The sequence below is a fragment of the Vitis riparia genome, chromosome 16, assembly GCF_004353265.1.
Source record: "Vitis riparia cultivar Riparia Gloire de Montpellier isolate 1030 chromosome 16, EGFV_Vit.rip_1.0, whole genome shotgun sequence".
Classification (NCBI taxonomy): Eukaryota; Viridiplantae; Streptophyta; class Magnoliopsida; order Vitales; family Vitaceae; genus Vitis; species Vitis riparia.
Genome location: NC_048446.1, coordinates 15398573 through 15542751, shown reverse-complemented (window position 1 = coordinate 15542751; position 144179 = coordinate 15398573). Strand labels below are relative to the sequence as shown.

General features: G+C 32.1%; 7 protein-coding genes, 1 long non-coding RNA gene and 1 pseudogene across 10 annotated transcripts; 1 reads left to right on the top strand and 8 right to left on the bottom strand.

The window, feature by feature from the left end:
• Positions 1–14888: 14888 nt before the first annotated feature.
• On the bottom strand, positions 14889–15996 carry LOC117934280 (probable carboxylesterase 120). Its single transcript, XM_034855955.1, has one exon. It carries the CDS (start codon positions 15982–15984, stop codon positions 14992–14994), a length of 993 nt encoding a protein of 330 aa, XP_034711846.1. The 5' UTR covers positions 15985–15996; the 3' UTR covers positions 14889–14991.
• A 27386-nt stretch (positions 15997–43382) lies between these two features.
• Positions 43383–47258, bottom strand: LOC117934080. Its single transcript, XM_034855683.1, has 4 exons — positions 46051–47258; positions 45514–45915; positions 45386–45433; positions 43383–45181 (listed from the first exon to the last, which is right to left on the bottom strand). Exons 1-4 carry the CDS (start codon positions 47093–47095, stop codon positions 43752–43754), a joined length of 2925 nt encoding a protein of 974 aa, XP_034711574.1. The 5' UTR covers positions 47096–47258; the 3' UTR covers positions 43383–43751.
• Positions 47259–63054: 15796 nt separating this feature from the next.
• On the top strand, positions 63055–64341 carry LOC117933130. Its single transcript, XM_034854523.1, has 2 exons — positions 63055–63629; positions 63930–64341. The coding sequence occupies exons 1-2, from the start codon at positions 63065–63067 to the stop codon at positions 63956–63958; spliced, it is 594 nt and encodes a 197-aa protein (XP_034710414.1). The 5' UTR covers positions 63055–63064; the 3' UTR covers positions 63959–64341.
• Positions 64342–80811: 16470 nt separating this feature from the next.
• Positions 80812–82680, bottom strand: LOC117933976 (annotated as a pseudogene).
• A 10188-nt stretch (positions 82681–92868) lies between these two features.
• LOC117933513 (transcription factor bHLH118-like) lies at positions 92869–95170 on the bottom strand. Of its 2 annotated transcripts, none has more exons than XM_034854902.1 (3): positions 94905–95170; positions 94072–94413; positions 92869–93973 (listed from the first exon to the last, which is right to left on the bottom strand). In XM_034854902.1, the coding sequence occupies exons 1-3, from the start codon at positions 95073–95075 to the stop codon at positions 93893–93895; spliced, it is 594 nt and encodes a 197-aa protein (XP_034710793.1). In that variant the 5' UTR covers positions 95076–95170; the 3' UTR covers positions 92869–93892. The 2 variants fall into 2 exon arrangements, with proteins under 2 accessions (XP_034710793.1, XP_034710794.1); XM_034854903.1 differs by having other exon boundaries at positions 92869–93970; positions 94905–95169.
• A 17050-nt stretch (positions 95171–112220) lies between these two features.
• On the bottom strand, positions 112221–113652 carry LOC117933448 (transcription factor bHLH118-like). 2 transcript variants are annotated; one of them, XM_034854804.1, is made up of 3 exons: positions 113273–113652; positions 112611–112988; positions 112221–112517 (listed from the first exon to the last, which is right to left on the bottom strand). In XM_034854804.1, exons 1-3 carry the CDS (start codon positions 113570–113572, stop codon positions 112443–112445), a joined length of 753 nt encoding a protein of 250 aa, XP_034710695.1. In that variant the 5' UTR covers positions 113573–113652; the 3' UTR covers positions 112221–112442. The 2 variants fall into 2 exon arrangements, with proteins under 2 accessions (XP_034710695.1, XP_034710696.1); XM_034854805.1 differs by having other exon boundaries at positions 112611–112949.
• A 9070-nt stretch (positions 113653–122722) lies between these two features.
• LOC117933451 (transcription factor bHLH118-like) lies at positions 122723–124149 on the bottom strand. The gene is made up of 3 exons (XM_034854808.1): positions 123684–124149; positions 123135–123452; positions 122723–123039 (listed from the first exon to the last, which is right to left on the bottom strand). The coding sequence occupies exons 1-3, from the start codon at positions 123987–123989 to the stop codon at positions 122938–122940; spliced, it is 726 nt and encodes a 241-aa protein (XP_034710699.1). The 5' UTR covers positions 123990–124149; the 3' UTR covers positions 122723–122937.
• Positions 124150–129985: 5836 nt separating this feature from the next.
• LOC117933805 lies at positions 129986–130805 on the bottom strand. The gene is made up of 3 exons (XR_004654367.1): positions 130512–130805; positions 130272–130346; positions 129986–130179 (listed from the first exon to the last, which is right to left on the bottom strand). It is a non-coding gene; the product is annotated as an uncharacterized LOC117933805 (long non-coding RNA).
• A 5139-nt stretch (positions 130806–135944) lies between these two features.
• Positions 135945–138243, bottom strand: LOC117933804 (receptor-like serine/threonine-protein kinase At4g25390). Its single transcript, XM_034855349.1, has one exon. It carries the CDS (start codon positions 138022–138024, stop codon positions 136078–136080), a length of 1947 nt encoding a protein of 648 aa, XP_034711240.1. The 5' UTR covers positions 138025–138243; the 3' UTR covers positions 135945–136077.
• Between the last annotated feature and the right edge of the window lie 5936 nt (positions 138244–144179).

Below are 144179 nucleotides of genomic sequence, written 5' to 3'. Positions count from 1 at the left end.
AAAGAAGCCCGCCGACGACCGGCTAGCCCTTTCAAGCTCAGCTAACCCTTTCTTGATTCAGTTTTTTCCCTATTTGAGATAGATGAATGAATGGAACTTTGATCCCCGGTTCCTACTTGGTCAATTCCTGGAAGGCCCCTATTAATGTAATGATTGAACAATCAAAGTGCGTTTGTCGCGACTACGAGCTGCTAGTACGCCTTTCTTTGGGTCGCTACGCTCGGGATCGAGAACTGGTTCAAAAGTAGAAGGTGGTCCAAAAAGTTAACACGAGTTTTCGAACGACTTTCCCCTTTTTTAACCTCACCGAGATAGGCTTTTACTCGAACCATTTACCTTTGTTCGGGAGGGAGAAGTTGATTCATTCAATGGAGCTTTATTTGTTTGATCTAGTAAGGGGGGTGTTAGAAATAAGCCACCGCCCGACGAAACAGCGGTTTACAACAGAGCGATCCGGGACATCGAGCGAAGAGCTCCAATGCGCGTATTCGGAGCTACGCGGATGCCGTAGTCGCAGAAGCCGGATCAACATCATGACAACGGCATTCTGGAAACTGTTGGGCCAGCCACAATTGGTCTAATGTCTGGGTGCGTATGGCGGTACACTGAGAGCACCTTTCAAGTCGGCTGACAAAGAAAGAAAAAAGGGTTTCGTCGTCTTTTTCCCGCTTTCACCTTCGATTGTGAAAGGATTTGAGGCCGGTTTTCAATTCGCTTCTCTCTCTCCGACGAGGTTTGAACTTCGCATGATGGTCATAGGTTTGTTTCAAATTTTCATGGGTTTTCTTTTGCAGAAGAATTTCTTATTTCTTTGAAAATTTGATTCTTGTTATGATGGGTTTCTTTTGTAAGGAATATGTTGATTAGTTTTTTTTTTTTTTTCGAGTTGACCGAGTTAACTCGGAATATCGGTCGAGTTACCCGAGTCCAACCAATTCAAGGCCGAGTCTAGGTATAAATTGTATCTGGTATCGAACTCGTCACGGTCGACGTTGAGGCGGATATGACTCGGCCGAGTTTTTGAACCCTGTTTGTGCCACTGTGCATAGTGTGAGTGTTTTAGTTAGGTTGACAATTCCAGACAAAATACCTAAGTGCCTACTAGTTATGGTTCTCTAAATCTGTTGTTGGACTACTTGACTTATGAAGATCAAGACTTTGGATTTGCTAAGAGGCCAAGGTAAGTAGTTGAGTTTGTGGTTGAATGAATTTGAATCAATCTCATTTTCAAAATGTTAATTGTCTTAAATCTTGTTAAAAGTGTTAGGGAAGTTGGGAGAAATAATTTTTGGTAAAAGTTGTAAGTTCTCCTTTTTTTTTTTTTTATCGATCCAAGTGCAGAGGCAGTTGGATCCAAATAACCTTTTTTTGAGATTAGTTTTTAGCCATCAAACTACGGGTTTCATTTCCCTTTAAAATCAAATTTCTCATATTTCTGGAGCTAGAGAACAGTAATCGTGAGAAAGAGCTCATCATTTCCTTCCATTTTGAGGTTGTTTACATACTAAGAAAATTCCATCCAAGTTTTCCAAGAAAATTTTTAAAATGGGTTGATTCCTTAAACATTCATCTTTGATTATTTTGGGTTTGGGTGTGTGGACCCGCATTTTTCACGTGCGTCCCCACTCGATCGGCGAGACTCGCTTTTTATTTGTGAAAAATTAATTTTTAGAAAAAATTGGAGTCGCCACTTATTTTATTTTTATTTTAAAGGGAAAATAAAACAAGAAAGAAAAACCTTAAAATGTGACTCCATAATTTTTGGAAAAAGCATGTCTTTGAAAAACCCGAGTCTTGGTCCGGGGATCAGGTTACTTATTAGGAAGGTACCTCTAGGAGGTAGCACCCCTCTAAGCCCTAAAAATGTCTCTACTGACTAAGTTGAGGGAAACGTGGCAATTAATCGGTTAATTATGGATACCTAAGTAGGCTAGGTGGTTCCAAAAAAATAGCATGCCAAACAAGATTAAATCATAATAAAGAAAGGTTAGGATGCATACTTGGACCGCTTCTCAAGCGCTATCATAAAACATCGATAGTTAATTTAAACAATATATCATCCAACATGTATTTTATTAGAAATAATCAAACAATGAAACATATATATCAGAACACTCAAGCATTATTAGACATAAACATTATTTCACAATGACAAGCATATTCACATAATTCAGAAAGTAAGTGATAGATGACATACCTGGATAGCATAGATAATTTGTAACGTGCTTCCTTAAGTTGTAAGGGGTTAGATAACAAATAATAAAATATAGAAATCCTAGCATGCTCGTTATCTAATTAGCATAGCAAAAGTGATCAAAGTATACAGAATCATCAATTATCACATACATCTTGTACATAATTCCTAAAAAATAGATAGACGTGATTTCAACAAGTGTCAAATGTGGCAACAAAAATAAATTTTGAAAAGATTTTCTTATGTAGGGGTTTCACCAATTCCCCAATCGATATACACGAATTTAGCTTAGAATTATCCCATTTATTTGGGACCACAAGATTTGATTCGTGTTTTATTCAAAACTGTAATTTTATTTGAAAGATGTGAACCGATCAAAACATGGTTGCACATTATTTTAAAAAATGAGATTTTGATTCTAAGAACTCTAAATGGATTTTTGAAATGGATTGTTAAGTGGATCTTTTGACTCTAAGAAACTCTAAATGAATTTTTGAGATGGATTTTTAAGGAAAATGAGATTTTGAGAATAGTGTTATATTTTAAAAATAAAAGAAATTAATTTGAAAGCAATAAAGTGTATAAATCAAAATACCAAGCAAAACAAAAGAGAACAAAATCACAAAGTAGAATTTTTGACAACCAAGAAAATTGAAGGTGAGAATAGAGGCTAATCTTTATGAGTTTCCAAAAGCCTCAGAAAGAAAATCAAATTAAATGAAGGATCACTAAAGCAACGGGCAAGGCATTCTAAATTAGACAAACTAACAGAGTATCAATTCATGAATTAACCGCTAGGATTTTAAAAGCAATAAGTTAAGATGAGGGTGATCAGGATCTAACATTAATGATTTTGAATCAAAAACTAAAAAAAGATCAATTCAGGTAAGGAACTAAAATTATAGAAGTACCTAAACTAATTAAAACAAGTTTGACTAAATTAAACTAAAAACGTGAATTTTCAAACATAGAATTAATTTTTCTAATGAACTACAATTATAAAAGTGCTTAAGTTAATTATAATGAGCCAAACTAAATCAAAGCAAACTAAAGATATGTACTTTCAAGCATAGGATTAATTTTATTGATGAACCAAAAATTATAAAAGTGTCTAAACTAAATAGATGAATTAAATTAAATCAAAGTACACTAAAAACATGAACTTTTAAATAAAGAATCAATTTTATCAATAAATAAATAAAACTATAAAAACACATAAACTAAATAAAAGGAACCAAATTAAATCAAAGAATACTAAAAATATGAACTTCCAAACATGAAATCAATTTTATTAATAAACTAAAACTATAAAAACACCTAAAATAATGAATATAATTTATTAAATCAAAGCAAACTAAAAAAAAAACTGAAACTTTCAAACATGGGATCAATTTTATTAATGAACTAAACTATAAAAAATATCTAAACTAACTATAATGAATCAAATTAAATTAAAGTAACCTAAAAACGCAAACTTTCAAACATAAAATCAATTTTATCAATGAACTAAAACTATAAATGTATTTGAACTAAATAGATGAATTAAACTAAATCAAAAGTAAACTAAAGACATGAACTTTTAATATAGAATCAATTTTTTTAATGAACTAAAACTATAAAAGTATCTAAACTAATTAAAATGAATCACATTAAATCAAAGAATACTAAAAATATGAACTTCCAAACATGGGATCAATTTTATTAATAAACTAAAACTATAAAAACACCTAAAATAATGAATACAAATTATTAAATCAAAGCAAACTAAAAAAAAAACTGAAACTTTCAAACATGGGAACAATTCTATTAATGAACTAAACTATAAAAAATATCTAAACTAACTATAATAAAATCAAATTAAATTAAAGCAACCTAAAAACGCAAACTTTCAAACATAAAATCAATTTTATCAATGAACTAAAACTATAAATGTATTTGAACTAAATAGATGAATTAAACGAAATCAAAAGTAAACTAAAGACATGAACTTTTAATATAGAATCAATTTTATTAACGAACTAAAATTATAAAGTATCTAAACTAATTAAAATGAATCACATTAAATCAAAGAATACTAAAAATATGAACTTCAAACATGTGATCAACTTTATCAATAAATAAATAAATGAAATACAAGTAATTAAAAGAGTAGCAAATGCATGAATAAATGAATAAATAAAACTCAAATGTTTTCAATCTGATGCAATCAATCAAAATTAAATAGGGATCAAATCATTCTTTTTTTCTAATATAATGAATCAAAATTAAAACACACAAACTCATTCAACCAAACTAACAAATAAATTAATACTAAATTAAATTGGAATTAAAAAGAAAAAAAAAAAAAAAATATATATAATAAAAAAAATGAAAACTCTTTCAAAAACTAACCTCTGTTATGGAAAAAATCCGTCTTTGATGCGTTAAGGTAGCTCCTCCTAGAAAATCCTCTTTCCTCTCTATTTCAAAAAGAATATCACGACCCTTTGCTCCGAAAATTCTCTCTGCGTGTTCTCTCAAAAAAAATAATCTCCTCCCCAATAAAAAAAAAAAAAAAAACTCCATTTTTTTTCCTCTCTCACGTATATATATCCCTTTTTCCTAAAACCTAAATCTCCTTAAAAAAGGCGAAATCTCCTATTTTCTCTCTTCTTTTCTCTTATCCTTTTTTAAATCTTCCAATTCAAAAGCAATCTTCCCAATTTCAAATTCCTCTCCAAAACCTTCCAAAGAGAGTCCCATCTTCCTTAAACTCCAATAGTAAGTTTCCTTGCAAAAACATGAAATTTTTGAAGTTAAATAATTGAATGAAGGATAAGCAAGTAAATAAATTAGGAAACGGTAAAATAAATAAATAAATAAATAAAATAAATAAAAATAAAATAATAAATAAGTTAAGGAAAATAATATAAAGAGGAAGATAACCAATAAAAGTGAATGATAATCATAAAACTAAAACTAAAAAAAAATAAATAATAATAAAAAAAAATAAAAAAAAAACCAATAAACAAAAGCCGAGCCCAAAAGCCATGTAACTATGCAAGTCATACGAGTCACACTAAAAATATCCAAATGGGCCAAGTGTGCCTAAACGGGCCTATGATGAGACTAAGTGGGCCTAGGGTAGTGCCTAATTGGCCAAGTGTATCTAAAGCTATCCTAAAAAAACAAGAAAAACCTAAGTCTAAGTTAGGGCTGTCAAGGGTCACAATAAGGGATCAAATAATCCCTCAACCAAAGTCTCCAAGGTGACTCAGAAATAGGTAAGTGGTGAGTAGTACTGGGCCACCAAGGAACTATTGTGGAGCATTGAAAACGAATTTTAAAGACATGTGCTAAAGGACAAAATTGAGGGTTTACAGTATGATACAATTTATGACATTTGACAATAATATTGTACATATGGATAAGAAATATGAATTTTCAAAGTCCAGATTCAATAAGAATTATAGTAAATATTTAATTTCATTTCATTTAATATCAATAATTCACATATATTACATCATAATAATTTTCTTTAGTACCAAAATGAAGACCGATGTAGTTTCATGCCACCATTGGATGAAAAAAAAATCTCATTTATTGGAGACAATATTGGTATTTTGTTAATGTTAGTTGTAGTCATGAACATGTCATGTATAGGTATCTTGACACCTAAATATTGTTTCTCCATTGATGAAAAACTCGTAGTTCTCTTATGTGCTCGTTTGAAATTGTACTTATATTTGATTTGAAACGCCATATGATATGTGCATAGGAAGATGGTTATACATATCCTATTTTCATCATTTGAACTTGAATATATCCCATGATAGTAAGGAGGTTGGCTATAACCCATGGAATAAGGATGATAGATGTTAGTCTATTTGATGAGTTACACAAGATGAAAAGATCCTTATCACATGATGTCATTCTTTATTGTCTTCTCCCTTTATATAAATTTTGATAACTCCAATGCTTGGACACGCTCTTTTAGAACCATGATCTTCATCTTGCATGTAATGTAAGAAATTATTTATAAGCTTCATTTAGTTAATAGGCTCAATGGATGTTGACTTTGGTCTTGTTGTCTAACATTCTCTCTATTATTTCTATTATTGTCTCTATCATTATCTCCTTTTTCTCTTGAGACATTATAATCAGAACCAAAAGCACCAACACCATTATTTTGTATGGCATAGACTCAATGATGGTGGTTGCACTACCTATTCAAGTGACTATGTTATGTTCTTATTGAAATTCTCACTGTAAACATATTTGGATAACACTCTTTCAACATCAACACTTGAATCATAGACATGTGAGGCAATACATGGATAAGGATTTTCATCATTATCATCTAAGTATAGGGGTATGATCTATTGGAACAATTAATTATCTTTTCTTCTCCTGCCTTGACTAAAATGTCTAGCAAATCAAGATAATGTCTTTGCATCCATATCTTATGACTTTAGTTTCATGTATGTTGTAATAATAAAAAACTAATTGTCGGAGCCTGGGGTAGTAAAGTTATAAGAATGAACATGCTCCAATTTTTTGCATAGGTTAAAGATGTGCTATTTGTGATAGAATCTTGATGACCAACTTTCTTAACATAAGAGTATGGTTCTCATGCATGAACCTACGAACAAATAAATGACATGAATACATATATTAATAATAGTATATTGATGATAATCAAACCATTTTGATTTGATGCTAGCATTATAATTTTTCTATTCATAAAAAATGTTTATTGGGAATCATTGATATCCCCACAATAAGTATTGCTCGATCATCAAATCCCTTCATTGCATGTTGAAAGAATAGGAGTAATATATATTCAATATGATAATATCGAATGTTTACTAAATGAAAATAACATTAAAATGACAAAGGTAATACAACACCATTAATTTACCATACTTCCAAATTGACCAAGGGTTTCAACATTAGGATTTAATTTGGCAAATACTAGATGAAGTACATTACATGAACAACTTTTGAATATATGAATCAAAGAATTGTGTATATTAGTTCATAAATTGACACTATATCTTCCACTTTGTCTTAGTAAGCATGGTTGAACACTATTTTTCTTTTAAATTTGCCTTTTTTTTTTTTTGGATGAATGTCAAGAGTAATATTGTTAGTGGCAAATCTTATTGCTCTTAAGTTGAACTATGTCTCTACTATAGATCATTCTCATTTGTGTAAATAACTAACCATAATTGTATATGAAGTTGGTTATTGTTCTTATCTTGCCTATCACTTCTACAATATTTTTTTTCTTTTTATAATATCTTCAAACATTAAATTGATGTAACATGCCACATATAAAGTTTAATATAAATTGTACTTATTCATAGTAGACTTCACAAGTGTGACCTATTGTTTGTGACAAAATGTACCACATTTGCTAAGTTGACATTTTTTGTAACAACATTTAGCATATAAAATATGTATTTATGATTCTTCATTTGGTTTAATGCATCCACAAATTTGAGGAAGGTTGGGATGCCTTTTGAATACACCATGAAATCAATTACACTTAATTTTGTTAGCCTTGTCCATCTATTGTACATGATTGTGCATCCATAAGTTTTCTATTTTTCTCCTTGTGCATCAACTTAAGATTCCATCTCTTTGTATTTTATATCCGAGTATTTATTCTTTATCTTATATGAAGATAACATAAGTATATTTGTATAATAAAAAATTAAGAATATTATAAATATAGTTAATAAATATTCATGGTGTTAACATTCAAAAGTAATTGCATAAATATAAAGTTATATTAATTACCCACTTTTTGTGCACTGATTATTATATTTTTAAATTGATGAATGTTACTTAATATGGAGCAAGGCTCTCATAGATGAAGAGTTTGTTGATTAATTGTGCCATGGTCTTTTTTATGGAACTATCTTTGAACAGATCTTGCACACTTTTTTTATCTTGTATCAAAAGATTTGTACAACGATGTTGGAATTGGCAATGTTTGATCCAATAATGAACACTTGTAATTTTCGAATATGCCTTTACCACTTCGTGAAGGCTTGCCTATTTTACTCTTCACACAAATGTATGTTATTACATTTTCCATTTACTAACTTTCAATGTTTGAATCCCTCTTCAATAAGCATCTCACTAATTTGGTCCATATCAATGAGGTACATATACAAAACATTATCATCATCATCATCAATTGTATGTTATTGACTTCCATTGTGTCACAATTCGAATTTATTCGATATTTATGACTTTATTTATTTATTTTTTATTCTTTTGATACTTACATGCTTTTACCCTTTCACTCTTTTTTGTTTGAATTTGGATCCATACGTGATAAATGATATTTGAATCAGGTGATGTCACCATTTTAAATGGTTAAACTACAAAAAGTGTATATCATGTCATTTGTGTGTATACCTGTGTATAATTAATAAATTAAATATAAAAGTAATCTTTAAAATAAAGGAATTAAATATTTACTTTAATTTTTTTTTAAGAAAAAGGAGGTTGTAAAATTATAAGTTTAAATGATAAATCATATCTAAATAAATTAAGTGTGAAAAATACTTTCAAGTAGATAAATTGAACTCAATTGAACACCTAGAAATATACATACAATTTTAAAATTACATATACAGACTATTGAAATTGAACTACATATAATCAATATAAAATGATCTAATTCTAATTAAATGTTTTATTGAAATTGAATTATGCATACAAATGGAACTGAATATACAATTGAAATACAATGACTATAGTTTAACTTCAATATGAAACTAATATTAAAATGAAATTTGTTGTGTCAACGGAAGCTTTAATACCTATAATGTTATATTAAGAATACAAAGATAAAACAATTACACATACAATACATGAGGTTTTAATGTAGTTTGACTAATCATGCCTACATTCACAAATGAGAGAGAATTTTTCCACTATACAATAGAGAATATTATAGAGAAGAGAACTAGATACAATTATTGGGTTCCTGAAATATCTCATGTTTCCCCATTCCTTGTATTCATAACGTACCACAAGCCCTTCTGTTCTTCCTTACATCTCTATCCACTTTGTATAGTCTCTATAACCTCATCTCCATCTCATGATTTTTCCCATCATGACCTAGAATATATATATATATATATAAAGATATTCTTAATAGTTTTCCTTATTTTATAAGAAAATTTAATATTACAATGATATATTAACTTAGGAAGTATTCTATACAATATTATTTACAAAAAAGAGTTTTTACTAATTAGGAATTTGGGATACATTCCAACAAAATTTATAATTTAAATTATTTAAAATTATTGAAATTGTTCTAATTAAAGAATTTATGTTGAACTATAATTATAATTTATAATATTAGTAATTTAATTGAATACCTTAAGTAATTTTTGAGTCTTAATTTATAGTTAATCCATAACTTCAACCAAAATCCCAAGCTTATAAAATATTTAGAGAAATAAAAAATAACATTGGAGTAATAGAATATCAAAGAGACTTTCAATTAATTATGGAAAAAATGAAATGAGTATGAATATTTATAGAAAACATTTGGACCAAAATAGTCATTGGATGGCCATATAATTTTTTTAAATTATTTTTTGCCACTAGATTGGATTCATATTGAAATTTGACCATTAGATCATGCATATAACTATTAGGAACCTTTTCCAACCGTTGAATAACATTTAGATTTAAATATAACCCTTGGATCCTTAATATTACCATTGCAAAGGCTTTAAAAGATATAGTGGAAGCCATGACTAGTGGATCTCAACTTCAAATCATGATCAATGGATCAAAATTATCATTTTTGGAAAGGTGGAAAATTGCCAAAAAAAAATATCAATTAATTGATGATATAATTAGAACCAATCAATATTGTCGATTTTTTTGTCTCCCTGTTATATCATGGATTTATCTTGACACATCTCCCTCATGTTCCATTTTAGAACCTGCCATTGTACGATATTTCGACAAATTCATTGAAAAATTGTGATATTTTTTTTTTTTGTTCTTCATTAACATTGTTATCATATGAAGAATCAATAAGTGTGACAAGTATCAAGTCCAAATGTTAGGTTCACAGTGAAAATGTTGAGTGTTAAGCCCACTTGAAAGTTGATTGAAGGCTTTGAAGATGACTCATAAGGCTTAAAACTCACAATGTTTGTGGGATAACCCAAAAATTTCTAAGTCTTGGGCTACCCAACTTATCATTGGGCCTCCTCTTATGGGCTAGATCTGATGCACTAGGCTTCATCATAAAATTTTGCATTCCAAAGTCCAAACACAATTCTTCGATGTTTTATTTTTTTCCTTTTCCTATAATGAGAACTAACATTTTCAAAAGGAATAATACAAAGTTAAGATCATATCACCTCAATATCCTTCACAACTCATCTTCTCATCTTTTAAAATTAAAGTTGAATAGAATCTATATTACCTATTGTAAAAAAATAAAAAAATAATTTAAAAGTTAAAAAATACCATTAAGAAATTTAGAAAATTTAATAATGTATTCCTTATTTTCTTATTTTCAATTTTTCATAAAATTATTATTTTATTCTTATTTTTTAAAATCATTTTTAAGATTTAAAACATTCTTTTCTATTATTTGGTTTTCTTAATATACTTTCTATGTCATTGAGTTATTAAAAAAAAAAAAGAATAATAATAATATATAACAATTGTTTTAGTTGATAATATGATATTATATAAAAAAATTTAATGATACTTTTATTTATTTATTATTTTATCTAATAGTTAATAGTGGGCAATAAAGTCTTTGTTTGATTAACCAAAAAAGATAGATGTTTTAATACTAGATAGTAAATTTTATGGTGTTAGGTGTCAACCTATTATTTAACACTTTGAGACCAAAGAATCAAGAGGGAAATTTTCCTTTTAGATGATTCAATCCCCTAGGAAATGACAAACCTGATGACAAGATTGACCCATTTTAATATGATTTATTTACTAAATGGATCATATGAGTCAAATATTTTTTAAAGTTTAAGGTTATCTCTAATTCTTAAAAAGTATGGAAACCAAAAGAAAAAATTTTGAAAATGTTTTTTTTTTTTTTTCATGTTTGAAAAGGTTGAAAAATAAAGTACGAGGAAAATGAAAAATAAAGAAAATAAAGAAAATGATTTTTTTTTTCATGTTTGGAAACTTTGAAAAAATAGTAAGAAAAATAAAATGAAAAAACTAAGTATTTTTTTCCTATCTTCTAAGAAAAGTGAGCAAAGCTTGGACAATATATATATATATATATATATTCCCCAATAATAACTTTTCCGTGAACAACCAAATCGGACAAAATTTTTGTAAATTTTCTTTATCTTCATTTTTAGTATATTTTTCTTCTTTATTTTTTTTTTCTCGTTTTTTTTTTTTGAAAACTAAACATAGTCTAAAGAAAAATTTTGTCCTATGATAATTTTTATCATGATTTTTACAATCTTTAATTGATGGAAATGATTGAATGTTAATAAATCTTTATATCTAATAAATGAAAATACTTTTATGATATTCACTCACCACCTATCATATAAGCAAGTGATAAAAGTGATAATATACTTAATAACATGTAATTTTAAAATACATTTACATTATTTAACTAGTTCTTGAAGTCTTATAGTTGAAATTATAACATGTCCATGTATTAATAAGTTTTTTACTTGAAATGACTCATGCATGGTCACTTTTAAACAAATACTTGCACCAATAGTATACTCCTCTTCCAATGTATTCAATTCCGCTCCTAATAGTTGACTAACATTTTAAATGAGATGTGAAATGTTCCCATAACCAACTAAAGAGCGTTTCACTATAAATGACTTAGTATTTTGAGAGTCCTTACCATTAGTTAATATTTTGTTTATACTTCTATGACTTAAACTTCAAGTTTGCTTACAAAAATGCTCTTACGAACTTTTAACTATAATGGAGCTAGCATTTCAAATGCATATGTAATTCACTGTTATAACAACCCAAAATGCTTGTAGGGAACAAATCACTATTAAGGAGGCAGTTTTAGTAAATGCTTATCATCTAATATGGATAATTCCACTTACACTTAATAAGAATTGTTTACAAAGGACAACCTATTGTAGTTGAGATGAAGCTAAATGAGATATGTCTACCTTGAATTGGTAGAATGGAATATGTTGTAAATAAAATATTAGCACTTTTTTCTTAAATGAATAATGAATTCCAAAATTTTTATATCATGTCATGCTCTTAAAGGTTCTATCCTAATAATTGGAAAATAGTCAAACACATATTACAATATCTTGAAGATCAATCAAGCAATAATGGCGGTTATCTTTTCAAATCATTCAGAAATACTCTTAATTCATGAAGTAAGTTATGAATGTGTATAGCTAAGATCAATGACAATATATTCAAGAATCATGTGAACTACCCTCCATCAAATATAATATTACCAAGTTGGTTGCAAGAAGATAACGATGATTGTATTATACAAACTAAAAGAGGATTCATAAAAAGTGATAGAACTAAACGTATATTCCTCAAATTTTTCTATATTTATGAGCTATGAGAGAAATGTGAAATTAATGTTGTTCAACATATTTACTCATGTGATAATATAATAAATTTATTCACAAAGTCATTACCTTTAATTATATTGAAAAAGTTAAGATATAACATAGGAATGAGAAGATTGAGAGATCTAGCGATTTAAGTCTTGAACAAAGCATAGTCATGTCTATATGAGGGGAAGAATACTAATACGGATATATTACATTCATTTTTTCTTTATTCAGGTTTTGTCTCATTGAGTTTTATTGGTAAGATTTTTAACGAGGTAATCATAATGATCAAATTATTTAAATGAGATTGTACTCTTTTTCCTTTACTAGGATTTTTTCCACTAGGTTTTTCCTACTAAGATTTTAACAAGATATATTCTTATGATCATCAAAGCGGAATGTTATACAATATGGGAATTTGTCTCCTTATGATCATAATGTAAATCTTTTCCTAACTCTTTATAAAGTGAGGGGATCTATTAATAAAATGTTATTCTATTTTTTATGAGCATTCCTATTATTCTCTCTCTCTCTCTCTTTAAATTTTTATTACATGATAAAATAAATGGTCAAATAAAATATTATCTTTAGAAATTTCAATTATTGTGAGCAAAATATCAATTTCCTATAATATTAATAAATTTTATTTTTCATATGGTGTACATCATCGTCTACATGACATATATATATATATATGCACACTTCTATATTAGTGATAATGTTAATAAATCGAAAATAATATACATTTTCAAATTTGTTGTTTTCCACTATTTTTTATTTCACTATTTATAATATTTTTTCTAAATAACTTTTATAACAATATATTTTTAATTAAATATATTTAAGATGGAAAATAATAAAGATGAAAAAGAAAAAAGAAATATGGAAACAAAAGGGTTTTTACTAGTTAGAGGAATAGGTACCACTACTACGTTGTCTTAGCATTTTCGCCTTTCTTAAAAGCCATTTCCTCAATATAAAAAAATTGCCTATTAATTAATCAACCGGCTACCAAAGAGGGCAAGTATGGCCAAATGTATAAATAGTAATACAATGATACTGATACTTAATTACAAAGGTGGTGTGGTGGTGTACAACTCTAGTCCATGCATGGGATTAGGTCACTCTTTCTTCCTTCACGACAATGGAACTAATTTTATGGCACTTACCAAGGTTTGGTAATTGAGATTTTCACATTAATGGAAGTATGACCTTGACTTATAGCCAAGATATTTCTATATAATTAATAATGTATCAACCTTGAATATTTTAATGCATCTCTCTTGTATAAGAAAGGCATCAATGCCATTGAAAATGTTGGATTGTTTATTTTTGCAAGTAATTTGGAATATTGTTTGTTTTTTCTCCATTCATATTTTTGAAATGATATATAACTAATAGTTAGGGGTAAAGATGAAAATATCGATAATTACAGATATATTAATAATTTTAAAGATATATTGATAAATGTTTTGCCACAAAATATCATTAACGTAAAAATTAATATTTTTTTTTAAATATAAAGAAAAACTCTAAAAAAATTATATAACAAATAAACATAAACATTTTAAAGTTATTTTTTTAAAACAATGATATATATATAATTTATCATATGTGATAATAATATCCACTAGGTTGGTAAAAAAAAAAATATATAAATTTTATAAATGTATATTTATTATTAAATTACATCATATATATTATTTTATAATAATATTATGACAACATATTTAATTTTAAAATATATTTAATATTAAAATTATGATCTATTTTAATTTAAATGTATTCAATTATATCAAATAAATAATAATATATGTATATTTTTTTAATATTCATATTTTTTATATTTAGTAAATATATAGTTTATATAAAAAGGCTTTAAGAAAATTATGTTTTTATATAATAAATTAAATCAAATGTAAAATTAAAATAATTAAAATAAGATAATTAGAATTAATTTATTTAATAATAAAAATTTGAAAAAATCGAGGTGAAATATCATTGATTGACAAATTGGTGAAATATGGTACAATATCCAAAAATATGGTAAAATATCCAGGTTGATTATCGAAATCCACATAAATCGGATATATCAAAGACATATTGGCCATATATCAGATATTTTAAACTTTGATAAAACCTTGGATAAGAAGGATGACATTCAATCTAAGAAAAAAAATAGGCAACAGAAGTTGATGACAACATCATCCCCTTAGACTAACAAGATGGTTAAGCCGAAGAAAGCATGAATTTGTTGATTAGCCCAAACATGGCCTTAGCTTTGGATGCGTCTACCAGCTCTATCACATGAAAACCTCCCTCAACGAAAGATGAGTCCACTGCTACTCCCTTCTTCTTTGCCATTTCAACCCATTCCTTCTGCCTGTCAAGCAACAGATCCCCCTCACAACCTGTCACCAGCACCTTCCACCCCAACCTTCCGATCTTCTCACACTGCTCTGCTCCTTTCCCCACCATCGGATTGCTATACTCATGGTCACGGTCAGCGCCCTCCGGCAATGCCAATTCCCACATCAGATCAGTGGCAGACAGAGATAGTATGGTGTCATTTTCTGACCTCACCTCTGACCCACTCCTCTTCATCCCTCCGAAAAATGGATGGTGCATTATCAACCCTTTAATCCTCAAGGGCTTGAATTCCTCAACCGCCCCAGCCACGCGTACACCGGCAAAGTACGCCATGTTCCCTCCTGCACTACTGCCCATGAGAAAACAACATGATGTGTCAGCGTACTTCGTCACCCAGGGCTCGTCTGTGCTCTTGATCCAGTGCAACGCCTCTTCCGCATCGTCATAGGCTGCTGGCAGCCGATACTCTGGCGCAAGGCGGTACTCTAGGGAGACGACAACCGCACTGAGATCCGTTGCCATGCCGGCGCAGAGATCATGAAAAACGCTGGTGTTGGCGCTGCAAGTAATGAAACCACCGCCATGGAAGTAAACGATGAGGGGCAGCTTGGAGGTTGTGGTGTTGTTTTCGAGGGCTTGGCGTGGGAGGAAGACTCTGACCCAGATGTTCTTCTGTGTGTTGATGGTGATGTCCTTGGAGAGGAACGGACTCGTGTGGGTGGTGTATTGATCAGGGTTAGGTGATGCAGAGGTGATGGGGAAGAGGGTGAGCCTGGTGACGCTGCCATCGGGGTTGTGGACCATCTTCAGAGAGTCATTATAACTCACTCTGGGCTTTGGAGTTTCTGACATTTTTACTACGCTGCAAATATCTCTTCAACTTTTGCTTGTGCTTTTTTCTTCTTAAAATTGCCTCTAGATTTATACACACCGAGTCATACTAATACCATGTCAAATGGTTGAAAGTCAAATACTTACTCAGATACAAGATTTTGTCCTTTTCCCCAGGTGTTGAAAAAATATATATTTTACTTCAAATTTTTAGTAATATTTGTTTTTTCCCTATATATATTCACTCCCTGAGATACGGATTTGAACAAGAATGAAGAGCTCATTTCGCAACGATCATAGAAACTGTTTTTAGCCTAAAAAATATATATATTTTTAAATGAGATGTTTGATGCATTTTTAGAAACACTTACAAAAATATGAAAAATCATGTTGAAAAATTATTTGTATTATTTTCAAACCTAAAAATTATTTCAAGAGAAAATCGTTCCACTAAGAACATTTCAAAGTAGAAATACTATCAATATATTTTAAATGAAAAAAATTAAAAATTTCAATTAAAAATACTTCAAGAGAAAATCATTCAATTGAGAACACTTCGAATATAAATACTATCAATACATTCTAAATTAAAAAAATTGAAAATTTCAACTTAATTGTTTGGAATAGAAATAAGCTTTAAAGAAACATGATCCAGAAAAAAATATTTCTTTCAATTTTTACTAACATTGTTTTTCTCCATATACGCCAGCTCCCTAACAAGTAATATTATCACATATAAATGGTTACAGAATCTATTTATTACATCCATTTTCATTCACTATGGAAGAGGATTTGGAGGAAGGAGGATGAAGAGTGGGGAAATTGTGACCATATGAAAGGGAAGCTTTGAAATGTGAAAGCATAGTTTTTCTTCTATAAGTAAGGTTTTTATAATGCCATTTTATTTTTCCAAATGTGAAATTGATGTTTTTAAGTTGCTAAATTGAATATTTCAATTTAATTGTTTAGAATAGGAATGATTGGTAAAGGAAAATGATCTTATACAGAAAAAAAAAAATTTACTTCTAATTTTTACTAATATTGTTTTTCTCCATATATATTGTCTCCCTAAAAGTAAATAATCATCAAGTTAATCTTATCACATAGAAATGGTAAAGAAATCTATCTCTTACATCAATTTTCATTTACTATGGAAGAGGATTTGGAGGAAAAAGGATGAAGAGTGGGGAAATTATGATGATATAAAAGGATAATTTTTCTGAAATGTGAAATTATATAATCTGTTTGGTCATGTGATTTAAATAAAAAAATTTAACACTATTTTATCGTTGTTTTCTTAAACAATTTTTTAAAAACAAAATAAAATAGAGAATAATTTTTAAAAAACAAGTATAAGTTCTTTTCACCTGTTTTTTTCTTTTTAAAAAACATGGTGAAATGAAAGCATAGTTTTTTTTCCTTATAAGTAAGTTTTCTATAATGTCATTTTTTTTTCCAAATGTGAAATGAATGTTTTTAAGTTGCTAAGAGATGGATTTGAACAAGAATTAAATGAAATAAATTGAAATTTTCAACTCAATTGTTTGGAATAGAAATAATTGCTATGGAAGTTTTTAATTGAAATTGAATGAAATTTGAAACTTTTTAAAGACTAAAAAACAATTTTCTACTAATCGAATTTCTCTTTATATATATATATATATATATATATTTTTTTTTTTTTTTTAATATGAGAAACAAAAATGTTAAATTTCTGTTAGATTGAAATAACTTACCATGAAGTTAAAAAGAAAATGATTTAAAATTCAGAAAGCCTATTTGAAAAGTGTGAAATTATTCTTCAAATATTATCTAAAATAATCAAGTTTTAACTTAGATGATGTTGGATAAAACTTCATACTTATTATTTAATGATTTAAGTTAGTTTTAAATTAAATTATTCTTAAATTGTTCATTTAAAATTTATTATTTATTTTTTGTTTTAAGTATTAAGGTTATTTGGTAAGATTAACTTAAAATTAATTGTAAATGATCAAATTGATATATTTACCACATTAGTTTTAACTAATATTTATCATCATTTTATTTTTATTAATCTTAAATAATAATTTTGTTTATAAAACATCTTGTTTAAAGTATTATAGATATATAATATAATCATAAAATATTTATTATAAAAAATGAGTCATGGATGTAGATGCATGATTGTAAAATGTATGTTCATTAGATGTGAGCAAATGAGGCAAATAAATAAAATAAAAAATAGATTAAGAATAAGCTAAGTATTTTGACTTAATATTTAAGCTATTTTTAAATTTAAGCTGCAGTATTAAATTATTTTATTAAACATGCTTAACCATTTTATGACTTATATTAAGTTATTAAGTCACTAAATTAATTTATTAATCACCTTCTTATTTAAGTAGGTTACTAAGAAGGTATTGTTAGAATAAATGTGAACCCACATCATATTAACCATTGTTCAGGATTTAGCTATCCATATATATATATATATATATATATATGATTGCTGATTGATTTAGAGTATGGGTCACCTTATGTGTAGAGCCCAATGACATCACAGACCTTAGATGATGGGCCTAAGACTCGTGAGGCTCAATAACCCAAAGGGTATGGTCCCTAAGGCAGGAGGGTATATAAAGGTTAAGTGTCTGTTCTTCAGATGATCACATCTTTTGAATAAAAGAATAGAACCCGTTCTCTCCTGCTCCCATCACCAGAGAGAATACTGAGAAAGGTGGTGCCCTCCACAACCTTAGAAGATCAATACATCTTCATCAAACGCATAAATGGATTCAGGTTGGTTCTCTTTCTATAGAAATTTATGGCATAGTTTCTTCACATGATTAAACATATGATTCTTGTATGATGTTATGGGATTTGCAATGGAATTACTTTCAAATGGTATCAAAGCCGATCCATGACCCTGGTGTGGGGGTTTGTTTGGTCCCGTAAGGGGTGTTTGTTTGTGTAACCCCGCAATCTCATGGGATACAACGAGGACGTTGTGTCTGCATATGGGGTATTTGTGATGTCCCACATCGGATATGAGATAAAATTTTTTATGCTACATATATAGAGACTCCTCTTAACCAAGTAGCTGCGTTTTAAATCCGTGAGGCCCCATTTGGGTTCAAAGCAGACAATATCTACATGGTTGGGAGTGGGTCGTTACAGGTGTTTGGTAAAATTTAATATTTATTGCTTAATGACTTAAATTAAACTTTAAATTGAATTATTTTGAAGTTAATTACTTAAGGGGTGTTTGGAAAAACTTAATACTAATTACTTAATGACTTAAGTTGACTTTAAGTTAAATTATATTTAAGGCTTATTACTTTAAGTATTAAGGTTGTTTGATAAAATTAATTTAAAACTTATTATAAATCATTAAATTGATATATGTATCCTCAAAAATTTCAATTAAGGCAAAGGAGGTCAAGTAACAGTAAAAGTCATAGAATAACAAAAAAAATTATAAAAATAATTAGGATAAATGATGGTAAAAAGATAAAATGAAGATATGAACTTAAGAATAAATTAATTATTTTTATTTATTATACTTAAAGTTGTTTTGGACTTTAAGTTATTTTATCAAATATACTTAATTTATTTAATTACTTAAATTACATTACGTTATTAAGTTGGTTTACCAAACACCCATTTAAACTTATTACCTGATATTTTAAGTATTAAAGTTAATTGGTAAATTTAAAACATACTCTAAATCATTATATTAAGTATTTAACCTCTTTAATTTTAAAAAATATTTATATTTTCACTAATTTGAAATAATAAATTTGTTTGTTAAACAATGTTATAAATGGATATGCTAATTATAAAAATATTTACTATAAAAGATGAAATGTAAAATCATGGTAATAAAATAAATTCTATCTAAATTTGAGAAAATAAGGTAAAAAAATAAAATAAAATTGAGATTAAGAATAAGTGAATAATTTTAACTTAATACTTAAAGTTATTTTTAACTTTAAATTGTGATATTAAGTTATTTTATCAAATATGCTAAATCTATTTAATGACTTAAATTTAGTTATTAAGTTATATTAAGTTATTAAATTGGTCTTTTAAAAACCCTCTAAATGAAATACTTCCTTGCTTAACAGCTATTTTTCATATATAAAAAATTTGTGATTAATTAATCAACCATTAGCCTATAACTAAAATTATTGGTTGGGCTTGAGAACTTCCTTAGTACTTGGGCTTGGGAACTATCAATTGTTAATGCTAACTAATTGGACTAGACAAAGCCCAGCTAGTTAGTGGGTACAAAATGATTAGAAATCATTTAGGGCTTGAAACCCAAAATGACAAAATCCACTTGTGGTTTTCAAACCCAGTATGTACAACTTTACATACATACATTTTATAAGATTTCTATTCCTTATATAAAATAATAATAATAATAATAATAATAATAATAATTTTAGGTTATTAAAAGACAAAAAAGTTTCTATTAATTTTGAATTTTTGCTTCCAAAAATAATTTTAAAACTGCATTTATGTTTATTATGTATTTTTAATTAGTTTTAAAAACCAAGTATTTCTCTTTTTATATTCCATTTTAAATAAGTGGACTCTTTAAAAAAAATATTTGATTAAAAAGGATGAAATAATATCCAAATTGTAAATATAACAATTCTCACATTTTTTTTAAAAAAAAACCCAATTTTAACATAAATTTTCTTTAGCATTTCAAGTATTTATATATAGGTTTTCAAATAAAATGTTATTTTTATAAGAAAATAACAAGTGTATTTTTGTCAAAATAAGATTAAAAAAAAAAAAAAAGACAAAGGGTTAAATTTTAAAAATTGGATTTTCATTGATCATTTTAATCAAATAACCCCTTTAAAAACCAATTGCTTAGAAAACATTATACTTTAGAATAAAAGATAAATAATTTATATATTTTTTAATATTTCACTTTCCTTTTATTCAAATTATTTATTTTTCGTGTTTCATGTTCTTCTTTATTTAAAAACACTCATCCTATTGTTTTTGTTGCAAATTTTTTTATTTATTTTTATTAATCTTTAAAGATCTCTTTCTATATTTTTTTAATCTTAATTAATTCCATGTTTTTCTTTGAAGCATCTTTATTTGTAATACTTTTTTACTCACGGCTTTCATTTGTATTAATTATTATAATTTTCTTCACATTTATGATGATTCATTTGATGAATAAAGAATGAATTATAGGTATAAAAAAAAAAAAGGAAAAAAAGCAATATTTCTTAGCAATTTATGGGTTAAGTTTTTTTTTTTTTTTTTTTTCCTTTGTTTAAAAAATTAACAACTTATGTTTATATTTCATTGTTCTTTTTATTAGGTACACTCTTTAATTTGATTAAAAAAAAAATTTAGAATAAAAACAAATAATTTTGGATTTTTTATTATTTTTATGATTGAAAAACCCTTTTTTATTCTTCATCTTTGATTAATTAAGTTAGGCCCTTTAAAATTAAATTGATTTAAAAAAATTAAACTCAACAAATAGTATATTTGCTTATTTTAATATTTCATGTTTTTTTTTTTATTCATATCAACCTTTCAAGTTTCATGTTATTTGTATATATTGTGAAGTTTACTTTACCTATCCTCATTATACCCTTGAGGGTTTTGGTACACTGGAATAAGAAGTGGGAATAGACATCTAATTCATATTCTCCTTTATTTCTATGTTTGGATAAGAGTTTTGAATGAAATTTGAATTCTTTTATTTCCTTTTTTGGAAATAGGAAAAACATTTGCTAGTTTTGAGAATTTAAATATATATATATATATATATATATATATATTGGGTAAAATATAATTTTATAACTACTTAAGCATGACAAATTATTCAAATTTTTAATAAAAATGATAATTGAATATTTGTACATTAGGGTTATATGATTTTTTATGGTTAATTTTTTCTTTATTGAGTATATATATATTTTTAGTCTTATTATTTAATAACAAAAAAAACTCTCAAAATTTATTTATTTTAAATAAAAAAAATTATTTTAAATTATATGGAAGGATATTGTTGTAAATTTATTTCTTTTTCATTTCCATTCTTATTATTATCGAACATTGGAACGGAAACAAATAATCATTCCAATCTTGCATTCCTAAGTTCATGTAAATGCTAGAAATGGAATCATCAAATTTATTTCTATCCACTAAGAAATAAGAATGAAAACAAAATATTCATTTTCATTGCCTATTCCGACTTATCAAACATCCCTTAAGGGAGATGAATTGGGTGTTACTGACTTTTTAGACAATGCACAAATTAATATAAATTGAAAGTTTGGAGTGTAATTTGAATAAACTGATGAACAAGTAAAAGTGAGAGAGTTTTGAATAAACGATCCAAGCATTTTGAAAATTCGGATTATTTAACAAACTCGGAAAATAAGAAGAAAGAGTTTTTCAAGAAGGAAAAAAATTATTTGACATATTCATGACGTCTAAAATACATTTCAAGTCATAAAAATAATTTAAACATACCAAATGGTACAGATTTATAAAAACATTTCGAGACTAAAAAATAGGACAACAAAAAATCAATAATTGACAATCAAGATATGTGGGTTTAAATATATGCCTAAATTAATTTTCGTGATCAATTCAACATTTTAGACCTTTAATAAACATGAAAAAAAGGCTCATGAGGGTTAAGAATAATCCCATTAATCTCATTTTTACAAGATAGTTCATGTCTCCAAAATCCAAAAAAACTAAAAATCAATTGTATAAGAAAATGAGTAATGTTGGCTAAGGATATGGGTCATAGTTTAATTACAAGGCTACCATTCCTTTTTAGTCCGCAAATAAACATATAATTAAGTTTAGAAGAGGCATGAAATGCTTAACTACTCTCAAGTTTGGAAAAAGGGAATGCTCTTATGAGAATCCAAGCCTCGTGTGCCAAGAAAATTGGCAGCCATTAATAGCCCAAAATTAGACAAGATTTTATGCCCTCAATGATCATAAAAAGACACTCATAAAGGCTAAAAAATGACTCATAAAAAATTAATTTTAAAAATTACAAAAGAATGAGAGTAACTATCCATGTTTTCAGGAAAATGATAAGGCTAAAGTCCATACTTAGGGACATAGCCTTTGACCATGAGATTAACCATCAAGGTGAGCCTGAAATTTAATTGAAAAAGAGTTGAAAATAAAATGTTACAATCAGTTTTGAAGAGGAAGCCAAAGAAGGCAAAAAAAAAAAAAAAAAAAAAAAATCCAAAAAGCATTTTTTAGAGAAATTTATTTTAGCAAAATACCAAACATATGTGGCTTTCAAATTTTCATTTCAAAACCATTAAAACACACCTCCAAGAATCATCAAAATAAACAGAAAACGTGATCCATGGATAACATAAAAGATCATAAGCCAAAATGAGCCCAATATTATATTTTAACTCAATGAGCTTCCAAAAAACCCAAAAAAAAAAAAAAAAAAAAAAAAGGAAAGAAAGAAGCAAAACCTAATAAAGCAAAACTTCAAAAAAAAAAATAAAATTGAAAAATGATTTAAACAAATGAACAAACATACAACAAACACCCAAAATTACAAGAATGAAGTACAGTAGTAGAGAACCCAAACATAAAGAAAAAAAAATACCAAAAATCAACTATATGACTTTGCAATATCCACAACTCACGTTATCATCATATCAAGAATTAATAAATAGATGGAAAAACTGAAAATAATCCTAAAAAACCAAAATCAAGAAGAACTTACTAAAAGATCTTCTTCCAAGCAAAACCTTGACTTTTAGTAAGCCAAACTTGACTTGTTCTCCAAGCCAAATCTTCGTCAAATCTCCCAAATTTTCTCTTATTTTTCTTCTTTTCTACAAAATCTGAAAATTTATTTTTTTCTTCTTCTCTCTCAAAATTTGGACAAAGTTTCCCCCTAGAAAACCAAAAAGAGAGCCATGGAAAATGAGTCCTAAGATCCATATTTATAAGTTAAAGGAGGGTGGAGGTTTTGTCACATGTGATCCACCAGGGCTTCAGTTCTTCTTCAAAACCTCTCTAATTAAAACCCAACCAATGAGACCCAAAGGCCCTAGGTTAGGCCCACAAAAACTCCCCTAAAATCAGCCTAAAAAAGTCAGGTAAGAAAAGGGCAAAAAAGGAAACTAAATAGCCCATTTCACGCGGATGAAACCTATCCAAGCACCAAACACACTGAAACTTTATGAACTTCTAAGGTGCCACTAAAGTTACATTAAGATACAAAAATCTCTCCAAAAAGTCTCCGTGGCTCAAAAAAATCAATGTCAAGGCCATGTAACAAATGGACCACCAAGAAAGACAAGAACAACTAAACAAAAAAGGGATATTCCTATGTGTGTACTACACAACCACAAAGCGTTAAGTACCAAGTATGATCAAAAGCATGTGTTACAATAACAAAATGGAGGGTCTACACGTACATTATCCTATATGGGCACATACATTATCCACAAAGCTTCTACAGTTCTGTATGGCCAATCTTTCCTTATGATGTTAACCTCCTTAGTTAGAATTGTCTTTACCTCCCTATTGGCAAGCTCAACTTGGCCACCAGCTTGTGGGTGATAGTGTAGTACCCTGTGTCTCACACCATATTTCTTTAGTAAAGATTCCATAGCCTTGTTGTAGAAATGCTTACCCACGTCACTAATAAAAAAATCTTGGCATACCAAAGTGAGCAAAAATATTCTGCCTCAGGAATTGGATCACTTCTTTGTGGTCGTTTGTTCTGTAGGGTATAGCTTCAACCCATTTAGACACGGTCCACACCCTCCAAAATGTAATGAAAACTAAAGGAAGGTGGGAATGGTCCCATAAAATCCACATCCAAGGAATCAGACACCTTTACCACCAGAATGTTATGTAGTGGCTTTGACCACCTTTCGTTAATTGTTCCTAGGTGTTGGCATTTCTCACATCTCTTACAATATTCCCAAGCATCTTCCATAAGAGTGTTCGAGTAGAGTCCTAAATACAATACCTTGGCAGTCGTTTTCTTGAAGGCAAAGTGTCCTTATAGTTTGATTACCGCAATATTTGAAGAGGAAAGGTTCTTCCACTGTAGTTTCTCACTTTAGATAGGAAGAATCTCTTATTCTGAGCAGTCAAATCAATAAGAAGTTGCCAAGTCACCAAGTAATCAACCATGTCAACATGCCATGACAGCTTCCTATTGATGGCTAAGAATTTATCAGGCAATTCTGTCTCTATTCTAGACAAGTTGTGAGCTACCACATCCTCTACTCTTTTTTCATCTCTTATCTCTATTTGGAACTCTTAAAGGAGTAGCATCCAACAAATAAGCCTGACCTTTGCTTCCTTGTTTCCCAAAAGATACTTTAGAGTGAAGTGGCCTGTGAACACCACAATATTTTTCCCAACTAGGTAAGCTCTGAACTTGTCTAGTGCATACACCACTGCTTAAATCTCCTTCTCTGTGGTGTAGAGTTTTCTGCGCATCATTCAACAACTTGCGGGCATAGTGGATGACTTATGGTTTGTTCAAAATGGGCCATCAACTGATAAAGGTAAAGCGTTGGGCACCAAACATCCAATAGTTTTGAAGTCTTGGTTACATAATTATCCCATAATTATGCTGATGATGATAACAATAATGTATCATATTCGTAAATTTATTTTTATCCTAAATGGCTATATATAAAAATTTTTGATTTTAATATATTAAATGTCAACAAAAAATTTAAAAGTAATTTTTCAAAATTCAAATAAAAAATTTATATTGCTAAGAGCTCTTATTTTCAAAATAAATATTTAAATATTTTATTTCAACTGGAATTACACGCAATTGTAATTATAATATGATAATTTTCAATTCATATATGTAATTTTAAGGATAAATTGATAAAATAAACCATTTAGGAACTTTTATTTTATAATATAATTAAATTAAATTCAGTTCACTTTTAGTATTTTTAAATGTTGAAAATTTTAATATAATCTTATCAAATAATAACTTGATATGGCTATGTGCAAGGTTTTTTTTCATGATATTTTTTCCTATTAGTGTTTGTTGGACCAATACTTTTATAGCCATACTAGTAATTGAATAAGAAAAATTATTGATTCATAGTTCAATTGTCGGATTGATAGTTAAACTGTAGTTGAACCGTTAACATTATAAATATACAATTTATATATTATTAAAATTAAAAATAATTAGAAAAATTAAAAAATGTATAAATAATTAAAAATTTAAACACATTTCATTATTTTTATCATCATTAATATTGATAGTTTAAATTATGATAAGGATATCACAAAATTTATTAAATTATTGGTAATTTTAATTTTATTAAATATTTAACTTTTAATTATTAAGATAAAATAAAATTTTATTATTTAAATTTGTTTGGATTTCAATATGTATATATCTTACTATCTTCAAAATTATTAGTTTTTTTATTTATATTATTTTGATATTTATGATAGATAAATTATAAAAATTTATTTTCATTTTAATTTTAATTTTTTTTTATAGTTAAAACTTTAAAAGCCTTTTTTCATTAAAATGTACATTTAGCTTGGTGGCTTGCTGTCCATTTTCACACCCAAGACTTAGGTTAAAATCCCCTTATTGGCTTATATGCTACCTTTAAAAAGCCCAAAGTCTCTTCCCACATCGGCAATGTAGGAAGGCAAATGACCTATAAATAACTCATTTAGTAGAGACGTAAGAATGGGCTTCGGTAATTTAACTGCAGTTTGGGCCTGGGTTGAGCTTTCTTTAAGAAAAATTGGAAAAAAATCGAGGAGCCCATGAAGGAGCCCATGAATCACCGAGCTGACTCCTCGATTTAGCGAATCCCCCGTCAAGCACATTCTCTTTTATTCCCCCATCAAGCTCCGATATGAATTGAAATCACTTGCTTATTATCTAAATTACCCAAATATATGTTATATTAGATCAACTTCCCTTATTAAAATATTTTTTCAAAACTTGTTTTACGGGTGTTTGGTAAATCAATTTAATAACTTAATTTAACCTATTAAATAAATTAAGTATATTTGATAAAATAACTTAATGACATGACTTAAAATAAAAATCAACTTTAAGTAATAAGTAAAAAAAATTAATTTATTCTTAAGTTGATATATTCATTTTATCAATTTACCCTCCATTTATCATAGTTACCTCTACAATCTCTTGTACTATTCCACTACTTCCATTATTACTCAGTTTCTTTTATTTTAATTATAATTTATGAGGATAAATATGCTAATTTGATGATTTAGAATAAATTTTAAATTAATTTTATTAAATAACCTTAATACTTAAAGTAAGAATTATAATAAATTTTAAGTCAACACTTTTAAGTATAATTTAACTTAAAACCAATTTAAGTTATTAAGTAATGAGTATTAAGTTTTACCAAACACCTCCTAAGAATTATACTATTTTAGACATTTTGATTATTTTCAATTTGCATATTATGATGTGTACAACTTGACAATTTTGATTTTAAATTGTAGCATTTATTCTACACACCGTATGTATAAGAATTTAGAACTTTTTTCCAGCATTAATAACCATATTTAAATGTGTTTTATTGATTGATTAGTAACAAGATTATGACAAAACCCATTGAATTTTTGTGTCATGATTAGTTTAAAATTTTTGTTTGGCCTCTTCCGAATTAAGGTCCTCGCCCGACTATCATCACCCAGCTGATACAGATTAGGAGTTCTCATTCTCAAATATTAGCCAGATCAACAATTGGGAGGACGGGGCACATTCTGTGACTCAAAATAACTGACAACAATTGGAAAGAAAGTGGGAACTGGAAGCAGAAATCCCAATTATGATTGTCCATGTTGAAGGGCGAGGCCAATTGTTTCAGCTGTGAAGCTGTAATGGAAACACAGTGGCCCTCATGCTACGCAAAGGACAGTTTTTCTTTTATCAGAAAACTTACTAGAAATTTCTCCCCACTACCGAAACACAGCTATTTGCCCTCAAACTAGATTGCAACAATGCCTCAACATGGCAATTACAGTCGACAGTTTCACAGACTAGAGCTAGTAGAAATGGCCCGTAGTGAGGTCTGTCTGTGATGTTCTTAGAATTGCTTCTGTGAAGTATTTCCACTTGGGTGACAAGAGTTGTCCGTTTGTCTGTATCAGGTTGGAGCATTAGAAGGTGTATTGTGAAATTATATTACATGATTAGCATCAAATGAGTGGATTTTAACTAATTATTGCATTTATTATAAGGTTTTGCATTTTTTGTTTTAACGTATTGAGTGATTGTGCCATTAGAATTGTTCTAGCTTCAAACCAATGGGCTTCTTAGGGTGTATATATAGACCCTCAAATGGCACCTAAAGTTCATATCGCATAGTAACAGTAACCAAATTGATCATCAATTTGTTGAGTACGTACAAGGCACTGGAAATTAACCATAGATGAGTACCCACTTGAAGGGAGCAAAACTTATATACAAATTCCATAACACACACACACACACACACACACACACACACACATATATATATATATATATATATATTCCCATAGCATAAAAAGGTTTTCAGGTATATAATATTATTTTAATCTTTAAAATCTAATCCACTTAATTAAAACAGAAAAAGTTCTAATTTAGATTTGTTTGATAAAATTCATTCTCTCCACATAAAGATACTAAGCATACGGGTGCAAAAAATAAACGTGTATTGCCATGAAGACGTGTGTTAGGTTAAGCCATGCGAGTTCAAGATGAATGCCAAGGAAGTAAATGGAAAGATGATCCTTTCATATATAAAATGACTCTTTAACCACAATGGTTGTATTTAATTTATGGGAAGTATTTCATATTATTTCACTATTACATAAGAAATGGTGTACATAATAGGTGATAACATATCTTACCCTAAATCAAAATTACGATACATTTTTTCCACCTTAGCAGTGCTTTCAATATATATTAGTGATACTTTTTCATAAAGGAGTAATGCCCACTTTTCCAAAGGGTTGTGCTAATCGGAATTATTGTCTAAAAACTCACATGCATATTATGTTATTTCATTATAACATAAGACATGGAGCACCTAAAGGGTGATAATATACTTTATCCTAAACTAAAAGTGCAATTCATTTTCCTACCTTAGTGGTACTTTTAGCACATATTGGTGTTACTTTCAACACTCATAAGTGTTACTTTTAGCACATCTCAGTGCTACTTTCTTTATGAAAGAGTGGTGTTCCTATTAGGATTGAGCCCCTCAAAGAAAGAAATGATGTAACAAAGTTAAACTTAACTATCCCCTTATTATCTCTTTGGTGTATTGACATTGATTTGAGTATGCAGCTCATGTCTCTTACATTGTACATGACTTGGGTGCATTAAGAGTTGCACATAAGATACAAGTCATAGGTTCCTTATAAGTAGATAAGTTGTCCACAGTTGGTTCATGGATTTGAGCAATATAATAGAGATTGTAGTACACTCCTCCTAATTGGAGGGACTACTCGTTTTGACTGTCAAGATGAGTTTCCTATGGTGAGTGCATTAGTGTATGTGATGTACACTAGATGGGACCTACGGTGAATCATGATGTAAGGCTATCAATTGTCATGATTCACCAAAATACTATATTGCAAGGACTCTCAACCTTGAGAGGATATTGAGTCTGTGCCAAAATCAATAGGAAGCTTTGACCTATAGGTGGGACCTTAAAGTGGTCATATATCCCTATAGATTAGGTCATTGTTGATGGAGGCGGGTGACAATAGGTATTCTTAATAGATGCACATGCACTATGATATCTCATAGGATTGAGACTATGTATCCCACTAGGTGATTCAAAGGATATGTGATCATAAAATCTGTGGCCATTGTAATTTCTTTAGTAGAATTTGACATATGCTTCTTGGAGTTAGAGTATGACAATTGATTACATAATAAGTGAGTTTTGTAACTTAATGATTTGAGAGGTAATTTTGATAGATGATAGTACTATCTTATTAGATTATAGATACCGGTTCACAAGGAGTCTTCATGCAATGGATAGTAGGTCACAGACTTGAGTACCTGGTGTGTCGTCGTAATTTATATATAGTACTAGAGTGTAGTTGACTCTCTATGGTGGGATGTTGAGTTAATTTCAAATTTTGATTATGAGGGAGATAATACTTCTATGGGTCCTAATTGTCCCCGTTCTAAGGTCATATTCTTTGATGACACAATTTATGAGGGTTAGATGAGTTTTTAGTTCACTTTTGACATAAGGGCATTTTGGTAATTATGTAAGGTTGCACTGGGATAATTGAGTGGTATCTCTAGACTAGGCTAATTGATTAATTAGGACCTTGTATGGTTAATTAATCAATTAGCAACCTTTTGGGTTAGATCAAGTGACCTATGCCCATGGTGGGCTTAAGTCACTTAGGCCTAGTAGGAAGCCTATAAATACCCTTTTAGGGGTTAGGGTTTCCAAGTCTTGCCATTCTCCTCTTCAGTCTAGAGAGAAAACCCTAACCTCCACCCTTCAGATCTCCACCATCTCAGTGCCTTAACACAAGGAAGAGTCATTGGGTGGAAGATCATGGTGTTTACGAGATTCATTATGACTTTAGAGTTATCTGCATTGATTGAAATTATTTGAGAACATCTAGATCAAAGGTATGTGACTTTATTCTCCATATCTATGTTTTATCCATATTGTTTTTGAATATTTGTTTTTCTACTGTGATAAATTTAGAGAGCTTAGAATAGATTTGCATGCACCTACATGGTCCAGGGCATGAGAACGGAGTAATATGGGGTTTTCATTAGTACCCTTTGATATACCTTACCCTAAACTAAAAAGTGCAATACATTTTTCATACTTAAGTGGTAATTTTAGAACATATCGATGTTACTTTCTTCATAAAGGAGTGGTATCCTTCTTTCAACACACATCTTTCTCGCCTTAGTGGAAGCATGCAATCTAGGGGTATTGTGTGCATAATTACTCAATTTAAATTATCAACAGTACACAATTAAATTAATTGGGGGTACACAATTTGAATAATGTGCAACTTTTGATGTGAGTAACTAAGAGTCCTTAGGTGTACAACTTAAGTTGCACATTACTTTAAGGTACACTAACTTAGTGCTGTAGGAGGATGCACTAGATTTTTATATCACACTTGAAAGGTGCGTAACTTTAATATGATTTTTTTTAATTCCTAATAAAATTAAGAGAAATTAATATAAATTATTAAATACAAGTTTTTAAGAAAAATATATTTTATTTTTATTTTATATAAATAAAAACTAAAAATTTTAACTAAGTAAAATATTAGAATCACGATCAAAATATTTTATTTTATATATAAAAAAATTAAACCCTAGTCACTCCTTGTATTTCGTCTCTCTTTCCTAAGATCCTTTTTCTCATCAAGAAACCCAATCACTCCTTGTATTGTATCTTTTTCCCAAGATTCTCTCTTACCAAAAAAACCGATTACTCCTTGCTTTTTCTTTCTTTCCTAAAATCCATTCTCTTACTTAGAAACCTAGTTACTCCTTGCCTTCTTTTTGGCTCTCTCTAAAGATCCTCTATTTTATATCTCTATTAACCCAAGATTCTCTCTTTGTCCTTTTTGTAATGGAAAATCAAGATCAAGTGCAAAACCAAAACCAAGATATACTACAATCAAGAAAATATTTAGGGTGTCTTGAATGGTGAAAATGAAGTATGCTCGAATTAATGTTTGTTCACATCTACCCAAAAAATTTTTAAGAGTCACTCTAAAAATCGTCAAGGTCGCTTTAAATTCATATGCCAACATAAGCATGACTTTCGCTTTACACTAAAACCAACATTCAGTTTAGAAATACAATGATAGCAATCATGTATAAAAGAAACATCAAGATGAAAAGTATGATCTTAGTTTCTTTGTAAATTGTGAAGTTTATTTTTTTATTTTAAATCTTATTTTCTCATTTTCAAATGGTGAAAACCTTTTTTTTTTTTTTTTTGGTTTTTACAAACTTGTATGAAGATGTTGAGTGGCTTCCTTTTCACATGGAGGTGGGAGACCCACTTCAATAAATTAGAAAAAAAATTAAAAAAGAAGAAATATATATATATATATATATATATATATATATATATATATATATATATTAGATGAAAAGAGTGTATGTGGGTGTGGCTGCATATAGAAATTGACAAATAAATAAATAAATAAAAAGGAAAGAAAAAGAGTCGTGTTATTAAACATTGTGTGTGTGATTGTAAACCTATAGTATTTTTCTAAAGAAGAACTAGTGTACCAATTATTTTCATAGTGAAAAATTTTGACTGGACTAGGTCACACGGTTATTATTATTATTATTATTATTATTATAAAGTTCTTAACCCATAAAATTCTAAAACATTCCTAAACTTTTGGAACATTTCTCCTCCACAAAACCCAAGATTCTCTATAAACTTTTAGAATATTTATCTTTCATAAAACCCTAAGAAAACTCGTTACTCTTCACTTCTCGCATTTTCTCTCTCTCCCAAGATCCTTTCTCTTACTAAGAAACCTGTTACTCTTTGTCTTCTTCCTTTCTCTTTCCAAAGTCAATAAATTAAGAAAGAAAAGAAAAGAAAAGAAAAAGATAGGAAGTGTGAAACCATATATATATATGCACATTTTGGCTTTGTGTGTGCATTTTCCTCTAACTGGTGATTGTAAACCTCTAGTATTTTTCTAGGGAAGAACTGATGTACCAATTATTTTCATAGTGGAAGATTTTGACCAAACTAAGTCATGTGATTTTTTTTTAATAACTATTATTATTATAAAGATTTGGATCAGACTAGGTCATGTGGTTTATTATTATTATTATTATTATTATTATGTTCCTAACCCTTAAAATTCTAGAACATTCCTAAACTTCTAGAAAATTTCTCCACAAAACCCAAAAAACACCATCACTCCTCACTCTTTACTTTTTTTCTCTTTTCCAAGACCCTATCTCTTTCAAGATCCTCTTTCTCAGTAAGAAACCCTATTACTCTTTGCATTGTCTCGCTTTCCTAGGATCATCTTTCTCACCAAGAAACTCTGTCACTTCTTATATTATGTCTCTCTCTCCAAAGATCATCTCTCACCAAGAAACCCAATCACTCATTCTCTTTTCTCTCTCCTAAGATCCTTTCTGTCATTAAGAAACCTCGTCTCTGCTTGCTTTATTTTTCTCTCTCTTCCAAGATCCTTTTTCTTAACTTCTGTTAGCCTAAGATCCTCTCTTTGTCCATTTTGTAATGGAAAATCAAGATCAAATGCAAAACCAAAACAAAAATGTACTACCAACCCAAGAAAATATTCAAGGTGTCTTGGATGGTGAAAATAAAGCATGCCCAAATTGTCGTTCATTCATACTTACCCTTAAGAATTTTAAGAGTCAATTCAAAAATCGTCATGGTGGCTTTAAATTCATATGCCCACATAAGTGTGACTTTCGCTTAACTAATAAAATCAAATGCCAAAAGTATTTAGTTTAGAAACACAATGATAACACTCATGTACAAAAGAAGCATCAAGATGAAATGTATGATCTTAGTTTTTTGTTTTTTTTTTTTAAATGTGGAGTTTATTTTGTTATTTCAAATCTTATTTTCTCATTTTCAAAAGGTGAAATCTTTTTTTATTGTAGGAATTGAGAAGGAAAAAAAAAGAGAAAAAAATGTTGATTATTTGGCATTGTGTGAACATAATCTACTGTTGTTCTTCCTCATACTGGTGATTGTGCACATAATTTACTGTTGTTCTTCCTTGTACCGGTGATTTCATTGGACTAAGTCATGTAGTTTTTTTTAATTGCTATTATTATAATAAAAATTTTGATCGAACTAGGTCATGTAGTTTATTATTATTATTATGTTCCTCATTTTTTACTTTTTCCCTCTCCCAACACTCTTTTTCTTCCAAGATCCTTTTTCTCACTAAGAAGCTTGATTACTCATTGCATTGTGTTTTTTTCCCAAGATCCTCTTTCTCACCAAGAAATTCAATCACTCTTTGTATTATGCCTTTCTCCCTTAAGATCATCTCTCTCTCACCAAGAAACCCAGTCACTCATTGTCTTTTCTCTCTTTCCCAAGATCCTCTTTCTCACTAAGAAACCTCATTACTCCTTGCCTTCTTTCTTTCTCTTTCCCAAGATCCTCCTTCTCACCCTTCTGTCAGCTTATGATCTTCTCTTTGTCTCTTCTATAATGGAAAATCAAGGTTAAGTGCAAAACCAAAACCAAAATGTACTACCAAACCAAGAAAATATTCAGGGTGTCCTGGATAGTGAAAATGAAGCATGCTTGGATTGTCATTCATTCATACTTACCTCAAAAAAATTTAAGAGTCACTTCAAAAATTGTCATGGTGGATTTAAATTCATATACCAACATACGTGTGGCTTTGGCTTTGCCAATAAAATTAAGTACCAAAAGCATTTAGTTTAGAAACACAATGATAACACTCATGCATAAAATAAGCATAAAGATGAAAAGTATGATCTTAGTCTCTTTTTAAATTGAGGAGTTTATTTTGTTATTTTAAATCTTATTTTCTCATTTTCAAAAGATAAAATCGTTTTTTTTTTCCTTATTTATGTAAACAAACTTGTGTGGATGTGTTGAGTGGCATTCCTCCCATGTACAAGTGGAGGGACTAACTACAAAAAATAAAAAATAAAAAATAGAAGAAAAAAAAAGAAAAGAAAAAAATAGGTAGTGTGAAACTACATATAAGAGGGTATGTGGGTGTGGCCACATAGATACTGCATAAGAATTGAGAAGAAAAAAAGAAAAAAAGAAAAAAGAAAAAAAGTGTGGGTTATTTAGTGTTGTGTGCACATAATCCAATTGTGGTTCTTTCTTCTACTGGTGATTATAACTCTAGTATTTTTCTAAAGAAGAATTGGTATACCCATTATGATAGTGGAAAATTTTAATCGGACTAGGTCATGTGGTTTTTTTTCTTCACGTAAAAAATTTGGTATCTTGATTTCTCTACTTTGCCTATTTATTATATCTTATTTACCAGTTTAAGTTTTTTTTTTTTTTTTTTGAATTGTAACATGCCTATTTAATTGCACAAAGAGGAAAAAAAAGGTTATTTTATTGCACTATTATCATTCTATGTTCAAGACAAATTATTATTTATGCAATTTTTCCCAACAAATGGTATCTGAGTTTTTTTAGTTATTATTGTGGTGATTTTTTGTGCTAATTAAATAGAGGAATTAAGTTGATTTAATATCATGATAAGACTAACGACTTCAAATTATCCAATTTGAAAACTAAGAATGGGAGATATGTTGTGTTGCCATATTTTAGAAGATACTATCTTGGGTGACAATGGTGCTAAGCCATCAAATGTGATTAATGAGAAAAGAAAAAAAAATTGAACATGAAATTGGTTAACAGAATTAGCCAATGGGTTGATAACATGTTTAATCTGTTGCTTGTGAGACTAATGCTCATGTATTTTTGGAATGAATTGCAAGAAATGTGTGAGAGGAAAATTACATAGAATAGAGTTTTTCTATTTAGAAATCTTATGAACTTGAAATATAAGGATGGAACTCTCGTTACAGAGCATTTGAATACCTTCCAAGGTCTACTAAATCAATTGATAACTATGGAGATGAAATTGGATGATAAGGTACATGCTTTAATCTTGTTGAGTTTTTTACCAATAAAATTGGGAAACTTTTGTTATTTCACTTAGCAATTCTGCTCCTAATGATGTTCTTACCCTAAAGATCATAAAGGAAAGTGTGTTCAATGAAGAAAAGAGGAAAAAGTGATAGTTGTACAGGCACAAACGCTCATTATAAAGAAACAAGAGAGGAGCAAAAATAAAGCTCCCAATAACCGTGATAAGTCACAAGGAAAATCCAAGTCAAGAAAAGATTTTATTTGTTTCCATTGCAATAAGCTAGGGCATAAAAATTCTAAGTGCAAAGTTTTTAAAAGAGAGCAAAATGGTGAGAGAAGCAATGACAAGAAAGAAGAAAAAAATGTTGCAGCTATAGTTGATGGTGATGTATGCATTATTTGTCACAGTGACATTATAAACCTCACATATTAGGATTCTCATTAAGTTGTTGATTCTGGTGCTTCATACTACGTAACTTTCCGTTGTGATTACTTCTCATCCTATACTATGGGCCATTTTGGTCATGTAAAGATGGGGAATGATGCATAGTGTAAAATTATCGGCATGGAAGATGTTCACTTGGACACCAATATTGGGTGTAAGCTAATTCTGAAGAATGTTAGACATATTCCTGATATTTTCCTTAATTTGATTTCTATTAGTGTACTTGAGGAAGAAGGCTATCATAACTATTTTGGTGAAGGAAAATGGAAGCTCATCAAGTGGTCTTTAGTAATAGCAAGGGGAAAGAAGTACAACTCTCTTTACAGGATGGAGACCAACTCTTATAGAAGAGAGATGTACGTTGTAGATGACTTTTCCACTGAACTCTAGGACAATTGGCTTGGTCACTTAAGTGAGAATGGGATGCATATTCTATCTAAGAAACAAGTTATAACTAACTTGAAAAGTGTAAATCTAAAAGTATGCACTTATTGCTTGCTTATTAAACAACATAGAGTTGCATTTAAAAGTTTTCCCCAATCTAGAAAATCTAATGTGTTAGATTTGATTCATACTGATGTGTGCTTTGTGGATGATAAGAATATTGGTAGTGCTCAATATTATGTTACTTTTATTGATGGCCATTCTAGAAAAGTTTAAGCCTTTCTTTTAAGGACTAAGGACCAGGTTCTTGAAAGTTTCAAGATTTTCCATGTGCATGTAGATAATGGTGGTGCGTATAGGGGTCCATTTAAGGAGTATTGTAGAGTTCATGGGATCAAGTATGAGAAGATAGTGCCAAAAACACCACAACATAATGGAGTTGCAAAAAGAATGAACCATACTATCAATGATAAGATTAGGTGCATGTTCTCTTATGCAAAACTGCCTAAGTTTATTTTAGGAGAGGTAATGAGGATAGTTGTGGACTTTATCAACCTTTTGCCTTCAAATCCTTTAAATTGTGATGTACTAGAAAATGTATGGATAGGAAAAAATGTTTCTTATGATTTCTTATGAGTTTTTGGCTATTGGGAATTTGTACATGTCCTTAGAATAGGGCAATATATCTTTCTAGGATATGTCCATGAAGAATTTGGTTATAAATGTTGGGATCCAATTGACAAGAAAGTGATAAGAAGTAGATATGTCTTTTTTGAAGATCAAACTATTGAAGACTTTGAGAAACTTGAAAAACCAAAGTTTGTCAATAATGAAGAGATAGTTGACTGGAGTCCTATTCTTTCTATGGTACAAATAGATGATAAGAGAGACACATAGGAAGACCATGGTGATGCTTTTCTAGTCAATCATGAGCCCATAGATGATGATGGGCAAGTTGTTGAAAGCCTTGTTAAACTACTAGTTGAAACTCAATTGAGAAGATCTACTAGAGAGTGTAAACCTTCCACAAGGTATTGCCCTCACAAGTATGTGATGATCATTGATGGGGGAGAGTGAAAGACTTATCAAGAGGTTATAGCCCATGAAAAGAAACTAGAATGGTTAAGAGCCATGCAAGATGAGATGAAATCGTTGCATGAGAACCATACTTATGATTTGGTGATGCCACCTAATGGTAAAAAAGCGCTGAAAAAAAAAAAAGGATTTCAAACTGAAGACAAAAGAAAATAACTCATAATCAAGTAATAAAAAAGGTTGGTTCTGAAATAATTTAGTCAAAAAAGGGTGTTGACATCAAAGAAATCTTCTTACCTATATTAAAGATGTCTTTGATTCGAGTTGTTTTGGGTATGGCTACCAATTTAAAATTGGAGATCGAACAACTTGATTTGAAGATTGCATTCCTCCATGGTGACTTAGAGGAGGAGATTTGCATGGAACAACTTGAAGGGTCAAAGTTTAGGGTAAAAAAGGTTGTTATGCAAGTTGAAAAAGAGTTTATATGGGTTCAAACAGGAAGCTAGACAATGGTACAAAAATATTAACTCCTTTATGGAAACTCATGGGTATGGTAAAACTATTTCTGATCATTATGTATTCATGAAGAAATTTTATAATAATGATTTTATTTTTCTCTTACTTTTATGTTGGTGACATGTTGATTGTTGGTCATGATAAGTAAGATTAAGAAACTAAATAAAGATCTTAGTAAATCCTTTGTCATGAAGGATTTAGGAGCAACTAAGAAGATTCTTGGTATGAAGATTACTTGTGATGAAAATGGAAAAAAAAAAAAAAAAAAACTTTGGTTATCTTAAGAGAGGTACATTGAGAAAGTTTTAGAGTATTTCAACATGAGTAAGACAAAACCTGTTGTATCTCTACTTACAAGTCATTTCAAGTTCAGTAGCAAAAAATGTCCTACAAGTGAGAAAGACTAAGAAGACATGCAAAGAGTGCCTTATGCATTCATAGTTGATAGTTTGATGTACGCTATGGTATGCACAAGGCTTTACATAACTCATGCAGTTGGTGTTAATCGATTTCTTTCTAATCTAGACAAATAACATTAGGAAGCGGTTAAGTGGACTCTCAAATATCTTAGTAGAACTTCCAAAGTTTGTTTATGCTTTGAAAATGGAAAACCTATATTAGCTGGTTTCACAGACACAAATATTGATTCAAGAAAGTCCATTATAAGTTATTTGATAACCTTTGCAGGGGGAGTAGTTTTCTAGCAATCTAAATTACAAAAGTTTGTTGCATTGTCTACTACAAAGGTTGAGTACATTGTAATTATATAATCTTGCAAAGAAGTTTTGTGGATGAAGAAGTTCCTACAAGAGTTGGGTTGAAAACATAAGAAGTTTATCTTTTACTATGATAGCCAAAGTGCAATCCATCTTAGCAAGAATTCTACTTTTCACTCACTATCAAAGCATATTGATGTGAGGTATCATTAGATTTGAGATGTGCTAGAGATAAAGTTGTTGTAGATTGAAAAAGTTCATATTGATGATAACAGTTCAGATATGTTGACCAAGACATTACCAAAAGAGATACTTGAAGCTTGTAAAGAGATAGTTGGTATGAGGGAGCCTTTCTCCACGTGAGAGTGAGGAGAGGGATTTGTTGACTAGCATCCCTCCGATGTGGAGGTGGGGAGCCCACTTTAATAAATTAAAAAAGAAAAAAGAAAAAAAAGTGTGAAACCTAATATATATATATATATATATATATATATATATATATACACGCACATACATACATATTAGATGAAAAGAGGGTATGTGGGTGCACTTGTATAGACACCATAGAAACTAAGAGAAAAAGAAAGAGACAGGAAAAAAAAGGAGTGTGGGTTATTTGGCCTTGTGTGCGCATAATCCAACTGTGGTTCTTCCTCTTACTAGTGATTGTAAACCTCTAGCACTTTTTTGGAGAAGAACTAGTGTACCCATTATTTTCATAGTGGAAGATTTTGACCGAACTAGGTTATATGATTTTTTTTCCTTCACAGTAGAGGGTTTTTTCCACACAAAACACTACAAGAAAATTGACTTTCAGCTATAAAATATTTTGTCACTAAAATTCTAAATTTCGTCTACAAAAACATTCCCCAAAGAAAATTCTTTTGTGCCTTGTTCGCCGCCTTAGACTTGTCGCTAAAAGTTTCGTGACAAAAATCTTATTTTGTCGCCCAAAGTTTTCCTTGATGAAATAAACTTTTGTCATTGAAGGTGTTTTCCATCGAAATATTTCATCGACAAAAGTAAGAATTTTTGTCATGAAAAAAATAAAATTTGTCCCAAAAGTCATCAATATTTAATGCTGACGAATTTTACTTTTTTTGCCAAACCCATAGTGCTAGCTCACCCGTCAAACATGTGACCAAGCTCTGATACCACTTGTTGATCAAGGTGCTCTGTACTTCCCAATGGGTCACCCATCCTAAGATTTCTTTGGCTGTAGCACGTTTAACCATGGAGTATTTTATGACAAGACCCCCATTTGTTCTGAAAACCAATTAGTGATCAAAATAGGGACCTTATATTATTTAAGTTCACTCTCCATAGTCCATTAGGGTGGTTGTTGGCCCCCCCATAAGGCCAACACTATTTATTTATTAAATAAGGTATGCAAGTTGACATGAATTTGACTTGAACTTAATTATACTCAACCCAAAATCATGAAAGGGTGTTAGATTCAAGTCATATTAAATTTTGTCACCTCTAAACAAACCTAATGTTGAATGAGAACAAATTAGAGGACTATAGTTTATTAATACTAGAATAAATTCAATTCCAGACTTATGGATTAAAGTGATAAATTTGAAATATAAAATAAAAGTACAATTGAAAGACAATGTTAGGAGATTGCCAAAGTGTAATACTCATATTGACATTAATAAAATAATGATCAAAATGAAATTAGGATTCCACATCATTTTTTTTTCTTTCCCTTTCTCATCTATTCCAAACAAAAACATCAAACATAATGAAACACTATAAATATAAATCATATAATAATTTATGATGTATTTCAATTATTTTTATAACTATATTTGTTTTAAATATTTTATTAAAAATGCATACAAGTATAAAAACTCCTTTACAAGTTAGTAGTCATAGAAGTTACTATTTTGCGGTATAATTTAAGATTTTATTCTTAATAACTAATCAATTTTGATAAATTAGTAATTAAAAATTAAAAATAATAAATATATAATTGATCAATAAAAAAATAAAATAACCAATTATTAATAAAGATGTGGTTGAAAACTTTTAAAAAAACTTTATATTTATATAGAATTTCACATGTGCTATATATATTAGACATTTTTTATTTTGTAAACATGAAAATAGAGCTAGGCATATAGTACTTGCAATATATTATATCATATAATATTTAACTTATACTTATTTATTTATTAATAATATATGATATTTTCGTACACAAAAAAAAAAATATTTGGAATTTTATATAGGTAGAATGTTTTTATAGACACTAGACAATTTATTTGAGAAATTTAATTCTAACCAATTATTTAAAAATCAAGTAATAATTTAAAAAAAATCTATTAATTTAAACTAGGTAACTAAATGTTAGTATAAATTTACTTCTTGAGTGGATAAGGTATGATTTTGAATGAGAACAAATTAGAGGACTATAACTTATTCATAGCTAACATAAATTTAATACTACATTGGACTTGTATAGATAAATTTTACCTAATATAATAAAAATCATTTAGTAGTATTTATGTATGTGTGGCACCATATAATAATATTGAAATTTAAATAAATTTATATCATAGAATGTAATCTTACATATCTTGGATTATCTATTGTTATTATATATATATAAATAACATATTACACTATAAATATTAATTGCTTAAATAATTTACATTTTTGTTATTTCATAACAATACTATTATTACATAATAGAACATTTAAATTTAAATAAATCTACATTCTAGTATTTAATTTTATGGATCCTTAATTTTTATTATTATTTATATAAATAAAATATAATAGTATAGATATTAAGTGTCAACAAATATATATTATATTATTTCATAGTATAAATCATCTACTTATTTATTAATATTCTTTATTAATATCACAATTTAATAACATTACTTGGTGACAAAATTACTCAATTTGTCAAGAAATAATATAATTACCGACGAAACCATTTTGTAAGTAAAAATAAATAAAAAGTTGTAACTTTTAGTGAATAAATTATTTTCATCACCAAAAATTATAATTAGTGATAAATATTTTTGTAGGGAAATAGTTTATTTTCATCACAAAAGTGTTTGCGCCAAATTTTCCTGCCACATCTTTCAGCGACAAAAATTTCAAATTCGTTAGGAAAAGTTTGTAGAAAATTGGCATTATTGATAACATCTAAAATTTCATCGGTAAAAGTTACTTTTAGCGACAAAAGTAGAATTCGCCCCTAAATTTTTGTCACGAAAAGTACATTTTATTGTAATTAAAATTTGGTGTCTTGATTTTTTTGGTATGCTTTTATCTTATTTACCTATTAAATTCTTTTTGAATTGTCACATGCCTATTTAATTACACAAAAAGATAAAAAAAAAAGGTTTGTTATAATCCGTTACTATCATTATGTGTTTAAGACATTATTTGTGTAATTTTTCCCAACAAGAGGTATCATTTGTGTTTTTCTCTCTGTGTTCTTTAGTTTTACTTTTAATTGTAGAAGAAAAAAGTTTGTCCTTTCTTGATTACGGGTAGTTACTGATGTAAAGGGTATTTGAAACGGCTATTCTTTCTTCTTGAATGGTTAGGTGGGTTTGGTTTGTTGATCTATATATGGCTTGCTAAAGATATGAAGATTATAAGGATTGTTTCTTTCTTCTTAGGCCCATCTTCTACAGCATTTGTCTCTAGAGACTAATCATGTAGAAAACACGAATGCACATATGGCCAACATGTACATGGGATCAACTTGCTAGGATTTTAGATTTTACAACTTCACATGTAGGTGGACGATGGCATGATGTTTAGCTTGTCAATGGCAACCTTTTTGTAATTTTTGAAGTTTGAAGTTTGAATATGATGTTTTAGTGTAATAACAACAAGAATAAATTGTTCATATATCAACTTAATCCTTCATCTAAGGTCTCCCATATTTACTGTGTATGACTTTCAATGCCTATTGATGTTTTTCATCTTAGATAATTTGATACTACTTCGTGTGATGATACTTTGAACAACGACAATGTTAACAATGGAACCAAATAAATTTGCGAAACATTTCTATATTTTTCATGATAAAATGTTCCAAAGACGTGCAATCTGTGGGCTCAAATCCAAGTTTTTTCTCAATGTTGTGGAGAGAAATAATGTCTGTAGCTAAACATCTAAGTACCCACCAACAAGCATTTTGATATGTAACCTCTTTGGCACTCAAACAGTAAAGTCAGGGATCTTCCATGTATTAAAAAGAAAGACAAATAGTAAAATAAAACAGAATATGCTCTCGTCAAAATAGTAATAAACACATCCATGATGTACTACGGCAAAGCATAACACGTAGATACAATAGTACCAGTGATGATACATGCGCAAAAAACATAGCAGAGAAGTGCAACCCCACCATTCCACCTATATATTTGCAGAGAATCTTGTCCTCCGAGTTCAAACCCCTTCAAAGAGGGGCACCATTGTAGGAATGCACTCAGCAAGGGGAGCACAATCATCAACCCTATAAAGGGATGACCAATTTCATCCACCCTCTCCTCCACCCACATGAATACAAAAACCAATGAATTATAAATCCACGAGCCATGAAGCAAGCGAAATATGGATCATCATCAAACAATTAATGCCAAATTTCACATACAGTATCCCAAGATATTCCAATCTGAAACTGAAAAAGAAAAAAAAATAATAATAAACTGTTGAACACAAATGTTGAATATATTGATTTGATGGGGGAAAGCTCTGCGTGTGTGGCATTTGGGCGGCTGCCGCCAGTATGTCCAACCTCCAAAACCTCAGAAACCCCATACGTCTCAACGGCCCACATGGAAAGCTCAGAGTACCCATGAGTCCCTCGTTGCTCAGAGGGCCAAACTCTCCACAAAACAATAATGGTTTTTCTTTTTTCTTTTTTCTTTTTTGGGTAGTGAAAAAAGAGAAGGCTAGCTGTGTTGTGTGGGCTATCAATAGAAGTAGCACCACACCGATGGTACTATTTATGGAACCATTATGTCAATCACTTCAATACCCACCGGTGGCTGACAGAGATGACTGTAACTGCAACAGGTGGTGGTAGCAGTCGGCGGCCGTCGGCCTCTGCTCCGGGTTCTGGTCCAAGCACCTATTCTGCAGTTCTCTCAAGAGCTTGGGGACTGCCACCAATCCACATGTCTTCACCAGATGACCCACACCCCACACGTCGACCTTAACTCCATGCAGACCCCTCCCCATCTCCGGCGCGTGCCTCCCACTAGTTGCCGGCGTGGCGGCTCCGTGTGGGTATATCTGCGGTGCTCCCACCGCCTCATCAAACCCACATACAAACCACTCGCTATCTCTGTCGCTTCTCCTCATCACCTTGTCCCAGCTCAGGTCTCTGTGCATGAATGAAAGGTCATGTAGTGCAACCAAGGCCTTCGTTACGTTCTTGAGAGCTTCTACTAGCTGATCACAGTTCGTGGGCTTTGATTTGCAGCCTCTGGGCTTGAATATCAGTACCAGATCTTTCTCCGATGATCGGAGGATGAACTCAGCGTGTGGGATTCGGTGGTCAAGAAAATCATAGATTTCTTTCACTGCACCCCACTTTCTCCTACTTGAGAAGTATTTAGCTACAGTGTTTGGTGTCACTTCGATGATGTTTCCATTGCAGGAATCAATCCTCTCAAAGTCACTATAAGGAAACGACTTGTAATTGCTGCCGTTGTTAATGTTGTTGAAGCATCTGTCAGCTAGCAATGGCAACAAGCCTGCAATTCTCCAACATGGGATTAGGCCTTTTATTCTCTCGGATGGTGTAGACAAGTCTAGTGAATATAAATCAGTTCGAATGACTCGGTCCTGTGATCGGCTCAAGGCGCAAAATGTTACCATGTAGCCAACAGCGTAGTAGCCAAGTAGGTAAGGAAGATCCATGTATGTCCATAAAAGCTTCTCAACTATTGAAGAAGAGGGATCAATGTGACCATCCCTTAATTGATCAGTCTCCTCTCCCCTCCACAAACAAAAATTTCTCACGAACCCCGTTACGTTGGGCCATTGATCTTGCAATGCTTCAGCTGATGAAGAAGAGGGTTTCCGAATGACAATCATCTCAATAGAACAGAATTTAGATACAACCCTATTAATGCAATCATCCCAAAGACCAACGAAAGAGTCTCTACTGGTAGCAGTGGCTGCACTGATGCTAGGGTTTGATCGAATGATTGAGCTTAAGATATCAAATGTGAAAGCTCTACAATCTAATAGTTCAGTAGAAGTAGTAAAGAATACTTCTTTCCCTTGCGGCAAGTCGCGGTAGACGTCTCTCCGAAGAGGAAACCTTAGATCCTCGGGCGGTGGCTCTTGCAAGTGCCATGAGAGCTCGAACAAGCTGGGCAGTGTCGTGGGTGGGGCTCGGAGACACCCCACGTAGTACTCCGTTGGGTCCTGGAACTCCCATGGAGGAATAGCTGCACCAGAACAGATATGAAACACCAATATCATATGTGTGTATATAAATGCACCAAAGCAATGTACAAAGAAATGGCCCACATCAATGACTCAATCACAACCGTCGGAGACTGAAGAGAGCAAGGACCAACGGTTGGTATTAATGAACATATAGGGACCATTGGAGAAGCGTCTTCCTCTTTATTTATGTGTAGAAGACTTACATCTGATGGAAGGCTCTGCCAATGGAAGCTGAACTCTTTCTGTGAAACCTGAGAGGATTAGAGATACCGTTATATGGGGATTCCTAGATTGTTTCTCAGAATAGGAATATCAACAAACAGATTGATACCAGATGAAGCAGAAGCTGAGGAAGACTTTCTTCTGCCAAAGACTTTGACTTGTTGTCCAGAAATGAATCTATCCACTGAGAAACCTTTGAGGGGTCCATCTTCAAAGGTCTCAATGGTGCAAGCAACCGTAGAGTCGTCTAAGAAAGTGAGCTCATCTGCGTTCAAGAAGCTCGACCCTTGAAGCCTCACTCTCCCTCTGTGGTGCTCGCCTTCTTCTGCCCACAAACTCACTGACTCCTCCCATGTCATTCGGATCTTCCCAATTCGACGAAGCTCCTTCGACGACGAAGACGATGAGGGACCCCCAATGTCCAGTGAAGACTCGAACCCTAATTGGCTTCCTCTGGTACCATGGTAAAATGCTTCGCCTCCACTCCCCATAACCAGTTGCTTCGTCCTTGCTGCAAACGAAAACGTAGGACAAACATGTTTTGATGAGAAGGTTATATTATGGATTATGTTTTAATCTTCTTTTCTGATAAACAAATTATTGCCTCCAAATTAAGAGGGAAAAGCATTAATTGTTTGGTGCATACCGGAGAGAGAGATGTCGTCTTCTTTGAATGGGGGAGGTGGAGGCAGAGCTTTGCGACTGTCATCGACGGAAACAATTGCCGAAGCACCTCTGCTCTGAGGTGTTCTCATACGAGATCCCATGAACTGAGAGAGCTCTTCGAAAACCTCTTCATCAAACGAAGCTGGCAATCTATGGAGCTTCCTCTCATATGGCGACAGCCGGAAATAACTCTTCCCGCCTTGTTCTCTCTCACCTCTTCTCTCCCACTCATACACCTTCCTGAACTCACCCAACATGTTATCCCACTTGGTCCCAGCTGTTTTAGCATCTCTACTAACCCCATGTCTGTTCAAAAACTCTGCAACTTCTCTATCCTTATCAGCCCTAGTTTTGCCCCTCACTGATAGCACGGCCACGTCCACTCCTGTGCCCTGGGCACCCTCCGGCGGTTCACTTCGGGAAGATGAGCCAGACCCATCAGACCCTCCTTGGTACTGAATCCTCCAAGCCCTAGCTAACCATAGCATCTCATTTGGTTTCCAAACTGGGCTCACGTACTTGCCTTTACGAAATTGCTGATGAAAGTGTTCTCCCTCTGGCTTGTTGGTTTCTTGTCCGGAGGCTGCAGAGAGAGAAGGGATAGGAGAGTGAGAAGGTGAAGATGCGGTGTCTGACGAAGAAGCTGCTGTCGTATGAAGTTGGGTATGTGGGTTGGTTGTGGGAGATGGGCTAGATTCGGTGTTGAGTATAGCCATCTGGGTCTGTTTCTGTTGCTGCTGATGGTGAGACGGAGAAGGTAGGAGCTTCCATTGCCCACTCCCGTATCTGGGTCTCTTAGGGTTCAAAACATCAAACTGCTGCTGTTGTTGTTCGAAAGTCGCAGAGCTTGCACCACTGGGAACATAGAGAGGAGGGATGAACTGAGCACCGGTGACCACCACCACCGGGGACTGTTGATGATGGTGCTGCTGCCTAGTTTCAGTGGATTCCTCAAGCGGGTCTTGAGGAGAAGTCGAATGCTGCTGCTGCTGTTGCTTCTTGGTTGCTTCACCCTTGTCGCCCATCTCAAATGGGCAAAGGTATAGAGAGAGAAGAAAACCTTAAACAAGAAGAAGAAGCAACGGAACCATTGCTGGAAGGTAATCTCGTTTTCAATCCAAAATTCACAAGCGTATGGGGGCGTGCTTTTGGACTCAGATTTCTACCGTATCTTGAAAAGGGAAAGTAAGAAAAGAAAGCGTAGTTGTTGTTAAGACAGGTAAAAGCAAAATCAAGGCGATGGAAGAAGAAGCAGCAGAGAAAAAGTCGTGGTCGTGGAACTGCTGTGAATGAGACGCTTCAGCTTAGCACTTAATTCAACCCCACACCCACGCAGTGCAAATTGAGATAATAAGGAGAGAGAAAGAGAGTGAAAATCATGATTAGGAAAATGAAATGATTGTACTGAGACTGAGAAATGCGGCTTCAAAAAACAAAGAAATAACAAAAAAGAAAAGAAATTAATCGAGAATCCTTTTTCGAGAGCAATTAATGTTGGTTACATAAGAGAGACAGAGCCTCCGACTTCTCGCGAGAGAGCATGAGTGGTTGCGTGGTGACTCACTTCAGAGAGTTTTTTTGTTTCGCTTTCCATTTTATGTATTTAAAAAAAAAATTGTTTTGTTTTGGGTTTCAGAGGACGATGTGGACGGGTCGAATCGATGGCTCTGCTCCATGACTCATGAGAGACTCCCTTTGAGGACTCTTCTCCTCCGCCTTTTCCTAAATGGGGTTCGTTTTGTACTTTTCTTTCATTCATCTTCTCTCTCCCCCACTCTCACTCTCTCTTCTCTTCTATGTCCTCAACACAATTCGACCATTAGTGCATCTCTCTCTCTCACTCATATATACATATATAGATATATATATATATATATATATCCTCCGTGCTTCCTCTAAAAGTAAATTTCATTCCTTTAATTCGAAATGAAGGAAAATGATTAATTTCACAAAGAGCTTGCATAAATCAACCATTAAAATTAAATTATGGAAGGATTTGGATGGATGAAAGGTGCAAGGACGGGGAGAGGCATGCAGTGGAGCCTCAGAGGAGGCAACCGACCTCTCTCGCCCGCCAGCCAAGCTTTTCGCTCCTACCTTCCTATATCATTCACGCCGTACCTGGCTCCAAATTCAATGTCTTCATCTATACTCTTTTCCTTTGCCTTCCTCTATTTTCTTTATTCACTCTAAAAAGACACTTTTCCCTTTCGTTATCTGCTGTGTTTCAACCATTTTAACTTGAGGGTGAAATGAAAAGGCCTTACTCTCTTGTCCCTTTCTTTACTTCTTTTAATATACAACATTAATGATCTTAATAAATGTCATGAAATTCAACTTTCAATCCTTTTCTTTATTTACCATATCCCTCCACCACTTGTGTTAAAAAGTACTGTTTCCTTATAAATGGGAATGCTATAAATTACTAACTGTCATCACCACATATAATTCTGATGGCTTGGTGTGCATAGAACCCAATAAAAATGGAGTCATGGGGTGATGCTAGTTGTGTACCTAAACGTCATTGATGGGGAGTTCATTTTGAGGCATGGCATGTTGCTCATGAGTGTGGTTTTCTGGGTGAAGATTGAGGCCAAGACCTCCAAATAAATCATTAATACTTTGTATTTAGCTTAGTGGACTTTTGTTTTAAGCTCTGGGTTGTTCTTTGAGATTCATTTTGGTATACTTTTATTTTAGGGGTGAAATTGTATAGTGTAAATATCTCTATCTCTTGTGAATATTGCAATTTTCGTTGTTCTTTTTAGTAAATATTTCACCAATGACTTCAATGATCCCAGGGTTTTAACAAATTATAAAACTTGAATGGGAAATGAGTATTTGATATTGGGCGTTTCCAATTAGAATTTAGCCATATAGGATATTAAGTTGCGCGATCAAGAGTTTGAGCTTATAGTAGAATGAGCTAGAGACAATAAGTTTTAAGGAGAATGATAATAGAAGCAAGAAGAGAATTCTAGGAAAGATGAGATTTTCTTTCTTCCTTTATTTAGTAAGAAATGAATTCTTTTTATAATCCTTTAAATTAATCTCTTACATTAATTATATAATCATGATGTCAAAAAACTTTTGGGGATGATCATGTTTTCAGAACCGAATCGGTTATTGAATTGGAAAAGTTATCGGTTCATGGTTAACTGGTTGAATCGATAGTTGAGCTGCGATCGAACCGGTGACATCATAAATATATGTTTTATATATTATTAAAATTTAAAAATTAATAAAAAAATAAAATAATAAATTTGATGCAAATGTTGACGGTATCTACTTTGTTTGTTGAGTTTTTTTCATATTTTTTTATTTCTCTATCAAATTGTAAACAAAAATCACAATTTTAATTATAAAATTAAAGAATCAAGTCATCAACAATTAATTTTTTTTAAAAAAAAATCAGATCATCAACAATTTATAAAAACCCCACATTAATTTAGAGAATCAAGTCATCAATAATTTAAAAAATCAAAGAATTAAAAATTTTGAAATTTGTTACAAAAAAAATTTTCAAAATGAGAAATTTACTTTCAAATCAAATATTTATTTAAAATTTAAAAATTAGAATTTCATTTGAAAATCAACAAAAATTTTAATAAATTAAAATTTCAATGTGCAATAAATAAACAAAAAATGAATATTTTTTTTTTATAAAAGTTAAATATTAAACATATCATTAAAATTATAATCAACAAAAAGTTAAGACATTAAATATTAAAAGATTAAATATAAACATAAAATTTATTATTATTATTATTATTATTATTATTATTATTATTTTAAAATGGGAGTTTAAGATTTTAGTTTCACCTGCTTGTTGGCAGCACAAAGGCATGTCGCCGACGGGTGGAGCTGGCATGGGTGGCGAGGGCAAAGAGTAGTTTTCTATGTGTGTGGGGAGGGGGGCCTCATCGGTAGCAAGCAGGATGCCGACCTGCTACTGGAGTTGGGGCATTGTGGTATAGATTGTTGGTGCTGGGAGTTTGGAACCTGTGTATCCAAAGATTCTCTAGCAAAATGGACTAGTCTCCTTGTAGCACATGATTTATCTCCTTGAGAAAGACATCTGTCATTATCATCTGGAAGCTCCAGTAGGCTGAAGTTAAATCGACATCTCATTATAGAGAACCAATTGCACTCTAGTACCCTATATAAAAAACAATGAGACACTAAGTGCTCGGGTCTATGACATGCAATCCATTGCATTTAGCTTCCTCATGAACTAGTATCCGTAGTCTAACAAGGTAAAAACTATCAACCTTTCAAGACTACCTTTATCATCTTTGAGTTACAAATTTTCCTATTGTGTGTTCAACTGACATATCTTAGCTTTCCAAGAGCATATGTCAAGTTCCACTTAAGGACGATGGAGAACTAAGATATGTTTCCTTTAAAAGTCTATTGGGATAACTGGTATTAACCATCAGAATGAGTTTCCTATGGTGAATGCATTAGTGTGTATGGTTACACCTTAAACAGGACTTATAGTGAGTCATGACATAAAACTATCAAGTTGTCATTACTTCATCAAGATGTTTCATTATGTCGTATTTCAACCTTGAAAGAATATTGAGTTTGTGCTATAAATAGTAGTGGCTTTGACCCACAGGTGAGATTATAAGTTGCTCATATATTTCCTATAGATTATGTCATTGTTGATGGAAGTTAGTAACGATAGGTATTCTCAATAGAGGCTCCATGATATCTCATGGGATTAATTGAAATAGAGTGTCCTCTTGGGTAATCCTAAGGAGCTGTGTTGGCATATCTATGGGTAAATTAAGAATAAAATTTGATATTCTATCCTAATTAATCATACAAATCTAATTAAAATTCTTGTGGGATAAAATTTATTATATTAATTATGATTAATCATTATAAATGTCATTTTCTTATATGTGATCCTAAACACTTAATATATAATTTTACAAAATTAAGGATGTTTGGCTAATCTCTAATTAATTAAAATCATATGGATCACTAGATATTTAATTTTAATTCAAAAAATTATTCATATAAATTGCATGCAACTATAACCAATATTTACATATATGAAAATTGTCTAAATTTATGTACTATTCAAATTGCATGTATAATGAAAACAATAAATTATGTATACAAAAAGGACATAATTTTAAGCACATAAATGTCCAAATCTCAATTCCACAAAATGATATTCATAAAATGTCAAATTTATGATTTTTTTTTTCATAAAAACACCAAAAATATGATTTTTTTTTTTTCACAAGAATACCAAATTTATGAAATTTTTGCAAAATATTGGTATTTTTTAATTTTTAGAAAAATTTAAATATTTTTATTGCTGTAAACTTGACCTCTTAACACTCATTCGACTAGAAAAAAAGTGTCATGGACACAAAAGGAACCAAAAGGAGAATAAAAAAATAAAAAAAATAAAATAATCAAGACACATAATCAATTTTTCCATATTGTACATAATCAAGGTAGAGACAATAAAATGGCTCCGATACCAACTATTAGAGCTAAAACCAATCTAAATATGTCCAAAAAGCATATATCACCAATCTAATCATGCTCAAAACTTTAATAGCATTTATCAAATGTGAAAATAAAGTAAGAACCAAGACATACTTCCTGCCATTGATGGTTTGGGAATTCGGAAATCAATTCGATATTCAGATGAGTTGAGGTGCTTCTAAATTTTTAAATCAATCTCAATATGATGGTGTATATATTGTCTAAATAGAGATCAGAGGGTTAGGGACCTAACCACAAGGGCTCTATTTATATTCACTCTACCTATCATAGAGTTTATGCCATAATTTATAGTTGTTATTGACAATCAAAAAGGAAAACTAGATCAACGAAAATCTGAGAATATTATTGATCGATTGATTTTTTTGTCATCTACTGCTACAAAATAAAATAAAATAAAATAAAAATTATAACCTAATTCAACTATACTAAAATAACTGATCAAAAAAGGTTTTTAGCAAAAGTTATAGTAGTATGGCGGTCTTAGGTGTCATCCATTGGGATGAATTTTTTCCAATAATTAAGGCTTGAATGAAGGAAAAAAAAGAAATGATTGTGATAAAATGAAATTGGATTCAAAATTCATGATGAAAAATCAAAATAACAATGATTTTAAATTGAGAGAAACAATAAAATGTAAAATAAGAGAAAATTACTAAGGAAAATAAATTCTTAGAGTTAGAATTTTCTAGAAAACAATCTCTATGCTGAATAGATGTTGAGATCTATTTTTTTTTTTATCAAGTTAGATTGAATATCTAAATCGATTTTTTATTTATCTTTAAGTCTATATCTTATTTTTCTTCAAATTAGGTCATTTAATCCAAGAGATCAATTCAAAATATATATTCAATTCATCTTAAATCATCTTCCAATGATTCATACAATACAACTATTCAATCTCATCAAATCTAACTTTAAGAATTTAATAAATTTACCTAGTTTACAATGTAATAGTCATTCAAGACAATTTGAAGAGAAAAATCCTCAAAATTTAATTAATCAATCAATTGGATCAAATTAATTTTGCAATTAAAGCTCATTTCTCTATTCCACCATAGATCTTTCTTCTTGATCATCCTTCATCTGAGAAAAATGAGAATCAGCCACTCATGCTTGGAGATTTGATCTCACAAGGCATGTTTGGCTAGTGAGAAAACGAAGGAAAATGAAAGAAAATAGAGAATTCTATTAATAAAGAGAATTTCTAGAAAATTCTACAATCAAAAGTATTAAAAAGCTTTTTACATAATAAATTCAAGTTTCTATTTATAAGGCAAGGTCAAGTGGACACTTGGCAACCTCTCATTGGTTTTCTAGAACTTACAAGATTCACAAATTTGGAGTTTAGCATCAAAATCATCATTTTGCACAAGGACTATCATTTTCCCACAGTTGTGCAAAATTTAGTTGAGTAATAGCAACAATAGGGCCTTTTTGGATCATTTCGCAACTTCATGCAAAATTTCACTTAGTGGTGCGAAATCTATTTTTTCACAACAAATTCTTCTTTTTGGTTTGATTTGCATAGTCATGCGAAAATTTTGCATGATCATGCAAAATTGCAATATAAGGTTTTTTAGCTTATTTTTGTTAATTCTTCAATTTTATTCTTTTGACTCTAAGTTAGCTACCTCTAATAAGCCCAAATCTTGGTCCAAACCAATTGTTTTACTTTTTCCATTGATCATCATCGATATTATTTGCCTTCTTCAAATCAATTCATTTTTTTTATCACCAATTTATCAAAATCATACATTGAAATGACTCCAAAACTTTATAAACCTAGTTAATGACTCTTGCAAGGGCAACAACATATTAATTGGGTATTTTAGGTATAATTACTACTCAAAAGATATGAAATGCAAGAAAATTGTAAACTATAATATGCTCTTTTTGAGTAGTAATCAACTATGAACAAGATTTCTAGACCCATTTTGGAAAGTCTAGCATTATTCCTGGAATTTATGGAAGATTATGGACCAAATTTCATTTAGGAAAATCTAACATTCTTTCACTTGGTCCATATATTCCATCATTCACCATAGTAAGAAACAAAATACACGAATCATGGCGTTAGTATGTTCTTCACCATGATATTCCATCATTCATCATAAATGGGTGGTACCCTATTTTCCAAATGTCATTTTTTCACCACTTGGAGCTATAGTATGTTCCAAGGGTTGGGTTGTTTTCCTATTAGAATAGTACATGAGTTGAGTTTAGAACGTTGTGAGATAATTCTACAAAAAAAAAAATATTGAGCATTAGTTATATTCCTCAAAATCATCATAAACAAGTGTGTGCACTAGCTAACATTGAATGTACTTACCTGGCTAACTCATTAGCTAGTATTGTTGTGCAGTATTACAAAGTGATCCATTCATTAGTTCTAGGTACACTTGAGTTTGTATGTGCTAAATACCTTGTTAAAGAAAAGAAAAAATTGCTTGTTGAGGAATAGATAACAATTAGACAAAAAGGTTTTGTATGCAAATCATAATACCAATATTTAAACCATGTTTCACTATCACAAGTAGTCATTTATCATTCAATGAATGACTGAAAAGTGATCCATTGTTGATATTAATCAAATCTGAATGTTTGTTAGCAATAGATGGCTTTAATAAGGGATTTCACCATTTTAAACATTATAGTAATTTTAACCCTTTTATTTATTTATTAATTTACATTATAATCAAAGACAATAATCATTGCCTTATTGTACCTCAATTTAGAAAAAAAAAGTCCACAATAAAGTCAACTACAATTAAATTGATTTTATTACAATAAAGTTAATTGCCATCTTAACTCGGTCGGTAGAGTGTATGGCTTTTTACCACATGGTCGTGGGCTCGATTCCCACAGATGATGCATTATGTTTTAAAAATGAAATCTTTTTTATTTTTATGATTTGACTTCAAGACATGATATTTTTTTTTAACTTCTATTTTTTTTTCTAAGGCATGACAATCACTTTATTTATTTCTATTTTTTCTCCTTTACAATTCTAACATTTGTCGTTTTCTTCCATTCTAAAGTCAACAACCATCTCAACTCAATCGGTAGAGTGTGTGGCTTAAAATCTTTTCTTTTACTTTTTATTTAATTTTTAACTCGTTAGATTCAATAGTAGGTTCATTCACATGGTATCTCAAATTAGTACATAAAGAGTAGCTATCAACTATTATACCATGCATTGACATTATGGATTTTCTATTTTAGTTGGCATTAGGAGATGAAGAGTAAAAGGAATGAAGCTAGGTGGGATAATATCCTCCCACTATGATGATGTACTTGTGTAATGGAAGTATTAAAAATGGTATGTCTTTATATCCCTGGATCCATAGTATCTTGTGCAAATGTGAGACTATCTCCTAGCATTCTTCAGTCTACAACTCTCTTTGCCTTATTACTCATTATATTGTCTTCATAAAAAATATGGTGTTTCTACCAACGAATATCTTTTGATAATCCTAATTGTATTTATACTGGTGTTAATTGGGGTCTTTATGATTCAATTAGGATAATAGTTCTTGAATTTCTACTCGAAGTAAGATTGAGAAAAGGAAGTTTTACAATTGTTGACTCAAACCCATTGGCGAATCTTATTCAATGGAATATGGATGTACTTGTAGCAAAAATGGTCAATTTGGTCTTTCATAATAAAGTGATAGATAAAATTGCTATGAAACGACTTATTAGCATATTATTATATCATTTCAAAATAGTGAAATCTTGATTTATTTAATCATCATAGACTCCCAAGCATGCAAATTATCTAAAAATAAAAATAGATATATCTAATTGATAGAGGAAGCACTATAAAGATCAATTGGCAAGGCTTTGGGCTGATATAGTAATAGTTATTACTTATGTCATGATATGGGATAAAAGTTACGAATCCACTTATGTAATAGAGTCGGTAAACTAAAGTATTGCATAATGGTGTAACATTAGATCTAAATAGAACCAAAAATAGTCATGAAGATGAAAATAATGAAAATTAGATAATTCTCATGTAAAATGAACTAAAAAAAATTCAAAAAAATAAAGTATGAAAATTAATTAGTTCCTAGACCCTCAAATCAATTGGTAGTTAGAACAAAGAGGTAGTGTAGAAATAAAATGGATGAAAATGGAGTTATCATAAAGAACAAAGCTAACTTAGTAGCCTAAATTTGCAATCAAGAACAAGACATAGATTATAAAGAAACTTTTGCTCTGGTTGATAGATTAGAGGCCATTAGAATGTTGTTAGTTTATTCTTGTTTTAAAGATTTTGTTTTATATCAAATGGGTGTTAAAAGTGCATTTTTAAATCATTACATTATAGAGGAAGTTTATGTTGAATAACTTTCCAATTTTACAAACTATAATTTTCCAACCCATGTCTTCAAACTCAAAAAGGCATTCTATTGTTTGAAACAAGTACCTGAAGTTTGGTTTGATTGTTTAAGTAAATTTCTTTTAAGCAATGGCTTTAAAATGGGAAATAGTGATAAAATTATTTTTATTAAAACCAAATATAATGATATGTTCCTATGCAACTACATGTTGATGATATTATACTTGGTAATACTGACATCTCCTTGTGTGAAGAATTTACCAAGTCTACGGATAGTGAATTCAACATAAGAATGTCAACTACTTCCTTAGTCTTCAAAATGAGTACATCTTCATCAACCAAGGAAAGTATATTCAAGATTTACTCAAGAGGTTCAAGATGGAGAATGTAAAGATCATGGACCCTCAATGATCTCATCATAGTTTTAATTGTATTTTTAATTTTCGAAATTTCTTATTTTATTGATCTTAAGTCAATTTTGAAGATTAAAAAAAAAAAAATTCACTTGGTGTTATTAACCTAGCAAGTAAAAATATCATTTTAGGAAATAATTATTTGACTTATGAAAAAGTGCATATATTTTAAAATATTTTTTTATGGATGAAGATAAAATTTAGTTATAAAATTTGGGGTTCTTTTTTCTATATTTTTGCAAATTAGTGAGTCAAAACTCACTTTTCTCCTTTCCATTTACCTTGTAGTCATCCTTTGGTGGACTATTATCACTCATATAACTTACTCTTTCTAAACCACCTCTGGGAATCCTTTGTTGAGGGATTTATCTAGACCCTCACTATGACCTCGACAACCCCTTGAGTTTAGTTTAAGTTTCTTCACTTAGGCAACAAGTATACTTTAAGATAGTTTCTTCACTTAGAAGTTCATTGGATCCAAATTTGCACTTTTAGCTCATCCAAGTGCATTTTAGCTCACTTAGGCATCTCTTAGATAGGTTCACTTAGTTTTACTTCAACCCACTTAGGCACCTTTTAAGTAAGTCGAATTAATTTTACTGCATCACACTTAGTCACATTTTAGGTAAGTTCACTTAGCCCACTTGGTTCCACTTAGATGTTTTTTTTTAGGTTTAAGTCACTTTGATGCACCTTAGCTTCAACTCATTGAGTTGCACCTTAGCTAAACTCACTTTAGTTCAGGTTCACTTTGAGCTAGTGACCTCTAGGTTTAGTTTAGGAGTTTGTTTGTTTTAGTGAGACCTTCCTTTGTTAGCTTTTATTATTTTTAATACATATAGGTTTAATCTTGAAATTGCCTAATTTTAGGATTAGGTGAGTATTAGCTTGATTTTTTTTTTTTTTTTTGATTGCATGAGATGAATTTCAATCTTTTGTTATGTGAGTTCCACGTTTCAATTTTTTATTACATTAGTTTAATATTTTGATTCTTGATTGGATGTGTTTGATATTTTTTATTTTTTAAAAGAGAGATTGTAGTGATTGAAATGTTAATTTTTAATTGCATAATATATTTTTTATTTTTTTATTTTAGTCTTTATTTTATTTTGCATAAGATTTGGGTGTTACATATTAGAGAGATACGTGGCATGGAAATTCTATGAAGTTTGGTGGGATTCTCTAGGGATGCACGGATACCATATTGGAGAAAGAGGGGAACTGACATTGGTACGCATGACTTAAGGAGGTTTTTATATTAAGGAGTTTCATCGTCATACACCACATTCGCTTTGGGAGATAAGAAGGATTGCATTTATTTATTTATTATTATTTTTTGAGATTTGGAAGACAAGGGATTCATGGCCATTGAGATGCATACAGAGAATAGGGGAGGAAGGATTTTCAATGTCATACACCACATTCGCTTTGGGAGATAAGGAAGGATTGCAATTTATTTATTTATTTATTTATTTTTATTTTATTTATATATATATATAAATATATGTTTTTTGAGATTTGGAAGACAAGGGATTCATGGTCATTGAGATACATACACAGCATAGGGGAGAGAAATAATGAAAGCATAGAAAATTTGGAAGATTTGCTAGGGGACACGACGTTGGAGATTAGAGGTCATTGAGATTGCATGGAATTTGATTTTTTAGAAAGTTAGGATTCTTTGGATTGAGGACATTGAAAGCTGCTACGACGTTGAGAGAGATAGGATCCATGGAGATTCAAACCACATCATTTTGGAAAGGAGACTTGGATAGAAAGTATTCTCTAGGTTGGATGGATTTGTTTTTGGAAGATTGACCAGGACTCTTTAAAGGTGTGAACGGCTGCATGTGGGATCTTTTTGGAGATACACGAGCTGCAGCATATAGGATTCCTTTTTCGGGAGTTACATGGCATCTTGAGAAGGATTTTCATTAAGGTGGTCGATTGCATAATGGAGAGAGGGATGAAGAAGCAATATTGGAGAAGATCCCTTTGCATACAGGCTGCCATTTTTTTAGGGAAGATTCTTGAAGATTTGGGATATTAATTTTAGGAAGGAGGAGCACGGAATAATGGGGGGATGGACAAGGTGGAACTGGGGGGAAACTGACCAAAAAAAAAACGTGGAGACTTTTTGATAGAGGACACGCACCAGAATTTTAAGAGAGAGGCATCCACCACGCATGGGAATAATGGAGGCTACCACTTTGAGAGAATGAGGGGCTCCACCATGGACCATTGAGATTCTTTAGGAACAGGCTACAAATTTGAAAAAGGAAACAACACGCTCCAAGAGGAATTCCTCTCCAACATAGACGGTTCAGTGAGATTGGAGGAGCAGCACGCACTCCCCTTGATAACGGGAACATGCACCAGATTGAGAAGCACCAGGACAGTCGCATAAGGAGAGCACAGCACGCACAGATTTTTTTTAAGGAAAAAGGCACCACGCATCACCAGATTTTAGGGGAACTACAGCTGCACCTTGAAACAGACAACACCCATACATCACCAGATTCTTGACCACCCACCAGTAGATTGAAGGTAAGCTTCGGGGTTTTGGGTTTTCTATTAATCATCTTGATTTTCTTCTTATTGTTATAATTTTTTATGGTCTATGCTAGTTTAAAGTTTTATTTAAGTCTTTAGTTTTTTTATTCTTGATGATCCATGATATGATACAATTTTCTTGAAATCTTTTATAGTTCTTGATTATCTATGCTAGTTTAAAGATTTCTTGAAGTCTTTAGTTTTGATTATTAATAATCTGTGATGTTATATAATTTTCTAGAAATCATTATTTTGTAATTTTTTATTATCTATACTAGTTTAAAGTTTTCTTGAAGTCTTTAGTTTTTTATTCTTGATGATCATTTAAAAGATAGAATTTTTTTTAGATACTTGTTTCTCTTAGTTCTTGGTGACAAATTGAGAGTTAGATTTTTTAAAATATTAGTTTGTAATTCTTGATGATAGATTAAAAGTTAGAATTTTTCTAATGTTAGATTGTGATTCTTAATGATAGTTTAAAAGATAGAAACTTTTTTAGATACTTGTTTTCCATAGTTCTTAGTAATAGATTGAAAGTTGGATTTTTTTATTATTCATTTATTTAATGTTAGTTTGTGATTCTTGATGATAGTTTAAAAGATAGAACTTTTTTGGTACTTGTTTTTCATAGTTTTTGGTGATAGATTGAAAGTTAGAATTTTTTTTAAATGTTAGCTTGTAATTCTCGGTGATAAGTTGAAAGTTAGATTTATTAAAATGTTAGTTTACTTTATCTAAAAATCTCTGGTTGGTTGCTATTATGATTTTATCTTTAATATAATTTTCAGAAGCCATTAGAAAATAACGATGCATCGCTATTTTAGTTTGGTTGTTTGGTGATTGATATTTGTAAATACAATTTCTCTTTTTTAAAAAAGAAATCCTTTTCTCAAAATATCCATATCAAAATTCATTTCAAATATTCTTCTTAGGTCCTTAGGGTAAAAAAAAGGATACCTATTTTTAAAAGGTATGCAACTAATTTCAATTGTTATGCATCCTCCTTTAAGCTTTCAATTAAATTCTGATTTTAAAGGGTACATGAATCCGAGCTTATGGTCCCAAACAAATGGGACGATTCTTGGCCTTGATGAGCTTATCAATGCTTATGCAAGGTTGGGAATACATAGGCTAGACTCATGTATATCAAATGGGGACTTGGTAAGACCCCTATATAAACTCGGCTTTTAAACCTTTTGCCATCAAAGTTGTTTGGTTCACTAGGCTTTCATAATAATAATAATAAAAATTATTCGACTTACTTAGAATGCTTCTATTTTTTTTTTCTTGTGATTGTATGATATTGTAGACTCCTTGAATATGTTTTTAGAATTTTATTTGAGTCAAAAAAAAAAAAATTCAAATTGGAGATATGAATTAATCTTTTGGTAGGTTCAATTTTCGCCCAGTTCTAAACATCTGAATTTTTTCTATAAATTTAAATTACTTCGTGTCCTTATTAAATTATTTTAATATTTACCCCTTGAAGTTAATTTTATGTTTTTGTTTCATTAAAAACCAACTCCCTAATTGAGAGAAACATTTTTCCTTTTCTACACCTGTTAAACTAGTCTGATTTTGAACAAAGGGGTTGTTTGGTTGAATTTAAAAATGACCTATGTGCATACTTACCTTACCATTATTTTTCATGTAAATTAGACACTTCGAAAATGTTGAATGATTTTTGGTAGTATTTTATTACACTTTTGGATTGGTTAATTAATTTAGTATGAACATGCCTTAGGATTTTGTCCAGTTTTGGACCATTTGGAGATTTTTGAAAACTAGGATTAAGTGGTGCCTTAATAAATTATTTGGCCACTTAGGTTGCAATCTAGACATATAGAAGAGGCTCCCCAATTTTTCTTTATTTACAATAAAATTCCCCTTCTAATATTTTTTTTAAGATTTTTTTTTGTGTGGCCTTATGTTCTAATTGTTTGCTAATGATCCTGTGTAGTGTTTAATTTGTTACTTAATTTGGTATTAATTAGCATCTCATCACATGATTTTGGAATTTTTTTTATTGTAACATAGACATAATGAGGATGTTACATAATTTTTATTATGATGAAATAGTGCTTCTAAGTATTTATTGAGGACTTTTCTAACGAATCTAATTGTTCTAATTATTTGCTAAGTGCTTTGATTAAGTCACTAACTTTGTTACCTCTAGCTCCCTTGTAAATTATTTTAATCATAATAACAAGTTGAAGATGTGTCATATGTGATAGTTAATGTTTCTTTATACCCCAAACTAATTTTTGATCATTTATGAGGACTTCTATTGTGATTGCATGTATGCCAAAAACCTACATATTTGAGATTAGATATTTTTGTTGTCCAAACTCGTTGAGTTCTTACCACTTCATTAAGTTGTACACATGCCATGTATACATAGGATTAGTATCATAGTTATTTTTTTATCATAATTGGTCTGTCCATTGTCATTGGTGGCAACCTAACCCTCTTTAGTTTTATGAAAGTGCATTGAAAGCTATGAATGTCACCAAGGTACGTTCCTGCACCTTTTATTTCCTTAACTATATAAACATGCAAATTTTGTATGTAAAGATTCTCATGCGTGACCATGCATAGTTATTACTTGATTTCTTGAATGGAATGAAATACATGTTGTATGTCATATTATCTTAAGTAACCTTAATTGTCACGAAATATGGGATGAAAAATAATAAGTTTTGTATATTAGATTGACTATACACACAATTTATATAGGAGATTGCAAGAGAATAAATAGGAAACAAGAGACATAATAGGAAACTAACTTATTCCTTGTTAGCTGTACATATCTGTACATACCATAATGTGGTTGTTTCCTTTAGGGATAACACCTTCCTAATCAGGTCTCTCAACTGTATATATATATATGTATTACTCCTCTGATAAGATATAGAAAATAAGAAGTACCTTGATTTGGTTACATGGTATCAGAGCCATTGGCTCAAAGTCTGGGAGGTGTCAAGATCGGCCGGTACCCGAAGTCCGGCGACCTGAAGCTGAACGCGTGAGAAGCAGGACGCATCAACTCACGCGCCGGCGCGTGGAGGAGCGTAGCAGCTTCTGTTGACCTCCGATCAGTTGCGTGGGTGTCGCAATCCCGTTCTCTGGCCAAGGTGATCTCGCTCCGCTCTTGTTCTTTGAGATTCTGCCCTTGGGGTTCCGTGAATGAACCCTTCCTGATCCCGATCTCTCTGGTTACCGCGAGTCACCGCTGCGATCCTCGAGAAAGAAAGAGAGAGATTTGTGGATGGTGTTGAGATTCTGCCATTGGACGCGTCGACGGAGATTGGTCAGATTTGTCACCTTCGCCGGAACCTTGCCCCTCGATCCACCCTGCCCTCGATCCACCTTCCTGAGACGCCTTCTTCTCAGATACGCGATTCGAACCCCGGTCTCAGATCCCGACACCCTCTCGACGCTGATCACCGGCGTTCCTCCTGCTCCGCCGCAACCCTAGATTCGCACTTTGCTCCGAATCTGGCCGGCTGTTCCCTGTACATCACAGTCGCCGGAAACCGACGGTTGTGATTCTCCTTCCGCCACCTTGGCAGCCACGACCGCCCACCTTGGCAGCCACGACAGCAATCCATTTTGTCAAGGGGTTTTATAGTTGCTTTTGACGCAATCTTTGACGCTTTTGCCCCTTTGTGTAAGAAAGGTACTTGTCTCTTTCTTCTTGCTGTGTGGTGAATTGTAATTTCTGGTCTGGGCTGATTACTTTGGAGATTGAATTTTATCATGGAAGAGAATAAGCATTCTGTTGCTGATATAGTGCCCATTGTGTCAAAAATAACTGAACACAAATTAAATGGGTCTAATTATATTGAATGGAGCAAGACTATCAAAATTTATCTGAGAAGTGTTGCTAAAGATGATCACTTGACTGAGGAACCTCCTACTGATATCACTAGAAAACTTTGGTTGCAAGATGATGCACGGTTATTTCTGCAGATGAAAAACTCTATTAATAGTGATATTGTTGGTCTGCTGAGCCATTGCGAATTTGTTAAGGAGCTAATGGATTATCTTGATTTTCTGTATTCTGGAAAAGGAAATGTCTCTCGGATGTATGATGTATGGAATGCCTTCCATTGTCCTGAAAAGGGAGCTAAATCCTCACTGCATATTTTATGGACTTCAAGAAGGTATATGAGGAATTGAATGCAATTATGCCTTTTAGTCCGGATGTTAGAGTCCAACAGGCTCAACGGGAACAGATGGCTGTTATGAGCTTCTTATCCGGTCTCCCATCTGAGTTTGAGACTGCCAAATCTCAGATTCTTTCTGGTTCTGACATTGGTTCCCTTCAGGAAGTTTTCAGTAGAGTTCTACGAACTGAGAATGTCTCATCTTCTCAGCACACCAATGTTCTTGTTGCCAAAGGAGGAAATGCAGAAAATACAAGAAGGGTGAATAATAGGGGCGGAAACAGGGCATTCGAAAATCGTGGCAATGATTCAAGTACTATTGTGTGTTTTTACTGCCATGAGGCTGGCCATACCAAGAGAAACTGCAGGAAATTGCAAAATCGAAATCGGAGAATTCAAACTGCCAATGTTGCTACATCTGATACTGCTACGTTTTCAGACTCCTCAGACAAGATCATCACTATGACAGCAGAAGAGTTTGCCAAATATTCACAGTATCAAGACACACTGAAAGCATCTACTCCTGTTAGTGCTCTGGCAGAGTCAGGTAAAACATGTCTTGTCTCCTCCTCAAACAAATGGATAATTGATTCAGGTGCCACAGATCATATGACAGGTAATCATAAAACTTTCTCTACCTTCAGAACACATTCTGCTCCCCCTGTTACTGTTGCTGATGGTTCTACCTATGAGATTAAAGGGTCTGGACTGTGAAACCAACATCTTCTATTACGTTATCGTCTGTGTTAAACTTACCAAATTTGGCCTTTAACCTAATCTCTGTCAGTAAACTTACCAAAATCTGAATTGTAGTGTCTCATTTTTCCCTGATCATTGTGTGTTTCAGGATCTTATGACGAACCGGACATTTGGTAAAGGACATGTATCTGATGGGCTCTATATTCTTGACGAGTGGGTACCTCGACCAGTTGCGTGTGTTAGTACTGCCTCTCCTGTTGAAGCTCATTGTCGGTTAGGACATCCTTCTCTATCGGTGTTGAAGAAATTATGTCCTCAGTTTGATACTTTACCTTCATTAGATTGTGAGTCGTGTCATTTTGCGAAGCATCATCGTAGTTCTTTAGGCCAAGGATTAATAAACGGGCTGAGTCTTTGTTTGAGTTAGTACATTCTGATGTTTGGGGTCCGTGCCCTGTTACTTCTCAAACTGGGTTTCGATATTTTGTTACCTTTGTGGATGATTTTTCTCGAATGACTTGGATTTATTTTATGAAGAATCGTTCAGAAGTGTTTTCCCATTTTTGTGCTTTCTCTGCTGAGATTAAAACCCAGTATGATGTGTCTGTGAAAATATTAAGAAGCGATAATGGAAAAGAATATGTGTCTAACTCATTTCAGAATTACCTGAGTCACCATGGGATTCTTCATCAAACATCATGTGTTGATACTCCTTCTCAAAATGGGGTTGCTGAAAGAAAAAACAGGCATTTACTTGAGACAGCTCGTGCACTCATGTTCAGATGAAGGTTCCGAAACAGTTTTGGGCTGATGCCGTTTCCCACAGCTTGCTTCTGATCAACCGTATGCCCACTGTAGTGCTTAAAGGTGATATTCCGTACAAAGTAATACATCCACAGAAATCACCTTTTCCCCTTGAACCAAGAATTTTTGGATGTACATGCTATGTTAGAGATACAAGGCCTTTTGTTACTAAACTTGATCCTAAGGCGTTACGGTGTGTTTTCTTGGGGTACTCAAGACTGCAAAGGGCTATAGATGTTTCTCGCCTGATCTCAATAAGTATCTAATTTCAACGGATGTTGTGTTTTCCGAAGACACATCCTTCTTCTCTTCACCCACAAGTTCCGCAAGTGAGGAGGATGAAGAATGGCTCGTGTATCAAGTGGTTCATTCAAGACCAATTGCTGGACAATCAAGTGTGGTTGATTCTGATGCGTCTCTTGCTCATTTGGGTCCTGTTGTTACTATTCCTCCTGCTCCAGACAAACCACCATTGTCCAGGTGTACTCTCGGCGCCCAGTGACAACAGATACATGTCCTGCACCAGCTCCTTCGTCATCTGATCCTTCCAGTGATCTCGACCTTCCTATTAGCCTTCGAAAAGGTAAGCGACACTGCAAATCTATCTATTCCATTGCCAACTTTGTGTCTTATGATCACCTGTCAACTTCCTCAAGTGTCCTTGTAGCCTCTATAGATTCTGTTTCAGTCCCTAAAACTGTTACAGAGGCCCTGAATCATCCTGGGTGGAAGAATGCAATGCTTGAAGAAATCTGTGCATTGGAGGATAATCATACATGGAAACTTGTTGATTTTGCCTCCAGGAAAGAAAGTTGTTGGCTTAAGTGGGTCTTTGCGGTAAAAGTTAATCCTGATGGCTCTGTGGCACGACTGAAAGCCAGACTTGTAGCTAGAGGATATGCTCAGACATATGGAGTAGACTATTCTGATACTTTCTCTCCTGTTGCCAAACTCAATTCAGTTCGACTATTTATTTCTATTGCTGCTTCCCAACAGTGGATGATACATCAGTTAGACATCAAGAATGCTTTTCTTCATGGTGATCTAGAGGAAGAGGTCTATCTGGAGCAACCTCCTGGGTTTGTTGCTCAGGGGGAGTATGGGAAGGTTTGTTGTCTGAAAAAAGCTCTCTATGGATTGAAGCAGAGTCCCCGTGCTTGGTTTGGAAAATTCAGTAAGGAGATTCAAGCATTTGGCATGAACAAGAGTGAGAAAGATCACTCCGTTTTCTACAAGAAAACAGCTGCTGGTATCATACTTCTTGTGGTCTATGTCGATGATATAGTTATTACAGGAAATGATCACGCAGGAATCTCTGATCTTAAGACATTCATGCATTCCAAGTTTCATACAAAGGACTTGGGTGAACTGAAGTATTCCTGGGAATAGAAGTATCAAGGAGCAAGAAAGGGATGTTCTTATCATAGAGGAAAGTATGTGCTTGATCTGCTTAAAGAGACCGGTAAGATAGAAGCAAAGCCATGTACTACCCCGATGGTGCCTAATGTACAACTTATGCCAGATGATGGAGATCCCTTCTACAACCCTGAAAGGTATCGGAGAGTGGTTGGGAAGCTAAATTATCTCACCGTGACGCGACCAGATATTGCATATGCAGTAAGTGTTGTTAGTCAGTTCACATCTGCGCCTACAATAAAGCATTGGGCGGCTTTAGAGCAGATTTTGTGCTATCTAAAGAAGGCTCCTGGTCTAGGCATACTATATAGTAGTCAGGGACACACTCGTATTGAGTGTTTTTCTGATGCGGATTGGGCAGGTTCTAAGTTTGATAGAAGATCCACTACAGGTTATTGTGTGTTCTTCGGCGGGAATCTAGTGGCTTGGAAAAGTAAGAAGCAGAGTGTTGTATCCCGTTCGAGTGCAGAATCTGAGTATAGGGCCATGGCACAGGCTACTTGTGAAATCATATGGATACATCAACTCTTATGTGAAGTGGGATTGAAGTGCACAATGCCAGCAAAGCTTTGGTGTGACAATCAAGCCGCTCTTCATATTGCTGCGAACCCAGTCTATCATGAAAGAACCAAACATATTGAAGTTGATTGTCACTTCATTCGTGAAAAGATTGAGGAAAATCTAATCTCTACTGGCTATGTGAAGACTGGAGAGCAACTTGGGGATATTTTTACAAAAGCTTTAAATGGAACTCGAGTTGAGTACTTTGTAACAAGCTGGCATGATCAACATCTATGCTCCAGCTTGAGGGGAGTGTTAGCTGTACATATCTGTACATACCATAATGTGGTTGTTTCCTTTAGGGATAACACCTTCCTAATCAGGTCTCTCAACTGTATATATATATATATGTATTACTCCTCTGATAAGATATAGAAAATAAGAAGTACCTTGATTTGGTTACATTCCTAAATCAGAAAGCTATCTAATTGAATCCCTCAATTTAAGGGATTTAAAAATAATTCTCCTATTCTATTTACAACTCAATTACAGCCTATTTATAGCTTGACACTACCCCTCAAGCTGAGAAATAGATGTCTTCCATTCCCAACTTGAATACAAGATCGTGAAACATTGAACTGTTCAGCCCTTTTGTTAGGATATCAGCTAATTGATGTTCTGATGGAACATAAGACATACACACTACTCCTTCCTCCAATTTTTCTTTGATGAAATGCCTATCAATCTCAATATGTTTTGTCCTATCGTGTTGTATAGGGTTATGAGCAATATTGATAGTTGACTTGTTGTCACAATAGAGCTTCATAGGACCATCCCATTTGATTCTCAAAGCATCTAGAATAATCTTAAGCCAAAGTAGTTCACACAACCCTTAAGCAATGACCCAAACTCTGGTTCTGCAGACGACCTTGCTACCACATTCTACTTTTTACTTCTCCATATTACCAGATTACCTCCAAGAAAAGTACAATACCCTGTAGTTGATCTTCGATCCACTAGGGAACCTGCATAGTTAGCGTCGGTGTATGCTTCTAGAGCAAGAGTATTGTTCTTCTTGAACAAAATTCCTTTCCCGAGGTTGCCTTTCAAGTAATGCAACACCCTGTAAGCAACTTGAAGATGAGGTTCTCTTGGATCATGCATGAATTGACTTATCATGCTTACCGAGTAGGCGATGTCTGGTCGAGTGTGAGCAAGGTATATGAGCCTACCAACCAGCCTTTGGTACATTTTTTTATCCACCACTAGTTCTTCTTTACCTTCTCCCAACTTGTGGTTTGGATCCATTGGGGGTAAAGACTAGTTTACACCCAATCTTCCCCATTTCTGCCAATAAATTAGTCACATACTTTTGTTGAGAGATGAAAATCCCTTGTGTGGAATATGCCGCCTCAATATTGAGGAAGTACTTTAGTTTCCCTAGTTCCTTTATCTCAAACTTTGTTGTTAATCTTTGTTTCACTTCATGTTTTTCTCTCTCATCATTTCCAATCAATATGATGTCGTCAACATAGAATAGAAGAGCAGTTACTCCTCCTACAGTCGAGTGCTTAATGAAGAGAGTGTGGTCACCTTGGCTTTGTTTGTACCTAGACTATTTCATGACTTTTTCAAATCTCCCAAACCAAGCCCTAGAAGATTGTTTTAGCCCATAAATGGCCTTTTTTAGCTTGCACACCTTGTTACTTGGGTTTCCCTCAAATCCCGGTGGAATGTTCATGTAAATCTCTTCATCTAAATCACCATGAAGAAATGCATTCTTAACATCATACTGTAGGAGTTTCCAATTGTAGTGGGCAACCAGTGACAACAGAATTCTTACAGTATTCATTTTTGCAATTGGAGTAAAAGTCTCCTGATAATCAACTCCATAAGTTTGAGTGTACCGTTTGGCTACCAATCTTGCTTTATGTCTCTCAAGAAATCCATTAGCCTTATATTCCAGTGTGAAAATCCACTTGCAATCAACAATGTTTTTCCATTTCGGTCTTTCAACAATCTCCCATGTTTTATTCTTTTCTAATGCACCCATCTCCTCTCTCATAGCATCCTTCCATTCCCTTTTTGTCAATGCCTTAGATATAGTGTTAGGGATGATAGTGGTGTTTAGACTCACAATGAAATTCTTGTGGGTTGGTGATAGGTGCTTAGGAGACACATAGTGTGATAGTGGATAGAATGGTCGGTTAGTGCATTATTTGGTTTTTTTTATTTTTTTTTATTTTTTATTTTTTTTATTTTTTTTTTTTACAGCAATGGGAAGGTCTAGGTCTAGGTTGTCTGTTGAGTCAGTGGAAGTTTCATCAGGTTGTGTATGTAAAGGTGGGTTTGATCTTACCGTGATTTCATTCCCAAGGTCTGAGTTGGATTCTTGGACCTGTTTTTTTTTTTTTTTTTTTTTTTCCTGGAATGGTCTTTTCCCTTGAATAGACCTTAGGAAACTCTGGAAATTTGCGAGGAGTGACACTAGCTGGAACAGGGGATTACACGGGTTTAGTGGTAAAATTGGGTGACTCAGGTGTGATTGGCTCGGATAACTCAGGTTCTTCATCACCATGGGTTGAGACATGAGGAAGGTCAAGGGGTTCAAAGGACTCACAAGGACTATCTTCCATCATTGAAATCTCCCTCTGAAGAGAGGACTTGGGGAAAAAAAGGTTTATTTTTTGTGAAGGTGACATCTGCAAAGATGTAAAAAAATTTGGTTGAGGGATTGTAACATTTGTATCCTTTTTTAGTGGATGAGTAACCAAGGAAGACACATTTTATGGCTCGGGGGTCTAGCTTGTCTCTATGTTGGCTGTGGACATAAACAAATGTAGTGCACCCAAATACCCTAGGAGTGAGCCCATTTGAGGTTCTAAAGTGTGGATAGAAACTCTTAAGTATCTCTACGGGGCTTTTGTTGTCTAACAGTCATGAGAGAATTCTATTTATCATGTATGTGGCAGTAAGAACAGCTTCCCCCCAATAGAACTTAGGAACATTCCCTTGAAATAGTAAGGCTCGGGTTGTGTTGAGTAAATGCTCATTTTTCTTCTCGGCTACCCTATTTTGTTAGGGTGTGTTAACACATGATGAGTCATGAAGAATGCCCTGTGATTGAAAATAGGGTGACAAAATCTGGTTGAAGTAATCTCTAGCATTATCTGTCCTAAAGCTTTTTATTTTAACCCTAAATTGGTTTTGAACCATTGAGTGGAAATTAGGTATAACAATGCTAACATCAGATTTTTGTTTAAGAAGAAAGATCCATGTAACCCGAGTACAGTCATCAATTAAGGAGACAAACCAACGAGCCCCAAAAACATTAGGTATAGTCAAAGGACCCCATATGTCACTATGAATCAAATGAAAATGATGAGAACTTCTTTTTATTACTAATAGGAAAATATACACGAGCATGTTTTGCCAATTCACAAGTTTTACGATGAAACTCAGAAATATCTAATCCTTGGAACAAATGAGGAAACATGACCTTTAAAACCCTAAAAGATGGATGACCTAGACATAGGTGATACAACCAAATGATATCTTTTTTTGAGGAACTGAGAAAAGACAACAACAAATTATTACTAGTTTTCTGAGATGATTCAAGGTGGTAAAGACCACTCATTTCCTTAGCAAGTCCAATCCTCCTCCCCGAGCCTTGTTCTTGAAAACCACAATAAAAAAGGACAAAAATAGCATAACATTTAAGATCATGGGTAAACTTTTGAATGGAAACAAAGTTGGCCGATAATTTTGGTACATGGAAGACGTTTTTAAGAATAAGGGTAGGTGTGATGTATATGTCTCCGAAACCTGCAACGGTAGCTAAAGAGTCATTGGCCATTGCAATTTTCTTGTTACTTGGGCTTGAGGTATAGGTATGGAAAAGTTGAGATTTGGAGGTCATATGGTCTGTGGCACCGGAGTCTATTATCCAAGAGTCATCATAAACCCTGTGTGAGACATTTATGCAAAAAGAGAATGAAGGTGTACCTGAAAGAGCCAAAGAACAAGTTCCAGTAGGTTTGTTAAGGGATCTCAACAAGTTTCTCAACTTCTCCATTTCTTCACTATTGAACCTGCTTATTGCTGAATTTTCCTCTGTTTTGGGCTGCTCTACCATGTGTGCTTGAGGCCTTTGCTGTCCTCCATGGTTTCTTTATTCACGACTTGGTGGCTTACCATTCAACTTCCAATATTTCTCTTTTGTGTGCCTTGGTTTCTTGCAATAGGTGCACCAGAGATTGTCCTTGTTCTCCTTCCACTGATTGTTTCTACCTAAGTGTTTAGGCAGATCATTCTTTCCTTGCTCTGAATATTCTGCTTTTGCAACTAGGGCTGATCCATCTAAGGTTTGTGGTTCAAGCATAACACTCCTTCGGCTTTCCTCGCCTCGAATCAATGCCACCATCTCATTAAAGCATAGAACCTCTTGTTTGCCAAGAATCTGGATTCTCACTTGATCAAAATTCTGGGTTAAACCCAACAAGAAAATCATAGACTCTATCTTGTTTAATGAAATCCTTTAGAACAACGGCATCCTCAAGACATTTGGTTTTTATCACCATATAATGATCAAGTTCTTGCCACAAAGCTTTCAATTGATTAGCATATTCAGTAACTGTTTTACTTTCCTGTTTTGCAGCAATCATTTTCACCTTAACCTCGTATACTTGAGCCACATCTCTAGCTTTTGAATACGTCTGTTGGATTGCGTCCCAAATATCCTTAGTCATAGCCAAGAACATACATGTGTCTCTAATCTTAGGAGTCATAGAATTCCACAACCACACAATAATCATAGAATCTTCTTCATCCCATGCTTCAAAAGGGGGATCTCTTGGTTTCGGCCCTGTACCCATAAGATGGTTGATCTTTCCTTTCCCTTTCAGTACAGTGCAAACAAGTTGAGACCATTTAAGGTAATTTTTTCCATCCAACCTATATGTAGCCTGAATGTTTTGCAATTCTCGGGTTGTTGAAATCGAACAATCTTCTCTGATTGTGTTGTAGTAATCGTCTCTGCAACCTCTAACATATTTCACGAAAAAACTGATCTCTTGGGAATTAAGGCAGATCGCGAAACAAAAAACCAACAGCAACGAAGACTAGTAAAAGAACACGTGAAATACTCTGTTTTGCCTTTAGAAAACAGAGCAAAACAAAGTAGAGAAAGAAAACGTGAATTAAAAAAATCCAGCTATAAAGGCCAGAAAAAATGGCGATGAAGGTTAGAATGATGCCCAGGTTTTAAAAAACCTACTGCTCTGATACCATGTCACGAAATATGGGATGAAAAATAATAAGTTATGTATATTAGATTGAAAGTTTGCTCCAACAACCGAAATATCGACGATATTTCACTGAAAAATTCCGACATTTTAAACCATGGTAAGCATTTACAATTTAGAAACTTTAACAGTGGACATACCTTCATGAGTGACTTGAAGTATATCCTATGCTTCCTTAGCATGAGTACAGTTTGCTATCTTGTGAAACTCATTTAGATAAATTCCATTAAAGATACTAAATAAAGCCTTAGCATTGGCTTCACTTCATTATCGACTTTGTCCCAATCTTGTTCAGGTTTTAGTTCTCCAATTAATCTTCCATGGACATCAAGAATCAATGGGGGTCCTCATCCATATTCCATTGAATTCCATAACCATTCACCTTGCATTTTAAGAAAAAATTTCATTAGGGCTTTCCAATGGGGATAGTTACTCCCATCGAAGTAAAGTGGACTATTAAGAGGAGCCTCAGTTTTTTATTGTTCCATACTAGACTAAGATCAATAAAAATTCAAATTTTTATCCTACAAAATAAATAAAATTTTGATTTTTTTTATCCTACAAAATTAATAAAAATTTGATTTTTATCTCACTCTAATATTAATTGAAAAACTGAAGTCGAATAAGGTAATACCTAGAGAAGGGGTGAATGGTATTTAAAAATTTCAATAAATATGTATGTATTATACCTATTTTTTTTTTCTTGCAATAAGCTAGGGATAATAAACTCTTTCAACAATAGGCAATATAAACAAGATTATAACGATATGCAATGAGTCACAAGGACTTTTACGTGGAAACCCCCCACATGGAGATAAAAAAAAAACCACAAAGTCTAAGACCGCTAATCTAAATCACTATATGAGATCAAATTACATAGACTTACCTGGTCACTTTATCCTAAAGACTGACTCTCCAGTGCCTACAACTTGATCCATGTCCATGATACAGTAACATCTAATTGCTCCAATGAATATGCTCTAGTCTCGTTGAAGGGATGAAAGTTTTCAACTTAAGATTCAATGCTTGAATCATTCGAATGAGAGATTGGGAACAGTGTGACTCGTTAGGCTTTCTCTCAAAGTGTCTCCTCTGAGATCTCTTCAATTTTTTATTTATTTATTTTTTTTTTATTTTACCTCTTATCATCTCTAACCCTAAAAATGTCATAATGAAGTATTTATAGGCAAAAATATGCCGAAGAGATTCAATATCATAAGGTTTCTAAATGGAATTTGCGTGAACTACAATACTCACTCATATACTATTATATTAAGGGTAAGCTCCATATTGAGGTATAACTTAATTACCAAAGTATGAATACAAAAAAAAAAGACAAACGCAAATTGGAAGCTTAAAAAACTTAGCTTTGCCAACTACCTAACTACCCCACTCAATAAATAAAACGTTGAGGTAGTTGCAAAACATCTAAAACCTAGAGGGATGAAAACATAAGGTGAGAAGTATTCATACTACCTCAATCTGAAGACAATAATATAACCTTAGCAAGTTACTTAAACAATTGATTATCTTATAGATCCTTCACAACAATCATGACTGGGGACAAAAGCATACCCGCTCAAATCAAGGAATTTTAAATTTGAATAGCTTGATGCAATTGCAACAACATATGCACTAGTGATTTATGATCCAAGTACAAGTGAAAGCATTCATAGGTTCTTATATAAACATAGAGCAATCAAACAACATCTATCAAACTTTTAGTTATTAGAGATTCTGTGCTTAAAAAGACAGACTTTTCAATGCTTCCATGAAGTAGAGTATGAAGTTTTATGACTATAGTGTTGAATGTAGTTAGTATTGGCTTTTTAATGCTTCCATCTATATTTTAATAATTGTAAGGATACATAATTATTAAACTAAATATTTGGCCAGTTACCAAATTAATAAACTAAATCGGGAATATCAACAATTAATAAACCAAGTACCAACTACATTGCTAAATTAATAGACTTAGCATTTGTTGCATTAACAAGCTAAACATGAGCTACACAACAAAAGTAATAAATGTCCTCAACACCAGTAACTATTATTTCTACACTAGGATCAATAAATATATTATTAAAATACTATTTAATTTTTTGGTACCAATTGGATGTTATTTTTTATGTACCAAAGTGCCCTAAGGATCATGCATTAATATTTAGAAAAATCTTAGAGCCCAATTAGAAGGAAAATTCTAAATTTCAAGAAAAATAGACATGAATTTTATATGTCATTGCTTGGAACTACCACTCCTCAAGGATTTTGGAATTACTGTGCCAAAAATCAAGATTTCACATTAAAGTTCCCTAAATTTATAGAGAAATAAAAATAAACTTTTAATATGCAAAAAGAGAACATGGAGACCCAAATTTGTATAAACCTTTGTATCGAGAGTATTTGTGTCAAAGATGGGCATCATTAAGAGGTCCAATATTGGCAATCTTCATGTAGAGAGAGAGAGAGATAAGTCATGCCTATAAAAAGTTTCTAGAGTAAGATCAATTAATGAAATGGTTAGAGAAATCAAACTGAAAAAGAAATTACATCTTATAGAGAGAAACTACTTCTTTGCACAATGAAAAATGATAGAGAAATCAACTTCAAGTGAAATGAGAGAGAGAAGATAGGTTTTACCTTGTTCGAAATCAAAGAACCAAAGATTGGAAGATGAAGAAGAGAGTAGGATGCAAAACATAATGATTATTTGTGGGATCTATGGGAGCGGTCAGGCCCTACTCATATGGTGGTAGTAAAAAACTAGCATGTCCATAATATTATTTATAAACACAATTCTCAAATTGGCTGCCATTACATGACTTAATGCCAACTTTTCTACTAATTTTTGCCTCCATCCAATTCTTTTTGGGTATAGCTATACCACCATGAAATGTACAGTAAATTATTCTTACAACCAGTAATTTTACCTTGAGAAGAGGATTTTTCTAAGAGGTTTTCCACATTATAAGTAGTGTTCTCTTCTGTGATTGTGTAATCTTGAATTTTGTTCATAGAGTTTTGGTAAGTAAAATACATCTAATATTGGATCCAAACTATTAATATTATAGAACTGGCAACAATTGGAACTATAATTACTTATCCACCTTAATTATTTTGATGAGTGATTATCTACACCAAAAAATTGAGAAAAAAAATTCATAGAAATAAAAAGCAAAAGAAAAAAAAAATGTAAGAAAACATCATAATTTAGGTGGTCATCTCACTAGTCATGAACAAGGGAGGGTAGATATATGGAAGTCCTTAAGCTTAAAGAAGAAAAAAATAATTAAGTTTGGGAGGTAGAAACTATCAATCTCTCGAGATTACCTTATTATCCTTGAGTTTTTTTTTTTTTTTTTAATCAACTAACATACTCTAGTCTACAAAAGACATGTCAAATCCGTCTTAAGGAATTATTGTGACACCACAAATTTCAGATTATAAGTCCTTAGGATCACCTAAGAGAACATATTATCTCGATCACGAGATATATAGTGTCTTTATTGAAAATACTTGTTGTTACCTATCTTAATTAACAGTGAACCAATCTATAGAGAATATATGACCACCTTAGGATCTCACCAATAGGCCAAAGTCACTAACAACCTCAATACTAGCTCAAAATTCTATTAAGGTTAAGAACTCATGCATCATAATAGCTTGGTGAAGCCATGAATCCCTAAAAGTCAATGTCATGACTTACTATAGGTCTTGTCTAATGTGTAGCTATACACAACAATATACTCACCATAAAAAACCCATTTAAATGATCAAGACAAGTCATTCTTCCAATCAAAAGGTAGTTCACTACAATCTCAGATGGATTGTAAGGAATTCATGACTTAAATCTTCTACGCAACTCCTAATGCATCCAAGTCATATAAAACATAAAATATGTAAGCCTAGATTTTCAAATAAATATTAATACAAATAAGAATAAAATAGTGAAAACTAAAATCTCATTTATTATATTATGTCATGCTTTTAAGGGTTCTATCCCAACAAACTCAACAATGAGAGGTTAAAATCTTTAGTTCTAGAATTGTAGCATGAAGGTGGAGGATTCAAACAACGAAAAACACAAGTGCAATAATATAAGATTTGTTGATTAGGTTTTCATGTTTAATTTGTTAGAATGAGATCCTTTATTTGGTTTAAATTAAACAAGATACAATGGCTACTTACTAAGGTATCAATGATACTTGTCAACCACATAATCACTAGCAAACTAAGTGTGATCTATTGTGTTTGAATCTAAAATTGAATCTATAAGATGGATGAGTAATATGAATGCATAAACATAAAAGTGAATTACCAATCTATCACACTGAATTTAGTGACCTATGTATAAAGCATATTAATGTAAGTTCTAGATGAAAATTAGTTTGAAGATTCAATTTGATCTTAGATTGATTTTGGACCTAAACCCTAGATCTAGGAATTCCTTTCTCTCTTGTTCTAAATTTGAAGCAGAATTGTGAAAGCTCTATGGTCGTTAGTTGTAGATTTTCCTCAACCAATTTAATCATTTAATTTAAAATTCAATCTTTTCATTAAAAAGATTTTTGTTAGATTCATAATTTGGTCATAAGAATACTCTATTCAAGACATAAATAGTCAACTATATATATATATCAGTCCTCAAGGTTGACATCTGGATGCTACAACTGTAATTATCCTCTCTAGTTTTCTTTTACCATGATTTCTACAGACAATCGATCATGAGTTTGTTGAGGCATAGGTAGATAAGTGTACAATCAAAGTAACTTGCACTAGCAGAAAATTCAGTCAAGGCAAAAATGTGGGAGAATTTTATATTTGATATCAGAAAGGTATATGACTAGCTCCCTAACATGAGAGAGAATGAAATATTTAAGGGAAAAAAGATATCTGATATGAACAGATTTGAGGGAAGATGATATTTAGTTGGTAGAAATTTAACGGAAGATGAGATTTAGAACCAAAGAATGAAAACATTTCCTAGAAAAAGATAATTAAGGTCAAGAGGGATTTGAGAGGTTTGAAAAATATTTAAGGGATGAAAGACCATACATATAGTGGTGTTTTTTAGTCATTTGTAGAGACGAGGGTACGTAGATATTTAATATGTTTAGGTAGCCCTAGATGGGGTCGAGTAGGTTGAGTACTATCTATTCCTAACCTAAACCCGATTCAGTTTCTTCCTTATTTCCAAACTCACCCCTAATCCATTAGAGAACAACAAAAACAGATCAGGGGTGGGCTAAGGTAAGTATCTCGAAAAATCCATATCATCAATTGCCCTTGATCTTATTTGGTTGATTGGTAAACCCATTGGGCCAGTGTAACAAAACAATTATTGTTATTATTTTTCTCTGAAAATGGAAGTGAATATCATATATTTTCCCTGACAAGTAGCTTCTTTTTTGACTTTTGTTCTGAGTGGCATGGTGGAGGAGCTTTATGGTATTCACTGGATTAACATGAATTTTTGGGTGTTGATCCCCATTGCCACTCGTGATTGATACCCAGTAGTTGGAAGTACTCATACCAAACTTCTCTCTCTTCTCTCTCTCCCATATATGCACCTGCTGCTCTATAAGGCTGCAAATCAAGCTGGTCCATCATCTCTCTCTCTCTCTCTCTCTCTCTCTCTCTCTGTATCTTTCTCTCTTCACTTTATCACCTCACTGGTCCCTTAAATTTCACAAACCGTTAGCATGGAAACACGGAATAACAAGTAAATGGCATCTGGAAACTCTCTGCCCCCTACCTTCAATTGCCTATCTCTTGTAGGCCGGCTACTTCCTTGTCACTAGCCCCCTCTCTCCCCCGCCCCACTTGTCCAGCTGTATTAAATGTTATATAAAAAGAAACGAAGGATTAGGGATGGAGAGATCTGTGTATATCATCAATTTTGTTGTGTCTCTGTGTGTGTGTCTGGTACATGTGTGCCAATGCTTTCACAAGCTTTATCAAGCTTTTAACAGAAACACCTACTGCTTTTTGTGTTTTGAACCTGTGAATGGAGTGATGGGAGGAGATGGGGGTCCTGTGTTTCCAGTTTCATATGGCTCCTATCTCAGGCTAATGGGCTCATAGGATTACTAGGTTTGGTCTTTTCCTTTATTTGAATGTGCACCTTGGGATTTGGTAAATATGGAAGGCTTAAGCCTTAAAGGCTGTTATCACAGCTATTTTGATTCCATTCAAATTATTTTCTCTGACCCTTTTTGATGCATATGACTGACAATTACTATTCATTTATTTTATCTTAATGTCTTGATGCTAACTTCCAAAGCTGAAGCAATTGTTTTCATATTTAAACAATTAAGTAGAAGAATGTATCTGTTTTGTCACATTCTCACAATGCTATATAACAAGAATCTTTTCCATTTCATGAAGTTAACAAAAGAGGAGGGTATTCTCTAAACCAATTTAAATATGTAATTTAAATCATTAAATATATTAAATATGTTTACTATAATGACTTAAAGTGAAAAATAAATTTAGATATTAAGTCAAAATAATTAATTTATTTTAAATATTAAATTATCTTATACTCTATTTACCCTTATATAAGGGGTATTTGATAAAACTTAATACTTATTACTTAACGATTTAAATTAAATTATACTTAATTTGTTGATTTAAAACTTATTACTTAATTTTTATTTTAAGTGTTAAAATTGTTTGATAAAATTAACTTAAAACTTATTTTAAATCATCAAATTGATATATTTATCCTCATAAATTATAACTATAACAAAAAAAATCTAATAATAATTGAGGTTGTGGAATTACAAAGGAGATCGTAAATGTAATTAGGACAAATGAAGGTAAAAAGATAAAATAAAGATGTGGACTTAAAAATAAATTAATTGTTTTTACTTTAAATCATACCATTAAGTTATTTTATCAAATATATATAACTTATTTAGTAATTTAAATTAAGTTATTAAGTTATTTTAATTCATTAAGTTGGTTTACTAAACATCCACATAGTAAAAGGCTTTATATATCCATGATTTTATATTTATGGTTCATTTTTTAAAGGAAATATTTTACAATTATTCTATGTTTTTACAAGACTTTTAATACACATGTTTAATAAAAAAATTTATTGCTTAATATTAATGAAAATAAATATTAATTTTTTTAAAAAAAAAAAACGAGAGCCAATATGTAAATTTGATGACTTAGAAAATATTTTAAGTTAATTTTATAGAATAACCTTAGAATTTAAATTATAAATCAATTAATAAATTTTAAGATAATAAATCATTAAAAAAATACAAAAAAACTAAATTCTCCTAAAAATCTCTAAAAAAATAATTTTTTTTTTGGGAGATCAGTTGTAAAAGAAGTTATAGGGATACAATTTAAAGTAATATTTCCTTCCATCAACTCAAAATCATTTCACCAAATTGACAACTAAGGCATTAGGAAACACTTGAAACTTTGTGAATAGACTTTAGACTTCATACATGCTTTATACTTGGTCATGATCAAGAGATCTAAATAGGTTACAAATATTTTATCCAGCAAAGTAAGAAAGTGTTGTCATGATTGGCGGGGTGTAGACTTTAGACTTCATACATGCTTTATACTTGGTCATGATCAAGAGATCTAAATAAGTTACAAATATTTTATCCAGCAAAGTAAGAAAGTGTAGTCATGATTGGCGGGGTGCTGTGTTCAAATTTGAACTGTTCCTTGACCTGGAAGAGGGCCCCATTCATTCTCACTCACTGACTGAGTCCATTGTTTGACTCGGCCATAAGTTCACACTGCAAAGAGAATGAAAGAAATACACACACACACACCTTAAAAACCCTAATATGCATTCTCTTGACCGCCCAAAAGCTATGAACAGTTGCAAGTCCAAAATTTCACTAGAATTCAACATGGAAACATTTATAGTAACTGTCTAAGTTATATTTAGATAGATATTGGATGCAGTGGGTACTGCCAAGACCCAAAGACAAAGACGAATATTCAGGCCTATTAATAAATGTTTTCAAAAGCAGTTCTAAAAAATAATTTTTAAGAACAGTTTCCAACAAATATCGAAAATATTTTTAACATATTTTTTATGTTTTAATTATCTTCTAAATATACTTCATATTTGTATAATTATTTTTTAAAACAATAATTAAAAATATTCTGTCAAATATATTTTCTTTTTTCTTTTGTTATGGAGATTGAAACAATTACCAAACATGTTGTTATAATCTTTGGATCTCCAATGGTGATCAAAGTAATAGGGATGGGTGGGGGGCAATGTACGTACCGAGCAATGAACTTCTTCAGAGCACTCGTATCACTCACAGTTTGCAATAGCTGCATTGTCAAAATCATGGGACCAGCCATGCAGTAGGGCTTCAAAGTTTCGGGATTCGTTATTCTGTTCATTCTTCATTCCTTTCTATTTGTCTTTAATCTTTATCACCATGTGGTCACAACTCACAAAAAGAGTCATCACAAACTCTCTCACATTAGATATCTTATTCTGCTTTAGCAGGCTTACTTTCAAAATTTTCTTTCTGTCACTGATAGAAGGATTTCTAGGGTATATTTGCATATGATTTTTAAAAATTAATAAATAAAAAATCATTTGGTCCAATTAATAAATTTTAAAGAAAAATAAGTCTGAGTCAAACTATTTTGAAATTTAGAAAAAGTATTCCTTTTTGCAGAATAATTTTCCAGGGCCCAAATGATTTTCAAGTAGAGACTGAGCCAAGAAGTTTCATGCATGCTAATCAATTACAACACAACATTTCAAAGCCCACTACTGAAAAAGGTCCAGAGCTCCAAACCCAACCCATGAGAGATGATAGGAAAGCCCAAATGTCCCATATACCTAGGCCAGATCCTTGACCATACATGTTGATATATATTAATGTGCAATGCTCTCTATATTTAATCTCAATATAATATGGGCCGGTGGCATGATGCTTAAATAATTGTGGAATATTTTGTTCCTCTCTGAAAGCTATTGACAATGGTGCTCGCTATTGATGATCTCAATGTCTAGTTGTAAACAATTCACACATTTAATTATAAGCAACAAGATATTAAAAAAATGGAAGATATCAATATTGGAGTGCTTGATCTCCATGGTACATCCAAAAGGATAAGAACAATACGACATGAATTCAATTTCACAAATACGACATTCATCTCATTCTTGATCGTGGCCGTATTACTCTGATATCTGATTTAGTCGTTCCAAACCCTAATTCATAGTCTGTATCATTATCATTATCATTATCATCATCATCATCATCATCATAATCACCATTTTCATGTTTCGCAACCCCGTCCTTAGCATAAATTACCTCATTTTTCCTCCTCCCTACATCGCCCTTAAGCCACCCCACCACTTCCATCATGCTGGGGCGGTTGTCCGGGTTGTTATCAGTACATTTCATTGCAACTGTGATAGCTAATTTTAGTTGAGATCGATCAAACTTACCCTTCAACCTAGGGTCGGCGATATGATGATATGCCCCTTTTTGAACATATGGGGTAGCCCATTGAACGATGTCGCGCTTCACGCCTCCTGGAAGTTTTTCAATAGGTTTTTTGGCACTGATTATCTCTAGAAGTAGTATTCCAAAGCTGTAAACATCGCAGCTCTCAGACACCTTCCCCCACATTGCATATTCAGGAGCCAAATAGCCTAGTGTCCCCTTTACTCTTGTGGTCAAATGAGTGACCCCTTCTGGCAAGAGCTTGGCAAATCCGAAATCAGCAACTTTGGCTTGGAATTCTGAATCTAGGAGGACATTACTAGCCTTTATGTCTCTATGTATTATGTGAGGATTTGCCTCATGGTGCAAATACCTAAACAAAAAGTGAAAAAAAATACAGAATTAATGGACAAAACTCAAGATTGGAAACATATGATTTAAAAAGCCAGGAGGCCTGCAGTATCGACAAATTCTTGAAGCAAAATTGGACTAGTTCAAAATTCATTAGGTTTTCCAAACGAAATAAGAATGGTGGATGTTGTTGATGGGGTTTTTGTTTGAAGGAAAGATTGGCAAACTCACGCTACTCCCTCGGCTGATCCGAGTGCGATGTTCATCCTTCTTGGCCAATCTAATAAACATCTGCAGAAAGTTGGCCATGCAGATGGGTAATCAAGCTTTGATTAGCCATAAAATCATAGACAATAAGCCTTTCATCACCTCCAGCATAGAATCCCCTCAACCCCAACAAGTTCTTATGCCTCACTCTTCCAAGTATCTCCACTTCCACAGCGAATTCCATTTCTGCCTTTGCGCTCATGGCCTTTAGCCTTTTCACTGCTATCTGCAACATAAAAAATTACCTACCTTTTTCAATCCACACATCCAATTTTTTTCCAAGAACAGTACAAAATTGAAAAGAAAAGAAAGATGGACATGATTGCCTCGACGCCTTTACTTGTTCGGCCACAATAAACACTTCCAAACCCTCCCTCGCCGATCTTCTTGGTCTCATGGAAGTTGTCTGTTGCTTGAAGAAGCTCCTTGAGAGAGTATATCTCCCATGGATAGTCTTTACTATTATTCTTCACACTGGAAAACCAAAAAAAGAAAAAAATAAAAATAAAAAACAAAGAAACCGAGTTGAAGCTAAGAGATGAGCAAAAAAAGAGTTGATATAGCATACCTGGCTTCTGAATGCTCTTGGGAGATGCAGCAAAAACATGTCCACGTCATTTTTTCCAGAGAAGAAAAGGTTTGGGAGAATGGGAGATGATGTATATGAGGTGGGGGAGACGGAGGACTCAAATGAACAAAGGTGGAAGGGGCTAAGAAGAAAACGAAAGTTTCGGAAATTTCAAAGCTGAAAGGAAGGATTCTTGTGGTGAAGACAAAAGGGAGCCTTGAATGAGTCAAGAGGAGCCTTGAAGCTGGTGTAATTTACTGATTGTAAGGCTTTATCAAGCTCTTCTGCCATTGGAGTTGTCAACTTTTTCTAATTTCTTAATCAGAATTGTTGGGGCCTATGATTATGATTTCATTCAATTTTTCTTTTTCCTTTTAATATTCAACAGAGATGGAGCCCATTTATTTGGTAGTAAAATTGGCTCTATTCTATCGTGCCCTAATCCTTCTTATGCAAATGAATTTAAGAGCTTCAAAACTATTTCCAAACAAAAAATAATCAATCATAATAATTTTTTTTCTCCTCTACTAGAATTTGAGAGATGGATTTTCTTTTTAACACAAATTATATATTTATCCACTAATTACTCTTCATATCCGCTTGGATTACCATTTTTTTGGACAAAAATATCCAAAAGACCAAAATATATACCCACTAACTTCTTTGTTTGCTCCATTTCTTTTCTTTTAGTCTCTCCACAAATTAACCTAATAAAAGTTTGTTGAGAGGTGTCTGAAATTCTTAATTGAAATATGTCTTTTTGTAAATTAAATACTATATAGAATATTTTTTAAGTTTATATATAATTGTAATTAGATTCCTCGTAGAATAAAGAAAATTAATTGGACTATCTCTATAAATATTCTAAATCATGAAGGGAAAAGTTATAAGAGAGAGAAGCTTGTGAGGAATGTTGATGGTTGATAGAGGTGTGAGAAAGAGAATGAGACACCTTTTCAAGCAAAAGGGTCTTTAGAGTGTAGATGTGAAGAAAAGTAAGAGACAATCGAATGAGCAAAAGGCCTCATGATTCAAGATAGAGATATAAAAAATGGGGAAAAGTGGGATGTTTTAGAACCCAATATTTGTATTTATTTTTGTCATTTGTAATATTCTTTATTGTATAATAGAACGTTCTCTCTCATCTGTGGAGGTAGGCATAATTGATCAAACTACATTAAAATCTCATATACCTTTATGTGTGGATTGCTTTATTTTTATGTTCTTCTATATGTTTGCATTAACACTTTTGTTAGCACAATAAGAGATATTAGAGTCTTGGTTGAAGATGTTTGGAAGAGACTTAGTTAAAGATGTGAAGAGAGCCTTGGTTGAAGTTGCCTAGAAAAGCCTTGGTGTAAGATGTCTAGAAGAGCCTTGGTTGGAGATATTTGGGAGAACCTTATTTGAAGATTTCAAAGAAGAGCCAAGAGAATAGAGTACAAAAGAGGATTATAGAAAAGAATTGTACTTAATTATGGAGTCAATTTTTCTCTCATTAATGATACAAGAAACAAGAGGATCATAACATACAACAAGACCATGGTACATGAAAGTAACAATGGCACACGAGAAAAGTGATGTACACAAAAAAAAAAAAAAAAAAAAAAAAAAAACTGTAGATCATGAAGAGATCAAAGATTGACTTGATGAAATTTAATTCAAAGTAGAGATTGTTGTGAGAAGTCTCAAATTTTTCTTATAACAATTTTTCTTCAATTTTCTTTCATTTTTTCAAATGCACTTCTATATCACTTCTAAATTATTCTTAAATATTTTAAACTATTTTAACAATAAATATTTATAAAAAAAAATTACATAAATAACAAACCTAACTATATCAATGTGAAACTAGCATAATATTATATGGATTCATAAAAAGAATTTGCATAAAAGATGTTAATTAAACTGGTTTTTAACCTAACTTGAATTCTTTTTTGTTGAGAAACAAGCATGACAAATGAAGATTTTGCTTTATGGTTTATCAAGAAGAATATAACTGAGAGAAGAAAAAAGGTGTGGTAGAACAGAAGAATGTAAGGGTATTTTACATATATTGGTAATATCTAGGTGGATGTGTCGATATATGTTTTAAAATGAATGTGCAAATAAGGTGGATGTCTAGAGCTATTAGGTGAATGCATGTATAATCTCACTTTTTTTATAAAAAAAAAAGAAAGAAAAGGAAAAGAAAAAAAATGGGAAGAGAAGAAAATATTAAGGAAATTTAAAAAGAAGAAAGAAGTGAAAAAAAAATTCAAGTTAATAAATTATTTTTATAGATTAATTCTAATTCATTTTACTCATTTTTATTTTTATAAATAAAAATTAAATAATTTAAAAATACATAAGTTTCTATCTAATTAAAATTATATTTTATTTTCTCCATCTTTTATATCATAAAACAAACATCAACAAATTATCTTTATTTTCTAAATAAAAAAGTTGAATTCATCTTCAACTTCATTCTAAAATATTTTAAATTTTAAACATTTATTAAATATGAAAACCAAATTCACACCATCCAGGCCTCATCCAATCCTAATCAATAATCAATATCGTATTGGCACTCTAATTAATTATATTTTGTTTTCCTCTTATTTTAAGGCAATGGAGTAGTTGGGGTTTATAGAATAGACCCTTAGTCTTTGAATTATAGCAACATTAGGTACATGTTGTATGAATTTAAATACTAATACTAATAATAATAATAATAATAATAAATAAGTTTAAGTATACAGGTAGAGAGACTTGTAACTAATAATAATAGTTACAAGTCTACAAGTGGAGTAATGAAGGTGAGTAAAGGTGTTATGATAGTGATGAAAAGGCAAAAACTAGTAGGAAATATTTATAAATTGTTAGGTATCACAATTGTAGGTAGAGTTGCAACCTCAGAGTTTGAGTCAGACAATATAGTCTTGTGGCATATGCAATTAGGGCATATGGGTGAGCGTGAGATGATGGAGCTTCATAAGAGAAATCTTTTGAAGGGTATCAAAACATGTAAACTTGATTTTGCAAGTATCATGTTTTTGGGAAATAGAATAAAGTGCAGTTCAAGACAGCCACACATATGACAGAGGGGTTTCTTGACTATGTTCATACAGACGTTTGGGGACCAGTAAGGGAAGCATCATTGGGAGGAAATATGTATTTTGTGAGTTTTATTGACGATTACTCATGAAAGGTTTGGGTGTACTTCATGTGACACAAGTCAAAAACGTTTGCCAAGTTTAAGTTGTGGAAAACTGAAGTAGAAAACCAGATAGGGAGAAAGATAAAATGCCTCGGGTCAAATAATGGTACTAAGTATACAGATTCAAAATTCACGAAATTGTGTGAGCAACATGGGATTAAGAGACACTTCACAATACGTAAGGCACCACAGCAGAATGATGTAGTAGAAAGCATGAACAAAACAATAGTTGAAAGAGCTCGATGTCTCAGATTGAATGTAGACCTTGAAAAGAAATTTTAGGCAGAAGTAGTGAACATGGCATGTTACTTGATCAACAAGTCACCTAGAGCAGCATTAGATGGGAAAGTAGTAGAGAAAGTATGGACAAACAGTTTGGTAGATTAATCTGGTTTGAGAGTATTTGGGTGTCCAACCTATGTGCATATTCCTAATGAGGAAAGATCAAAGCTTAATGCGAAGTCTAGACTGTGTATTTTTATGGGGTATCAGAAAGGGGTGAAAGACTTCAAGCTCTAGGATCCAAAGGCAAACAAGGTGGTGATCAGTAGAGATGTGGTTTTTGATGAGAAATCCATGTTACAGTGTACTCGGAAATGAGAGACTGGAACCGAAAAATTGCAGCAGTAATGAGCAACTAATACAAGTGGAATTAGAGACCCATGATATAAAGGATCGTGCTTAGAATGCAGGGAAGTCAAGTTTAGAAGATCAGTAGCATCACAATATAGCCATAGACAGACACAGACGCACTATTAGGCCACTTACTAGGTATGGTTTTGAAGATTTGGTTTCTTATGCATTGATTACTAATAGCAGGGATCCTACTACCTTTCAAGAGGCAATAAACAACCAAGAGAAAGGTAGATGGATGGGTTCTATAATTATAGAGATTCAGTCTTTGCATAAGAACCAGACATAAGATTTAGTGGAGCTTCCAGAGGGAAAGAGAGCAATAAGATGTAAATGGGTGTACAAGAAGAAAGAAGCAATTTAAAAAAAAGAGGGTGAAAAATTCAAAGCTACTTTAGAAGCAAAAGGTTACTCACAGAGGAAATGGGTTGACTATGATGAGATCTTCCCCCCGTGCTCAGACACACTTCCATCAAGATAGTGTTGGGTTTGGTAGCACATTTTGACATGCAATTGGAGCAAATGGATGTAAAGACAACTTTTCTTCATGGTGATTTGGAGGAGTTGGTCTATATGGTACAACTAGAAGGGTTTATTCAACCTGGACAAGAACACTTGGTCTGTAAATTGAAGAAATCACTTTATGGGTTGAAGCAGTCCCCAAGGCAGTGGTACAAGCGATTTGACTCCTACATGATCAGGATTGGCTACAAGAGATCTGAGTATGATTGTTCTATTTATGTAAAGAGCCTAGATGATGATTCATCTATTTTTCTATTATTCTATGTGGATGATATGTTGATTGCTATAAAGAGTATGATTGAGGTCAATAAGTTGAAGTCTTTGTTGAGCAAGGAATTTAACATGAAGGATTTAGGTGCAGCTAAGAAAATCCTTGGGATGGAGATTCATAGGGATGGAGATTCATAAGGATAGAGCTTCAAGGAGATTATGGTTATCTCAGCATAGCTATGTCAAGAGAGTGCTGGAGAAGTTCAACATGGATAATGCAAAACCAGTAAGTATACCTTTGGAAAATCATTTTAAATTGTCTACTAATTAATGCCCAAAGACTTATGATGAAGTGAAAGACATGTCAAAGGTTCCATATGCAAGTGCAGTGGGATGCTTGATGTATGCTATGGTTTGTACAAGACCAAATTTGGCACATGTTGTTAATGTGGTGAGCAAGTTTCTATCAAATCCCGGAAGAATGCATTGGGATGCAGTCAAGTGGAATTTTAGATACTTAAAGGGTACTACAAACTGTGACATTATGTTCATCAAACAACAAAGTGATCATTCGGTTAGGGGATATGTTGATGTAGACTATGTAGGAGACTTGGATGATAGGAGGTCTACTACAGGTCATGTATTCACCCTTGGTGGGGGACCTATTTGTTGGAAGTCTATGATACAGTCTTTAGTTGCACTATCTACTATTGAGTCAGAATATATGGCAATGGTTGAGGCTGCAAAGGAATCGTTATGGCTTACAAGTTTGGTCAAGGAGTTGGGTATTTAGCAAGGTGGAGTTCAACTATATTGTGACAGTCAAAGTGCCATTTATTTGGCAAAGAACCAAGTGTATCATTCAAGGACCAAACACATAGATGTGAGGTTTCACAAGATCAGGGAATTGGTTTCTTATGGTGAATTGTTACTCGAGATGGTTCACACCTCTGAGAATGCAGTAGACATGTTGACAAAACTTGTTACCACAGAAAAGTTTAAGCATTGCTTGAACTTGGTTAATGTCTCCAAATGCTAGATAGAGATGCCCCAACCTATTGTCCCAGGTGGAGTTACAAGTTATGTTTCTTGTCTCCTAGGGTGGGGGGGGAGTGAATATTCACCAAGGTGGAGATTGTTGTAGTATGTGGCTCATATTAAGTGAAAGACATATGGAGAAAAAAAAAGAGGGCAAATGCCGGAGCGAAAGCATTTGCCATTCAAGCTTGTATCTTTATTATTGTGGACGAATGATAGGTGGAGGGAGGTGCGAGGGGCAACGCCTCCCGCGATACGATTCAGGGGTATTTTCGGAATTTCATTACCTGAGGGTTAGCATAAATACCCTTTTATGTAACCCTAATTCGATACATAGTGAAAGTCTTTTTCCTTGTTCCCATGGACGTAGGCTGAAAGTCTTCTTTCTTGTTCCCGTGGACGTAGGCAATCTATCGAACCACATTAAATTTGTATGTTTTTTCTTCTTTTCGATTTCTTTAATCTTCACCATAAATCATTGCACGTAAATCAACAAATTCTAAATTATTCTTAAATATTTTAAACTATTTTAACAATAAATATTTAGAAAAAGAAAATTACATAAATAACAAACCTAACTATATCAATGTGAAACGAACATAATATTAGTATATGGATTCATAAAAAGAATTTGCATAAAAGATGTTAATTAAATTGGTTTTAAACCTAATTTGAATTCTTTTTTGTTGAGAAACAAGCATGAGAAATGAAGATTTTGCTTTATGGTTTACCGAGAAGAATAAAAATGAGAGAAGAAAAAAGGTTTGGTATGGACAAGAAGAATGTAAGGGTATTTTACGTGTATTGGTAATATCTAAGTGGATGTGTAGATATATGTTTTAAAATGAATATGCAAATAAGGTGGATGTGTAGAGCTATTAGGTGAATGCATGTATAATCTCACGTTTTTTTTTTTTTTTTTTAAAAAACATTTATATACAATGGGAAGAGATGAAAATATTAAGGAAATTTAAAAAGAAGAAAGAAGTGAAAAAAAAAATTCAAATTAATAAATTATTTTTATAGATTAATTCTAATTCATTTTACTCTTTTTTTTTTTTTCTTATAAATAAAAATTAAATAATTTAAAAATACATAAGTTTCTATCTAATTTAAATTACATTTGATTTTCTCTTCTTCTTTTTTTTTTTTTTATATCATAAAGCAAACATCATAAAATTATCTTTATTTTCTAAATAAGAAAGTTGAATTCATCTTCGACTTCATTCTAAAATATTTTAAATTTCAACATTTATTAAATATGAAAACCAAATTCACACCATCCAAGCCTCATTCAATCCTAATCAATAATCAATATAATATTGGCACTCTAATTAATTATCTTTTTTGTTTTCCTCTTATTTTAAGGCAATGGAGTAGTTGGGGTTTATAGAATAGTCCCTTAGTATTTGAATTATAGCAACATTAGGTACATGTTGTATGAATTGAAATAATAATACTAATAATAATAATAAATAAGTTTAGGTATACAGGTAGAGAGAGGTAAAATAAAAAAAATCTAACCCTAAAAAAATCATGGTCAAAGTCAGCTATAGTGATGAATCCCTAGTATTTAATTATTCTAATACATCATTTAAGTATGATTAATTGAATGTGACCATTTTTAGGTTTGACAAATTGCAGCCTAATTCTGATCCAGGTTAATCAAGCTTAATTAATTATGGTTGAGATATATTTAATTTTTTTTAAGTAATGAAACAATGACTTGTAATGCTTTGGATGTCTATTGTTTAGATGCCAATTGCCAAGGATGACTAAAAATTGAGTAATGGAGTTGCAAATAGGCATCAGAGAGGATGTCATTCTTACGCACTTCACTTTGATATTCACATTGACAATGATGTGGTGCTTATGCTTATCATGGGATGCTTGTCATATCCCATAGTTTTATTCTTCTAATTAACTATCTTTGAGAAACCTTCTTCAGACACTACCAGCCTAATCTGGAAATTCAAATTTAGAAAGGGAAGAAATGCACTAGTTCATGTCTAGCTGCTGCTGCTGTTCTGGTTTAGAGATGGGTGCTTTTCTATCATGCTTAATATCAATCACCAGATTATGACTGTGTTTGGTTCTCGGAAAATATTAAGAAAAGGTAAAAAAATATTAAACAAAAAAGGAGAAAATTTTCTAATATTTGATTTTATTATAAGAAATATGAAACAAAATAAAATATAATTAAAATTAATTAAAAACTTATGCATTTATAGATTATTTAATCTTCGTATAGAAGAATTTCAATAAGTGAAATATATTTGAAATAGTATAAAAAGATAATTTATTAATTTTTATTTTAGAAAAAATTATTTTATTTTCTTTCTCTCGTATTTTCTCCCTTTTTTTTTAAGAATCAAACATAACCCGAGAGTACTTTGCTGATGATAACATTGCAATCTTCCATGTTCAACAAATTTTGGTTCTAACATTGTTCATTTAAATTATGGTTGAAACTTGCATAAACTGATGGCTGAATTGGGAGAGACTCTCTTCAAAAGAAATGAAAAAATGCATTTGAAAAGTGGATTTTACAGAGCTCACAGCATTGACAGATAGTATAGGAGCCTTTTGGACCTTATGGTGGCTCTTACTCTGGACTAGTTTGCCTAAAGGCTGCCAGCTCCTTCTGTGTGACTTGACCTCAAACCTGGAATGCAGTGGATGCCCATAGGACTAGTGAAATTAACATTTCAAGCTTAGTTCTTCAAAATGGCTCAAGGGGTTATCATAAAATGGTGTAAATAATGGTGGCATTGCTTAGTTTACATAGAGAGTGGAAAACACTTAGTCCTCCAATATGGGGAATTCTCCAGAGGAGCAAGAAAGAAAGGGACTGTCAGGAGGTGTGGAATTTGGTCTCATAAAGGTCATCTGGGATTAACATTGCTGCTGCTGCTGCATTCATATAAGCTTTGTGTCAGGATTTCGATGGTTTTAGGAGTTCAAAACCCAGTAAAATAGCAGATGAGGATTGAAAATCCATGTCCACACAAGTTTGAAGTCCCATGAGGAGACATAAGCTTGATCACTTGGTGAAGCATAAGCACAACTTGAAATTTCCAAAACAGAGTATATGCTGATTTTAGAAGCTTAAGAAAACACAACTTCCACATTCATATGTCATTGGCTATCCATAGAGGACTACATAATATCTAAATTCAGCTCTCCATCCCATGTCAAAATGTCCATTAAAATATAAGCACAATGTGCATTAATTTTGATTTGCATTTTGATGGTAAGCTGTGAGAACTCATACATTCCAAGCAAGAACATTATGATTTTTCAGTTGCTCAACTTTGTAGATTAAGAATAGAGCACTATTCAAACCATTTTAAGAGGCCTCTGAACAGAATTATCAACAAATCTCAGACTTCACTCAAAGGGAGAATGAAGCTTAGATGGATTTATGCAAACATAGGTTGCAGAAAAATCCTTAACTAACCACTGATGAAATGGTCGGATGGAATGGTACGAACACTTGCTGGTATGTGTGAAAAGCAAAAGTAACAGAATACATATTCCTAACTTAAATTTCAAATTCCGAAAAAAGTCGACACAAAATCCTGCAGTTAATGATGTTAACTTGATTACCTAGATAGGTGAGGAACATATTACATCACAATAAGCTAAAAAGGCAGAAAAACTTGTGTTTGATGGATGCTATGAATTAATGCCTTGTGGAGACGATATTCTCATATTGTATTGTTGGATTCACCTCCACAGAATTAGAAGCAAATGTATTCATTAATCACTATATGAAACAATCATTCACAATGTTCCACTATATGCCAGTTATCAAGTATTTTCCCTTGTTGTATTTGTCCAATATCAGTGAGGGACCCCAAAATCAATGGCATCTGATACGGTATTTGAAGCTTTTCTGCAGTCAGCAACCATGGCAGGACACAGTTAGCTTTTTCACATAAGTTAGTACTTTGTGTCATGGAATCATCGAAGTCACGCGCAAGTAAACTTTATTTCAAGAAATAGACAGCCGAAACTTTCTCCTCATATGTGATTTTGGGATTTTTTTTTCCTTTTTTTTTTTTATTTCTTTGAGAATCCCTTAGAATTTAAGTCACAGCAGACGCAAAATTGATGGATCACAGGAGCTGTCACAAGTTTAAAGCTTGTTTCCTATGTATCCAAGATCAACATCTGCACAGGTAGGGAAAAACATTTTTTCTGTATGCACTTTGCCACTTAAAAGAAGGGAAGAGAAGAGAAAGCTGGCTTCACCATTTTCTTCAGTTTTCTTTTTATCCAAACAAAGAGGAGAAAAAGCAAAGCAAGGAGGAGAGCCCTCCAACCTATTCTTCTCCAAATCCAGATTTGTCAGACTCAAATTCACTTGTAATACTACTCTTTGAGTCACAATACTTATGAGAGAAGGGCTTTGGAACTCTGAGGAACTTTTGTAAAAGTTAGCTTCCTCTAACCACCCTGAACACTGGAGGCAAGAATGTTTTTGAACTTTTCTCTTACTGAATGAAACATAACATGGAAAGAACAAAGAGAACAAGCTTGCAATGAAAAATGAAGTCCTGTTGAAAACGTAGATCAAGAGCTTCTCACAAGAAAACCGATAATAATATATGACTGAAAATCTGAAGAGGAAGCCAAGCAATTCTTAAAATTAGGGAAGAACCTCAGGTATACAACCTCTGTTATTCTATTACTTTGCATATAACATCATGTTTCACTCATTCTGATATTCATGGATTTGTTTTGCAGCAATGTGAAGAAATACTATTTGGAAATACAACTACATATCTCTAACTAGAACTCAGAAGATCTGATGAACTTCAATCAGAGTCATCCTAGTTCATTATATATGAGAAGATGAAATGCAAGTACATTGAATATATTAACTTTACCCTCAAGTAGATCTCCAAAGCACGTTGTAATATATATCTGAGTTTCCAACATGAGCAAGCTTTTGTTCTATAAAGAAACTCACTTCGACTACAGAAGGAGGATGAACAACATAGAAATCACAAAATTTAAGGAAATGATCCTCATACACAAAAGATTACAGACGCATAGAAAGATAAAAAGGAGTAGTAGTCATACAGTTTGGACGGGTAACTTCAAGTACTCCAACCCAAGCCCAACCAATAATAAAAAACAAAGCTTGAATGAGAAACTCCAATGTAGTTGGATGGTATTCAGGTTGATCATATATAGAGATAGATCAAATTTAAATTTCTTATATATTATCAGAAGTCTTCTGCTTACACCAGTAAATTGTTGATATAACTCAGAAGATTTAATATAAATGTTTACACCTTCACCACTTCATACCAACTTACGTTATAAGACCATAACATTACATACAAAAAGAAGATGTGTACTTATACTGCTAATGTTTATATTGTTCTCTTGTACCTTATTCCTAACTAGCTATCATCTATGACTTATTCCTTTTGTCAACCATAATTTTAAACTATGCTGGATTAATGAACACTCCAATGGTGGTGTTAATAAATATGTTAAGATGTTAATCAATTAATTATTTAACCTTAACAATATGGTGAACTTGATACCAAACATTGAGTTTAAAACTATGCAAATGAGGCTGGATTGGACTAGGGTACATCTTTAACTTGACACACAACTCATCTGAATTGCAGCCTAAATAGAAAAACCTCTCTCTCTCTCTCTCTCTCTCTCTCTCTCTCTATATATATATATATATATATATATATATATATATATATCCTTTTTTTTCTTTTTTCTTTTTTAATCTTTTTGGTCAATATCACAAAGATCAAGATCAATTTCATATTAGCCCTAGGAGATGCACTATTACTTGCAAATTCATCTGGAAGATGGAGTTACAGCATTCCACAATTTCTGCCGCAGCCCACACAGGTCAAAACCTGTTGGATCACTGACCTGCTGAGGTGAAATCCAACAAAGGAAGTAAAAACTTTGCATGAAATTCTATACCTAGCGAGAAATGAATGAACAGATAACTCTATGTTGATTCTCAGTACCTTGCAATTCATAGTGTGAAGCAATCCTTCATTTACTTTGGTGGAAACACATCTGTGAACACCTAGTCCTTCTTCAAGCAGTACTTCCATCACTTTTGATAGCAGCAATCCTTCCTCTTTGAAGCCCCCACTTATCAAAATCTCCACACCGTCCATACATGGGGAGACTATAACACAGTGTCGTGACCGTTTAGAGGAGCTTCCACTCTCTGAATCACAAGCACTCATGTTAGACTGATTTCTCAACTCATCTCTCTTGGCACCCAGATCTTGAATCTTCATTCGCAGGTGGTTGATGTAATTCACTGCTTCATGCATGTGATCAGATATTGAGCGTTTTCCCTGTATATCCATCAACATGTACTGTAGACTTAACACAATTATAAAAGCCAAATGATAAAAAAACCAAGTGAAAAAAAATGAAGAAGAAAAATAAAGAGGGAGAATACAAGAGAAGCTATGAATAAGCCATTTCTTGACATAAGTAATAATAAAAATCGTAGAAGAATAAAACAAGAGGAAGAAAATCACCATAACTATGTACCAAGGACAGCCAAATCTAGACATAATTAATTATAAAGACGAAGTTAAGAGACCAAATGGAGAAGAGGAAGGATAAAATTGGGAGGGAGTGATCATTGCAGCTATATATTCATAAAGGGTAGCCATTTCTTGGCATAATTCTATAAATGAAGTGATAAAAACCAATTGAAGAGGGCTTGCAGCTACGCGTATAAGGCATCCGTTGCTTAACCTAATTATAAACCGAATCCATGACATTAAATATAGAGGAAGGAAAAAGAAAAGAAAAAAATGAAATTAAGTTTCTTGACCTTGACATATTCAAGTGGAAGCAATGATCGAAGAGAAGCATTCAGATTAGCCATTTCTTGGCGCCTTTGTCGTTCCATATCTCTTCGCACGATCTTCTTGTTCCTACTACTAGTATTCTCTGTATTATTGCCCGGAGTGAGCACTACTTTTTGTCTAGGGCTCTTTTCCATATTTTTGGGAAGATTATTACTTACTTCCAGTGAAGCATGACCCAGGATCAGATCTTATTGAACTATATGTATAAACGCTGAGAAGGGAGAAGATTTCAGACAACTCATAGCCTTGTTGTAAAGGGAAGATTGTACAGTTCATATATATTATTCAATTCAAAGCTACCTATGTGTATGAAGTGGAGCCACAATAAGGAGATATGCTTGTTAGGGCATGAGATCTTCAATGGGCCAAAGATTCTCCGTGATCTCTTCATAGACAAGGCAAGATAATAAGTGGCATTGTTACACTTAATTTTACAGCTTGTTTCTGGGCACTTTACTTTTGTGCAGGGAAAAATTCCTCATTTCTTTCATCTGCATTCCCATCGGTGGACCTGCATTTGTCTGGAGATTGGGTTGGAATTTGAACATCACCATCTTGTAGGTCCTACTTAGAAGACCCAAATAGTAACAATTTCTTTCTCAGTTGTGTAAATATTAATTTGATCAACTAGGATCTTAATTAGAATTTAGTTGATTTTCCTTCAATATTTCTGGGCACCATAAAGAAGGTTTTTATTCCAAAGGAAAAAAATAAATAAATTCTCAAAGCACTTTTTGAACGCGATTGCTTTACTTACAACAAAACATGCTTTCGAGAATAAAAATTTTAAATATTAAAAAAATTTGCGACAAAAGGAACCTTACAAAATGAAAAAAAAAAAAAAAAGTTGGAATTGACTTCACACTAACATCCCAATTCAGTTCAAATAATTTGACCCTAACCCAAAGGCACTTGAGTGGGTTGAAGCATTAAGGTTTCTTTTATTTTGATTGGATTGGATTGCAGAATATTCTATAGTCATGTTTAACAATGGGCTCAAATACACCCATGAAATTGCTATGCTGCCTTTGTTTTTTGTACTGATACACCAGTTTTCTTGCTAGTTATATTTTTAATAATACAATATGATATAGTATCACGATATAAAATAACATTTTCCTTTTGATTACAAGCTAGAGATTGCATATTGCACTTCTCTTTCTCTTAGTTAATGTATTTACTTGATATGAAGGTTGGTTTCTTTATTATAAGGACAGGTATGCATATAATTTGATAATGGCTCGCATAGTTACTACACTTTGTTGCACTATGATCAATTATTGTTGTATAATATTGGTTTATGTGCTATAGTAAAGTGAACGTAATTTGTAAGAAATTTCTGTCCAAGCTTGTAAAGTTGAGTGATGCCCTCATATGATCAATCGAGACTTAGGTGGTGTTTGTTTTTTTACTTAATTCTAAATAAAACCTTAATACTTAATAGTATTAAATATTAGGTTATTTGTTTTTGTAGTATTTTATTTCTATTAAGTTTAAAAAAGTAAAAAAAATCATTGTGTTATTTTTTCTATTTAGAAAAAGCCACATATTTTGACTTTTTCTATTTAGTAAAAAGTTTATAATAAGTCATGAAAAAGTAAAAAAAAACAAACAATCTAAATTCTAAAATTAAATGGTTTTCAGCAAAAAGCAAAAAAAACAAACACCACCTTAGTCTCCACAGACCTAAAGCATTATCAAGGGGGTTCCTATCTAAAGCTTCAAAATAATATTTTGTAAGCTGTGTGAGATGAATTCAAGATTTATTTTAGTGCATTAAAATTGGTTACAAAGTGTTATTTTTTTTGTTAAGAAGTACTCTTCAAGATGTTTTGTTTCATAAAATTGTTAGTTTCTTTAATTGTTGAAAATTTAAGGTGGAGTCAACCAAGATTTAATCTGTCAACGACCATCTTCTTATCCTCAAGTTCTTTCAAACTGGTGTAAGAAGTCACCTCCTTTCCTTGTCTTTATTGTTGGTTGGTTCGTTGATCCATCTTATATGCTAACCAAGTTCCCTTTTGCTCTATATTCCATTTAATTACGTGAATTTTTCTTCTATTGCTTGTGCTTGACCGAAATTCATAATTTTGAGAAGAGAGGTAACAAGTGCTAATGCTTTCATCTCATCCAACTTTACCAAGGTTGCTTCCTTAATTACCACATCCCATCAAGTGATCCAGGGTGAATTTGAGTAGATCCCTAGCTAGCTTCTTGTGGTAAAGCTTGTTGGGAAGTTAAACTTGATTTTAGGAAGATTCTAGCTAGAAATTGGAATTTGATTTAGTTTCTAGAAGTTAGTTAGAATATTTTATTTTGAGCAGTTAATTTAGTTTCTATATTTAAGTAGTTGAGCTTTTGAAGATTTCCACATTTATTAATAGTTTCTATTTTATCAAGTATGAGTATCTATAAATAAAATATTACATAATATCTTAATAGTAGTAAATTTTTTTAATTCTTCTCAATTATTCATCTTCTTTTATGTAATTGTTCATATGTTACATTTAATCCTATTACTCCAACAAAGATTTTGTTATAACGTCAACTATTCACAAATTTGAAGGGGGAATTGTATAACTAAGGTGGCAATTGCTACTTGCTCTCTTTTATAATAGTTACTTAAATACGAACTCTTCAATAAGAAATCTAGGGATACTCTTAACTACCTTAGATTTAAAAATCTTTTCCCATATATTAAAAGAGTTTACAATATCACTCAACTCAACATAGAAGTTAGAAAAAGATTTGTCTTTCTACATTTTAATATTCTTAAACTTAGTAGTTAGCATTTGTATCTTAGACAACTTCATAGCATAAGCTACCGCATGAGTAATAGATAGAATATCCTAGGCCTCTTTAGCACTTTTACATGTTTCTATCCCCTATGAAACTCATTTGGATTCACACCAGTAAATATCATTTCATACAGTGTCAAGAAGCAACCTATAGTTTCGTAGTCCAACTCTAAGATTGAATACAAACCTCTTGCCTCTATTGTTATTGAACTACATAGCTTTAATAATCACTTCATGAAACTGACATTTCCTTCTCTTTCACCCTATTACTTTACTACGACAATCAAAGTGTTGCATTCATGTGAGCTAATCATGTATTTCATGCTTATTCAAGCCCATGATTCTTTACCATCATTTTGTACTAGAAAAGGTTATTGTTAGTCATTTATGTGTTTTATATGTTTCTTCCACTAGCCTCTTGATTCATGCCTAATTGGTGTCTCAGCTGATTCGTGTCCAGCTGGTGCTCCTTGATTGAGGGATTAATCAACAAAATTTATAACCTATTACACCATATACTAGGGTAGCAAAGACAAAGCTACTATAGCATAGTGGCTCTAGGATCGTTCACTGGGATGGGTTTTCACTTCACAAATGATATTAATTCAAAGCTGAATTGGTGCCTTTTCATTTCAAGGTTAGCTTTAAAAGAAAACATAAAGACGTTTGAACAAAGATTGGTTTTAAGCTAACAAAAAATAGTAACTGATTTTACTTAAAAAAGTGTTTCTTGGAGTTTCAGATCACTAGGCTCAGATTCCTCATACAAAAAGGGAGTTCCGGTCACTTGTTTCTTTTCCTCGCATTAGAGAATTAACATATAGTTCCTTCTCCAACCGGTGTTGTACAAATGCTTCCCATTAATGGGTTCAAGCACTAAATCCCTCTCACTGATGCAACTTGCAATGGCTCATACCTCTTACCTAGCACTTGCCATTCAAGGTGATCTTTAACCTTGGATTACCCGTCAAAAGCTCGCAAGAGGTAACTAATGGATGTCTCCTAGGAGTCCAAAAGCTTACCAAGTGTTGGCTATTCTAGAAAATCCTACCTTCAAGTCACCTACCAGAGGCTCGCAAGGGGTAAACTAGTGCATCTCCATGGTTAGAGATCACTTGCCTTACCAAGTGTTAGCCCAGGTGACTCCAAGGTGTTTTAAGTTAACTAAAAACATTAGAAACCATTCACGGGACACACTTACTCTTCATTCAAAACTAAAACAACAAAACTTCCAATTTATGCATGTGGAAACTTACCCGGTTACCTTAGCTCCAAGAGACAAAGAGTCTAGCCTCCCATCCTCTAAGAAAACATCTCAGAGAATGTTTGGCTAGCAAGAAAATGAAAATGAAAGAGAAGACAATAATATATAGGAAAAACAGAGCAAGTGCTCTGTATTTTTCTTCCTTCCCCAAAACTGTACAAAGGATCTCCTGGAAACCCCCCTTCCGAGAGTCCTCCTGAGAGTTTATATAGGAAGGTAATTTACCCTTCCTTGCATACTTCCTAACTAAGGAATTACATGAGTGGCTGAATACAAGGAGAAAATGGAAATTTAGACACAAAAATATCAGAAGAAAAGATCTAAAAGAGTCGGTGCACAGCTATCGGGAAGCTTCAGGACCATTTCGCAGGTGAAAATGAGGTCTGCGAGATTTTGCAGATGTACAAAAAGGGCTGCGAAATTTCTTTGCAGCAAAAGGCTGATTCAACACCTTTGTGAAGCTGGCTTACATCTTGTGGTGTTTGGCTTCCATCGCGGCGTGAAGCTTCAGGGGAAATCCATAGCACTGTACAAAAGTGTTGCGAAATATCTCGCAACAAAAGGCTGATTCCGCAGCACTTTTGTGAAGCCTTCCTTCATCTTGGAGCAGTTGTCTTCCAAAGGCTGTAACTTCCTCATTTCAGCTCCAAATCGTACACGGTTTGAAGTATTGGATTCTTGACTTCCTGAGCTTTGAAATGATATATAGCATGTATAAAATGGACTTCGGAAAGTGCTCCAAAAGTGCAAAGGAAGACTGCAGCTGTTGTCCTCTGTTTTCTTCACTCTGTTTTCCTCTTTGCTTTTCTCCTCTTTGCATTTCTCCTTGCATTCCGGATTTGCTTATGGAAAAGGGCTTCAAAGCTTTGATTCTTCATGCTTCTAAGCTTCCCATTCTTTTCCAAGGATTCCATAAAACTCTCCTCAATCTCATAATGCTTTGGTGATCAAAATACTAACAAAAACACCAAAACTTACACAATTTGATTAGAAGTGATTGTAAGGGTCCTTAACATGTTAATTGGGTTAAAAGGCAATAACTACTACTCAAAAGTGTTTAAAAGAGTTAATTGCAAGCTATGAAATAACACTTTTTGAGTAGTAATCACCTCTCTTAAAGTAAATGACTCAAACTCAACATTTCTCGTACAACGACATTTCCCTTAGGAAGAGGGGGTTATTAAAATATCAAACAAGACATAACAATGATTTCCAAAAAGATAGTAGATAGTTTGTGATGTGGTAGTTATCTTAAAAGACACTGAGAAAATAAAGGCTAACCTTAGTAGAGAAAAACACCCAAGAGGGAGGGTGAATTGGGGTTTAAAAATTCTTTTTCCAAATACAATAAATTTAAGCATAAGAATCACAAATATACAAAGATAAGGTTAAAGAAAGCAAACTCAAGTTTTAAAGTGGTTCGACACTTCCTTACTTACGTTTACTCTCCTTAAGCTCCCAACCAAGTGAGGATTCCACTATACTTGAAGCTTCAACCAAGCTTTTAATTACCTTTATACTTGAATTCCAGCTCCAATGGGCTCTTACACATTTCTCTTCAAATCTCTACTCACTTGAAGGTTCTGACACTCAAATAACAAGTTTAAAACTCTCAACCTAGCTCAAATACAATTTAAATGCTAGGAAGAATCACAATGGTGCACTAAAGAATATGCAAATGGAGATTTAATGCACCAAAAAAAAAAATGAGAGCTTTTAAGGCAAGAACAAGTAAGTAAACAAATAAATGCAGGTATTCTCTTCCTCACAAACGAAGTGGAGCTCTCAATTTATAGGTTTCTAGCCTTGGAAGCCAAAATACCAAAAAAAACAGCCTCAACTGGTCGAGCTTAGGGTCAATCGGTTCACTAGTTGTTGGGCATTAAATGCATGGCAGATGACCGTTAGGCCTCAATTGATCATCGATCGGACCTCGATTGATCCTCAATCAGACCTAGATTGGGAAAGAAAGGCTATTGGGAAAGAGAGAAGATTTTTGCATCTCTCGATCGGACCTTGACCAAGAAGGGTCAATCAGTCGACTGGTGCCTTAACCAGTTGAATCGGTTCACCAATGCCTCAACTGGTTCACCATTTTTGGCCCAAAAACCTATCTTTTTATGGTCTCTTTGCTTCTAACACTTAGGCAAGGTCTTTAGGTAAATTAATATACCAATTTTCAAATGATTTACCTAAGGTTCATTTGATAAAACTCGGGTTTAGATGGGAATGTTACTTTAATACATGAACCGAGTTTTTAAAGATGCATGAAAAGATATGAAAATTCGAAGTGCACCTATGCATTCATCTTACATATGTTTCCTATTATTAAAGGTCTTCCAATTGTCTTGATCGTGCATCTGTTGGGTCCTTTGATGAATCTCCAAATTAACACATGAAATTCTTTATAGTTCAAACCAATTAGCAATTTAACTATGGTTTGTTATCATCAAAACTCAATTAGGAGAACTCTTGGGCTAATAGACGCTTATCCTAAATTCTTTGGAGAAGTTCCTATTGGAATCTTTGGATTAATTCCAAGTCTTGCATCATAGGATATATGCAAAACTATCCTAGGGATATTAGATTTAAGCAACAAAAGTATTCAAAACATTGAATCATAAATCTAGGTACTAAAAAACCCACACCTATGATCTGGATGTTTTTAAATCAATTCCAACCAATGAAGAGGATTGTGCAAATCCCAAAAATCTCTTAATCTTTAGCCTAATGACTCTCTCCTAAATGTTGCCACATGAGAATGGTAGAATCCTTTCTATGATAATGGAGGTTAGGGCTCCTCTCTCTAGAAAACTGAATAACAAGACTGCCAAAACCTAAGTCTTACCCCTTAAGAGTTATATATGTCTCTCTGTAGGCTAAAATGACTTAAGTCCATCTTGAGTTTGGGCCACTTAATCTAACATATTGGGTTTCAATTAATTAGTTAGTTTTATTAAGCTCTAATTAATTAATTAGCCCAGTCCAAAAAGACCATTTACAAACTCTTGTGCAACCTTGTATATTTACCAAAATGTCTTTATGTACACATGTAAATCAAGAACTAAACTATCTCTCAAATAACATGTCATCAAGGAATATGAACTTGAATGAGAACTACTAGGTTCTAAAAAAAAGTATTGACTCTCTTATAATCCAATTTTGAAGTTGATTTAATATCTCACTATAGAAAGTTAATTGCATTGCATTATCTCATGATATTAAATCAATAGAGAAACCTGATCAAGTTTGTGACTTATAAACAATTGCATGCAAGCTTCTCATGAATTGGTATTTGTGATCTAACTAGATGAATGTTATGAATCTCTTAAGATTACCTCTACAATCCTTAAGTTTTCTATCCTCTTATTATATAATCAACTGACATACTCTAGCTCTCCAAGAGTATATGTTAAATTCCACTATAGTAATAGATTTTACGATCACATGTCCTTGGATCACTCAAAGAGACATATTATCTCAAATCCATGAAATATCATAGTGCCTATCTTCAAAATACCTGTTGTCACCTACCTTAATCAATAGTGACTTAATGATAGGGAAAATATGACTACTCTAGGGTCTTACTTATATGTCAAAGTCATTGAAGACTGTAACACTAACTCAATATTCTTTCAAAGTTGAGAGTTCATACAGTATAATAGCTTTATGAAATCATGACTACCAAATAGCTAATGTGACTAATCATTGTTGATCTTGTCCAATGTGTAATCATATACACTATAAACAATTACACTCCAATATCTTATGATATTAAATTAAGATAAAAAAAAAAGTTAATGCCTATGACTTACTAACCATTACATGCAAGCTTCTTATAAACTAGTATTTGTAATCTAATAAGGTGAATGCTATCAACCTCTTAAGATAACCTCTACCATCTTAAAGTTTCAAATCCTCCTATTATATAATCAATTGACATACTTTAACTCTCTAAAAGCATATATTAAATTCCACTTAAGGAATTATTGTAGTCACAAATTTTATGATCACATGTCCTTAAGATCACATAAGGGAAGACAGTATCTCAAATCCATAAAATATTGTGGTGTTTATCTTGAGAATACCTGTTGCCACCCACCTTAATCAATAGCTACTCAATCTATACGAAAAATATTACCACCTTAATTAAAGTCTCACCCATAGGTTTGAGCCATTGAAGACCTCAACACTAGCTTAATATTCTCTCAAAATTGAGAGCTCATGCAATGTGATAGTTTGATGAAGTCATAACTACTTGGTGGCTAATGTGATGACTCATCATTGATCCTATGCAATGTATAATCATGCACACTAGTGGACTCATCATAGAAATCACATCTTAATGATCAAGATAAGTCACCCATTTAATTAGGAGGTAGTGCATTATAACCTTAAATGGATTGTCTAAGTTTATGAATTGGTTTTGAACTACTGATCAACATGAAACCCATGACTTGGATCTTCTGTGCAACCTCTAATACACCAAGTCATGTACAGTATAAGTGATGTGAGTCTAAATGCTCAACATATAGAATACATAAATATAGAATAGTGAAAGGAGAATCAGAATCACAATATAAATATCAATAAATTTCATTTATTGTTACATTATGTCATGCTTTTAAAGGTTTTATCCCAATAATATCTCACTAACCTTAAAATTATACTAGACAACATAGAATGAATATGCTCATCAATCATATCCCTTGTTTAAACAATCTCACAAAACAAGTAGTACTTCCACTCTATGTTTTTTCTCTTTTGATGGCTTCTTAATTGTTTAAACCATGTCATCATCTCACTGTTATGATGTACAATATGATCATGAGGGATACAACCAAGATAACTACATCAAGGCCCATAAAGAACCTCTTAAGTCAAATGTCTTCCTTTGTTGCTTCAAAAATAGCAGTAAACACCACCTAGACTGTACACATACATAGAGGTTCACTTGTGAGAGTCCTTACCAAACTAAAAGTCCAAATATGTGTACCTAATGGATACCAACTCATCACTATGGAACACGATATACTTGACATTCGTCTAATACTCTAGTATTGAATTAGACTATTCTTGACTGATGACAATAACTTTACATCATTCTCAATGACTAGATTGTCATCTCCATTCAAGATCTAAAACACTACAAATGTCTCTACACTTTCTTATACACTTAATGCTTATCCTTATTTTGACAAAAATCAAGACTCGATTTACTGATCAAAATACTTGTCTCATAAGCAAGATGCTAACATTAATCGATATATGAATTTATGCAACTGACATACTAGATGCTCTTGGTCATTTGCTATGAAAACATTTGGATGTATCAAATAGATTATATCATCAAGATAACCGTTCAAGAACTCTATCTTGACGTCCATTTTTCATACCTTATAATTAAGATGTACCATAATAAATAGGAATACTCTAATGAATTTGAGCATTGCTAACAACCTACTACATGTAAAAAAAACTACATGATAATGTATTTTATGATAGTGTATTTTCCTTTTTCTTTAGATAAAACTTTGTAGTATTTTCTCATAATTAGTGGATTATTTAGTAGTTGAGAGAGCACCCGTAGTTTTTTTACATATAGTAGGTTGTTAGGTGGTTTTTTCATGTTATACCATGTGTACTATGTGGAATCCTTTGTGGTCTTTTGAGGATATTGGAAAAGGAAGACTATGCTTCGCTCACCAGCACACACATATCTTATTCACCCTCTATTTATTATGCTCAAAAAACCTTGTCAACTAATGTCATTTGGGTGGGCACCCACTTTGAAACAAGGGTGCACTAAGATTTGCTTTCACCATTCTTCATTTCCTCTTTCCTATAAATCCACTCAAATTTTGCTTCTTTGGTCATTGCTATCATCATGATCCATTTTCCCCATTTTCCATCACGGTCCATGCCACATGGAATGAATCGGAATCTACTACACACTAGCCGCCAATGAATACTAGAATTTTGAGAATTACAAAAACCACCCACCACCCCAGCTCTCCTGCACCTCTCTCCTCTAATTATTTACTCTTAATCGGGCTTGAAAGAACCCATTATTCAAACTCAATCACTTGGGCCCTTATTTTCTCTCCATCACTCTAGTAATACGCAGAGTTCAAGGGATAACCCAGGCAGCCCATCAACGCCTTTTGTCACCCCCGGCAATAATCCTTGCATTATTATTATATATCTAAACACATAGAATAATAAGAAAGTTCCCACTTTGGGAATTTTCAAGTGGGCCATGGTTTAGCGTGGTCTTAATTATAAGGTATGATAGTGTATTTTCCTTTTTCATTAGGTAATTTGAGTCTTCCTTTTCCAATATCCTCAAAAGACCACAAAGGATTCCACGTAGTACACATGGTATAACATGAAAAAACCACCTAACAACCTACTACATGTAAAAAAACTACGGGTGCTCTCTCAACTACTAAATAATCCACTAATTATGAAAAAATGCTACAAAATTTTACCTAATCATGCACATACTTCTTATATCTTCAACACATAGACTTCTTTTCCATGTCCTTGATGCAAAACTCCCTTGTGTTCTTTAATGGATCTCTCAAAGCACTTATCGAATTTCACAATGAGATTTCTAACCTCTATTGAAGTCAAAAATTATTGTCAAGAAAATATCTTAAAAGTTTGAGAGTGGGAGGCTCAAGCTTTTAATGAATGGTTTTACTCTCTTAGGATTCCTGAAAATCCATACCTTTTCAATGTAACATCTCAATTTACATTTGTAGAACCCTTTTTAGAATTATGGAGAGTTTTCTAATTCTAAAACATTTCAAAAATCCCTTTTAAATTAATCAAACACCAATTTAGAGATGAACACAATTTTAAAACTTACCAAAAAATATTTTCAAAAAGCTTTTTGAAATCATACACCAATGTAAAGATAAATACAATTTTAAAACATATCAAAAACAATTTTTGTAATCAAAAGCATAGTAGAAATCGAACTAGGAAATATAAATAATTCATTCCTAATTTCTTATATTAGTCATTTTAAAAGTTTCACCAATTATAAATACATACCTTAAATTTTATAATCCCAAACCACCCGAATTCAAATATGATAAGTCTAAAATTGTCTTGAATCATATAAGATCTAAGGGAGTAAATCACATCAAATTAGTAAGAAAATATAAAATTATCCATTAAATAAAATACTATGACAGATGTTAATGAATTAAAAAATAATTCAGGAGATTTATCATTTCTTCGCTATATGTGAAAGCACCACTTGGTTCTAAAATGGAATGATGAAGGGCACTATCACCATTAATGAGCAGTCAGCATTTATTTGCAGAGATCAGATGTAACACATTGGAGGGTGCCACATGGAAAGCATGCCTCACTGCGGGGACAAACAAAAGCACAGAAAAAACAGCGGCACCGACACCATTAAAACCAACATCTTGATGAGGTAGCGACGACTTGAATATTATATACGCATATTCTATGAAATATGGTCATACATATATATATAATAAAGACTTGAGCATGCCTTAGCTTTTTTATATGCTTTTCTTTGTACAACACAATGTTTTATTTTATTGCAATGGTTATGATTTGTGAAGGGGCCACTTCTTTTGTTTATGGGTTATCTGGGATCATCAAACGACTAATTGTTTGGTACCTGCGAGGAGCACAGCTCTGATGAAAAATCATAATGAAAGTAGGATTTGATGCTCATGTGCATCCACCGCTCAACCATCTATTGATCCTGTTGGAGTGTGAGGAATATTGGATTGATCTTTAAATGTTAAGGCTTAAAAAATGGACGTAAGAGTTGATATTTGTGTCCAGGTTCATGGACTCAGTACATGGGAAAGTGTTCAAGCCTGGACACATTAGGAGCTCAAGAATCTCGAAAACGTGGAAAGTTCTCTTTCCTCGTTACACTATGAAAAATTATAACTTCTGTTTTTTGCCTTCATTGTGTATTTTCTTAGACCAAATTACATTATACGTATACATACATGTATATAATTAGCTGATGGCATCATGAATTATATAGAGACGTGATTTGGGTAGATAATTTGACTCCTCCTTAGTCCTAATCCCACTCTAAAATGATTTAATTAATTAGAAGTCAACTTTTACAATGGCTAAGTTTACCCAATGATGGATTTATCTGCGACTAAATCAAGGTTTAATTGATGATGGTGAATGAAGAGTTGCGAGTTTAGTATGACCAACCATAGAAAAAATGGTGCATGACAAATTGTTTCAGATACTACGTATAGGTTATTTTTCCTCAATACTATATATTAAGGCTATGTTTGGTTTCCGGAAAATTTGAAAGAAAATATAAAGGAAAGAAAATAAAGAGGAAAAGTAAGGGAAAGAAAAAGTTAAAAAAAATAAAAAAAAATTTAAATCAATAAATTATTATTATATATTACTTCGAACTCATTTTACCCATTAACTTTTTAATATAAAGATTAAATAATTTAGAAATATATAATTTTCTTACTAATTTTAATTACATTTAACATTCTTTCGTATTTTCCATGGTATAACCAAACATGATAAAAACAGCTTCTTTAACATTTTTTTTTCTTAGACATTTTTTTTTTCCTTAATACTTTCCGAAAACCAAACATCATCTTAAAGAAAATAAACATTTGTGGCAAGAGAAACCAAATGGAAAACACAATATTAAGTAATAGACTAATGACTTGCAAGACTAGTTCATTAATTAGGTAACTTGTCATGTTGGCTAGTCACATTTTTATGAAGATCAAAATCAATAATATTTTTTTGATTAATCAATCATCTTATATCTTAAATATCTTTATAAAGTTTAAAGCACTTATATTATTATTAATATTATTTTTGTTGGTGGTGGTGGTGGTGGTGGTGTAATTATTATTATTATTATGGTCATGTAATTATACCATTAAAGTGTTCCTAGTTTTTTTGTGTTGAACTTCAAATGCCATTCATAATTTAGCTATAAAAAATAACTGGTTCTCTGCAATTTAATTCAAATGCCTTGGAGACCTTTGTCTATCAAAGCTTCAAGAGTGAGCAATATCTGAAGGTAGGATATTATTTTTTTCATTGATTGATTCTTGGAGCTTTGGCTTAGGTGATCATTTTGTTTATACAAACACTAGGGATGACAAACAAAAGAAAGAAGATATCAAACTGTATGTATATAGTACATAAAAATCAGATGTCATTGTCTCTTTGTCTATTGTTGTCATGCTCCAAATAAAGCTGTAGTACCAACAGATCCCCAGAAACAGCAATACTTATGTGCAATAAATTATGAGCTTTAGAAAAATGCCCATAACTCAAAAGGTTAATAGGGCTCAGAGGTCCTTGACTGACCAGTGGATATTTACTTTGCAAGATCACAATCAAAGTATTGCCTTCAGGAAAGCAACAGTACCCTAAAAGCATGGGATTTGTCTCAAGCAAATTAGGGCAACTGATATGACATAATCTTTGGAGAATGGTCATAAAGGTTCAATAATCGAACTAATATAAGACGAAGCTGCTGAGGATTAAATATAACAATAAATATGCATCCAAGAGATATTAAGTCAAGAAATAACTTGGAAATTTTATAGCAATAGTGGAACTAACTCTAACCCTATCAGAAAGACATTATCCATTGTGAGCCCATAAAATCGAGATAAAGTATGCATTATAACCTATAGTTATTAGTCATTGGAAATATGTAGACATATATTAGACACCATTGCTTCAACTCTAACATTGACAAGGGTTTGTTGGCTCCATCAAGAGAGTTTTGATAACATTTGTAATTGTTTGCTTCCATTTATATTGTTCACTCTCGGCTCAAAGCTTACAAGGCTTTAATATATGTCTACACAATTCAGAAAAATTCATTATATATATAATGTCAAAAAAATTTCTTCCTAACTGATGTCGGCCAATGTCGCATGACTAATATCCATAATATTTGTTGAAAACATTACAAAATTTCTTCTCAACTAGAATGAGTAACATGTTATTGAAGCGCTACACGCAACTAATATTAATAAGAAATATTTATTTACTAAATTTAATTGCTTGTCCTTAAGAACTCTTTCGTGGACCTAAATATAGCTCATATTATGAAGCTTTTTATTGAATTAACCCCGTCTAGTTACTACCAAAATTTTTAATAATTAACTGTTTGTAAAATGAAGAATGTTATAAGCTCACTAAATATCAATAAACCAAACAAGTCCTTAATTCTACCAGATTAATCAACCTTTTCAAACACAAAATATATTGATAAGTTCAACTCTGTTAAAAAGATTCTACTCGTTACTCTATTTTGTGGCTAATGTGACTTGTGAGGCATCAAAAATTTATGATTCTCATCTCAATAGCATTTACCTTTATGACTTACTTGTCATCATGACCAAGCTAGGTTAAAGCTATTGAACGATCTCCTTAGTTTCTACACATTTTTAGTGCATGGTAGCGCCCACAGCACCAACAACAGTGAAAAAATAATCAATTTTAAGCCTATGAAAAATGAGTGAATATAATCTTCTATTCCTTTTTTAAAACTCATATGAGAAATAGTAACAGAATATATGCCTGGTAAACAACGTTTGCAATGCATCACATTCAAAGGCATTGGTACAGTATACAATATATACAGCCAGCATGGTATCGCCAAGTGGCGTGGGTGATCAATCTCCTGCCATAGACTAGAACCCATACCTACCTAAGGGCCACTGATGTTTATGAATGTATGTTTAGAGAGAGAAAAAGCAAAAATGACAAACCTAGTACAAAAAGGATGCGAGGTATATGCCCTACAAGTAGGAAATTATCTGACCTTTAAACGTAATGTGCTAATAATTCTACTGAAACTTGAAGATAAGCTGGCAAATTTTGCAGGTTAGGTTTGGATTATGTAATCTGCACAAGATATCAATTTTTACAGCATCCATGGTTCTGCTTCACTATGCAGTTTTGTTGTTAGAGGAGAAACTAAAAACTCCCTGCTTTTATCAGTAATTCATCGACAATGAGTTTAATAAACAGGAAGAGAATGATCATAATTTAATCACAGGCATGAAAGGTTTTGTAATAATATTTTCTAGCTATCTCATGCTTATATGATTATAAAGAAATAAGCAGTTGAAAAAATTCAAGGCCAGGCAAGTTCCATTGACAGGCTTTGACATCAAAGAAGCTTTTCTGGTTGGTATTTACATGATAAAGACTAGGATAAGTTTAATCCAGAAGGCAGATATCCAATCTAATAAAATATATGAACTGAATAGAGAATTCTAATCAAATGTACCAACCATATCATGGCTAAGGATCGATATATTTCTTATTTATGATTGTTATGAAATACACAAATTTAAGACAAGCTGGCATGTATCCCCAAAAGTAATACATTTAATGGAGTACTCCTATCAAAAGATACATAACCAAGAATGGAAAATAAAAGCATTTCAACATGCATATAACCAAACTTTTCGCTCTTCTCTATTGAAAGCACCAATCACGGCCCAAAAGTTTCAGGCAGTGAATGGTAAACAAGTATCAATAACTCACAGCTTTTTCTGATAGTCTGGTTCCCATCATGATGTATCAACTCATTCATGAAGGGGGCTAGTCATCTAATTCAGCATAACATATATCTGAGTTTTGCCAATGCATTCTGTTTGATTTAATAAGCAATTCATCTTGAACTTCATGTGGAAGAGGATGACAAATAGAAGCAAGACCACAATAAGAGGAATTTCTTTTACAAATGCGATATCAGGCACAAACGAGAGGCTCGAAAGAGAAATTCTTTTGTAAATAAGATCAGAAATATTTTATGAAGATCGAGGTCTTAATTAAAGATTCTTCTCCTCACAATGTGATAACAGGTACAATGTGAAAAAAGAAAGGATCCAACAAAAAATATTCTAAACATGCATGAGGTTTCATCAATAATATTTCTGCCTCTCTTTTTCTCTCAGAGACCGAATGGAACCCAGTAGCATCCCTTTTTCTTTTTTTTTCTCAATCATATAGCACCAAATGAAGCATAATTGGAAGAACAAAATTAAAAGGCAAGCTTGCCCTGCAAAATGAAGTCCTGTTGAATTTCTAGACTTTATTGAATTACTAGAGGCAAGATTGGAATCATAGAGCAAGAGCTCCTCACAGGAAAGAAACTGATGATCATTACTGGAAATCAGAAGGGGAACAGAAGAAGTTTGCATTAGACCTCAGAATATACGGCAAGCAATTCCTAGCAATGGATAAGCTGAGTATCAATACAACAAATGGCTGCTGAATTGCTTCTAATATTCTATTTAATTTCCATATAAAATTACCTTCCATTCATGGTTTGATATCCACAGCGTTATTTTTGCATTAAATCTCAAAATTCTGAAACAGATTAAAATGAAGTACTTAGTTACAGAACCATGTATATATCTTAAGTACAACTATCATATATATATATATATGAGAGGACTGTAAATGAATTTATAATCAACTTAAGAAATTCACCTTGACTACGTAAGGAGGATGACAACTTGACAACAATGCAAAGCACAGTAACTTAAGGAAATGCTAGCTCCTCCTGAACAAATGAAATTATGAAAGACATAAAAGGCAGCCATGCAGCTTGGACGTACTAGTCTGATCCAACCCAATCCCAACCTTAAAAATTAAGCATCAATCTAGTACAAAATTACCTACATTTTTAACCAGAGGAAGTCTATGACATTAGCTTTACAATTAATGTAGAATAATGATGCATACATGCTAAAGGAATGTTCATGATGAAAGAATATGAAGTACAGAATAGACCCACCATACTAATAGCTACAATTAAATATGAATTCTAACTCAAATGAAGTTAAATTGTTAAATTAAAGTGCTTAACTATTTTCAGTACATATGTATTGCAAGTTTTTCTATATTTCTTATAACCCCTAAATTAAACCATCTATGGATTCGAGAATGCTTGAATATTAATGAACACTGGAGAATTAGCCTAAACAATGTGGTGAATGATACCATACTCAATATTCCATGCAGAAGGTGGTTGTCTCGGGCTGGATTGATCTTTCAACTTGACCCAAACCAACCTGAAATACCACTGCACAAAGAAAAACTATCTTTCAAGGCACAGGAAAAATCGATATATTGCATGTGCTCATGAAGATCCCTATAAATGATTAATTTCCAAGAAGACTGGGTTTCTAGGATATCCTTCACATTACATTGGAATTTCTCATGGAAAGCTGCCAAGGACGAAACATCATATATATATATATGATAGTAATTGGTCATATAATACGCAAAGCTAAGTTCTTCATTTTCTCTTTTCTCTTTTTTTTTTTTTTTTTTTCCAGATGAATATAACAACAAACAAAGTTCAGTCTTCAGATCAGTAGTAACAGATACACTATTACTTGGAATCAGAAAGATGGATTCACAGCATCCAACAGTTTCTGCTGCAGCATAGAAAGATCAACACATGAGGGATCAGCAACCTGTTGAGGTAACAAAGGAAGTAATGAATTTTGCATGAAAGCATATAACCAGCAGTTAACACACAGAACCATATATGTATAGATAATTAGTACCTTGCAATTGATGGTGTGAAGCAACCCTTCATTTACTTTGGTGGAAACACAACTAACAACACTAAGTCCTTCTTCAAACAGTAATTCCATAACTCTGGATGGTAACCCTTCCTCTCTGAATCCACCACTGACCAGAATCTCCACACCACCCAAACATGGGGAGACCACAACACAGTTAGGCGGACAGATCTCCGAGCTTCTACTCTCCAAGTGAGAAGCGCTCATGTTACACTGCCTTTTCAACGCGTCTCTCTTGTTACCTAAATCTTGAATCTTCATCTGCAGGTCATTTATGTAATTCACAGCTTCATGCATGTGATCAGATATTGAACGCTTTCCCTGCAAACCCATTAACACAAAAACCTGTCCATAGAGAATCTAGGGGAAGAAAAGTTGCAGTTATGGATAAAGGATAGCCATTTCTTGACATAATCATAAAAGAAAGTGGCAAAAACCATGTGAATAAGAAGAAAATTCAGAGGGAGAAGATTATCACAACTATATTTAAGGGTAGCATTTCTTGACATAATTATGGGGAGAAAACAGACTGCATCTGTGCTCAAAAGATAATTCATTTCTTAGCAAAATTATAAAAGCTAAATTCGATCATGACCTGAAATATCAAAGAAGGAGAAAGGGAGGAAGAAGAAAACTTTGTTGACCTTTATATATTCAATGGGGAGTAGTGATCGAAGAGAAGCATTCAGATTTGCCATCTCTTGGCGCCTTTGCCTTTCCATGTCCCTACGCATGATCTTCCTGTCACCACCACTGGTATTGCCATCATTGTCGCCTGGAGTAGCTAATAATTCCTTTTTTCTAGGGCTCTTTTCCGTATTCTTGGGAAGATTACTTCCCTCCATTGAAGCATGACTCGGATCTTGTTGATTTATATGTTGTTGCTGGAGAAAAGAGAAGATCTCATCGTCAGACAACTCATAGCATTGTTGTAAAGGGAACATTGTACAAGTCAGATATATTATTCAACTCCAGGCTATGTTGGTGTATGAAGTGGAGTCACAAGAGAGAGATACGGCTGATAGGGCAGATCTTCAATGGGCCTAAGATTCTCTATATATGATCTCTTGATAGACAAGGCAACATAACAAATATCCTTAGTACACTCAATTTTACAGCTTTGTTCGTGGGCACTTTACTTTTCTGCAGGGAGAAGCTCCACCTCCGTTTCATCTAGATTCACATCTGTGGACCAGCATTTGTCTGCAGCTCAGGTATCACCATCTTGTGGTTCCTACCTAGAAAGTGACAAATAGTAATATTTTTGACTTTGATGGGAATGACTATTACTTTGATCTTCTACGATCTCAATTAGAACTTTTAATGATCAAAATTAAGAATCCGTGACCACCTTTTGGATGGTTTTACACTAGCCTACAATTTGGCCTGCAAGTTGCATACATGAAATTCACGGATCAACCGTGCAACTTATGGATTTGAATGAAAGTTTTACATTTGGTTGGCGCGCACCATTGTGACTTTTAATAAAGTGTATGTTCCTTTGAACAGATTTATGCCAAAATCAAGTATGGGAATTTTGTTACAACTACTATTAATGCAATTATTAGTAGTATGATTCATTTTCCGTACAACACAAAATGAGTAAGTCATAACTTCTCTTTTAATACCATGTTAAACTGTCAATTTTAATGGAACTTTAAATTTATTTTTTATTTTTCTTGTCTATTTTCTTTTTCTTTTATTTTTCCTCAAATTCTCTAAAACTCAAATAGTTTTAAAATACTACATTAAATGAAAAGTTATATAACAAGAAAAACTTAGAATTGAGTACTTAACATGAAAGCCACAACAAAATTAAAATAATTAGACCGACCCGACATTTGAGTGGGTTTGGTTGGTGTGAATTATTTAGATTGCAAGCTAATATATAGTCATGGTTATGTCTCAACTCGATAACATCAATATTTCTTGTTGCAAGGGGTTGAATGTTACAATTTTTCTTCCTTTAGTTAGCTACTTAATTTTCTTCTCTTTGAGATAGGAAGATGCATTGAATTTATTTATCATATGGTTAGATATGCGATTAATTTGATGATGAACAATGTAGACATTATACCTTCTTGTACCATCAATTATCCTTATATGATATTTAGAGTGTGTTTGAGAATGATTTTAAAAAATATTTTTAGCTTTTTTAACACTTAAAAATTTTTATTTTTTAAGTATTAAAAATATTAAAAATACTTCTCAGAATCATTATCAAATGTACACTTAATTTGTTGGCCTGTGTCCATAGAATAACGAAAGCTTTGAAACTTCATTTAAAAAGGAGACAAAATGCTTTGAAGATTTGGAAACAAAAATTACTCGAAAATTAAAGATGAGAATAAGGCATCCCAAGGAAAATGGAAAAAGCGAAAGGACACTAGGAACAGTTTACAATTTAGACGTACAAAATAGCTGGATGCATGCATCGAGAAAGAAAGAGAAAGAGCAAAGCGAACTCTCTAGCAGATGTCATTAATTCAAAGAATGAGAAAGATAATTCTTGACGAAGTCTTAGTCAGATCTTTGATCCCTTCGAATAGACAGAAATATACTCGTCTATGTGAATAGAGAAAAAGGTTACGTAAATGTCGAATTGTCGGTCAAAAAAGCAAAACGAAAACCTCCTAATTAATTATTTCATCTTTAGAAATGCATACGATAGTAAAAAAGTATGCATAAACAAATTGGATGGTACCACATGGAAAGCATTGCTCACTATGGAGAAAAAAGAAGACAGAAAAAACCGCAAAACCAACAGTTGATGAAAGACTCTGACCCTGGCTTAGCTTTTTCATATTCTTTCCTTCGTAGAACACGTTGTTTATTTTATTGCAATAATTGTGATTTGTGACCACGTCATGCAAAATTAATGATGGATAAAGATAGCCCTTGATCCACTATTCAACTGAGTCAGATTATACGATGGGATCCTGTCGATCCTGTCTGAGTAAGGGGAATATTTGCTTTTGGATTATTTTTTTAAGTTGTTTCATATTATACTAACAAATGGGACTTAAATTAAGGACTTAATAACTGGTACTTGTCCAAGTTCATGAACTTATACTTTGGAATATGTTCATGCCTGGATATGATAGGAGCTGAAGAATCAACTGACGCGGACCAATCCCTAATCTTGATCCTAAATCCTAGCTAGCTGCCTTTATTTAAATTATGCATATCGTATGATGGAAAGTTTCCTGATCTGGGTGACTTTTCTCATTTTCTATGAAAATGATGCTACTTTTCTTTTTGGCAATGGATACCATTCTATTTGTGAATAATTAATCAGAAAAAAAAAACAAAATTTACTCTTTTTCTTAGAAAATGAAACGACACCCCATTGAACTTTGGAAATCGGCATAACTCAAATCACTTTTAGCGAGTATGATCTAATAACCCTCTAAAAGTAAGGTAAGTTTTTTCATTCGAAATTCGGATACTTTTTAATTTGTTTCAATTCAAATAAAAATTGATCCATGTGAAAGTTCATTTGAACTTCAAATTTAAAATGAAAATAAAAGTTTTAAAATTTGCCTTTTTCGATAGATATATTATTTAAAAAAGAGTTTTAATTTCAAAACAAATGACAATGAAATTAGTATTTAAAACCTATTAAGACTTCAAACCAAAAAACAACCTATAAACAAAAAGGTCCTTAAAGCCAAAAATGTAAACATGAATTTTGAGATGCTAGTAATTTAAACAAGGAAATTATCACTCTTAATCACTTTACCTTCTATGCATGGATGAAGAATCATTAAAACATAAGTAGCTCAAAACTTTGCATAGTTGGCATGTACAATACTAATCTTGAAGTAAATCATTAAATTAGGTTGTTGTCAATGGTCCATGCACATACGTGTTTAATAGATTATCATAAATTTAAGGGCATATATACATACCATTTTGTCAAAGAGTTTGCTAGATAAATTTATCTATCATTATTCAAACAAGCTAATTAGCTTAGATATGCTTGGGATCTTAAAAATGTTGAGGCCCGACATATATCATTTCATGAACGAATCAAGCTAAATAGACTTGCAATTATTTTGGCAATCAAGTTGTGATATGTGCATCTATCTCCCTCCGTGGGTTGATCAACTAAAATTTAACTTCATCCAAAACCTAGCTAGCTAGTTCTCATTATTTAATATTGCCAATGAGAAAAATATGTGAAAAACCACGACAAAGAACAATAACAAAGAGGAAGATAAGAGAGAATAAAATATAAAATATACAAAATGCACAACGATTTACATGATTCAACTTAGAGCATACATCTAAGAGTGAACACAAAAAAGGATTTTCACTATTGTACAAAAAATTATAACTCTATAGAGTTTTCAAATCTTAACACCACAGCTATACCTAAAAAATGACTTTCTTTCACCCAAAATCTCTTCTCATACTTTTTAAAAATTATATATGAATATTTCATATAAAAAAACCAATTGGCTACTTATTAAAAATATCTATTTTATAAGAAAATCCCACAATATGCTATTTGCTTTATAAAAATAGGAGAGTCCCTTACAAAAATTTATCCTACAACAAAAATGTTAAAGTTACAATTGAATCAAAAGAGAATTTGAGACAATTTCCAATAATTTTCATCTTGGCTCAAATTTTTAACCTTAAAAGTCTTCCAAGTCGCTTAACTTCTACACTTCTAAATGATTGTCAAATATTGGAGTTATAAATTAAGTTTAGACAATCCCTAAACTTAAATAAGGAACAAATTTAGTAATCACATATGTTGAACTCTCTCCACTTCAATGATCTTTTTACTAGTCTCATATACAAAGCATAGGTAAGACAACAAGAGATTTTTAAATTTGTATAATTAGCTAAAGAGCCAAACCATACCTCTTCAAGAGTTTTATAATAAATAGAAATCAATGGCAATCTATTCACAAAAAAATAATAATTGAATTAACAACCTTGCATTCAAAAGTATACATTGTGCTTTTTCTAAAAGAATTTTATACATCCATCCTACAATATCATTCCACTATGGAGTATGTGTCTAACTTTGCAAAATCTCACAATAACTTCAATCATGCGCCACTCATTGAACTCCCTCTAATGGAATTTCATGTCATTGCCAGCTCTTTAAGTTACTTATTTATTTTATTACCTGTTTTTCAACCATAAGTTCCATTGCTTGAACTCCTAAAGTCCTTTTTCTTATGTTTCAAGATACATATTCAAACCTTTTATGCCAATACCGAACAAAATGCTTTGTTGTTGTCACTCTTATTTGGCCATTGCTTAATCAAATGAAAGGATGACTGTCACAACTACATTCTTTATATATAAGAAGAAAAAGAAAAAGAAAAAAACAATTGCCTTTGACACGTACTAAAAAAAAGCTTGCAGATGATAGACCAAAGTTGTTTCTATATAATTTGTCTTATACACATCATGTCATCTCAGAGACACTTGTTTTAGCAGGAAATTAGAGGCAGTCAACATCAATGTCTACCGTTAAATGATGTCACATAAAAAATATAGACGATGTTGATAGACTTGACTGCGCCCTTGTTGTTTCCACTGAAACACCATGGGTAAAAGATTTATCAGTGGGCGGTCAAATCAAACCATCACTTAAAGTTAACCCCAGCTGCGGAAATTGACTGTAACTAAATCTTGGTTTAATTGACGCAAATCATGATGCTAGCCATATATCACATATTAATTTTTAGCAGCAAAAATTGACATTAAACGCCACTATGAAGAAAGCTATGGAAGACCAGTATCTTTAGAATTAACTGTGGACAGTTTTTTCACTTGTAACGGGAAAGGAAGTTTTGATCAGGAGGCCCCCCAAAAAAATTATACGACTCTAGATCAAAGACGAATAACTTGTAAATACTTTTATTTTGTTGAGCTGATAATCATTTTCAATCATCTTTGCGTGACTTGACCCGGCATTGCAAACCAGGACATCCATTTTAGCCAATTCTTGGTGTTCTTACCCATAGCTCAAAGCTGTTCATTGCATTCATCACAGCTCAAAGTTATTCATTGCATTCATCATAACCCGGGCAACTATTCATCGCATTCGTATTTTCATGGATCACCATTATTTAGAGTTTTCTCCTCCCCCACTGCATGTGGTAGATGTTTCCAAGTTTGTTTTAGGAGATTTCAATCATAACGATCTCATCCTAAACCTTAGCTCCAGGTTCTTTTAATTTCGATCATGACGACCGCATTATAGGTTTTCTTTCCTTTGGATTGCTATCATTACGATGTCATCCTAGGTTCTATCTCAATTATCTTTAGTTCTTTGCTTTTCCTTAGATTCATGTCGTTGGTTTTACATTTCACTCACAACCTTGAGTTATACATTACATCAGAGTTATTCATTAAAGTATTAATTAGGTCGACTAATTACATTTAATTAATATCAAAAGCTATGATTTTGTTTGGTTATTAAAAATTTAGATCGGAAATGATGTAAGTTCTTATATGGTCACAAAATTAAAGAAATTTGTGCATTATGAAAATTTTGCTCCAGGGTTGCATACATAGTTAAGTAGACATCAAAGCAATCTTAGATTTTTGTACCAAGTTTTCAAAGTCATTTATGGTTCAAAGCATACATGACCCGTGGGCCGTCTGTAATTTACAAAGGACTCATTGTGAAAAAATATTCAACAATCAGGGTAACAGTACACCTTAAGCAAGGATGTTATTTCTTTAAGTGGTTTGGCTTAGGCATCTTTATTTATCACTAAGGATAACAACAAAAGACACAAAATAATGAACTAAATATAGTGGATGAAGTCAGAAGCCATTGTGGACAAATTCAAACTAAAGCTAATTAATATATAGTACTACCAGACCCGAAAATATCAATGTTTTTGTGTAATGGATTATGAGCTATGGTTGGTAAAGGCGCGCCTGAGCTAGGTCCCACGAGGGATGAGTTGAAGATCCGGCATGATTTTTTTTTTTTTCCCCTTCTTCCTTTTGGGAAATTATTTTGCATGATTTGGAAGAACGTGTTGTGTTGGCCCCATGCATAGGAACTAAGATAGGGACCTTACCACCAAAAACATGGGATTTGTCACAAGGAGATTAAAGTCAGTACTGATATGCCTAAGGGCTACAACACACACACTATCTGGAGATGCCACAGAGGATAAAAATACTAACATCAGATGAAACTTGATGAGGACCAAAAAAGTTGGCATTAATCCAAGAGAGTTTAATTAAGGAAGATCAAGAAATAACGTTTGGATAAGAATAATTTGACTAGTAGCAAGACCATAAATCTCTTAATTACATATATAAATAGGGTTAAAATTTTATGATAGGAGTGGTCCGGTGATGTTACTTAATTAGTACCATATCAAAACACTAGCTACATAACTGAATGAAGAAACAAATGTATGCATGCAGTAGAGTAAAATACATTAAGATGATCCCATTTGCATCTAAATGCTTTGAAGGTTGGTTGAATGTTGATTCGTACATCACTGTACCCAGAAAAGTGAAAGCAATAAAGAGAGAAAAAGCATAATCAAACTAGTGTCTGCAGAGCAAAAATTTATTAATTATATATATATATATATATATATATATATATATATATGGTTACACATTCATATTTCTACTCTCACTTGACTTTCCTCAGACAAAAACGAGACCCTAGAGTTAAATACTTGGAGGATATTAATCTCCATCTTTCCCAGATATACCTTCACTGAAATACAAAGAAACAACTTGGAAAACCTATAGTAATGGTGGTGCCAACCTAAAATTTAGACAGTACATTATATCCTATATATAGTTATCACTTATCACTTATCAGTCATCCATATTAACTGTACAAGACATATCAAAAGCCAATACTTGAACTCGAATTTTGCTTCTGTTGATTTAAACTCTAGGTATAACCTTGATTATATGGTTCGAAAATAATGAAATATGCATGAACATATGTGATTTCAGGTAAGCATACTCGCAATTGAGTTGGCTCAAGCAAAGAAAATGACCCACAAGAAGGAACAAAGCAAAGATGTAATAATATTCGAAAGGAACATTAATGGAGTCATATAATTAGAAAACTAGCATACATATAATTTATATATGTTATTAAACAATTGATCGTCCTTAATAAATCCACTCCTAATTTCAATTATGTATAGAAATTATGCAAAGCAACTTAAAACACCACACACACATCCTTGATTTGAGTCATTTAGAAAGGTAAGCTACTGCACTGTTAACATTTTGCTTCACTTTCTTTCATGCAAAGGAGGATTATAACTTAAATTTTGCATTCAAAAAAATGTTAGAAGTATGGCCATTTATTTATCATCTATTCGACAAACACGAGTTGCCTTCACAAGCAGTAGCTGTTGAAGCACCATATATACATATAAAGTTACATAATCCCTGGTCAGAAAATTAATCAAGAGTACGTAATACTGAACAATTCCTTTTAAATTACTTACTCAATTTAACTGCATCTAGGAACTCTTGTATGGACCTAAATATGAATGCAATCCCGTCTCATTTATTCAAAACAATTTTCATCCCCGTTCCATTTAAAAAATTAAACGAGGCGGGGCGGGGTAGTACCTGAACCCGCCCCGGGTTTTTAAAGAAAATCCCAAACTTGTCTCAAACCAGTTTATTAAATTGAACCTCGTCCCACTAGGGGCGGGTACCCGAAAAAACCCGACGCATTCCCATCCCTATGCATATATACATAGCCACCATGGTACTATTGCCAACCAAGTGGGGCAGGTAGTCAAATAGCCTGGCACGGGAGTCGATCCCATAATGAGGATACCTACCGACCCAAGGGCCATTATTGTAGAACTACGTAAAGACAAGAGATAACAGTACCTAACCCACAAATTAAGGTTGTAAGGTATATGGCATACAAATAAGAATCTATGTGAGCTTCCTAGAATATCTATGGAAAAACATGAAGGCAAGCTCGCATATTTTGTCATATAGATGTGCGTTTAGTGAGTGGCTACATATTTTATCAAACGAATAAAGCATTATAGTTTGGCATGGGGTTTTTAACTATTTTACAGCAAACTGCAAATCTGAAACTAAGTGGAGATATATATATTGCATAAGCCTTGAATCAATGGCACCAACTAGTTATGAAGTAGAGCTGAGGGACTTCACTATAATTCTATCATCATTTTTCTAGTTAAGAGGAACTCAAAAACATACTGCTTCTAGACATTCTCAATCTCATCTTTGTATGATTACTATGAAAATTGATATGCATAGGTAATGAAAGTACTAGGTGCAATAAATTCAAAGCAAGCTCCATTTGAAAGGGTTTTGATATTAAAGAAGAAATTGATTTTCTTGATGATTCTCTTGGTAAGTAATCTTTATGACCAGTACTCAAATAATAGCCACTAAAGAAATTAATTTGATGAAGCATACAGATATCCCTAATCTAATAAAATATATCAACAAAATCACATTCTAATCTAATACACCAACCAAATCATGGGTAAGGATATAATTCTCTTATTTAATGATTGTCATAAGATATACAAATCTCAGACAAGCTGGCATGTATTTCGGAAAGTATGCAATACATTGAGTGGAGAACTGCCATCAAAAGCAACATAACCAAACACAGAAAATAAGAGCAACTATATCTGCATATCTGATATCACCAAATTTTTCACTGTTTTCTATTGGCAGGACCGAACCATTCACAGACAAAAAGTATCAGGCAGTGAGTGGTAAATACTGTCGTGATGCAAGGCCTTTTCTGATAATCTGGTTTTTACACACACAGGCTTAACATGCCTACTTACTCATGAAGGGAATCATATATATCCAAGTCAGGCATAACAACCAAGTTGCAAATGTGGTGTGTGCATTGTTTTAATAATCAATTCATCTTGAAGTACTGCATGTGGAGGAAACATGCAACACCACAATGAAGTCAACTTCTTTTGCACATGTGATGGCAGGCACTTCGAAAGGCTCAAAAGGGAAATTCTTCTGTACATATGGAAGGTTTCCAAGCATTCCCCAAAGATATTTTGGGAAGAGGATGAAAAGATATCTGCTCACACATATCATCAAAGGCACAAATGTCAAGAAGGATAGGATCAAACAAAAATCATTCTGCACAAGTATTAGGTTTAACTTTGAAGACTTCCAAGCCAAAACTAGTTTTCATCACAGATATTCCATTAGATTTCTCCAAAGCAAAGCAAAATATGCAAAGGGTGGAATATTGGATACTTGCTGGCTAATCGAGCTAAACAAAACCACTTCACTGTTTCCTATCAAAGGGTCAGATGGTGGGTATATTCCTCAAAGCAGTGTTACTTGGAAGCACTTGATCAGAGAGTTGCTGTTGCAGACCATGCAGATCGATGCTGGTTATATCACTCACCTGTCAAGTAAATTTAACAAGTAATGGAGATAGAATTCTGTAGTATTACTAAAGGCCCTAAACCTTGCGATAAATGAACCATAGAATGGAAGTACCTCGCAGTGGATAGTGTGCAGCAACCTTCCATTTACTTTGGTGGAGATGCAGCTAACAACACTAAGTCCTTCTTCAAGCAGTGTTTCAAGTGTTCTTGACAAAGGCATCCCTTCCTTTTCTCCACCACTACTGACCACAATCTCCACTCCTCCCCAGCAAGGACACACTGTAACGAAGTTCCCTGAAGAGTTCCTAGAGCTGGAATTAGCCGAACTTTTAAGCTCATTCCTCTTTTCACCCAATTCTTTAATCTTCTTCTGCAGGTGTTTGATATAATTCACAGCCCCGTTCATGTGTTCAGATATCGCACGTTTTCCCTGAAATTCCAAGACCACAATCCTAGAGGCATAATTATATAATCCCCAGTAAATTTTACCCCCACAGAGAGAGACAGCAAACATTTTTTTCGAGCAATTCAAAAGGGGAGTAGGGTTTTCCGCAGGGTGTAAAGGGTTACCATTTCTAGGCATAATTAATCATAGAATCCCAGTGAATATCTGCAAAATAAAATGGAAGATATAAAGAAAAATAGCTGACAGGTTCTTCACCTTGATATATTCAAGAGGGAGCAGCGATCTAAGTGATGTGTAAAGGGTAGCCATATCTTGCCTCCTTTGTCGTTCGACATCTCGATGCACAATCTTCTTCTTCTTCTTCTTACCATCATTAGAAATCTCATCATTGTTGTCCTGAGCAAATAATTTTCGATTCGGGCTTTTTCCTTTATGGTTGCTAAGATTACTGGCTTCCAGCGAAGCGTGATCCAGGATCATATCTTGTTGGATTATATATTGTTTGGAGGGTGTATAGGGGATTCGGAACAACAGCTCATTGCCTTGGTGTAAAGGAAACATTGCAGAAAGATTCTTCCTACTGATTCAACTCCCTCTCTCAGAGGTTGGCAATGGAGGGCAGATTAAAGAAGGAGATATGTTTGTTAGGGTTGAGATCTTGGATGGCCCAAAGATGCCAATATTCTTTGCAATCTCTTCTCAGACAAGGTTACATAAGAAATGACCTCAGAGGCCATTTTAAAGCTCTTGTTTGTGGGCACTGTACATATATACAAATAGAACCCCATCCACACACATTCACATTGATTTGGCATGGACCAGCATTAATATTTTTCTGAAAACCTGTTTCATGGACCCACCTAAAATATTAATTTGACTTGATCCCATGATCTTTGTCGCTCAATTATTGTGATCATGGGGACTTATCCTTGTATGGAAGGATCATCGGTTGGTAAGAATCGAGGGAGGACTTTCTGTGTGAAACATCCTTGGCAGCATTGGCATGCAACACATTGGCTTAATATTAATTCTAATTTCCCACGTTTCTTGGGTGAAAAAACAGTAAATATCGCTTTCCCATGGTGTTTTCTTTGGACTATAGTAAAAACATATGGGTCGCAGCAACGAAGAAGTATCATATCTCGTCATATGTGTTTTTATGTTTCTTTTTAAAAAAAAATTAACTCTTAAAATTACAAAAATTAGAAACTTTTTCTAAAATAAATATAATATTATTTTTGTATGATGTAAGTGTTGAAAAACCTTCTATTTTTTTCTAGTAATACTTTTCCAAATCATATATTTACTTATTTTGAAAAGGGCTTTTTATAATTTGAAAAATATAAAATATAAAAAGTAAAAATAATAAAAATAAAAACTCTGAGATCTTAACATAAAAGATTGAGTAAATTTTCTCTTAAAAAATGATTTCAAATAAAAAAAAGGGGAAGAAGTGATCGTTGATGACAAAATGGGCTATCAAGCGGACTCTTGTTCTCCCTTGTTTTGTACTATGATCATATCTTAGTCTCATTATTTGCAATGATCCTATTGTTCCTAACTTTATCAAATAACCTCAATTTTTTGGTGTAATTTTCACATTGAAGATTTAAAGTTTGTTAGGATTGTTTGATAACTATTTTTTAAAATAATTTTTGTTCTTCAAAACATCAAAAAATTTTAAAATTAAAAAATAAAACAAAAAAATATGTTTAACAACTAAAAACTATTTTTTGTTTTCAATTCTTAAAAATAGAAAATATGGTGTTTTTCGATAATATTTTAATTGTTTTCTATTATTTTTATTTGTTTTTTAAAAAAATAATTATACGGAATATGTAGAATAATTAAAAATAAAATACTAGAAATAAAAACTATTCTTGAAACATATTTTAAAATATTAAAAATAGATTAAAAATATTTTAAGTTTCTAAACAAATTTTTATTTTATAAAACATTATCAAACATACCCTTAAATTTCACTATTTGAAACTTTATTGAATGAACTAAATTTTTTGTACAATTATAAAAATGAAGATTTAGAGTTTGTTGGATATCTCAAGTTTGATAGATATCCCTCAAATACCTTAGTTTTATATATATATATATATATAAACTATCAAAGTAACATGGTATTTTCATAAATATTTGGCTATATATACGTGAGAAAACCTCAGTCCATGAACATCTAATTTATTGGGAAAAACATTTCGAAAAGTTGGTCAAAAAAAAGAAAAAATAAATTGTCTGGAGACTTGGAATTGTGATTGAAAAAGAAAAGAAAATTAGAGAAAGAGGAAGCAGAAATTAATACCAACAGTATCAAAGAAGATATCCGGAAGATAGGGAATGGCTTATATTTTATTACCCATGACTTGGAGAAGAAGGGGCTGTCAGTCTCCTTTGTTATAAACTATTAACAGACTCTGAGAATAGCTTAGCCGCTTTGTCTGTCTTTTGCCTCCATTTCAAGTCTACTTAATTAAACACATGGTTTCTAATTTATTTTAGTACGTAGTGGTTATGCTGGGGAGGAAAATATTTGGTGTATAACACTGGTATGGTATAGTCGTATGTGGGCACTGTTCATGATCACAAGGTATTGCCTTGCAAGCCATTTGATGAGATGGTATTGTTGGGATCTATTCATGTTGATCAATAATTAACCATGACTTTATACTTAATCATATGATTAAAAGTATTGATCATAATGATGAAGGCTTTAATGATTGTTCTAGGATGTGGCCATAATTTTTTCTTGCGAAATTAATTTAAAATATAAGTTAATCTTAGTTAAAGATTAATATTTGAATTAGAGGGTATTTGATAAAATTTAATATTTTTTATTTAGTAACTTAAATTAATTTTAAATTAAATAATCATTGGATCGTTAACTTAAAACCTATTACTTGATTTTTATTTTAAACCCTAATAAATTTAGGGTTTTAATCACAATTCTTTTTCTAAACCTGACCACCCTAAGAGAGTCTTTTAGGTTATGTTTGGTTTCGAAAAATATTAAGAAAAGAAAAATAATATTAAGAAAAATGATTTTCTCATATTTTATTTCATCATAAAAAGTATAAAAGAAAATTAAATATAATTAAAATTTATAAATATATATATATATATATATATATATATATATATATATATATATATTTAAATTATTTAATCTTTATATGATAAAAAAAAAGTAAAATAAATTTAAAATATATATAAATATAATTTATTAAATTTAAATCTATTTTTCCTTTCCTTCTATTTTCCTACATACACATCATCCATACCCAATAATGTCCCTTCACATAATGAAGCCTCACCCTTTATGGGTATTCAATATCAACTTTGTTCAAAAAAAAAAAAAAAAAAAAAAAGGAGAGGATAATAGAGGGCCACGTGACCCATTCAAGCAGCAAAATTATTTTATTTCCCTAGCTTCATTATGACGAATTCATTCTCCTCTAGAGTCCAAGCTAAGTTGGTTCGTTCCACAAAATTGAATCATATGAAAATCCTTGTATTGGAATCCTTGATATTCGATGCCGGCAGGCAACAGACAAAAGTACAAACCGGGGCATGACGGCATCTATATTATTAATTTTCTCAATCTTAGCTTATAAATTTAAAATATCGAGGCATTGTGCATGCTTTAATTGCTATGCCCAACTTGATTTTGTTGGACCATATACTTATTTTTCTATAATATAATATAAGATTACATGAAGATTTGACATTTTTTTAGTAATCAGTACGGACCCAAATGGATTTTATTCCACCAATTAATTTTAATTTGTTTGACAATTTAATAAATTTTAGATAATTTTTTAATTAATTATTTTTTAAATCATTTTTTATAGAAACTAAACTAAAAACTGGTTTGTTTCTTTTGGAGGACACACCTTCTAATCATCAATGTAGTCTTCAAAGCCATTAGCAAACATTACGTTTTTCATTTGGCTTGGGAGAGATGAAACTTGAGTGTATTCTATTTGGCTATCAATTTTTTCGATCTTAGCTTAAATTAAAAATGTTGTGACATTATGTAAAGGATAGACCCAACTTGATTTTGTTGAGTTCTTTTTCTAATTTCATATTAGATCATGTGAAGATCGGAGCGATGCTTTAAGCCAATTTTATTAGATTAAATAATTTTATTAGAATTATAAAAGTGTTTTCTAAATTTTATCAAACATTTAATTTTTTTGAAGAAATATTTTTTAAGTTAAAAACACTTCCTATAATCACTGTCAAATAAACTCTTAAAACTCGTTTAGTAATAATTTTAAGAAATGTTTATAGTCATTTTAATATTTGAAAATAACTTTTTCAATAAAAAATTTTTAATATTAGAAATATTAAAAGAACTTTCTAATATCACTATAAAACGAGAGTCATATTTAAGAAGTTATTTTGTTAAAGACATTTATTATTTTTGAATTTTTTTTTAAGAAATCAGAAACTCTTTTATAAACATTGCATATAAAGGATTTTTTTGGTTTTTAAAAGTTAGAAAATATTATTTCTTGTAAAATGGTAAAAGTTCTGATTTAAACAAGTTAGAAAATTATGATTTTGGTTTTAAGTTTAATTTTTAATTAAAGACAAAAATAAAAATTTATGCTTAGAACCTATTTGAATTGGATTTTGATAAACCAACGTTATTTTTTTTGTTTTCTATTCTTAAGAAAAAAATATATCTTTTAATTGTTCTTATTTTCACTTGTTTTATGAGATATGTTTCAAGAAATAATTATATAAACATGTAGAATAATTAAAAATAAAACACTAGATAAAAAAATTATTTTTAAAACATATTTAAAAATATTAAAAATATTCTAAGTTTCCAAATAAATTTTTATTCTACAAAAATAGGAGAACGATTTTCAAAAACTACTTCTTAAAATTATTTTCAAAAACAATTATCAAGCTGACTCAACTTTTCTTTGCAAAAAAAAAAAAAAAAAAAAATTGTCCTATTGATATTGAAGAAATTAAAAACCCAATAAGAGTACATTTTGGCATATGTTTAGGTGACTTTTTAAAAATATGTTATGATTTAAAAAGAATTTATCATGAAGGCCAAGAAAATGTAAATGCCCATAAAAGTTATCTAATATTTAATAATAAAAAAATTTTTTTTTACTTAAAGAAAAAAAAAATCTAAACGAAGGCTTAATATAAAAATTTTAAAATATTATTTTTATAAAAATTCTATTTAATTTAATTTGTATAGAAAATATTTTATTTTTAATAAAACTTTTATAATTCCAATACTATCCTTTAAACTCATAGTTTTGGTTTTAACTTCAATTTTCAATTAAACTAATAACAATTGGTTATTAGTTTACCAAGACAACCTTATGAAGTTTAAAATTATTTTAGAAACATTCTCACAAGGAGGTTTACTATAACTTTTATAAAATAACACTTATAATCTTGCAAATGATTTAAAATAACAAAAAAATTTAGTGCTAATATTTGAATAAAATTTCTATTTTCTGTTTTTAAATTTAAAAAATAATAATAAATTTTATATAAAAATTAAACTTTTTGTTCACAAAATATAAATTTACCTTATGTCTTTAAAAATCACTTTGAAAATAGTAAAACTTTTTATATCTTAACTTTTTTTAAAATGGTTTTTAAAACTATTATTTTTGCAATGTAAAACCTCTAAAAATTCTTATATTTTATATAAAAATTACTATTGTTTCTAATTTAAAAAAATAAAAATAAAAACTACAAACCCCAATCCATTCACCTTTGTGGATTTTTTTTCAAAATCCAATTGATTGTGCTTCAGAACCCCATTCTCTGGATTCAAACCACCATGGTTTCCACCACGGAATGCATCTGGGTTTGCTTCAAAAACCCAATCGGTTGTTGATCATTTTCCGGGTCTCCTCCAAAACCCCATTTTTTTGGATCCACATTGTAGCCACCATCACCAAAAACTAAAGTCGTGTTTGGATTGCGTTTCAACAGCTTTCTCTTCTCCTTTCTCTTTCCCGAGTGTTGTTGGCTCTTCAAGAAAGTTAGACAATTCGTGGGTTGGTTTGAATGATGCCACTGAGTGAAGATTTTGTGGGTTTTCTTAGTTGTTGTATTAGGACTTGTTTGGGTTTGTGGGGTTCTACAACTTTGATTTTATGGGGTTGTTAATGTTGGTTGAGGCAGTCTAAAGGGGCAACTTCTCCCGTATACAAAATGCAAGAGTTGGTGGGGAAATACTCAAGCAGAGACTTGAGGAATGAGAACACAGAGAGCATCCATCCAAATAACCACTTCCTGAAACTATGGGCCTGTTTAAGACTGTTTTTGTATGAAAAAACATTTTCGATGTTTGGTTAGTATTGCTATTCTTCTTTTCAGTGTTCTCTGATCTCAAAACCCTTGTTTCAAGGCAATTTGAAGGTATATCCTCTTGTTTTTTGCACTATTCAGAGAACCATACTTAACTAGGAACTTTAGGTCAAAAACTCTCGAATATCATAGGAGTTCATACACTCAATCATGAGTAATTTGACCAGGTTTATAGCCAACTCAAGCTTAACTTGAAATAAGAAACACTCCATTCAAAAACTTAACCCCACCCAATCTCTAATCCAGTATGTTAAAAGTTGAGCATAATCCAAAGTCATTTTTCTAAAATAAAAAATTAAGCTCACTGTACTAACCAGGTTATAGGATTCAAATTTGTACTGGATCAGGGTCATCAGGGTCGGTTGAGTTGATGGTTGCTAGCCTCCTGCCAATCCAGTAGCAAAGACAATCTGCTTACTTTTTTATCTATCCAAACTAGCTACATTTTTGGCACACAGCATAGTTAGAAAATCTCACCCACAATCATATTTGAAGGAAAAGTTTATGAACAAAACCCAGAATATTGTAGCACCATTCCATAGCTCTAGATTTCTGATACAATTTTCCAAATCATAATACAATTTATTCCCAGGAAAATAAAAAATCCCTGTTAGATAACTTTTTTTTTTCTGTTTAAATTTTTGAAATCAAAATATGATTTATTTTCATAGAAAAAAAAATTTTCAATTGTCAATGCAAATCTGAAACTAAGTTCACCTGCATAGATTCTTCCTCATGCTTTTGATAGTTGGGTCTTCAGTTGCTTCAAAACCGCTTTGTTTCTGGATTGTCCAAGCAACATTTCTCAACCTTCTTCAGCTAAACTGAAACAAGAAAAATCAGCAGTATGACAACCACTGGATCTTAAGATGAAATAGCACACAAGAACCCTCCAAAGTTCCAACCATTCTATCCATTTAGCAATAAATGTCTGTATCTTTGCAGAACAGTTCAACAACCTAATCTAATAATCTGTATTCCCTATATCACAATTAGGAGATCCAGATCTATTGCTTACCAAAAAACCATTACAAAACTTTCATGTTTGCATTATATTCATCATCCTCAATTGGGAGGTGATGTACAAGACAACCAGAGTGCTCAGCACAATGGTTTTTGTTGGTATTTTGCCTCAGCTAGTGATCATGAGTTTGTCACTGTTTCACTGAAAGCTAGGTACATGAGAAAAGGAGAACTACAATGATCAAGCCTGGAAAATCTACAATACAGAGATGCAAAATCAAGACTCAAAAAAACCACAGAACTGCAGAAAAATAAATACAGAGAACAGAGGAAGCTAGGGCATACCCACACAAAGGCAGCTCTTTGTCTCTGCAATCATCTATGAATAGGAGGAATTCACTGAAAGGCAAGTATAATTATAAACAGTTGAACATTTACAGAACTCTGATGACTGGGGGGAAGATGCAAAAGAACACACACCTCTAATTTCTGTATGCTATGCTATACCAGTGCCACATTACCACCAACAACTGCTTTAAAAGATAGCTAAAGATCAAAGCAAAGTTGGTCGATATCATTTTAATTAAGAGAGCAAGGTTGCTGAAGCAGCAAGAATTTCATGACCACGCCTTTTGGACCAGACTGAAGCATTAAGAGTTTTAATTGTCTCTGGAAGTGTCCTTCCTACTGCAACTACTTACATTCTTCTTGAGTCTTCCCACCCTAACTTCATGTATTCTATGGGAATCCAGGTTGTAAACTGGTGATTATAGGCAGCTAGTTTTCACCAGTTAGTCCTTGGATAATCCTAATATTCTTTTGAATTTTTATGCACAAATGTGTGAATTTTACCATTTCTTTATGAAATATAAAACTTCTTTAATTCAAGCCTTAAACCAAGATCGTGAAACGCATTTCAGTGCTATAAGCTCCCATAATCCTCCATTACCCCTTTCCTAATAGGGTTCACAATATCAATATAAATGCTATAAAACTTTCATGGATATCATGGGAGTTATGGTACTGTAGCATAAACATTGGTACATAGAAATGTATTTTGAAAAAAAGAAAAATGAAAAAACATAAGTAGAAAGGTAGAAAGAAATGACAAATGACATAACTGAATCCACAATAAGGCCCTCCAACAACTCAGCCCAGAAAATCTAGATCTTCCAAAACAAGCATATATAGAACCATAAAAAACGTGACAAATTGCAAACCTTGAAGAGCCCACGTGATGAGGTGGATGAATGATCAAGATTGATCAAGAGAATACCAAGAAGACTGCCAAAAAAATTCCAAGAATTGTAGCTATGAAGCCAGCCAACAAGGCAGAGGAATAATTCCAGTTATATGATAAGCATGATCTACAACTGAGGAAACGTACTTCAAAATCTAAACTCATAGGAAAAGGCAGATACAGCATCAATGGCTTTAACTATAACACAACAATTACTGGACAACAATCCTAATGGCCTCTAATTACTGGTCCAGCAAGCACAATGTTTTAACTCTTAGCACAAAACTGGCAGGATTTCATTTCTTGCACATACTCTAAAAATAGCAGACTATGTACCATTTATATATCTTAACATGGAATCTCTCCCACACACTCTGGAAGGTATCCTGGAAGTCATAAACTAAACCAGTACTTCAAGCAAAAGAAACAGGGTTAGAAAAGAAATTTTCTTCCCACTGAATTTTGTTATGATATGGCCAGTCAATATGAAGCAAGAACTAAAGAAAAGGGAACAAAATCCATAAGAAAATAAAGCATGCAGGCTCCATTTATTTCAAGGGAAAATGACACTTTGGTAAATAACAGTTGTACCGTCATGCTCGTACTGGTGTTATGCATTAATATCAAAACACTTGCAAAATAAATGATGAATACAAGATGGACAAAAGAATTATTTAATATATGTTAATTTTCATTTTTGGAAGTTGCTTTCAAATTTGGTGTTATGGTCAAGACACGGGAAACACCATAAAGCAGCCAAGAAATCAAGGAGTTGCGACTGTATTGCATAGATCTATCCACTTTTGGCATATTATACAAGTCAAACAATAAAAAACATGTGCTAAGATTTTTGAGTTTCTTATCATTTTCTTCACAGAGCACAAAAACACATTCATACAACAATGATTCACAAGAGGCAGGGAACTTCATGTAGCAAATGAACACATTGATTCAAACAAACAGCTGCAGTCTTGTGAGCTACCTCTTTAAGGTTGCAAACCCTCAAACTGGCACCATTGAACTTCAGAAATAGATCTTTGTATGAATGCATTATATTTAGCCAAGTCCACACACAAGTAAAAGAGGAAAAAAAGTAGAGCATTTCAATATGATTCTGCTTTCAATGGATTCCTTGCCTTCAGAAAATAGAAGAGAATGAATCAAGAAGCACCATCACCCCATGGAATAGTGACAAACCTCTTATACTAAAGCAACTGGTATGCAACCACAATTTATGGTTTCACCACATTCTCTACCATTTGGACCTACCACGACCACATCCATCATTTTATTTGTTTACATATTAAGTGTGAAATATTTCATTCTCTCTGTAACCAAACAATCAGAAATGTAAAAATTCAAAGATTCCATTGTTGTTTCATTCATTTTCTTAATCAAACAAAGCAAGTGAGGCAGTTCAACAACATTTAGGAGACAAAATTATATAAATCCCCATAGGTATAGCACTAACAGGCCTGAAATTTGCTCATTAGATAAATGGTCAAGCAGGAATCATGACTTTAAATTCAAAAACGGCTAACACAACCATGTGGCCAGAATCCAATTACAAACAGGGAATCAACGCCAAATTAAGGTTAATTCAAATACAAATATCTGCAGTTTTCTCTGAAGTTCAGCTAATTGGAGGGAAATTTGGGAATATTTTTTGGATTCTGTGAGTTTAAAATTATTAGTTAATTTGCGGATATTGCAATGAAAAAAAAAAATGAAATTTGGGAAATTTTATAGTCAAATGTATAACTATCAAACACACAAATGCGAGTGCATGCACACACACAGAATTTCCCTTTTGTTTAGCTACATAGTCACTTGGTTCAAAGAAGCTAACTATTAAGAGTTCTTGAAGCTTTGATAAATTGATACAACAGAAAAAATGAGCAATTGAGCTCTGCAAATTTGGAGACCTTGAAGGACCAACATAAGCTAAAAGACACAATGTTCAGATGATAGCATATCATCCAAATCATCATTCACTTAACTAGAAGTTATTACTAGTGCAAAGATATCTTCCTCCACTAAAATACAACAAGAAAGCACATGAAAAGACAGCAAATTTTGTAACGTGTCTGTGTGTCTGTGTGCATATATTGTGACAAAATACAGTGAAGACATATCCCACAGACAGTAACTATACCAGCATGTCTTGCTTCCCAATTCCCAATTCTCTAGAGAACTTGGTTCACTAGTTGAGCAAAATATTGCCACCATAGCCTTGGCAAAATAAAGTTGACCTGCATTTGCAATGTTTCTTTTTATTATTGAGCCTCTTTTGCCCTGTGCACAGTTCTTTTATTAATAAAGGATCTCACTTCCTTCTTGTAGCTTTGAATATTATTCTCTTCTGTAATGAAATTCTGTAATAAACTGAGATCTTTATGAATATATGATTAAATACACACTAAATCAACAACAACAATAAAAAGTGATCCCTGATGTGATCATGAAACCCAGACTGCAGATAAGAAGAAAGGCCTAACTGATAATGAACTTTTTGAAACAAAGTACATAAAAGGAATTAACAGGTTTCAGTATCACAGGTTCCAATTATACTTCTACCAAACTCTTTCATTTAAAGAATCATCTTTTTTCTGTCCACAATGTTCATCCAAAGAAATAGCTTTTTGTTCTGTTCACAAGGTTCAACCAAATGCATGATATGCTTTTTTCTTCTTTTAACCATTTCCAGTTCACAATACTTCATCTTTTTGGGCAAGCCACAATGACTTATAATAGTTGGTCCAAGCCCTCAATTGAATAAGCAAAGCCACCTAACAAACTTAGAGCTTATCCAGGAGTATGGGGATTTAGAATCAGCCTACTAACATCATCCAGTTATTCACCATAGGTTATGATTCCACTGTTCTCCATTCCCCTCGACCACAGATACCAGGCCAAGATCACAAGGATCTGAATGCCCAATGCTTTAATCCACATGCTCTCCAGTGTTACAGTATGTTCATAGACTATTTCACCAAGTTCATGGGCTAATGAACACCAAACACCAAGTTGATACCAATAGATTAAAAAACCATCTTTTTATTTTATTGCTTCTTTCTGCCCACAAGTAAATGAGAGGGGAACAATAGAACTTGTGTGGCTATATATAATCATATATAGGGTTGATAAGGGATTGGGAAAAATTTACTATGTATTGGACAATGTCAAATCATTAAGAGCAAGGAATACTTAATGACTAGAAAGTAGAAGAAAGGAATTGGATTAAATTTTATTCTCTCATTTGGCATTTAGAATTTTAGATATAAAAAAAAAAAATTTGCTCACACCTTTTGCCCATCAATGTTATGTTAAAAAAGAGGGCAAGATGGGAAAGTGGAAGGGCTTCTCTGCTCCTCCAAATCCTCAGTCAATTCTTTTATATTACAAATTATGTGGGTTCCAAACAGCAGAATTCACAATTTTAACAATTCCTTCCATTTCAAAACACAGTTGAGGGATAATGCATATAGGTAATATCTCATAGAAACCCCCCTTTACAGTGATTTCTTAAGAACTTTGGCAGGAAAAATCCGTATCACAGGTATCACCATGAATAACAGAGAAAACTTTTCCCTGCTGCCTAGGTTGGAAATTGCCTGCATAAAATAATATCAAACCAACTTTTCAGCAGTAGCAGACAAGAAGGGAGGACTACCCATGGCCCAGAAATACTCAAATTATAAAAAGCAAGCTGCTTATTTAATTCAAAGGACACTGATGAGATCCACACTGATTTAGATGACCTCCCGGACCTCACCACTAAAGGCATGGGCCATAGCTAAATATTTATATCCAATTATTCCTGGAAGCCCTGAAACTCAGTGCAAGAGGAAAAATGAAGAGGGGTCGTGTGGTTTGCTTTGTACCTCAATTATGACTATACAGGAACTATGGATTTTTTTTTGCCACAACAATCTCAACACAAAGAAGAAAGGGAAAAGGCCCGCATTCATCAAACGTAAAAAATTCTTTTATTTACACTGATCATCCACAAAGATGATAAAATAATGCTCTACTGCAGTATAATACTGTTCATGAAAATCTATACCAAACATTAGGAACTCACCGAACTTTCTTTTGGGACTTGAAGGGAAAGCGGGAGGGAGGTGAAGGGGAAAATTCAAATGGTAGCTTGGGAGGCTCTGAATCACCTGAAAGCATGCCCACAACTTCTTTCATGGAAGGACGCCGGGCAGGTGATTTCTGGAGGCAGATGAGGGCAACCATGATGCATAAGAGAGCTTGTTCTCGGTCCAAAGACTGAATAGATTGATCAACCAGATTAATAAGCTTCCCAGCACGGGCAAGGTTCCGAGCCCAAGATATAAGATTTGCCCTTTGAAATTCCGCCATGGGTGAGGCGGTCACCTGAAGTGGCCGTCGGCCAGCAATGACAACCAGCAGCAGAACCCCAAAGCTATACACATCACACTTCTCCGACACGTCTCCACCACCACCATACTCAGGAGCAACATAACACATCGTTCCCCTCATGCTCGGCGTGCTGCTTATACCACCACTCTTTGGAATTTCCCCACTGGCCGAATCATGGCTGTTGCGCCGAGCTCTCCAAAGCTCACCACTCAGCCCATCCAACCACCAATCCACACTACCCTTACTCCCACCTCTGCTGCTCCTCTTACTCTTCTTCTTCCTATCTACATGCATATCATCATCTGTCGGCCACCAATTTTCTCCCCCAAAGTCCTTATCCCTCCCCTTTTGGCGCTTCATCTTCTTCTTCTTTTTCCTAGCAAGCTCCTCACAAAATTCCTCCTTCCACCACTCCCTGGCCGGCCTCCTCTTCTCCTTCTTCCAACTCTTTTCCTTCTTTTTCTCTAACTTGTCCAAATTAGCACCACTAGAAGATGCCCCAATCCAGTGGTCATTGGGACTTTCCTTTCTTAGCTCCATTCCCATCCATTCTCTCACATAGTCCTTTACAGAACCCACTTCCGTCGCCCCATTATCCTGCCGCGGCCACCCATCCTTCCCGATCATGTTCTTCTTCCTCTTTCCCCCGACACTCTCAACACTAACCCTATCAAAAGTCTCTGATCCCGGAGACGATGCCACTGCATCCACGGCGAAGCTCTCTGGCGACTGCTCCACATTCACACTCATCTCCTCGAACCCCGTTGCCACGCTCTCTGTATCCTCCACCACCGACGCATTATCATCCACTGCACCTCCACCACAGCTCACTAATTCCTTCTTCTTCGCCTCCTCTCTGCCGTTCATCTTTATTGCATCATCCACCACCACCACCACCACCTGATCCTCCGATTTCGACTTTGCCAGACCAAAATCGCCGATTTTCGCCGAGAAGCACCGATCTAATAGTATGTTACTAGGCTTAATATCGCCGTGAATCGCGGGCGGGTCCAAGCTGTGAAGATATTCAATTCCTTTGGCGACATCCATAGCAATTTCAAACCTTTTCTTCCAGTCCATCAGCTCCGAGCACTTGCGATCCAGCAAAGCATCTTGCAAGTTTCCGTTACTCATCAACTCATAGACGAGAATCATTCTCTGACGCCGCCGGTCAGAGGAGAAGCCGATGACCGGCACAATGTAATTTGAGTCGATCCTGCCACCGAAGAAGAGCTCGTTCTGGAACTCTCGCTCTCCTTGGAGAGAGCCGGAGTCCATTACCTTGACGGCGATTTCTTTCCCTGACTTGAGGGTGCCACGATAGACGGAGCCGAACCCTCCCTGGCCGAGGCGGTTGGCGGCTGAGAACGACGACGTAGCATGGCGAAGGACAGAGTAGGAGTAGCGGTACGGCGGCTTGGCATCGGCGGGAACGGTGCGTTTCCGCCAGAGTTTCCTGAAGAAAACAACCAGGCAGAGGAGGAAAGAGAAGCCGGCGAGAACGCCAGCTACCGGAGTAAGGAGGCGAGATGGGGGCGGGGCACCGTGGTGGGGAGAGGGGTGGAATTGGGTGGTGGGAGACGCCGATGGCGGTGGAGATGGAACTGGGAATGGCGGAGGCAGGCTATCTGCCATAGTGACAAGACCCAAGAAAAACTGAAAAAATTACCAAAGATGATCAAGGAGAACGGAGGGCCATGACTGCATCAGAGAGTCTGCCGTGAGAATTGAAGTAAAATTCTCCTCTGCTTCTCTTCTTCTTCTCTTTAGCCCTTCGTCTTCTGCTTTTCAGTGACGAAGTTGAAGGAAATGATTCTTTCTGAAAGAATTCTGTGGCCTTTTGTTTGCTTCTCCATTTGTGCTTTATTTACACCTGTGTGCCCTTTTAGGCGGGCGTGTCCTCCATATCACCCACTTTCCATAATTATATCTTTTTTTCTTTATCATAAATTCAGTGCATTTAAAAGAGTTTGATTTAGAAGGTAATGTTTTATTCGACTTGAATTATAAATCCTCTTTTAAAGTAATTATGAATTTATGATAAAAGTGACTTTTTTGCTAATGGTAGTTTTAAGATTTTTTATTAAAAAAATGGACAAATATGTGCACACATAAATTTTTTTAATGTTTAAAATAAAAATTATACCATATTTCAATATTTTTTATTTTAAAAAAATGAAATTTCTCTTATGTTTAATAATATTTATAATTAAAATATTTAAATTTTATAAATAAAATTTTTTATATTATTTTATTTAATATATAAAAATAATTTATATATCACATATTAATATTATTTATAAATATTTTTTAGTTTTTATTTTTTAATCATAAATTAATTTATATTAAAATAATTTTATTTTACAAAATGAGTATATAAAAAAAATAAATTAATTAATAAAAATAAATAAATTTATAATACATTCATATCTTAACATAAAATTAACATATCCAATGTAAAAGAGATAAAAAAATAAAAAATAAAAATGATGAATAATATATCTCTACACTATTCCTATCAATGATTGAACATAAGATAAGATAAATGACCGATGAACTAAATATGACCTTAGGATTTAACTTTTTACCTAAGGTCACAAGTCAAGTTTTGGATCGCTTGAAATTTGGGTCATAACAAAACAAGCCCTAAATAATTTTAAAGTGCTTAAATTTCTAACTAATTTTAAGTATATTTGATTTTCTTTAATGTTTTTTATATCATAATCAAACTTAAGGAAATAATTTGTCTTACCAATTTTAGGAAAAACTTTGAGGGATAACTCAGTTGATCCGATGTTGGGTTTGTTTCATAATGGTCATCAGAGTCCCCTCAGGGTCATTGCAGGACCTCGTGGAATTAATCGAAATAGACATAAACTGGCTCGAACATCCATGATTATAAATAAATAAAAAATACCGAGGCAAGGAAGCTAAAGAAATATTCCATCAATCACATGGAACATAAGTAAGTGCTAGAAAAGCCGACATATAATATCATGATTTAATAAAAGTAAGTGGGATGGTGGAGGATTAGGTTCAACTTTCCCTCTTCCCATCCTCCATTTTCCAACTGCTTACCACACTTCACATGGTGGATACCCCACCCCTTTGACAATCTCCCCATGCTTATCTTGCCATAGGACAGTGGACGCTAACCTCTTCTTGACTTAGTCCGTCTCCATACGTTTTCAAACAATAAAATTGTACGTAATCTTTTTTAAAGGCAAGTGGCAAGAGACAAATCACCTAATACGTCAGACGTTGCTGAAAAGTAATGCACATTACCATATAAAACACGTAAAAAAATTAATAGACTCGGTATTCAAACCTAATAAGGGAATAAAGCAGAGAGGAAGAAGAATAAGGCCACGTGCAATGATTTATGTAGAGAAAAATAACAATTAGTCCAGTTGGCTGTCACTCACCACCCTTCACGCTTGCATGGTCCCTGATGAATAAAATTTCGTTGTGTTGTTTATTGCCAAAAATCAAAATATTACCTGCACGTGACTCACAACCTACATAATGTTACAATTTTCTTTGAGAGGTTTACGGCAGATCTGTTTTTGTTGAAAGGCTAGATGAAAAGAAAATAAGGAAGCAACAAGAAATTAAAAATAAATAAAAATTATAAAGCCTATTTGAGAATTGTTTTTTGAAACAGTTTTTTGTTTTTTAAAACAAAAATAAAAAATAAAAGAAAATATGTTTGATAATTAAAAATTATTTTTTATTTTTCAATCTTAAAAATAAATATAAGATGTTTTCAGAAAACATCTTTTAGTTGTTTTCTGTTATTTTCATTTGCTTTCTGAAAACTGTTTTAAGAAATAATTATATAAATATATAAAATGATTAAAAATAAAACATTAGATATGAAAATTATTTTTAAAACATGTTTAAAAATATTAAAAATATGTTAAAAATATTTTAAGTTTTAAAACATATTTTTATTTTATAAAAATTCCAGAATAATTTTTAAAAACTGTTCTCAAAAACCATTTTTTAAAATAGCTATTAAACATGCCTTAAGTTTTTTTTTGTTTTTTTTTATTTTGTTATTTATGAAAGGATGAAAAATGGAAAATTATGAGTGATAAAGTTTTCTAATTTTATTTTTTTATTATCTAAATATAATTTATTTTTAAAATTTTTTTTCTTCAAAATATGTTTAATAAATTAAAAAGTGAAAATGATTAAAAACAAAAAATCTAATCACATGAAAAATATCGAAAATAAATGTAGTTAAAATTTTGTGTAATACATGTATCATTTATTATGAAATATATTTTTATAAAGATAATATTACCACCCTTTTACATATTATAATATTTTTTACCATTTTATATTAAGATATTATATATATATATATATTTATATATATATATATAAGATTTATATATATATTTTTTAATATGATGGATTATAAAGTCTTTTACATGTATTTGTTTGGGAAAAAAGTAATTTCACCTACTCATCCCATAAAAATCACAAGATATTATATTTTTTAAAAAATAATATGACATACCACATCGAATAGAAAGAAAAGTTTCTAACGTTATAAAAGTATAGGTTTTTCTTAATTATATAATTACAAATGATATTAGAATCAATCATCAACCACATTGTGAGGGTTTGTTTGGCCTCATAAGTGATGTTTGTTTTTTTTACCCCAAAATCTCGTGTGATACAATAAAGATATTATGTCTGAAAGTTTTTTCCATTATATAAGTATGAATTTTTCTTAACCATTAAGACGTGTTTTAAAGTTGTAAGAACCCCTTTGAATTTAGAATTAACAATATTTACATATATTTTATGGAAAAATGCACAAAATTTTAATGTTTTTAAATATATGTATAATATTTGAATTTTATAAACTTGAGTTGTTATTTAGTGGTCTTTTAAATGTGTAAAAACCTATTTTTGCTAATTTATTTCAAAATTTGAAAGTGTCTTTCACTCTTTCCTTTTTATGAATTCAATTTAAATATTTTTTTTAAAACAATCTTAAGACTCTAAGCATTTTCCTCTTTATTTTACTTAGATTATATTCTATTTAGGGAAAGTTTTTAAGATAGGAAAAACCTAGTAATTTCTTATTATAATAATTAAAAAAGGTAAGAAAGATAAAATACAAAAGCAAAAATAGAAAATTTCAATAATAAAAAAAATTCTTTCCATTTTCATTCAAATAAAAAATTATAATTTTTTCCTTAATTTCTTCTTTTTTTTCTTTATATTTATTTCCTCAAATAGCTTAGTACCAAATATGCCCTCCAAATCTAAAATCATGCCCTCCAAGTCTAAAATCATTTTATTAACATTCTTTTAAAAAAAGGAGCACGTGACTTCCTCTTATTTTATTTTACAAAAGCCTGTAAATTCAATGGTAATATATAATAATGCTGACCGTGAAGTGGGAAGTTCAATTTGGTCAAACATCATTTTTATTAATCTATAAAGGTGCAGTTTACGGAGTTTCGGGTCAAAATCAACCCTTTATTAAAAAAAAAAAATAACATCTAACCACTTTTTAAAATTTACATTAAAAAATATATTTTTTTCATCGTATTAATTAAAACCTCAATTGACAACTGAAACTTCATTTTTAAACTAAAACCGAAGACTTTAGTTAATTTTTTTTTAAATTTAAATTTTAATTAAAAATTATTAAATTGTAATTTATGATTGAAATTTATAAAATATACTTAAATAATAAATTATTTATATTTAAACTTAAGAATCTAGTATTACTTCAACAAACATAAATTGATAAATAGAAGATATTATAAATGAATATTTTATTTATTAATAAATTAATAATCTTAAAATAATAAACTTATATAACATATAAATAATATATAAAATTGTATTATTTATTAATTTAAGATATTTAATTTGTTGTTTTTTAAGATATTAATTTATTTGTATTATGAAAAATTTATCTTTATTGAAATAATAGTATACTTTTAAGCGCAATTGTTAACTGATATTTCAATTATATATATATTTACTTTCCAATTTAATTAAAAACTATTAAATTACAATTTATTATTGAAATTAAAAATATATACTTTAATAATAAATTATTTATATTTAAACTTAAAAATCTAGTATTACTTCAACAAACATAAATTGATAAATAAAAGATATTATAAATGAATATTTTATTTATTAATAAATTAATAATTTTAAAATAATAAACTTATATAACATATAAATAATATATAAAATTGTATAATTTATTAATTTAAAATATTTAATTTATTGTTTGTTAATATATTAATTTATTTGTATTATGATAAATTTATCTTTATCGAAATAATAGTTTAAGTATAAATAATTTATTATTAAAGTATATATTTTTAATTTCAATAATAAATTATAATTTAATAGTTTTTAATTAAATTTGAAAGTAAAAAAAATTATAATTGAAATCTCAGTTAGCAACTACAGTTTAAAAATATACTATTATTTCGATAAAGATAAATTTCTCATAATACAAATAAATTAATATCTTAAAAAACAACAAATTAAATATTTTAAATTAATAAATTATACAATTTTATATATTATTTATATGTTATATAAGTTTATTATTTTAAGATTATTAATTTATTAATAAATAAAATATTCATTTATCAATTTATGTTTCTTGAAGTAATACTATATTCTTAAGTTTAAATATAAATAATTTATTATTTAAGTATATATTTTTAAATTTCAATCATAAATCGTAATTTAATAATTTTTAATTAAAAAAATTAACTAAAGCCTTAATTGGCAACTACGGTTTTAGTTCAAAAATGAAATCTTAATTGGTAACTACGACTTTAGTTTAAAAATGAAATCTCAATTGTCAACTAAGACTTTAATTTAAAATGAAATCTCAGTTGACAATTACGGTTTTAGTTAAAAAATGAAACCTCAGTTGATAATTGCGGTTTCAGTTAAAAAATGAAGTATTAATTGTCAATTGAGACTTTAATTAAAACGATGAATTTTCTTTTTTTTTTTTTTAATTATATGGTGCCTAACAGAAAACAGGCTGATTTAAACCTAAGTTTAAAAAAGTGATTAAATGTTATAATTTTTTTCAACAAATGGGTCATTTTGACCCAAAACTCCAGTCTCTGGGCAATGGGCGTGGTGTTGGATGTATACAGTACTTTGGGAGATGAATAGAATAATGAAGTCAAAGATATAGGGCGGATGATAGATGTGATGGGTGTTTGTTTGAAGCATTCTTGGAGATGCCATTTGTTTCTGATTGGACCGCAAAGTTTGATTTTGGGCAAACCGGTCTCAAAAGTCTCATTGTCCTTCATAAAATATCAGCATTAGTCGAGCTTGGATTCAAGTCCCACATGGAGCCCTCATGAACCCACTTGTTTGTCTCTTTGCCGATAAAACAAACATGCTGTCACAAACATTGGCTACTATTCAATGAGCCATGGCATCTTCCTTTTGCTTTTTGGGAATACCCTCTTCTATCATGTCAAACATCACTCACCCTTCTTTACCCTCTTGACTTATTAGTTATTTAATTACCAATCTTTTTAAAAATTAAGTTTATGTTCTTAAGATTTGAACTTAATATATATATATATATCATATTACTAATATCATGACGATTGATAGATAGAATTTAAATTTATATTCAATGAAATAAATTAAAAAATAAAAATTACAGAAGGACGGTTCAAACATAAGACATTTGGTATTCATACAAGGTTAAATTAAAGATAAATTACCGCCCTATATTTTTCTTTTCATTAGGAACTCAT

What these genes read in the sequence shown, in the direction of transcription:
- LOC117934080 (XM_034855683.1), bottom strand. Translation starts at nt 47,095, where the DNA reads ATGGGCGACAAGGGTGAAGCAACCAAGAAGCAACAGCAGCAGCAGCAT. An exon ending in CTCAGCTTCTGCTTCATCTG is followed by an intron (nt 45,434 to 45,513) that starts GTATCAATCTGT and finishes TAATCCTCTCAG; the next exon opens with GTTTCACAGAAAGAGTTCAG. An exon ending in GGCAGAGCCTTCCATCAGAT is followed by an intron (nt 45,182 to 45,385) that starts GTAAGTCTTCTA and finishes GTTCTGGTGCAG; the next exon opens with CTATTCCTCCATGGGAGTTC.
- LOC117933448 (XM_034854804.1), bottom strand. Translation starts at nt 113,572, where the DNA reads ATGTTCCCTTTACAACAATGCTATGAGTTGTCTGACGATGAGATCTTC. An exon ending in TCCCCATTGAATATATAAAG is followed by an intron (nt 112,989 to 113,272) that starts GTCAACAAAGTT and finishes TTCTTCCCCTAG; the next exon opens with ATTCTCTATGGACAGGTTTT. An exon ending in TTCACACCATCAATTGCAAG is followed by an intron (nt 112,518 to 112,610) that starts GTACTAATTATC and finishes TTACCTCAACAG; the next exon opens with GTTGCTGATCCCTCATGTGT.
- LOC117933513 (XM_034854902.1), bottom strand. Translation starts at nt 95,075, where the DNA reads ATGGAAAAGAGCCCTAGACAAAAAGTAGTGCTCACTCCGGGCAATAAT. An exon ending in TTCCACTTGAATATGTCAAG is followed by an intron (nt 94,414 to 94,904) that starts GTCAAGAAACTT and finishes ATGGATATACAG; the next exon opens with GGAAAACGCTCAATATCTGA. An exon ending in TTCACACTATGAATTGCAAG is followed by an intron (nt 93,974 to 94,071) that starts GTACTGAGAATC and finishes ATTTCACCTCAG; the next exon opens with CAGGTCAGTGATCCAACAGG.
- LOC117933451 (XM_034854808.1), bottom strand. Translation starts at nt 123,989, where the DNA reads ATGTTTCCTTTACACCAAGGCAATGAGCTGTTGTTCCGAATCCCCTAT. An exon ending in TCCCTCTTGAATATATCAAG is followed by an intron (nt 123,453 to 123,683) that starts GTGAAGAACCTG and finishes TTGGAATTTCAG; the next exon opens with GGAAAACGTGCGATATCTGA. An exon ending in TGCACACTATCCACTGCGAG is followed by an intron (nt 123,040 to 123,134) that starts GTACTTCCATTC and finishes TTTACTTGACAG; the next exon opens with GTGAGTGATATAACCAGCAT.
- LOC117934280 (XM_034855955.1), bottom strand. Translation starts at nt 15,984, where the DNA reads ATGTCAGAAACTCCAAAGCCCAGAGTGAGTTATAATGACTCTCTGAAG.
- LOC117933130 (XM_034854523.1), top strand. Translation starts at nt 63,065, where the DNA reads ATGGACTTCAAGAAGGTATATGAGGAATTGAATGCAATTATGCCTTTT. An exon ending in TAGTGCTCTGGCAGAGTCAG is followed by an intron (nt 63,630 to 63,929) that starts GTAAAACATGTC and finishes TGTGTGTTTCAG; the next exon opens with GATCTTATGACGAACCGGAC.
- LOC117933804 (XM_034855349.1), bottom strand. Translation starts at nt 138,024, where the DNA reads ATGGCAGATAGCCTGCCTCCGCCATTCCCAGTTCCATCTCCACCGCCA.